The 107,818-nt window shown below is 40.9% G+C and overlaps 1 protein-coding gene across 1 annotated transcript; it reads left to right on the forward strand.

Moving 5' to 3' along the window:
• Positions 1-505: 505 nt before the first annotated feature.
• On the forward strand, positions 506-98,684 carry TEK (TEK receptor tyrosine kinase). The gene is made up of 23 exons (XM_058565923.1): positions 506-631; positions 40,324-40,635; positions 49,144-49,254; positions 50,119-50,271; positions 53,383-53,514; positions 53,992-54,132; positions 57,383-57,511; positions 60,142-60,293; positions 61,889-62,033; positions 67,018-67,179; positions 69,018-69,152; positions 73,199-73,486; positions 78,625-78,927; positions 80,996-81,147; positions 82,668-82,878; positions 85,258-85,368; positions 87,560-87,750; positions 88,305-88,418; positions 92,600-92,670; positions 93,777-93,817; positions 94,730-94,826; positions 96,469-96,568; positions 97,385-98,684. Exons 1-23 carry the CDS (start codon positions 580-582, stop codon positions 97,457-97,459), a joined length of 3,378 nt encoding a protein of 1,125 aa, XP_058421906.1. The 5' UTR covers positions 506-579; the 3' UTR covers positions 97,460-98,684.
• The last annotated feature ends 9,134 nt before the right edge of the window (positions 98,685-107,818 follow it).

A 107,818-nucleotide genomic window follows, 5' to 3' on the forward strand; every position in this document is an offset into this window, starting at 1 on the left:
CAAAAGCAAAAACTGCTCCCACACCCAAAAGCCCCCTCTGTCAGGGCTCCCAAGTGGACCCGGGAGAGCTGTTAGAAGGCTGAGAGGGGCCATCATCATCGCATACCATACATAGGTGGAGGGCTTGTTATTCTCAGTTCCCGCCCATGAGAGGATACCCCTATTGTTTCTGAAAATGCTGACCAGGACCCACACTTCCAACAAAAATTCCTCTACCCCTACAACCACAGCAGCAAAAGCAGCAGCAGAAGCAACAGCAATAGATAAGTGTTTTGATGAATTGCAAGATGGAGAGGGCTCGCACTGCCCCCAGCCCTGCTGATACCAAATGCCTTTAAGATACAGCCTTTCCCATCCTAATCTACAAAGGAAACAGGAAAAAGGAACTTAAAACTCCCTGTGCTCAGACAGAAATGAGACTGTTACAGCCTGCTTCTGTGCTGTTCCTTCTTGCCTCTGACTTGTAAACAAGACCTGGTAAAACATGCGAATGGAAAGTCAGAAACCTCTGGGTGTTTGAAAGGATCCTTGGGACCTCATGCACATCTGCAGAAACTGGATGGAGAGATCTGGGGAAGCATGGACTCTTTAGCTGGCTTAGTTCTCTATGGAGTCAGCTTGCTCCTTTCTGGTAAGGTTTGGCTTTTTTAATTTAGTTTTTTTCAAACAGTTAGTGATTCTGGGCTCTCTCACCAACTCTTAGTGCTGGTTAACAAGGGGCAGCTGTGGCATAGGGGCTGCTTCTCTGTGACTCTCTGTTTAATGTATTTAAGGATTGAAATTCAAAGTCCTTGTGGCATGAACTAATTTTTCTAGACTTTCTCTTCTGGATAATTGCCCCCTGTGTTGCCACAGACTCTATGAGAACTGATTAGGTCACTTTATTTGAAGAGACACGCTTACTGTGGTGCATTATTTTATTGCTCCTTATTTGGGATTATTTCCTTATTTTTTAAAAAAGAAGAAACTTGGCTTTACCTGCTCCAAAGAAAATCTTCAGTAATTTTTTAAAAATGAAATTCATGCTGAGAACTATGGGGACCTACTTAAGGCAGCGTACAGATTGTCATTTTTAAATGAGAACAAAAATCCTTTTCTATAGAGATTTCGTATCAACATACAGTTTTAATCAAAGCAGTCAAATGCTAGGCTTTTTGTTTTTTCTTATAGTTGGGGTCAGGGAGATTAGGGCTATATAATTTTTGTTTTGTTTTAAAAAATACTTGGCATACAGTAATTCATAAAGTCTTTATTGGCCCAGTGAAATGAAAGTTTAGGCAGTCACTAAGATCACTGGGCACGGGAGCATATTGAAACCTGTTGTGGAGCTAAGGAATGGTTGGCCTGAATGTTGTTAGATTTAGTGTGTCTGTTGCTCAGATTCTCTAGCTAGTGGCATGTCTCTGCTGTTCCCTCAGCCTATGGGACACTGGCTGAAAGGAGTATCAAAACCTGAAGTGCACATCACAACCATGATTGCCATCAATCTTTCCCCTTCACTTTGAAAGCATTCTAATTATTGTACTGAAAATAGAATTGATATTGGAAATGAACTTGGGAAAATTTACTGAACTTAACGCTGCAGACTATATTATATTAATAGAATTTTAGCCAAATACACAGAAGTATCTGCTATATTATTTTTATATTTTTTCATGTTTGAAATATTAAATATTCAAAAAATTAATCCAATAAGATAACAGAATTGTATGTAATTTGTTTATAGCTCTTCAGTTTGCTTTCAACCACCAATTATATTGAGGATTTAATAATATTTTTAAAACTAAGAATGTGTAATACAAATTGCTGAAAATGAAAGATTACCTGAGATGGTTTCAATATTTATGTAGAAATTGTCTATATTAATGTAGAAATGTTGATTTCTCCAATAATATGCACCTTTAAATCAAATAATTATCATGATTCTATTTTGGGTTTGCTTCTTTTCTGTGTGACTTATTTATACATGATATGAAATCTGTAACTGGTTCTATCCTAGGGATTATAGTAATGCAAAGCCCACGGGTCTACAATTGCTCTGAGGTACTTTTTAGGTTAAATAATACACATACACACACAACTGTTTTAATTCACTTTTCCTCAAAGTGACTATGTTATAGCACTTTGCAATACAGGCTCAGAGGAGCTGTCATAAAATCAAACAAAAAAGTTATGTGGCCAAAATAGTTGCTCCATGTCTAGACCTCAGTTCACTGTAAATACAGCACTGACTTCAGCAGGGAGAGGCCCAAGGAAAGGGGTTCGTGCTCTTATTGGAAAGGAAGGGTAACACTAACAAGGTTGTTTCTGGGGTAGGTCTGTTGTGTTGAATCCTAACTTACATTCCTGGTCTAAGCCCCCATGAACATGAATAACCAAGGCTTGGTACTTGCAATAATAAGAATCCAGCATGCTCATGTCTACAGGCAGAAGAGTCCATTCCTCAGACGAAACTCCACTGGTGGACTACAGTAACGGAGCAAGGGACTTAAGGCTTGTGGGTTTATCTCTCTAGTACAGTGGGTTGTTTCTCATTCCTTTTTTCTGAACAAATAGAACTGAAAAAATATGTCACATTTGCCTCCATGAAGGTGGCTCTGGGTGGCAAATGCTGGCCCATAAAAGGGTTGGTGTGTAGTTTTCAGAAGCCTTCCCCCAAACCCACCTAAATTCTGGTAGATTCTCCTCCCAACTGAGAATCATGGCCAATTTCAGCTTATCAACAAGTTCTAATAAACGCACTAGCTTTTCCCTACTCTTCCATTCTCACCAAACCAGGCTGCTTTCTCTCAAGAGTCGTATATACAGAAAAACAAAATGAAACAAATCACTCTTTCTGCTTTATCATCCTATGTCCTATGCAATCAACACAATCTAGTGGGAAGTCTTTAGTAGCATGCCTTCTTTTCTGTCTCATTTGACATTCTAAATAACAAACTGGATTCAGAGATAGTGGATAGCTTGTTTGGAGTGGCAGAGAAAATTTAGTTATAAGGTCAGGGAAGTGATCCCAGATGGAACCTCCTCATTAGAGCTGGTCTTGGAAGGCTAGTATCAAGTCTGAGTAATCAAGGGTGGAGATCTAGAAGCTGGAATGAGAGACACACCTAGGAATTATTCTCAGAGGGAGGAGTGTTCTTTCTTCACGGATGCTCCCTTCTAAGCATTGTCTTTGTTGGGAAGTCTCAGCATTGCCCTTTCAGCCCTACCCTGGGAGAGCTTCCTGCAAGGTCTAATTCTTCTAAGACATCCGTCCAGGAGGGAAGGACTCTTCCAAGTCCATCTCAGAAGACTATGCTATGTCCTCTGGGGGATTCAGATGGGTAGGCCCTAAATTTTTCTGACATTATCAATTTGTCTCCTGGGGCTCTACCGCTAAAAAGATATGTATGTGATTGTGTCACTTATTCCCTGTAGATGGCTTGTTGGTTAGAGCACAGAATCAGGATTTAAATATGTGTCTCTAGGCTAGAAGGATGGGACCAAACACTAAAATACCATTTCAAAATAGATTAACATCAAGTTATGCATTTGGGCTCAATAAATGAATTATATTCAATGTGAGAGAGACCATAGTGAATGACACCCAAGCTTTGGTGATACGCAAAATTCATAGGCGCCAACACACACTCTGCTTGCTAAAAAGGTAATATGAGTTGTAATAGTTTGCATTAGTAGAAACATAAGGTCCAAATTAGAAATGGTAATCACTTCACTTCACACTATTGCTCAGGGCATGTCCATGAAACACTGAAGACACTGAGAAATTTGATAGCAAGCATAGTAGGCAAAGAGGAATGTAAGTGCTTTAGAAACCATGTCATATGGGAATATTTAGCCAGTAGAAAAGAGATGAAGAGCAGCATTTGTAAGGGTTTCCATATAAAGGACATCCTTGATTGACATTCTACTTTGCCAAATCTAGGATCCAGGGTTGGAAGGAGTTGCACAAAAGACAGAGTTTGACTTCATTGATGGAAATCTAAAAAGTGAATCGTCGCCTCCACGAGGAGGAGTGTTCAGGCAAAGGTCAGATGATCATCTATTAGGGATGTGAAAAGAGGATCTGGAGTGTAATGTTTACTGCCTTTCACATCCTTTTCATTTCACTGTCTGTGGTTCCTCACTGATCACTGGGCAGGTGGATAAGGGTTCAGAAAAGTCACAAAGATCTTTGCCCAACAAAATCAAACTGGTGTGTTTCCTGAGTGCAGACCCAAATATGATCAATTTACACTGAATTTTGACTCAATCAACATGCCTTATGAGAAAAAAAAAAAGGCACATGCACACGTACTATGGTGACTCTTTTTTTTAAAAATTTTTTTGTGAGGAGGATCGGCCCTGAGCTAACATCTGCCAATCCTCCTCTTTTTGCTGGGGAAGACTGGCCCTGGGCTAACATCCATGTCCATCTTCCTCCACTTTATATGGGATGCTGTGACAGCATGGCTTGCCAAGCAGTGCGTCGGTGCGCGACCGGGATCCGAACCGGTGAACCCCGGGCCGTCGCAGCAGAGCGCGAGCACTTAACCGCTTGCGCCACCAGGCCGGCAGTGATGACTCTTTTGAAGCCACTGCTCTGTGGGACTGAGGTAGAGCTAATCAAGAATGCGGGAGAAGTTAAGGGTATGGATTGTGAAGTCACAGCCCTGGGGTTAAGCTTAAACTGGATGACCATGGGCAAGTTACTTGATTTCTCTAAGTCACAGTTTTCTCATCTTTTATGGATGGGAATACCTATTTCCCAGAGTTGTTACAAGCATCAAGTGTGATAATACATGTAAAGTGCTTCACTAGTAAGAACTCTCTTAATAAATGAAGCCAATGTAATCAAAAGAGAAGTGTTTCTGTTAGGACCACTGGGCTAGTTCAAGACTGATCTAACCTTTTATAAGATGTAGGGGAGTCACTTACTACTCATAGAAGCAGTCTCCTTCTAAAAGACCTCCACATAATCCAGTTCCTCAAATTTTCTGCTGGTCACTCACCACTTGAGAAGCCAGAACACTTGGCCTACTATCCAGTGCCTCCCCTCACCTATCCATTCATCTCTGCTCATGGCCATTCTACTTCAACCAGGCCCATCTCTGCAATCTTTGCATTCTTTCCTCTTGGCTCTTGTTCACGCTGTTCCATCCATTTGGAAATGACATTCTCCATGTCCACTCTGCAAACACAATTCAACTCAACTTGCCTAGGCCAACTCTTCCTCATGATGTCCTTCCCCTAATTCTGAATTCTCTTCCACACAGGCCATGTCTTTGAGCTTTGGACACATAGATTTAGCCCAATTAGCCTCTAACATTTTGACAACAGATATTATTTCTTTTTTATTCTCCATAGTGCGTGCATTTAATGTTCAGTAATCTTTATTGAATGGAGTTTAATATTCCATAGTAAGAAACTATTGGGATGCCACAGCAGCACTGAAAGAAAGAGGGAACATTGTGGAAAGAGTTTTAGCCATGTTGAAATAATAATAACAACAATAGTAATAAATCAACTTCATAAACATTGCAAGTACTATTCACTCATATCTTAAAAGTTGGCTTATGTTAAATATTTGATGTAAATAAGGCCAAAAGAAAATCCCTTTCTTCTCTTTGGTGTGAAACGTAAAAGATATACTCATGAAATTGGGTTTAACCAGGACTTTACCTAATATTAGGTATTGTACAATTGTTGACTATTACCCAAAAGATATGAATACTTTTTATTCAGTAGACATTTAATGAGTTATTGCCTGCCTATCATTCATTCATTCATTCATTCAACTCTCATGTCAATCAGTGAAGACATATGGAGGACTTACTTTGTGCTAAGTACTGGACTGGACACCAGGAATACAACAAAGGCTGAGTCATTTTTTCCTCTTGCTAAACTCACATTTTAGTAGGAAAGATGACTACAGGCAGATGAATTATAAGATGTTGTGATAAATGATATAATAGGGGTATATACAAAATCTAGTTTTTTAAGAGCTACAAAAATTTTTATTGGCTCCAGTAATAAAAGATGAAACTTTAAAATCTAAGTTAAACATAAATGATTAAGTGTCTAAAAATGTCAACTTTATTAGTTTCTAAATTTAGTAGGAATAAAATTAATAATATTTGAAAACAATCTGTAGGTTAGATTTTCTTCACTTTGCAAGAACTCCTAAATAGTCATGAATATTGCCAAAAATTATGGCCTATCATGATTATGAGTTACTCATAGCCAAATGATTTTAACACTAAGAAGATAAAAAGGAAAAGGGAAAAAAGAGCTTTCCATTAGAGGGAGCAGGGGGTATAAAATAGCAAGGCAAGCTCAAGGAAGTTGAGTAAGGCTGGAATGTAGGGTGGAGGTAGAGAATTAAGGTTGGCGTCAGATCGGGAAGGGCCTTGTAGGCCATTTTAAGTAGCTTGTCCCTCATTCTCTACATGTTGAAATTTAGTGTGGTGTTTGTTCTATCATGTCTGATTTGTGTCTTGCAAAATTCACTCTGCTCATAGTGTGGAGGATGCATTGGCGTGGCAGAGACCGTAAGCCTGGAACAATTTGGCTTCCCAATACTCCAGGCAGGAAGGACTGGATGAAGTGGCAGACTGAAGAAGGGGATGAAGAGGGGGATTGAGAGTGTGTAGGAGGTGAAACTGTAGGGGTGGTGATTGGTTGCATATGGGAGGTTGAGTGAACAGCGAGAATAAGTGTTGCTCCGGGGTTCTGTTTTGGGCAATGGTGGTGCCATTCAGCGTGCTGGGAAATATGGCAGAAGGACTTGCTGGAGATGTGCTGGGTTGGAGCAAATAATTATTTTGTACATTTTGATTTTGAGTTTTCATGTAAAGGGGGATATTGAGCAAAATTTGACTCTCTGGGTCTGAAGCTCGGAAGAAGAGGATTAGGCATGGGATTGAGACATAGGAATCATTAGTTTATGGTAAGTGAAGCCGTGGGCATGGATGTATACCAAGATTTAAGTGAAGGGAAGAGAAAGAGGAGATAGCCAAGGGTTCTATGAAGAAGCAGTCAGGGAGCTGGTAGGAGAGGCAAACCCAATCAAATTCCTTTCCTTAGATTTTAGAGAATTGGCGTTGTAGTAGCTAAGGAAAGAAAGAGTTTTAAGAAGGGGACAGTAAGATGGGGGCAGCAGAGTGACAGCATCTGGGCCTAGTGTGGGGACACCAGACTGCAGGTGTGTCGTTTTACAGAGAGCCAGCTGCACTGATAGCATTACTGAACCAGAGCTGGAAGGGATGTCAGAGGATCAGCTGGCATCACTCCCAGCCTTCAGGAAAGGGAATGTCTAAAGTTACCTCCCTTATTTCTGGAATTTTAAACAGATAAACCAATTCCCACCAGTCTGGCCAGATATTCCATAACACACATCACACGTGCAGAATGTTTTTTAGATTGAGCCATGCCTGCCTCCCTCTACATCCCTCCCCCCACTGCCTCCTTTTGTCTCTTCAGGAATCTGACCATCCTTCTCCCTGTATTCCTTCCCATAGGCTGTAGGGGCAGGTGTGGAGACATGGATCTGCCAGATGGGCAGTCTTGACTCTTTTCAACACATCTGTTGATTAGAGAGAGTGCATTCCCACTGCCTGGTGGTTCCAGGTCTAATATGGTGTGGGTGTAACAAAGAGAGAGAGAGAACATTTAAAGATGAGCCAAAGGAGCCCATCGGGCAGCCAGTTGAGGGGCATGATGGGTGGCTGCTGTTTGCTCTCTGCCTGTCTCAGCCCCTTGCCCAAGGCTTGACCAATGAGGTGTGTGGGTGGTCACACCCATCTCAGCAGATCTGTCAGCTTTCCCGCTTTTGTTAGAGGGTGATATCATGCTTCCTGGGGGGAGTGCTGGAAGACAATGCTCGGCCACTTTCCTCCAGATACAATAGGCGGAGCCAGGAAGGCAGTATTGACATTGCTGCGGCTGGGGAGGCGCTCGCTGCTCTGTGGCCGTCAGATGGTGAACCAGCTTAACCTTGGCACACAGTGTCTGAGTTGTGCAAGGCGTCTGGCTGCAGAGCCAAAGGGGACTCCGCCCTGCGGACAGGAGTGCTTTAGACATCTGGGCATCTGGGATGGGATTCAGATTCCGATCGCTGTGTCAAAAACAACCACAAAACAATAATAGTACCAGTAATAACAAAAATGACTACCATAGATTAAATGTCTCTATGTGTCAAGTATTTAATATGATTTTTAATATCTCACAGCAACTTTGCATCGTAGGTATTATTCATTTTTTTAATAGATGGCGAAACTGGGACTCACAAAGGTTAAGTGACTTGCCCAAGGTTAAAATGTAGTGAACATCCATTATTTTGGACTAATATCCCTAATTTTCAAGAGCTGCCATGCTTTCCCTCCACATGATTCTGATGGGACTATCACTGATCACAGAGTGTACCGTCCATCTGACTATAGCAGTTGGTTCAGATGGAGGATGCACGACCCAACAGGGCCAGTTAGACTCTTTCTCTGGGGAATTATGAGCAAGGTGTTCTCTTTCTTCAGTGAGGACACTGTCTATCTGGAGCTACCAGCTTTCCTGGGCACTTGAAGGAAGCTGGTCTTTGGTAGGAGAGAATGAGGACAATAACAGAGGGAACAGAACCAAGACAGGCACTCTGATATTATTTGAGCCCTGGGTCCAGTGGTTTTAGATAGGGACCCATCTGCCTCTTCTAGTTATGGGAACCAGTTACCTTTATCTGCTTATGCTGTTTCGAGTTGGTTTCTGTCTCTTGAAAGTGAATGGTCCTCAGTGAACACATAGTCTCAGTAGAAAGTGAGGGAGACAAGAGTTAAACTGAGAAGGACCTGAACCCCAAACTTTAGCTCTTTCAAACGCTTCTCTGTGCTGTTTTCTAACTAGTGTTTCATGGTCACCTCAGGTTGGTTCCTGGAAAATGAGGCTGACAGCAGTATATATTCATGTGGTTTTGGGGGAAGATTTTAAAAGAGATACTACTTAAATGTACTTAGTACAGTGTTGGAACATGATGAGCACTCAATAAAATCAGATGTTCTTAATTGTTTGCTTATAAACAAAGCTGGAGACTCTTATGTTACCTAAGCTAGTCCTTTCAAAGCGCATCTCCATCCATGAGGGCAGGCAATTCATATACTAGGCCACATGGGGCTCCCTGGCTTCCCTTGGTGAAACTCAACATTGGTACCCTGAGCTTGGCCTTGTCTCAAGGACAAGGAGAGCAAAGCTTATAACTGTGCATTCTTGGGCTTTTGCTAAAAATATGGAGTGTCAGGTGGGGAAATTCCTTCCTGTGGCCCTACCACCCCTCAATTTCCTCTTTTCTTTGGTCTTGACTGAACAGAGGCTCTAGGATGATATGTCATCTGTAGGTCCCTACTTCATTTATCCCAAACCTAATTCCTAGCTCTTGAGAATTTATTGTGGAATTGTCAGTTCCAAGTGGAATATGCCTCACTTCTGACCAAGCTCATGATTGGATTTTGGCTCCATCCTGGAGTGTGGGTGAGTGTGTGAGAGAGAGACAATAGCTCTGTCCCCATTTCACCACCATCTTTCCTCTAATTCCTCCTCCTTTTAGTCTCAGTTCCTCTTTGTGTCCAGCACCTTTTGAATCTGGAAAGCACTTTCTAATCTTCTGGGGTGATTTAATACCCATCTATTTTACTTCCTTGCTACCACTTCAGAATCAAAGAGCAGGGTGGTGATGGTAGTTGGTTGTGGTCAGCAGCTTTTCGGGAGCCAGTCTTTGCCTGCCTCCCCAGGCTCTGGAGATTTTCAGTCCCTCATGCTATGTTGGAGGTGTGTTTCAATCACACCAGGCTCTTGGTGGGTTCCAACATACACTTCAAGCCTCCATACTTTGTGTCTGCTGTTTCCTCTGCCCAGAATGCCCTCTTCACATTCTCTTCTTCATCCGTCTGACTTATTCATGCTTCAAGGTTTATCTCCAGTGTCATTTCTTCCAAGAAGGCTTCTTTAACCTCCTTGCATGGGTTAGGGCCCTGCCTTAGCCTGGATTCCACCAAAAACGTGGACTGCAGCAAAGGCATATGTGCAGGTAGATTATTTAGGAAGTGACCTCAGGGAGCAAGAGTAAGGGACTAGGGAAATGGAACTGTTCCAGGATGCATTACCATGTTGGCTGCTGCTACAGATGCCTGGTGCTACACACCTTCTGAGGAGCCTTGTGGAATGAGGCTCAGAACTGTTCACCTATGCAGAAAAAGGAGAGGCATTCATCCATTGCTATCCTCCCCCTTTGCTCAAGGGTTATGTAGATGTAAGAAGCTAGTAAGTTACTGCAGGTGTCCTGTGCTGGTGGGCCAGAGAAAGTCCCAGGGGAGAAAGTGAGATATCCTCGCATGGGCTCTGGGTGAACCACTTTGAGATGACACCCGCTCAAAGCTGGTGGAGGCCAGCTCTGAAGTGGCCTCTGCAGAGGCAGCTGCAGCAAGAGCTGAGATGGGGAGGATTTGTATAGGCGCACTTGTGCTTGCCTCTCTCATAGTACTTAGAACATTAAATTACAATGGGCAGTTTACTTATTGGTTTTGCCCACTAGGCTATGAGCTGTGTTTGACATTTCAATATTCTCAGTACCGGGCATACTATACTGGCTGGCAGAGAAATGCTTTCACAAGTGGTTTTGCATTAGATTAAATGTTCTGAACTAGTTCTTCCCTAAGTGTGCTATATATACTACTCCTGGCCAAAAAGATGATTTTTAATCTTTTAGAAGAATATTTTTAATTACAATATTTATTTGTGTATATATATAGACAAATGTGTGTGTATCATATCAATAATGTAGTTTCATGAATATTCTGGCTTAATATAAGGCTAAGGAAAAAAAGTTGAGTTAACTTAAAGAGAATGGTTAGTAGAACAATTGTACAGGTAGCATGTGGACTCAGCAGGAATCATGGAAGGGACGCATAGATTAATGCAGTTTGGTAGACACTGCTCTAATAGAATAAGCTAGCCAGTCCTTTTTAGAACTGTGCATGTGTGTGTCTGTGCACGTGCATGTGCAAATAAAAATTAGAAAAGTAACTTGGCCATGTAATTAATACTATCATAGCGACGTGAACAAAGTGAAAGAGAGTCTCATGGTGATCAACCTGTCTCGAAGGACTGTCTTGGTCTCGAATCTTACTTCTCCCAGGAAACCTGGAAAGTGGACATTTGTTAATAAAATACAGGCAAGACCTAGTTTGCCCCTTGGGCATACCGGGCATCCCCCAAAAGGCCCAGTAGTCAGCCAACAAACCAGCGGGCAATGCCCACCAGTGGAGGAATGGGAAGGTCAGTTAGATTCATTCATTCACGCTAACATTTACTGAGGCCTTTCTGTGTACTGGGAATCTGCTAGGCATGGGAGCTACAAAGAAGGTAAAGAGAAGGACCTGACCTCAAGTGGCTTGCAGTCTGGTAGGTGAGAAGCTCTGCTCTAATAGAGGCAGACAATGTATGTTGGGAGCACGGAAGCTGGAGTGAGTAATCCTGGAAGAGAACAGGGGTTTCACCAAGGGGGTGGCATTTGAGAAGGATGAGTAGAATTATGCTTTGTGGAAAATCAGGAGTGGAAGTGAGCAGTTGAGGCATTCTAGGCAGAGGGAAAAGCATGAAAAATGAGGAATAAAAAGTTTAAGAAACATTTGTGCAGTGGTTCTGTGTGGCTACATTCTAGGGTACGCTAAAGGAGACGGCAGGAGATGAAGCTGGGAAGATGGGTTGGGAAGAAGGTAATTAATTTGAGATAGGCTGAGTGGACAGGGACAGAGAAGCTTATGGAAGCTGTTAGGATTTAGGATGAAGCTATGTGAGGGAATGAGATTACCCAAGAAGAGGAACCGCAGGGTAGTTCTGGGAACACTTAGATCAAGGGGAGATATGGGTAGAGGAAGGGGAAACCGAAGACGTTCAATGAGCCAAGCCAAGGGAGGAGGGAGTTTCAACCATGTCAAAAATTACAGAGGCAGGAATGGGGTAAGGAGAGGGACTAGAGAATTTGGTGATAGGTGCTGTTGCAAAGCATTTCTAGTGGATGGGCGGAGCTGGGGCTGAGAAGTAAGTGGGAGGTGAGGAAGTGGAGAAGGCAAGCTGAGATTCCTTTCTGAGAGATGGCCCATGTTCTGGCAGCTTCCTGTTTCCGTGTGCTTTTCTGGAAGCTTGATTGCAGGGTGATCTGGTAGGAGAAGAGGTGAGATCCTCTCTGCCGTTGCTGGCTCAGGGTGCAAGGAGGATATGCAGAAGTTTGAAGGAAGTGTCTTCCATCACAGACGTTCTGCCCTTCCCCTGGACGTGGTCCCCAAATGACCTGAATTAGGGAATTATTTTAGTTTCACAAATACATGGTAATGGAGGTAGATGTTTTCATGAAGGGGCCACACACTGTTATCTAGAATAACAGAATATTAGAACTGTCAAAGACTTAAAAGATTGTCTAGTCCAGTGTTCTGAAGTGTCCCACAGAATACTAATTCCAGGAGAATCAGAGAGTCCTTTTTTTTTTCCTTAACTGAGTATCATGTGGAGCTAATGTCCTGCACCTTATGAAATGCTGATTTGATTCAACCTGCTCATTTGACAGATGCCGACACAGGCCCAGAGAGTTCAGCACTTTGCTCAAGCTCACTCAGCTCAGCAGAGGCTGAGCTTCTTCACTTTATCAGAGAGTGTGGAAGGCGATGTAAATTAGAGCTTAATGCATGTCCTGTATAGTCAGACTGCCTGAGCTTGCATTCCAGCTTTATCATTGTCTCTGTTAGCTATTGCTGGGTAACAAACGACTCCCAAAACTCAGTGGCTAAACCAGCGTTTATTATTTCTACACATCTTTCGGTCATTTGAGGTTTGGCTGATCGATGCTTAGCAAAAGTGGGTGTTTCTGTGGCAGGTTGCAGCAGCTGGGGCAGCTCTGCTTCTCGCTGCAGGTATGTGGGTTGTCTGTTAACTTTGCTCATGTGTATCTCATCCTTCTTGGATCAGCAGATCACCCAGGGTGTATTGTTCTCATGGTGATATTAGAAACACAAGAGAGCTAAGTAAAAACTAATAAACAAGTGAGGCTTCTTAAGGCCTAGGCTCAGAACTAGCATACTGTCATCCCCAAAGTCAAGTGCCATGCCCACAGTCAAGGGCTGGGAAGTACACTGTGCCCATGATGAGGCCAAAGCAAGTGTGTGGATGCAAGGAAGGTTGAAGGGTTGAGGCCAACAGTTCAATCTGCTACAACCACTAGTAGCTTTGTGCTGTGGTGTAAGTTACTTGGCTTCATCTGTAAAATAAGCATCATGATAGCACCTACCTCTTGGGAGAGGATTAAATGAGTTAGTTCACATAAACCACTAAGAACAATGCTTAAACTTAGAAAACACTAGGTAAATGTTAGTATTGTTGCTAGTTTTATCCACCCAACCATCACCGCCCATGCATGATGGGGAGGATATTTGGGGTCTTGCCACAAGAGTGGCTATGGGAGGGTTAGGGTTGACTTCACAATTGGCCCAGCATCAGCCATTCTCCACCAGCAGAAGGGCTCAAAGGAGTCACCTTCTGAAGAACCCCCAAATCACTCATTTATAAATTCCTCTCTTTCTCTTATAAGTGCTTAATGGCTACAGATGCAAGCTTGCTTTGTGCTGCCTGGTCCTCCCAGCCCCCTTCCCCTGTATATCTCACACCCAGAGTCAGCAGTGCTCTTCACACAAACCATCTGCCAAGAGGAGTGGAACTGGAGCCAGAAACACGCAGCAGCTGCAGAAGCTCATCCACATTCAGAGGCCTGTAGTAATCTTCTAAAGGGCCTGGACACAGCCCTGACCACTGAGTGACTCTGGAGTACATGAGCCATCAGCAAAGTGTGATTGTAATGTAATACATGAATTCTGCCAGCTGCTTCTGGAATCAAACAAAAAACAGTGTTGTTGCCAGCCAAGGGAAAAAAAAAATCACACATTAACTGCATCACTGTCTTCCCAGTAAGGCTGAGGGGAGCCAGTGACACAGGCTAACTTCTGTTAGAGGCCCTCCTTTCCTCTCCTAGAGATCACTTTCTGATGGAACTCATGGCTGATAATCCCTACCCAGTCCACCTTTCCACCTTAACCTGGTGGTTATGAGCATAGACTCTAGGGCAGATGAATCTAGGCTGGAGCCCCATTCAACAATGTGAGAGCTGTGTGACCTTGGACAAGTCATTTCACCTTCCTCTAGGATGGGGATCATAATGTAACCCACACTAAAGAGTTGTGAGGGTTACATGATATAAGCAGATCAAATGCTTAGTGAAGTGCAGGTTCATAAAAAATTCTTAATAAATATTAGCTATCATTATTATTTCTTATGTCTCCCTATGCTGCTAGAGTTATTGCTCCTAAGAGCACCCTGTCTCCAAGAAATTGTGTCAATGTTATTCTATTCCATTCCATCCCATTTCAACATCTCTCATTCGTTCTCAACCCATTCTATTCTGTAAATATTTTTTGAGTTTCTACTCTGTGCCCAGCACAGGGTCAGATACTTAGCAGATATAGAGATGAATAAAATGAAGTCCTTGCTAAGGAGGACTAAGGAAGTTGCTGATGGGTTGTGAGTTTCAGATAGATAGTAGATTCTCGTTATTCACAGTGGTTATGGTCCACAAACCACAAAACAGGGTTAGATTCCTGCAGATTGTAACATTTTTGTCAACTGATCAATACATAACCCAGTTTTGTGTATGTCTGTTTAAAGACAAATCATTTAATGTATATGGCTGATTCGTAGCCAACAGCACTATAACCCCTGCCTGATCAAAGCTTATCTAACACACGTATTTTCTCCTAAGACCCGTCCCAGCATTCTTGTACTTAGGAACACTAGTCAGCACTTCAACACTATGCTTGGGAGCCATTTTAAATGGTGAAATTCCCAAGGAAAATATGAAAAAGTGGCAGTAAATATACTGCAGAAAGGACACTGGTTACAGCATGAGAGCAGAGCAGAGCGATGGCCTGTTTCATCTCTGTTGGGAACACGTGCATGTGAAGACTCAGGATTTTCCCGGCTCTGCACACGTGTTCAAATGACTGAGAAGGCACTGTGAGTATCAATTTTGAGGTTATAAAGAAATTGTAGGCAAATTCACAAATATGGAATCAATAAATATTGAGGGTAGATTGTTTATACAAATGACTTAACGTCTCAGGCAGCAATAGAGTTTCCATAGAAGGACAGGGCACACACGTGAGAGAGCGAAATGGATTCAGTCTGGGGCAATCAGGCTCCACTGACTCAAATTAGACTTTAAAACTCAGAAGAGCATCTCTGACAGAGCAGACAGTAGAGACGGAAACATGGAAGGATGACGGCATGTTGACGGATGTAGACGGATTGGGCTAGTGGGAGGAGGCATTCCTGCCTCCAGCACTGAACTATGTAGCCCAGATTTGACTGGATGCCCTTCAGCAGGCCTCTTCCCACCCACATCCATTTAGAAGCAAGACCCAGCACTCTGAGGTGTCAAACACACGTAACAAAGACTTTTTAGTATGTCGAAGGAGAAGATGATTTGTGTTGTGCAGTGTGTAAAATATAAGTTCACAAGGAGACATCTCTCTGTTCCTTCTGCTAAATTCCTCTCCTGCTCCCAGCCACCTCGCTTCTCCTCCCTTCCTTCCACTGCCTCTACTATTCCAGGCAATTCCGCTTTCACCTCCTTGTATACCACTCTGCAAAACAAAAGCCAGCCAGTAATCCCCCCTGCTCTCCTCTAGACTCTTAGAGGAGCCCTATATTGCTACTCAGGCATGGCTTTTGGCGTTTTTAGTCTACCCTCCATTTCCCATTCCAAGGGGCTTATCCAAATATTCACCCAGTAAAGTATTTTCTCCATATTTCGGCATAAGCAGTAAGTCCAAGTTTCCAGATGAGTTACCACTCCCTCTCACTGCCTCTGCCAGCTACTCCTGACGGAATAAGTATTTTCTCATCTGGGACGCAGGATCCATGGTTTCTTGGTTTTTAAAGAGCCTGGTCCAGGCCCTAGCCACACTAGACATTCAATAAATGAATAGATTTCTGCTAAACTGATGATTTGGGGAAAAGAGATGTCTTTGTAATGTTTTCCTCTGCAAAACTGATACATAATTTTCATTATTGTAGTTTTCTTACATGTTTCATAGCAAGGTTTAGTAAGTTTCAGCACATTAAGTTCTAAACATTTCTTCCTAATAATTCTCATCAAAATCCCCAAAGATATTGGCTTCAGAACTTAATGAAATAATTATGAATTTTATCTTGAAGAAGAAGCAGGAGGGATAGCTGAGAAAATTAGGGGGGACAAGCATGATGTCTTGGGAATAGTTCTGCTAGATCTTAAGACAGACTATAATACTGTAATGACAGTAGGGTGCAGTCCACGGGTATGGACACACAGATCAACAGACGAGAAAGGCCAGAGCCAGACCTGAGTTCATACAAAATTTTAATATCCTATAAAGGACACAAATCAGTGGGAAAAGGAATAATAGTTCTGGGAAAATTAGTTTTCTGTTTGGAAAAAAAGAACTGTTTAAAAAACCCATCTGTTACCGCACACCAAAATAAATTCCGAATGGATTAAAGAGTAAATGTAAAAAAGCAAGCCATCAAAAGAAGAAGATGGAAGCAAATATTTATTGACTTTTCATATGGAGAAGGACTTTTTAAGTTTAAAAGCAATGGAAGAAACCACAAAAATAAAAATCAATACACTTAGCCACATAAATATTTAAACTGTTAATCCAACAATAGGCAAAATTAAAAGGCAAAGAACAAAATGAGAAAAATACTTGCAATAAATACGGCATATAAGGGATTTAAGCATTTTCGTAAAAGAAGCTCATTGAAATTGAAAAAAATCGAGACATCAATAGAAAAAGAGAGGAACAAATAATTCACAAAAGGAGGAAATACAAATGGCTAATAAGTGTGTGAAAAAGTAGTTCACCCTCTAAATTAAAATCAAATAGAAATAAGATACCATTTTTCTATATCAAACTGGCAAAGATTAAAAAACAAGTGAGACTACTCAATGATACACAGCTGGGGTTGTTAAAATGTTCACTTTCATACACTGTAGCTTTAGATGGAAATTTGGCAACGTAAAGCAAAGTGTTATAATAAAATTTACAATGTTATGATAAGATTAAGTAAAAGTTCAGGATGTGAAATTGTATTTGGATTTAGCCTAGGAAAAAAACTATATATGTTGGTTTCTACAGTTTCTCTCTATATATATTCTGGGGGAAAAATAAAGGATATACATCAAAATGTTAACAGGAGTAAAAATGTTCCTTTCTAGCCATTTCTCACTTCTCACTGTGTTTGGACAGGCCTGATCTGATGTTTAAAGAAGGACTTCATAATAAGAAAATACATTTTTAAATAATTTATGTTCTGAATGATCTAAAAAGGTCATTAAATATATTATTTTTTTAGTTTTAGAGACACTCTGAGGGTTTTTTAAATTCTTAAGTTGTTATCACCTAAAACAATAAAAATAAATATAAAAGGACCCACATTTATCAGACTGCTGTCTATTGTGAGTACATAAAATTTATGACTGTCAAGACATTAATTACTGCAATGTTATTGCAGAAAAAAGATTCCAGAGACAATCCCTTCCTTGGACATTTTTATTGGGACATTCAGATGGCCTATTGAAATAAGACCAGGAGAAACAGTGAGAAACGTTTCTTTCACAGTATTCAGTTGATTTTTAAAGTTTGGGAATAAAAACTACTGTACAAATTGAAACTGGGTAGTTATTTCAAATTATAGCATTTGTGTGCTTAGCTTCCTTAAAATGTATATTTTTCTGCTTACAAAAATAAGTCATGTTCATGTAGAAAAATTTGGATACACAGAAAAACATTAAAAAAAATCCAGCCACCAGAGTTAACTAGACATGCTCCTTAGTGATATAAGATATATAACATATTTATGTTCATATATATGGAGAGAGAGAGAGAGAAAGACAGAGACAGACAGACAGAAAGAGACAGAAAGACAGAGACAGAAAGACAGGTTTGGTTGTTTGGTTTAAACATCTGTTAATTATAGTCTTTAAACATAAACCCAGTTGTGCAAGCCCTCTTTTATGATGGGAGCTGAGAGAGAAAAATAAAGGTCTCAACCACAGGATCATTGGCCACAAACCAGAAGGGACCCCGTGGAAAGTGAAGTCACAGAGCTAATCCAGGTCTGTTGATGCTGCCACATTATAATCAAGTAATGCCTGGAATACTTACTTGCCTCTTATCCCTGGACCTCACGCATTGCTTAGACTTAACCCCCAGGGTTGGAGTGAGGATTCAGGGAAGTGTGAAGGATGAGGGTAAACATCAGAAACGGGGTTAGAATGTCATATACACATTATTTGTTAGTAAAAAAAAGAGTCATGGCTTATTCTTAGGGTTAGGAGATAGTTGGGAATATCCAAGAATGCCTGGTGTCAAAGGGAATCTCTTAATATGTCATGTACTCTGTCTTCTTTGCTCTTCACTTCACCATCTTCCTTAGGAACCTGAGAAACCACAGTTGACTGAGTATGGGTAAGGTGAGGACTGCAGCCCACCACTGCCCTCCACAGTCTTCCACCATGGAAGACTTGTTATTACAGTGGCCATGTGACATGTCCAAACCTGAGAGCCGGTGTCCTCAGCTTATTGCTTCCCTTTAGTATTTGTATCCAAACTAATTACCAGAGCATGTCAGATCTTTCTACACGTCTCCCATTAGACTCTAGGCCAGTGGCTTTCCTACTTGCTTTATAGAGCTCTGGGGGTTCCCAGGAGGCGCCCATGCGGCTGCCACAGCTGGGGAGAGGGAGGTCGAGGATTATGCCTGTCGATCTCTGGGCCCTCTGCCCCTGCTTCACCCCAACTTCAGCCAGAGTAGCTGTACTTTTATTTCGTTAACATATTCTATATAATATTTCATTTGGTAAAAGGATGTCTTTGCTTAAACAAAAGCACGTTGGGGAACTGCTGACATAAGTTGTAGGATTTGCTCTGGCAAAGACAGCCAGGAGCTGGGAGTGATAGATGGGTATTCTCTATGAGGAATGATGGACTGAGCCAATAGTGGTTAGAAGGACAGGTTTTGAAACTGAAATATAAGGCATGGAAAGCTGATTTATTTCTTCTATTTGCTGTAGACTGGAAACCAGATAATCATGCCTGTATGTCAAGGCTGGTAATGTCTTGATTGAAGGTCTGAGAGACTCTTCTAGAAGTAAAGGGGATGCATTTTAAGTCATGAACTTTATAACACTGATTTTTGTCAGTGTCACGGTGAAGCTTGTTTGCTGGAAAGCAGAGTTTTGGGTGGATGAACTGTTGCTGTATTGATATTAATATTATGTATACTTGAATTAGAGAGTTACCATCATCTCATTGACTCTGTGAGATTTACTGCCTAAAACCTGAATTTCTGTAGGTGCTAAGGGAATCTACGGAACGTGTCCAGTTATTTCCTTCTAAGCTAACATGAGTGTTGCTCCCTTTCAGACATTAAAATTTGAAATTAGCCACACAGACTTCAGCAATCAAGTTTTAATTTCAAGCACACACAATAGAGCAAAATTTTGGCTTTCTTTGAATATATTCTTTCTTTGAATACATTATGTAATCTAAGAACTACAGTCAATTTAACCTAGTTTTTAACTCCATGAGGAGCCCAAATTAGGAGTATCAAAAATTCTATTTGAAACTTAGGACTCTGGCTGATTAGTCATATTTTTAAATTCTGAATCCAGGGATTTTGGACTTTAGTTCCTAGAACACGTGGTAAATCTTGTTTTCCAGTGGTGACCTTAGAGCATAAATGTGTGTCATCCTTAAATGGAGTCAGATTTCATCATTAAAGAAACCACAAATTAAAACTTCATGGCCCCTCCTAGAAGTCAAGTCCATTTGAATATCTAACAAATTAAAAGAAGGGAAGGAAGCTTTAGCAATTTGGCCCAGGATGCCAGGACTTAGAAGGAAGGTGGTTCTGAGTTTTCAGAAACATATATGCTTATTGAACTCATTTCTTACCCATGTTTGTATTGCTTCTCTGGGCTGTCACTACAAGGAAAAAAGGGACAAAAAGGGTGTAAAATACATTTTCAAAAGGACCCTTGTCCTGTTGCACCATTATTGTGCTGGGTAGTATTCATTAGCTCACTCTCTGGACCTCATTTTCTCGGGATATAAGATAAAAATGCTACTATGAATGTTAGCTTTTCCCTGTGATGGGCTCTGCAGGCAGGATCATACCTTAGGAAGGTCTAGTGGTGACTATTTTGCAGGGGAACGAACCGTGTTTTCTCTTCATGGGTCTCACAACTCTAAGGAATCATAAATCATCATCACCATCATCATCACCGTTTATTAAATCTTCCACTATTTGTCACACACTCTTAACACATCGTTCATAGAATTTACAGAAGATTTTTTCACATGTGTCTAGATCTATACGTTTATCCATCCTCAGTGAAATGCTTAGTGGTTAGTGTCGTCACCTCCATTTTATAGATGACCAGTCTGAGGCACAGAAGGCTAAGTCCCTTGTATATGGCCCTGTATTACATAAGTAATATGTGGCTGATGTGGGATTCAAACCCAGGATGGCTTGATTCCCCAGCCTCTGACCACGCACCGCATGGCTCTGCTGCTCAGCAAGGCTAAGCTTCCTGGCCCTCCACTGCGATGTGATCTGTTCTGAGACAGGCACAGCCCTGTGAAGGGCAGCTGGAGGCAAGGAAGACAGTTTAGACACATCACCCCCATGAAAGATGCTCTGGTAAGTCCAAAGCCTGGTGTGCAGAGCACAAGCTGCTTGCTTTCCTTCCAAAGAATTCAATTTTTTAAAATGTTTATCTTTTTATTCTATGTGTATAATAGCACCATCCAGAGATAGCCACTGTGAACATTTTCTAGATAAGATTGAATTTTATATCTCACCCTGTGGAATTCAAATGCCCTTCTCCAGGTTTCCCCTGTGAATTCCCAGGGTGCTTGCCTTCTCAGGGGCACCTCCTACACTGAGCCGGCTCCAGTTTTGATGTAATCCAATTCATGCACTCCCTTGCTCGCTCCTGCCCGTGCAGTCTCTGCTTAACTTGGTGTCAACCACCAGCCTTTGACCTCAATTAAAAGTAAGGATGGCAACAATCTGTCTACACTCAGACAGACACACAGGTACAGACAGACGCACAGACACAATCATAAGCAAAGAGACACACAGAGAGATAATGCATCTGTGAGTATAATGAACTTAACCGATGAGTTGAGACAGAGGTGGGGTTGTTACTGTGGCAATGGAGTATTTGACTTGCCTGTTGGTTAAAGTCCTTCAGCTGCCTATACATTTTGCTTGGCCTTACTCTTTTCTTCTCCCCTTACTTTTGTGCCACCCATTGGGATTATGTTAAATTTATGAATTAATTTAGGAAGAGTTATCTTTCCAACATTCTACCTTTCCGGTTAAGAACACAGAACATCTCTCCATATCTTTAAATCTTTTTTATCTTTTGGTAAAATTTCATAGATATTTTCATATAGGTTCTACACATTTCATGTTGAGTTATTAAGTGATATATATTAATGTGATTGTGATATACTAAGCCATTCTTGCCTTCTGGGGATCTAGAGAAGTATCTATAGAAGATGAATCATTTAATAAACTGCTGAACTGATTTGCTAATATTTTATTTGGGATTTTTGCTTTTTCATAAGTGAGATGAGGAGTAGTTTTTATTTTTCAGCTATTTATTGTAGGTTGGATAACAGGATTATATTACCTAAAAAAATGGTAGATTTCTTTTAAAAACTGTTCTTATATTACATAAACTCATCAGCAAAATCAGCTGGCCCTGTGAATTTTTGATGAGATAATTCAGGCTTTGTACTTTTTGAGTTTAACTTTAGGAATTTATGTTTCCTAATAAAATCATTTTATATATATTTTCAAATTTATTAGCTGAGAATTAGACATCGGATTTTCTTTTTTTTTTTTTAAGATTTTATTTATTTATTTATTTATTTTCCCCCCAAAGCCCCAGTAGATAGTTGTATGTCATAGCTGCACATCCTTCTAGTTGCTGTATGTGGGACGCGGCCTCAGCATGGCCAGAGAAGCGGTGCATCGGTGCGCACCCGGGATCCGAATCCGGGCCGCCAGCAGCGGAGCACGCGCACTTAACCGCTAAGCCATGGGGCTGGCCCAGACATCGGATTTTCTCATGGTTTAAAGCATCTTTTCATAAGAGCTGCTTTACTCTCAATTTTAGTTTCCAAATAGATTTCAGAGGCTTGCTATTGTGAATTCTACTCACACCAAGAACCAGCTCTTGGAATTCTCATTTTTCTATTTTTAAGTTTATTAATATCCTTATTTAGCTTTATTTTTTCTTTCTCCCTGCCTTTCCTAAGTCTTATTAGCTCTTTTACAAATGTTTCCTGAGTAGATTTCTCAGTTTATTTCTATTCATTAATAAGCAAAGTAGTTGCAGCTATAAATTTGTCTCTGAAAGCACTTTCGGACTCATTGTAGCAGTTTTGAAAGTAGGGTTCTTATCTTTTATTTTCTAGAAATCTTTTCCTTATAGTTATGATCTTTTCTGAGAATTAATAATCATTTGGAAGACTGCTTTATGGTTTTCTTTGTTTTGTTTAATGATATATTGTTAAACTTGATTTATTGCGTTGTGGTGTGGGATTGTTTTGTTGTGGTTTGGGAATACTGCCTGGGCAATTTCCCTTTGTTGGACTTTGTTGAGTGTGAGCATGAGTGTGTGTGTGTGTGTGTGTGTTTAGGATATAGCATGAGTTACAGCAGGGCTGATATTCTACTGCTTTGTACTGGTTCATCTGTGCTGATTATTAAAAGAAAGAGTGAAATAATTCTGTGCCATTTGGTATATAACTGCTGCTGGGGTCTCTAAACCTCCCCCTGTCCGACCACCTTGGCTGTCTGGGTCCCTCCCTTAGGACCTCTAGACCACCCAACAATTCAGCAACTAAAGGGTTAATGTCTGGCCTATCAGCATCTTACAGAACCTTCTCTGATGCTCAGATCAGTGTCGATTATAATTTGGGTGGCCCAGTTTGTTCAATATTTTGAATATGCCCCCGGAGCCAAACCAAACTTATTTAAGTAAGGCAAATTCACCTGTATATGCTTAGGCTAAAAGATATACAAATACAAAATAGTGCAGGTGATGTTGCTTGCCCTTCTACTTCATGGGCATATGCCCCAGACTGAGCTTGGTCCCTGTTCTGTGGCTTCTCATGCTCTGGTTGTGACCACTGTGTTTGGAGATACATACTTGTTGTGCCGCCTGGTTCCTGAACACCAGCCAACTACTTTATCTGGTTCTCACCCAAAGCAATGGTGATCTGTTCCAGTGCTGGAGGAAAACCTAGCTGTTACATTTGTGGATAAGTGATATACTTCCACATCATCCTTTCTGGCTGACTTAAAGGATTGTCAAGAGTAGTTTTGTCTATATACAATTTTACCTTATGCACTGATCCTTAGAACCCTGACTCCTATTAAATGTGTTGCTCCACTGGGTCTACTCAATTTTGGTAAATGCTACATGGATGATTGGGGACAAAAAGAAGCTGAATTCCTTGTTTTAAGGTGTAGAGTTACATATACTTGAAAGATATATTTACATACATATATATAGTTATTTATTTGTAATAGTTATTAAATTGATTTTTAGTCTACTTCATCAGTCAAAATTTGAGAGAGATGTGATGCTATCTTGCAAAACTACTGTGCTTTCTTCTCATTCTTTTTGCTCTTACCTATTTTGTCTTTATATATTTGATTCTATATGATTTGGAGCACAATGAGGCATAACCACTATGCTGTCATTTGGGACTTGACTTTCTATCAACATAATATAATAGGCTTTGTTTCATTTCATGCCTTCTATCTGGAATTCCACTTTGTCTGAAACTAATTTTATTGTCTTTGTTTTGTTTTTCTTAATTTTTTAAATTCTTTTTTTCTTTTCATTTCTTGATGAATTTTTTGCCCATCCCTTTGTTTTTAAGATTTTGTGATTTTAAGTGAATCTCCTATAAGCATCATCTTGGAAGATTTAAGTTTTTCTGAGAGTATTTGTTTTTCTATAGGTGATTTTAAACATTTATCTTTAAATCACAAATAATATGTTTAATCTTAACTTCTGATGTACTGTTTTATGCTTTGGTTTTTTTTATATTTCCCTGCTATTTCCTTTTAGGTTTTTTTTTTCTGTCTTTTGCTTATTTGACATATTTTATTTACATTTATCTTCTCTAGTAATTTTTGATTTATACATCTTGTTTTTTATTTTATTAGTGGTTGTTGCTGTTAGTGTCTTGGAGTTGATTTCGACTCCTAATGACCCTGTTTACAGCAGAGTGGAACCCTGAACGGTCTTTTTTGCGCCATCCTCTCACCTTCCGGTGCTGTATCAGACAAGGCTCTGCTGCTATTCATAGGGTTTTCAGGGCCAATTTTTTCGGAAGTGGGTGACCAGGTCCTTCTTCCTAGTCTGTCTTAGTCTGGAGGCTCTTCTGAAACCTGTCCACCATGGGGGACCCTGCTGGTGTTTGAAATCCAGGTGGCAGAGCTTTCAGCATCACAGCAACGTGCAGCTGCCACAGTATGACAACCGACAGAGGGGTGTTAGTGGTTACCCTTAAGTTTTTCAAAAATGCTCTTTAACATATACTTCTCTATTTATAATAATAAGTGGTGAAACCATATTTTGAACATCTATGTGTTAGTGAGGAACGCAGCACATTTTAACTTTCTCCCATCCTTCCTTCTCCCTTCTAAATCTTTGCATACTTAATATGGAATTTGAGATCCAAGTTACTTTTTACAGTACATATTTTCAATTTTAAGAGGAATTTTGATGTGAAAAATATTTTAATAATGAAAAGAAATAGATTTTCAAGTCCATTTCCATTGGCCTTTGTGGTTACTAGATGCTGACAATAGGTTGATTGGCAGTCTTAATGAGCACCGTGGTGGCAATTCTGCATTTTTTTCTTGTCTTTAATGGAAAGTTGTGAGAGGCTACACCAAAGGTGCTAGTCAGATAACATTTTATTAATTTATTTTATTTTATTTTTTGACGGATTCACTAGAGTGTATTTAGGGCTTTCTCTCTGAGAATTTAACAGTTCTAGAAAATTATTAGCTGCCGTTTCTTCAGTAACACTTCTTCACTATTCCCTCTATTCTCTTCTGGAATGCCTATATATCTAGATATAGGTATATATAGATAGGTATAGATATATTTTTAAACAGATTTATTGAGATATAATTCACATAATATACATAGTAATTCACCCACTATTAAATATATTTTGGAACATCTCAAACTATCCTCCATATTTAAAAAGAAAATTTATTGGGTCCAGCCTGGTGGCACAGTGGTTAAGTTCGCACACTCCGCTTTGGCGGCCTGGAGTTCATTGGTTTGGATCCTGGGCATGGACCTGTGCACCACTTTTCAAGCCATGCTGTGGCAGGCATCCCATATAAAATAGAGGAAGATGGGCATGGATCTTAGCTCAGGGCCAGTCTTCCTCAGCAAAAAGAGAAGGATTGGCAACAGATGTTAGCTCAGGGCTAATCTTCCTCACACACACACAAAAATTTATCAAGGTATAATTGACATGTAACATTGTATTAGTTTCAGGTGTACAACCTAATGATTCGATATTTGTATACACTGAGAAATGGTCACCACAATAAGTCTAGTTAACATCTGACATTTTAAGTCTGAGATCCAGACTTCAGTATTAAGAGGATATATTTCCATTTCATGATGTTGTTAGTTAAATATGACCTCATATTTGGTATATCTTAAAATCCTTTGTCTTCTTTAATTCAAAAAACAAGTGTAGTGAGTTTGAATTTTCAGTTATGACAGTCTGCAAATTTGAACTTTATTTTTTGAATTGTGCAAAATAATGGAACCCAAATTCCTATTACCATTGAGATTTGAACTGAATCTTGGAAGAGATTGGACTTGAACAGATAAATATATGTAGGGAAGAGCATCCTTGGCAGAAGGAACAGTGTCAGCAATGGTCAGGAAAGGAAAGCCTGTAGAGGATCTGGGGGTAAAGAGACCGATGGCACTCTAGTGTTGCTGTAGTTCAACTGAGAGAGAATGAGGGTGTGAAAATGAGGTGAATGTGAGACAGTACAGAGTAGAATGGGCAGATATGCTGATTGGATGTAAATGGTGAGGCAGAGAGAGTTGTTGACTATAACTCAGAGTTCTCAAGCATCTGTGATTGGAAAGGTGGAGGCTTAAGAGATAATGAGAGAAGGAAGGTTAAGACAAGAGAAGATGCTGAGTTCATTCTAGACATATTGTGTTTGAGATGCCTATCTAGGTGTCCAGGAAGCATTTTTATAACATATGTTCATAGCAGGGAAGAGGTTAGAACTAGAGACCTGGATTTGGAACAGGTGATAACTGAAGTCTTGGGAGTTGCTGAGATCATCGTGGAAACGGAAATGGGATCTTCCGTAGCATCGGTCAGGCCATAATCTCTGGGCTAAGGCCATGGCCACTTGCTGAGTTTTGGCAAGGAGGGTGAATGGGAAATTAGATCCAATAGAAACTGGCTATTTCAGATTGATGGTCTTACACATAGAGTTCTCATGTATTTCTGCTGGGATGATCAAAATACTGAGGCGAATGGATACTCAGTCCAATAATGCATATGGAGACCTATTGTGCCAAGCTGTCTGTCAGGGAAAAGGAAGAGTTATGAATTCTAGCACCGTTCTGGATGTTTTACGTTTACGACCTCATTTAGTCATCACTGTTGCTTGTTTTGTCTAAGTCAGTTTCCTCATCTGTGATACGGAGATATAAATGACTAATTCATATGGTTGCGGTGAGAATTAAGTAAAACAATGCATTTAAAGTATCTGAACCTTGGTAGGTACTTAATAAGTTATAGCAATTATATTACCACTAATAATTTTAGTAATTATTCATATGTAATTGACACACTGCTACTGAAAAAGAGAACTAGTAAATAGTTGATAGTAATGATTTGTAAACTGTACTCCTTAAAGACATAACAGCTCTAGGGAGGTGCCCCAGGGACCCTTCAAGGTTGGGGGAGTTGGTACAAAGCTAGGCTCCCATCTCCTTGCCAAGCCCCAGGAAGCATGGTTTTATCTGTTTTAGTTATCAGGCATCAGCACAAAATTTTATTTACATAAAGGGATCAACTGAAAAATGAGCGTTTCTTGAAACGAGTGTAGACTTGAACACACAAGGGGCAGGAGCAGTTATTGAACTGAGATAGAGCAGTGGCAAGACAGGACTATCTGCTGGAGCTGTGGCTTCTGTAGATGGCTCAGCAGGGAGGGAGCCAGGAGAATAAATATCCTGACCCCATTCTCTTTCCTCCCTCCTATCTCCTCCTGGTGTTTCCTATTAGCTGAACTTAGCAGGACATGGCAGCCTCCGTGGACCCAGAGCTGGGTGGAGGAGGTTGGAGAGTAACTGGAGAGGGGCACACCTTGTCAAAATGAGGAGAAGAACTGAGGAATGGCCTGGCCATAGAAAATGAGACTCTTACACTATGACGTTTACATTTGTGTACTAAATTTGACTTAAAAATTAGACCCAGCCCATGACCAGGATGTCTGACTTAAAACGTTTCATGAAATCACTTCTCCTGTTTTTGTGTTTTTGAACTGCTTTTCCTCAAGTGACTGTACAGACAAACTCTGTCTCCTTGCTGCCTGAGCAGTCTAAGTAGATCTTACATTGTCTGCTTGGGAAGAGAAAAGAGGCACTGTTTTCCTAAGCCATTAGAGTGATAAACTGCCCGGCAGCTGCTGTATATAGGATCACGGCCTGTCACACGGCTGTACCTACTAGGTACCACGTCTGTTCAGCTGGTAAGACACAGCCCTTGCCCTGGAGCATCTGGGAAGCTTCCTAGCATATGTGAGAGCATGAGCCAAGCCTTGGAGGCTAAGCAAGAGTCAGCCAATTGAACATGGAAAGAGGAGAATCATTGGAGGGCAATACAGGTAAGGAGTATAGTCCATGCAAGGATTCCGAGGACAGTTCCTTAAGGAAAGATCCCAACATGCTTGGAATGATGTCATTGCCACTAGAATAAACAGGGACTGGCAGGGGCCCAAGGGGATTATACTATGACACACACTGTTTTTCAAGAACCCTCTCTTAACAAAGACACAGAGACTAGCACTTCGTGAGACATTCAGGCCAGCATTTGATACGGGAAAAACCATCATAAAGTTTAGTTGGAATTCCATTTAGCAAATGTATCTGTAGTGTGGAAGTATACAGGATTTTTTTTTTTAAATGGAGGGGAGGGAATATGACCAGACAAGCTGCTCCCATATAGGTGACTCACAGCCACAGAAATAATTCACACAAGGACTGGACGACAATGATGTGGAACTGGAGGGCCCCTGAGCCCTCTTCCACCACTGACCTAAGCTTGTGACCCCATTCATGAGCCAGAGGGGTTGATGCTTCAGAATATAGAGCTACTGTCCTGGTTCCAGAGTGAAGAGAAGTAGAGTATAGGGCCCATACTTCCAATAGACCATTCGTAGACTGACTTTTATAGATAGTGAAGAAAATGTAAGGGAGGGTTCGCTGCCCAGAGACACACACAGGGGCCCTTGGCTTAGGTGAGTGGTCTCCCTGAGGGTCAGCTAGCAAAAGCCCATGGAGTGACTTGTCACTTCATCTCTGAGTAGCCCCCTGATCCCCGCAAGGCTGCCATCACACCATGAAGCTGGTTGTAACACTGCTTTTCTAGAATCACTTGCTTGTACAGAGAATTGGTTTCCTGTTAAGGTCAGTCTTGTAAGAAAGGGGGCAAGTATCAAAGGATTTTGAAGGAAACACAGTGAATCTTCCTTAGCGCACGATGGGCCTGTTTCCTGCCCATGTGGGTTTGAAGTGTGAGGGAGGGTAGGCACACAGCAGGATACAAAGCCATTGGCAGTTCTTCCAACGGCGGGTGCCTTAGCTCCAAGATGACTTAAAGAAAACAAAAAAGCCTTCCTCTGGGGCTGACCCAGACCACAGGGTCCTATGGATTCACTTGATCAAACGGGTTTCGTGCCTTGCTGATACCAGTAGCCCTTTACACAAAAGTCAATGATTTAGACATTATCCCCTCATTTTACAGATGAGTAAAATGAGACAAAACTTCGTGACCAAAGCTCTTAACTACTCCACTATCCCGTTGATGGTGCCAGACAGTTAGTAATTCAAAAAACAGTCACCCGGGTTTAAGATGTGTTACTTTCAATTATTGTTGAATTTTTCCAATTCAACTTAAGCATATAAAGAATATGCACAGTCCCTCAAACACAGTGCTTGATGCTCAGGGGTTGAAGATGAACTAAACAGAGTCCTTTTCTTCAGGGAGCTCACTAAGAAGGGAGACAGACATGTCAATAATTAATTAGAATTGATTAGATTAGTTGCATGTGCTTTTCTAGAAATAAAAATATTTTAAAATTATTTAAAAAATACAATACTCAGTATATAAAGCAATAAGTGAAGATTTACCTTCTTCTTCACCACACCCTTAATCCCTAGGCCTGGCAATTGCATTAGCCAGAAATACCGTTGTTACCAGGTTGGTGCACGACTGCTAGGTTTTTCTCTATATTTTGGCAAAAATGAGATCATACATACTGTTCTGTATCTTGTTTATTTCATTTACTATTCCAAGGACATAATTTCATGCAAATATATAGTATTCCATTATATGTATGAACCATCATTTATTTTGCCATGCTCCAGTTCATGAACTTTGTGTTGTGTCCAGTTTGTGGCTTTATGCTGTGGTGAATAGTCTTGCTGTAATATCTTTGCATATTTTTACTGATAATTATGGAAGATACATTTTTATTATAATTTAAAAAATTAACATACAGTATAATTGGTGGTTATTATTTTTTTTGGTGTGCATACAGCTTTATGAGTTTTAGTGCATGCATAGATTCATCCAAGAGCCACAACAATCAGAATACAGAACACTTCCATTACCCCAAAATCTTTTTCGTGCTGCAGCTCTGTAGTCAAATCTCTCCTAATCCCTGGCAACCGCTCATCCGCTGTTCAGCCCTATAAGGTTGCCTTTTCCAGAATGTCATATAAATGCAGTCATACAGTATGTAGCCTTCTGATACTGGCTTCTTTAACTCAGCATAATGCCATGTTGTTGCAAGGACTAATAGTTTATTCCTTTTTGTTGCACTGAATAGTATTCCATTGTGTGGATGTACCACAGCTTGTTTATGCATTCATTTACTGAAGGATATTTGAGTGTTTCCAGTTTTGAGTAATTATGAGTAGAGTTGCTATAAATATTCATTGTATGAACATAAATTTTTATTTCATAAGGTAAATACCAGAAGCAAGATTGCTGGGTGATATGGTAAATGTATGTTTACCTTTGTAAAAAACTGTTGAATCATTTTCCACAGCGACTGGATCATCTATTTTACATTACCACCAGTAATGACTGCAAGTTACAGCTGCTACACATTCTAGCTAGGACTTGGTATTATCAGGGTTTTTTTTTTTTTTTGGTTTTTTGGGTGTTTTTGAACCATTCTAATAAGGTGTGTAGTTGTATCTCATTATGGTTTTAATTAGTATTTCCCTAATGGCCAGTGATATTGAGCATCTTTCTGTGTGCTTATTTGCCATCTGTATATCTCCTTTGGTGAAGGGTCTCAAATCTTTTGCCTGTTTTTAAAAAATTGAGTTGTTTGCTTTCTTACCATTGAGTTTTGAGAATTTTTTATACATTATGGACATAAGTTATTTGTCAGATATGTGATTTGCAAATATTTTCTCCCAGTCTGTAGTTTGTCTTTTTATTTTAATAATGTCTTTCATAGGCCAAAATTTTAAATTTTTATAAAATCCAATTTATCAATTGTTTTCTTTATGGATCACACTTTTGATGTCGTAGCTCACTACTCAGTGCCTAACCCCAGCACCATGAAAACTTTTCTCCATATCCCAAAAGTTTTATATTTTTACATTTTACATGATCCATTTTCAGTTAATTTTTGTATAGGGTGAGAGGTTTTAGTTCAGGGCTCATTTTTTTGCATATGGATGTCCAATTGTTCCAACACTATTTGTTGAAAAGACCAGCCTTTCTTCATTGAATTGTTTGAAGATACATTTTTGATATGAACTGGTATGAATATAGTTTGTTAAAAGAATGGGTTTTGAAGCTAGTCTGCCTAAATTTGAATCTCAGTTCTACCATTAACTACCTGTGTGACAATGACAAACTATTTCCCCTCTCTTCACTTTAGTTTCCTTTCCTATAAAATGAAGATAATCATAGTACCTGCTCCAGAAGATTGCTATGAGGATTAAATGAGTTACAATGTGTAACACACTTAAAGCAGTACCTGACGTATAATAAGTAATGATTTAGGGCTAGCTTTTGTATAACTTTACAATTACTGTAGACATTGCAAGCATGTCCTCTAAAAATGTTTTACCAATCACATTCCCTACCAACAACGTAGATCTTCCCGTTTATCTGCCAGCACTAGATATTATGATCCTCTCTATTCTTTGTCAGTCTGATAGACAAATAATGAGATGTCCTTTTAGTTTGTACTTTGGGATTTGTAGTCAGGTAAAGCATCTTTTCATATTTATTGGTGTATCACTTAGCTTTTGCTGAGTAACAAGTCATCCAAAAACATAGTGGTAAAACAACAGACATTTGTTATATCTTATGATTCCATAGGTCAGCTGGAAAGTTCTTTGGTCTGGGCTGGATTGGCTGCTCTCTGTGATCAGCTGACTTGGCTGGGGCTGGGTGGTCTAGGATGGTTCACTCACATATCTGGCAGTTGGTCTATTGGACTTCAGCTGAAATGGCTCATGTCTACTCCATGCAGTCTCTCATCTCCCAGTAGGTTAGTCTGGGCTTCTCCTCGTGGTGGTCTCAGGGTTCCACAGAACAGCAGGAGAGGGCAAGCCCAAAGGGAAGGCACTTTTAAAGCCTCTGTTTGTGTCACATTTGCTAATGTTTCATTAATCAAGGATAGTCCCATGGCCAAGCCTAGATTTAGGGGGGTGGAGAAGTAGACTCCACTTCTCAGTGGAAGGGAATGCAAAATCTTGTGATCATTTTTTTCCCCAATCTACTGAAGTTGGCTATTTGTGTTTCTTCCTCTGTGAATTGCCATTGATTTATTTACAGAATTTATTTAAATAGTATACATATTAACTCTTTAAGTTTTATGTATAACCATATTTTCCCCACTTAGTTATTTAACTTCATTTATGTAATTTTTTGCTGTGCAGAAGTTTTTGGCTTTTTCTATAGTAAAATCTGTTGGTGTTTTCCTTTGTGGCTTTAAGTATATTCATGTCTTTGGATGAACAGATTGTAAGCTTCTTGAAGGCAGAAACCGTATTTTGTACTTTCATTCACCCACAGAATGAGCATAGAGCCCAGCTCATAGTACTTATTAAGTAAATGCTTATTGAATGAACTGAAGACCAGTCTCACTTATTTATTTATCCATTTATGCATTCATCAGGACTTATTAGGTGCCAGGCCCTGTGCTAATTGTTAGAGATACAATGGTGGGCAAAAGGCAAAACAGACTTCTCTCATGGTGCATGGAATGATGCATCGTGGGTAGTAATGAAACTTAATATCAGTGAGATATGGGTTCAAATTCCATCTTTCTACTTGTGTGACCTTGGACATATTACTGAATATCCTTCAGTTTCAGGTTTTTTTAACCTATAAAATGGAATATAAATACCTTTCTTCAATATTATTGTGAGAATTCAAGTGGACAATGTTTGTAGAACACCTAGCACAGTACCTATGATGTAGCATATAATAAACAGTGTTAGCTTTCTTCCCTACATGGTATATAATATGAGGCCTACTGAGAAAGCTAGCCTTCTTCCTTGCTCACTCTCCTCTTAGCAACTATCAGAATCCTGAACTTCTTCTATTACAGACTCATTTATTTGGTTTGCTTTTCTAATAGTTCTCAGGGTTGTTGCTTTAAGCTATTCTTGGTCGTTCTCTTTTTTGTGCAAGCAAATAGATCAAATTGCCTTCTCTTTTGGGAGCTGGAGAGCAGGGCACTAAGGAGTTAGAGTTTTGTTGAATGCGGTCTTGGAGGGCAGAGCGACTTGGTTGCGGGTGAGGGTGTGCATGTCTTTGGGCAGCATAAGGGCAGAGGGGATCTTGGCAGGTGATCAAATCAGGAGAAGAACCCAGAAAGAGGAGGTAGCTTGGCTCCAAAGACAGAGTCTTCTCACAGCAGATATATTTCCTGGCACTGGATAAACATGGTCCGGTTAAAGAGCATCCTCTCTTGTGGGGAAGTGGACAGGAAAGATTTTAAGGCAGCATTGTAAGGCATGGGGTAATTTGTGAGATGGGCAAACCTCATTTCTGAGTATTTCCAATCTCTCTGTCCTATATCCTTTCCAGTTTTTTGGCCGCCTCTCTCAATGTCTTTCCTCCCTTGCCTCAGTTTCCACCAAGCTCCAGGATTCTCCAGATACCATCCTGCCAGATTTGTAAACATTCTAAATTCCGTCACATTAAAGATTTGTCTATTTACACTGCTACTCTGGGATGACAGAAAGATCCCTGGAGAGAAATCAGCACTCAAGGGGGGATCTGCTACTACCCTTCAGTATGACCACTGAGCAGTCTCTTTTCTATGGGCCGCAGTTTGCCCTTATAAAGCATGAGGCTCGTGCTATGCAATCTCCTAAATCCCTTCCAGCTTAAACAATCCTTGATTTGATGGCACCATGCCTCCTCCACCCCATTTTACAGATGGAGTTTGCATGTTAAGTGTAACTTGTGTGCTGGATGTTTAGTGAAGTCTCAGTGTGTGGATTCTCTGCCTATTCCCTGGAAATAAAAAGTTTCCTGCCAACTAACTGATGCTAATTCTAATGTTTTAACTAGAACATGTGTTATTTATCCTGGATGGGAAATTTTTGGTGTTCGAAGGTGGAAAGAGGATGCCATTTCCTCCAGCAGGGACAAGGACCCTTATTTGGCTGGGAGGCAGTGGTGGGAAACGGGTAGGCCCTTTGGGAAAACTGGCTTGGCACAACTCCTGGGTGAGAACAATTTGTTGTTAGAGAAACACAGCCTAGTCACATCAAGGATGTGCTTGTCTAACTCCAAACTCTCCACTATACAATAAAGTTAGCATCTTCCTCTAGTTATTTCCAGTCTTGTTCAATTTGGTATCTTCTCGTTAATTGCCCAATATCTTCTTGGAAGGAACCCTGAGGATGAAGTTATTGCTCAGAGACTTACTGCTACATACAAAAAAGGATCATGGAGAACAAAAAAAGATTAAGGTGTTGGAAGCATGCCTGGGAACTGGATTTCTTCATGAGAGACAAGAAGGCAGCAAAGATACTAAAAAAATACTTTAACATAGGTTAGACACATTGAAATGGCGCCAGTAGTTCTTAGGATTTCAATAAAAAGAAATTAATGCCAACTTTAGGAAAAGCATTCTAGAAGTGAGTCCTATTAAACACTTATTCATTATTCAAAACCCTGCTCAGTGGTTACCTTTTGAGGGAAGACTTTTCTGTCTTCTCATATCTCTTTCACTTTGCCTGGGTAACTCCAACTCTCCTTCAGGCCAAATGCCACTTTCTCTGGGAGCCTTACCTGATCCATGAACCCTTCCCCATTCTAGCCAAGTCTGCTTAAGTTCACCATTATGCTATCCCATAGCATCTTGCAATTCTCTCTCATAGTATCTGTCATGGTTCCAGTGTTACATTCCTTTATGTGATTAGTTTTCCACGTCTGTCTTCCACATTTGCCTGTAAGCCACATAAGGATTCAGATCATATCTGTTTTATTCATTGTTGTGTCTCCAGGGCCAAGTGAAGTACCTAGCACACGACATGTACTCAATACATTTGTTAGTAAATGGATGAATGGACATCTAAATGACTTAATGAGTGTTTTTTTAAACTGAAGAGGATTTTCCTTTCTAAACAGCATTAGAAAATAACTAAAATCCAAACAATTCCACCAAATATCCTGGATAGTTTTGGGATTGTTTTTGCTTCTTTGGCTCATTGCCAGGCCCTAATAACAGAAATGCTTTTGGCTACAACTTTTTCAGTTCATTGCCAATCTCCTGATTTTAAAATGCTTTTGGCCAAGTTAGAGCTCATTGCCATTTTAAATATTTAGAACTTTAAGATCTCTACTGCTGTTACAAAGGTGAGATGACCCAGAACACCTTGGAAAAATTTTAAACATAGTCAATACCAAACTTCCGAAAAACATATAGACAGTTGTTCTGAGGACATGATACCTTATTCCAAACACACATTGTTGAAACTCCACCCAACATTACAATTCTGAGTGATAAGAAGCACCAGGGAATAGCCTTACTATGTAATAGTTTAACCTGCTTTTTCCTCTTAGCTTGCCAGTGCTCCCAACATCAGGGAGCTGGGGTAATCAGAACTTGACTATCTGCAGCTGTGCTGAACTTGAATGTGGGAAGAGAGGGACAGCAGGTCAATTGGAGTAAATGTGTACTGCGGTGCAATGTATTTTCATTGATATTCATGTTTAACCTTTCTTTTTCTTTCTCCATTAAAAAAAATAGTTAAAAGTGATGATGACCTTTGAGGTTTCACGTTTATTATTTAAGCAAAATCATTTTTTTTTCCAAATGAAAACTTATGTGGAGCCCAAATGTAAAAAACAGATGGAAGCTGAGCTGTTGAATGAGAGTGTATATGCGTGTGTGTGGGTGTCTGGAGTCCACTCTGCTGATTTCATCTCCACCACTCTCAGAAACTTCTGGAACACCTTTTTTAGAAAATGAGAAATAACAACTCCTTGAAATACAGTTTGAAAAACTTGGCTTTGTCTCTAATTTCTAATTCAGTTTAGTTCTTTTACAGTGGTGTGGATTTAGGTCCATAATTGTGTCTATGATTATTTTTAAAGAAAGATATTTCCATGTCTTAGATAATGGGTCATTATTCAAAGCAACATTGAATACAAGAAAATCTAAATGAAAAACAAGATTTAAATAACACTTTGAGTTCACCACAATGGGATTTAGTGAGAAAATGTTACTATGAAAGATTAGATGCTGTTCAGTACAGCACACAGAAAACATAATGAGCAAAACAACATTTTAGGATATTGTTATGTTTCCATTGTGATGAACAATCATTTGTTAACCTGGCGGACGTCATGCTATGATGGCATGTACTTCCTTACAAACAAGACGCACGTTTATGCAAATATTGAAAAGTATTTGTGAGATCTTTGCTAAGGAAAAATAGGATCAATCCCCCAAACATATAAGATGTATGAAATTCAATATGCATCTTACTTACTTATAGCAAACTCTTAGCCTTGATGATAGAACTGTAAATGGAACAAATTAACAAACATGATCAGAGCCCTTCTGGCTCTGGTTGTGATGAAGTAATTCAATACTAGTCCCCAACACGACTTGGAGGGGATAGTGCTGTAACGTAAGGAAAGGTGTTAGCACAGGGGCGGTTATTGGTGTGAGCCAGATGGGATCTGTCTTTTGGCAATTATTCTTAGGAAAATGTCCCTAATAGCAGATTCCTTGCGTGGCACCAGCCATACAGTTGAAGTCATACCTTTCACAGTGTCAGTAGCAGAACTCTTTCAAGAAGCCACAGGCCACAGTTATACCCATTGCTGTAGGGCCTCTGCTCCTCTATTCTCTTTGAAAGGCTACGTTTGGCCACCCTTCTCCTCCCTTTTTAAACATTTTATTTTAATCCATTTTTTTTTATCAGCATTGTGGAATGACATCACATTTCCTATTATTAGTCCAAAGAAGAGAGAAAGAGAAAACTCATTATTTGGATGCACTCCAAGGAGATTTGGAGTGAGTGTAGGAATAAATGATGAGAGATATACATATGTCTATGGCTCTTGATTCCCTTCCAAATGCACCTTTTTAAGGGAAGGGCAATAATATTTACTTTGTTACATTTAATTTTTCTGTGTAGGCAATATTCAGATGGTTCAAAAGTCAGTATACATAAGTCTACAGTGAAAAGTATTCCATCATTGTCCTGCATCTACCCCATTCTCCCCTAATGGGTCACACTTCTTCTTAGTTTCATGTATCACTTTCCAGAAATTTTTTAGGCATATACAAACAAGTACAAATATGGATTCTTGTTTTAGGAAAACTAATCAGATGATTTTTAATATTTGTCCCAGGAACCTGGTAGGTATTTCTTCTCATATCCAAAGCTCTTATACAAAATCCTTCTGATGTTTTATTGTAAATGGTGTTACAAAGGACAGAGAACTCACTGGTGGAAGAGGGCTTCCCATAGCTGGCATGCTGATTAAGGGTACCAAAATGTAGTCAAGTCCAGACTCTTGGAGTACACAATTTCCCTTTCTATCACTGAAAGTAAAGGGAGAGAGCCGGGAGTAGCAAAAAAAAAAAGAAAACAGATCCATACCTAGAAACAATTTACCGATGAAGTGTGGTTGCCTTTTCAAATCAACTGCTTTTTCTATTATTTCCTGAAGTCATTAAATAAACCACGGCCAGTGCCAGTTCAGTTCAGTGAGTTCAGAGCAGATCCCTTGGTTTTGGCAAGTCACTCAACTGGCCTTAGTAACGGGGCTGGATAGAACCAGAGCTGAAAGAATTACAGTGTTTCCTTCCTCTTGATGACTCTCTCTGGGAACATGCCTGGAATGAGTGAGTGTGGGAGACAAGGTGGTGTTCACTCAGAGACAGGGCTGGGTGTGCATGTGGAAGGGGAGCTGTGCTCCTGTGTTATTTTTGGAGGCTGTAATTCCACTGCTAGGTTTCCTAGCTCATTTTCTCTTACAACATTTTTCTAATCCTAACCTCTGTCCCCACTCTTGAGATCTTAAAGTTACCAATGAGGCTAAAAGCAAGATAGATGCTTCAGGGTCAGTCTTGGAAACCCATTCTAGTCAAGATTTTCTCCCTCAAACTCATATAATGAGTTAACATTACAAGAAAAAAAATGCAATTCTAATTCCCACTTATGTTAAGACTTGAGTTTTGAAATTTTTTTAAATTAATCGGATAAAAATGTAGCTCCTATAGGATTGTCCTCAAAACATCGCTGCGTACATCAAACATTGGCAATTGCCATTAAAAACAAATTGTTTGAGGACTTCATGGCAGGCATGAATGCTTGGCATAAGTGCGTGCTCAAAACTAGTTCGGTAAATGAATACCAGTGAGCCCCAAATGCTCAGCAACCATTGATCATGTTTCTATGGCATTTTGTAAAAACTGTAACATTTGCTTCTTCCCCTATAAACACAGTGATTATCAAAACAGTCTTTCAAAAATGGGCAAGGAGGTCAGTTTAGACTCAGGAGAGCACTTTCATTTTTAACCTCAGTATTCTGGAAGTGGAAGCCAAGTGAATAGATGGACTTGAATCAAGAAGATCTGGAATAAAATTTGCTCATCCATCCATCCAACAAATACTTATTAAGTCCTCAATATGCTGAAACTACGCAGGATATTCCTATATAAATAAATGTGAACAAAACAGCTTCAATCCTCGTCCTCATGAAACTTACCATCTAGGAGAAGAGAGAGTAAGTAAAATAATCACAGATTGTGGTAATCTTTATGAAGGAAACAAGGAGAAGGCTGAATTAGAGGATAATGGGATGAGAGCATATACATATTGTAGATAAGGTAGGCAGAGAAGCTGTCTCTGAGAAAGGCATTTAAGCTGAGACCCAAAGGATGAGCGGAATATAGCCATGCAAAAAGTCGAGAAGAGCATTTCTGGCACAGGGATCAGCACATATGAAGGCTTTGAGGCAAGAAAGGGCATGGTGTATCTAAGGAACTGAAAGACTGGTGAGAATTTGAATTCCAGCTCTGACTTCAAAAGCTATGGAAGATACAATAAGCTACTCAATCTTTTGAGCCCTCATTTCTTTGTATTTAAAAATGAGCTAATGGCACATACCTCACAGGGTTGTTGGGAGAATTTAATGGGTAATAAATGAGATAACATGGAGCTTACTTGAATCACTGTACATCTACAAAAGGTCTCTGAGACTCCAGTTGGTCCTCATGACTCAATGTGCTCGACCTATCTAGTCTCCTAATCATTTTATGCAGACTTGGGAATCAACCATCACTGCAGCCAGAGAGCATCCTCCATCCCAGATATTTCCACACTCAATAAGAGAAGAGAATAGGCACAGATTCTATTTGCTCATCTTAGAAACTTTGGAAATCAAAAGAGAAGACAGAGAAATACTGAGAAAGTGAAACGAGAGGATTTTCTTTTTTGAAATATGTTTCATTATTTATGGAGTAAATATTAAAGGTCAGGTAGAATTTTGTTTTTACATTTGAGGAAGGTTGAGGTTTGGGGCTAGTGTTTAGGAAACAGAATAAAGAGAAATGAAATAGTGGTCATTGAGTATCCCCATGGGGTACCCAATATATGGCAGACACAGTGCTTGGCAAGTTGCGTACTTTATCTCATTTAATCTTCATGAGAATCCTACAAGACAGGTCTTATTAGCCTCATTTTTAAAAAGGAAGCCTAGAGGGAAATGCAGACTTCACTCAGTCCCTCTCTTATCTTGTGGAATTTAATATGGGGTAGGGCAATTCTTTGATAATGATAAGAGTCTATAAAGTTAGTACACAGTGCATGTAGTTGATATATTTCTTTAAAATACCTTATTATTGTGGTAGCACCACATTATTATTAATTGATTAATCATTAATGATAAATAATAATTGATGATAATTATTAATTACTCTGAATAATAATGCTATTATCATGAATGTATCTCAACAAATATTTCCTGAATAACTAACTATGTCCCAGGCACTATAGTGGGTAGAGATATATAGTACATGGCTTGTTTTGGGGACAGAGAATAACTAATAGTCCATTGCAGCTAGGGTGTGCAGTGGGGCAGGAGTGGTTAGCAGCTTCTAGGTGATGAAGGGTCTTGATGCCATGATAAAGAGTTTTGGATCTTGTCCTGTGGAAGATAGGCACATGATCAGATCTTATCCTATGGAGGAGAGGCATGTGATCAGAATAGCATTTTAGAAAGACCGCTCACATAGCTATTTTTAGGCAAGGCTTTGTAAGCACCAGTTTATCCTGTGAGGCCATGTTAATAACCCTTGCCATACATTGTTCTCCCTCTTTCTTTTTAGGAACGGTGGATGGTGCCATGGACCTGATCTTGATCAATTCCCTACCTCTTGTATCTGATGCTGAAACATCCCTCACCTGCATTGCCTCTGGATGGAGCCCTCATGAGCCCATCACCATAGGAAGGGACTTTGAAGCCTTAATGAACCAGCACCAAGATCCACTGGAGGTTACTCAAGACGTGACCAGAGAATGGGCTAAAAAAGTCGTTTGGAAGAGAGAAAAGGCTAGTAAAATCAATGGTGCTTATTTCTGTGAAGGGCGAGTTCGAGGAGAGGCAATAAGGATACGGACCATGAAGATGCGCCAACAAGGTAACATGCCCCTTAATTGTGGGCAGGTGAGGTCCACTGAGACACACACACACACACACACGCTTTTTGTTTTGGCAGTTGCTCACTCAGAAGCTGGGCATGAGCTGCCTGAGTGTGAAGGTTGAAGACCTGGTCTGCCTCTTTCCAAGCCTTGCTGTCTCTGGTACACAGAATGTTAGAGAAAAAGAAACAATCCAGTCCAACTCCCTCACATTCAACCCCTTCACTAGACATTGTGCCTAGTTCAGGAAATTATACCTGAAACGAAATATACCATATGTTCTGCTAAGGGCTCCAGGGTCCTTATGGAGATATGAACATGTTACATGTATGTAATGTAAAAATCACAGCAACGAAGACAACTGTCCATTGCCTCTTGGCTCTTTTGAGATTTTTCTTTCTTTTTTTTTTTTTATTTGTTTTTCTTGCCCCTGAGTATTCTAAATATAGTTAGTGTTTTCAGGGAAAATCATAGTAGAAATAAAAAATTAAAAAGGGAAACATCTATCAATAACTCAAATTAATTGGTTACTTGGTGTATCAGTTATCTATTGTTACAATAATGTTGTGTAACACACAACCACAAACCACAGTGGTTTACAACAATAAGCGTTTATAACTTGAGAGTCTGCATGAGCTGGATTGATTAGATGGCTCTGCCGATCTTGTCTGGGTTTTCTCCCGTGTGTGGGTAATGTCTGGCTGTAGCTGGGCTTGGCTGGGGCAACTTGGCTCTGTTCCATGTGTCTGTTATCCTTTAGCAGGCTAACTGAGGTATGTTCTCATGGAGATGGCAGAGGTGCAAGAGAACAGGTGGAAACCTATGAGGCTTCTTGAAACCTAGACTCAGTATTGTACACTCTTGCGTCTACCTCATTTTATTACTCAAAGCAGGTCAAATAGCTGAGCCTCAAGGTACGAGGTACTACAAAGTTAAATAGCAAAGAGTATGGATACAGAGAGGGATAAGTATGGGGGCCCTTTTTGTAGACTACCATTCTTGGAAAGAGACCATGATTTAATTTTAGCAGTCAGGTACCCAGGCCCTGCTCACAGAAATCCAGATCTGTGAAGGGGGATGTTGAGAGCCTTCTGCGAGGGAGGAGTATTACTTCTTGCCACCGCCTCACACAGCAGTGATGCGATGGAGCCTTTCTCCCATAATAGAAGTGAGCCCTAAGCTAAATCTTTAGGCCAGTCCATGGATGGCAGTTGGAGGAGGTGGCGTTGAAAACATTACTTAATGATTCTATTTTGCCCTAAGGCTCCGAGGCTGGACAGGCAGGTGGCCTTCTTGTGCTCTTGATGCTATCTGCTGGGAGGAAGGTACAGATTCCAGCAGAGATGAGCTCTCTTTGTTCTGACTGGAATGATCTGGCCTCTCACCCATCAGTCCCTTTTTCTGGGCTGGTCTACCTAAAATGAAAGAGTCCTTGCCAAATTAATATCATCATAACTGCAGGGGGTTGTGGACTGAGAGTTTGTCATTTCACGAGATAATGACAATGTAGGCTCTTCAGGGTTTGATTTTTAATTGTAAAACTGATCCAGATAAATAACACACCTCTGCACATTTCTCTGATTGGCAGTTTCCTATATAAGAATCTGCAGTTTTTAAGGTCAATGCTTCTCAAGGTTGAAAGTGCCTATGAATCACCATTGGGTCTTGTTAAAATGCAGACTCTGACTCAGTACGTCCTTGGGGAGAGTCATGAGATTCGCTTTTCTAACAAGGTCCCAGTGATAAGTGCTCCTGGGCCATGGACCACACTTTGAGGAGCAAGGGTTTATAGTCAGCCCTAGCTTGGGTGCACCTGAAAACATCTCTTGGAATTTGCAGATGGTGGCAATTAAAAGATTTGAAGGCAGAAAGCTCATTTTAAGGTCAAAAGTGATAAAATCATTATTCATTACAAACGAAGGAAAGGGTTTTCTTAGCAAAACTGTAATGTTCACCTTTAAATGACACCAGGGCGAGTGGGAAAAGTGCACAGCAGAAATTCCCAGGAATGCAGGTCTCCGGTGAGGGAAGAGAGGTTGAACAAAGGGATGTGAGGTGTGCCAAAGCTATCATGGCTGACAAGTCAGCTCGACTATTTTTCATATTTCATTTGGGATTTGACTTGTGTAAAGAGTTATGTCCTTCTGTAGATATTTCCACATTCTGAATGAAGATGATACGAGATTTGTGCCCCAGTGGTTTCATAGGAATGAACTGTGTAGTGCCACAGTGCCCTTTCTGGGCTGTCCTGAGATTGCCCTTGACAATGTATAAATAAGAACCTGTAGAGCATATTAAATCAGAACATTGGGAGTCAAAAAACAACTGTAATGATCCCTCCAAACTGAGAGTGCAGGTCAGCACAGATAAAGGATAGCTCAAACTCAGTTAAATTAGACAAAGGCAAGCGTGCATGGTGAGCAACAGTGGAGAGAAGATGGCTTTTAGATTTATATCCACCTGAGTTTTAATTCTTTCTCCACCACTCACCAGCTGTGTGGTCTTCGGCAAGTTATTTAACTTCTATTGGTCTCATTTTTCATCATCTGTGAAATGGGTACAATAACATCTTCAAAATTGTCTAAAGTTTTAAATAAGATGGTTTATGCAAGAAGCCAGTTCCCATGAGTGCATTTAAAATAAGATTTGAGAGCCAGCCCTGATTAGCAGTTAAAGTTTGGTGCACTCCACTTTGGCGGCCCGGGTTTTGTTCCAGGGCGTGGAACCACACCACTCGCCTGTCAGTAGCCATGCTGTGGCAGTGGCTCACATAGAAGAACCAGAAGAACTTACAACTATATACAACTATGTACTGGAGCTTTGCAGGGGGAAAGGAAGAAATAAAAAAAGGAGGAAGATTGGCAACAGATGTTAGCTCAGGGCGAATCTTCCCCTGCAAGAAAATAAAATAAAATAAAAAAGATTTGATTCACATAATAGATATTTTCCTAAATGCTTGTGTAAAGAGAGACATTGCAGACTAAGTTACATAATAATAACAATAGCAGTTTGTAAGCGGTGGGAATGGGATTTGATGCCAAGCGATATGACTTCAGAACCTGTGTTTATGACCTCTGCACTGCCCTATGTATAATAACTACCCTCCCCCATTCTGAGCACTTGTTTTATAAAGTACAACAACTCCTACTGAAACCCCAAAAAGCAACCCAGGACACAGAGTAGAGGTATGGGCGTGGAAGTCAGCCAGACATGCAGCTGAGCCTAGCTTCACAATGGAAGTCTCTGACCCAGGGCAAGTTATTTAATTGAAATCATAGTTTCCCCATTTGAAAAAAAAAATGAGGATAGAGATTTTACCACATACATTTGAGAATCACATGAGATCACCAGCATTATCTGGTTCACAGTAAATGTTCAATAATTATTGTTATTATGGTGCCTTGGAATAGGCAATAATTTAGTGGGACTATTAATTTTTCTACTCAATTGTGGAAAATTTTCATATCATCTATTAACATAATTGTGGAGGTTTATACAAAACAGAAAAGTAGGTAGTACTTTCTCTCTTGCATTTTAATAATAACAACATCTCAACAACATCAGGCTGTTGAATTGATTTGATGTCCTTTGCTCACCATCTGATGGCTGAAACATGGTGCGAGGACAGAGATATCATTTATGGCGAATTAGAAAACTTCCAAAACTCTTGTCTTGATGACACTATTAATTCCCTAGTAAAACATCATGGGAACTCAGAAGTGCCGGCCCAGGGGCACAGCAGGATAGGATAAACATCACTATATTCCTGCTTGCTGCTGAGTCGCGCATCTGGGGAGGAAGTGGAAAATCCATTTGCAATGTGCCAAAACACAGCTTAAATTGGCTCACGTACCCCAAATGGCGAAACTGTTTTTATCAATGGCATCATCCAAAAAAGTCAAAAGCAATTTATTCAAACCTCACTGGTGATCTCATTTGTGGGTAAGGAGGCATAAATGAAATTTGAAACATTTTCATGGCCAGTGTTCCATCAGAGGAAACATAGGTTATCTTTTTTCTTATTTTCATTTAAGAAATAGCTGTACTTTAAGAACATCAAACTTCCCACACGTGATTTGTGAAGTTGATAGAGAGCAGCCGTTTGTATCTAAATGACACAAATGAAGATGTTAAAAAATTAGGAAAATCTGAAATCAGATTCATTCAATTATTCTTTCATTTCACAAGTATTCTTAAGCCTCTGTTTGTACCTCACATGGGAGATGCAACGATGTTGATATTTCCTGAATACTCCTTACGTGCCTGACATTCCCTTGGCAACTTTATATCCATCACTATATAATTTAGTCTTTACCAAATGCATATCTGATGAGAACTATTATGACCCCGTATTAACAGATGAAGCTTAAGGCTATTGTAACAGGTTCATTCAAACACTCGGTTCCCAGTGTCGGACCTGGGAAGGTTAGCACACACCTGATCCCAGAGGTCAGGCCCTACCCATCACCCTGTGCTGCCTTTCAAGACAGACGTGAACCTGCCCTCCTGGAATGCTCAGTCCAGTAGGGGAGATACACCGTTAGTGGGGCTGTAATGAGGATGTGCAGCTATGAGGTACTTAACCTGGATTCCAGGGGGTGTATAAGGTCCCTGGAGAAAGTGACGTCTACGTGGAGACTGATGCGTGAGTAGGAATTGGTGAGATGGAGGAGAAAAAGAGGAGCAGAAGAGAAGGCAGGAAGTTCATGACTTGGACGTGCATGATCACATAGTCTGTTTGAGGAAATGTGATTCAGAATGGCTGGAATGGAGAGCTAAGGTTGCAGCCTGGAGGATGCTGAGTCTGGAGAGCTGGTGTTGTGGAACAAGTGTGGAGGGCTGGAATTTGTGTCTCAACTTTCACACATATTCACTGTTAGGAAGCCTTGAGTAAGGGACTTAGTCACCTTTAGCTCCATTTCCCACATCGGTAGACTTGGATATCCTGTCTTCACAGGGCTGTTGTGAAATTATACAAAATAATAATGGACATAAAAAACTACATTGTTCCTCTTAGTCCTTATTTATCGTTAAATTAAAGGAAACAACTGAAATTTTGCTCAATTATTTTCATCCATGAGCAACATCTGGTTATAACATTTACTACTATCTATTTTCTTCTCCAGCCCTTAAGGAATAAGTGAGTTGTGTTCTTAGTTAAGTTCTGTCAGTAAATTAGCCTATCCCAATGATCTTGAGCAAGTCATCTTCTAACCTAGGCCTCAGCAATCTCATTTATAAAATGAGGTGGTAGGCCTTTAAAGCCTTTTGAGAGCTAGCATTTTATAACCTATGAAAGGTCTCTGGAGCCAAGTTACCTGGTTCAAATCCTGGCTCTCTCATGAACTTGCTGTGTGATCTTAAACAAGTACTTACCCTCTCTGTACCTTAATTTCCTCATTTGTACAATTAGGATAATTGTAGTTCCTATCATGAAGATGTTATGAAAATTAAATTTGTGTCAAGTGCTTAAAACAATGCCTGGTCCATAGTAGGCACTATTAAAAGGTGCTTATTGTTTTCATGATCCAGTCAAGTCATATGACATCAATCTGTGTCAATAAATTGTATACAGCTGGGCTCCTGGGTCCTGAAGTATAACAGGAAGGTTGTGGACCTCTTCATTAGTACTCAGCAGAGAACAATCAACACAAGGACATTAATGTAGGAGGTGGCAGGCTGGACAGCAGTGGAACTCTGGTGTGACTGTGTTCCTATCTAGGAAAACAGGGAGCTTAAAAGGCACAAAGTCTGAAATAATAAAGAGCCACAGAGCGGGGAAAAAGAAAAGCCACAATGGAGTTGCGCCTAGTGGGGCATCTTGGTTCCTTTTCAGAACACAATGCTGAGTGAAAAGTCCCACGGTCAGCTAAACACTCTTCACACAAAGGGGCAGAAAATATAAACAAACCACGTAGAAAGGAACAACAGCATGACATGGTCAGAAAAAAATTCTCCCAGGAGCCCAGGAGCATGTCACAGAGAGCAAGAGCTGCACACGTTAGGATTGCTGATTGCAACACCTTGTCAATGTGAGAGGGAGCCCCTGAAAATGCCCCCTGCAGTCTCCTGCCTGCCTTCCCTGCATGGCTGGTCCATCTTAATACTGTTGAGAAAGCTGCCACTCATGGCCACATTACAGATGTCAGCACAGCTGTGTTGCTGATTATTTATCTTTGGGAAGGATACTGAGCTCTTCTAAGCACCTAGGGGCTTGGTATACATCACTTAATATTCCTCACAATCTTTTAAGGTAAATATTTTTACTTCCACATGACAGATGAGGAAACTGTGATGTTCAGAGGTGAAGTAACTTGCTCAAAGAGAACAGTAATGGCAGAGGGTGGCCTCAAGCCCAGGACTGTCTTATCCCAGGGCTCGCAGTACCCTTTGATCGACACCATTCCCCCCTGGGTTTGCCCCACGTCACCCTCTGCTCCATGGCATTTATGTGGGGGTCCTGGCAGGGTACCAGGCACAGAGGAAAACAAGCAGGTAAGCCTAAAGGCCGGGTCCTTCTGAGCGTGGACCACAGGCGCATCTTCTGCCCACACAGGGTAGCTCTCTAAGCCAATGGTGCACGTGGCACTTGATCAGCCTCTCTCAAGCTACCTGTCTAAAAATCACAGATGAGATGAGAACGAAGGCTGATTCACCCACGGTCCTCAGCAGGAGTCTCTCTGGTCCTTGAGACTTGGTCCTAGGCTAAAACTCTGTAAGAATTCAGACCTTAGGGTATGGAGTGTTTTGCTATTGATTTCTAATTTAGGTGCATTCTGGTCAGAGAATTTGTTCTACAGGATTGTTCTTCGTTATTCATGGAGATGTGATTTGTGGCTTAATAGAGGGACAGTATGCTTGAAAACAACAGGTATTCAGATAGCTGGGTACAGGAGTCTGTGAATATCCAACAGATGTTTAATTGTGTTATTCAAATCTGTATTTATCCTTAGTAATTTTTAGTCTGTTTGATTACTCAGTTTCGGAAAGTATCCATTATGCTTGTGGATTTGTCAGTTTCTTCCTTAAATTCTGTCAGCTTTTATTTCAGGGATTTTGAAGTTCTGTTGTTAGGGTCATGTACAAGTTCAGGATTATTATATCTTCCCAGTGGATGGTTCCTTTTTATCATGTAAAGACCATCTTTATCCCTAAAATTTTATTTTGGCTTTAAAATAAATTTTTTTTCTGATATAAATGTTGCAATATCAGCTTCTTTTAGTTATTATTAGTCCAGTATATATTTTTCTATCCCTTTATTCTCAATCTTGTGTCATTATGTTTAATGTGTAGCTCATGAAAAGAGCACATAGTTATATATATATTTTTAATTCATTCTGAAAGTCTCTGGCTTTTAACATATATTTGGCATTGACTTCTGCCATTTTGTTCTGTCTTTTCTGTATGCCATGATTTTTGGTGGGAGAGCTTTTTTTCCCTCCTTTTATGTCTTCTGTCTTACTTCCATTCTTTGCTGCCCTCCATGTTTAGGAAAGTTATATATTCTGTTTCTCTTCTTTTATTGGTGATCCTTACATTTTTTATGTTGGCTTAAATTATATGTCAATTATACCTCAATAAAGCTGAGATTAAAAAATTGGCTTAACTTAAGAAAGCCTCAAGTTAATCCTCCCTTATTCTTGTAGTTGTGGCTCTCTGCAGATTACAGTGTAAGTTAAAGGAAGTCAGAAACTGTTGGAGCTGGGAGAATGTTAGAAGATGTTATTCACACATCTTGTCCAATAAACCAGGGAACTCTGGCAATGTTGTGTTCCAAGCCTGACACAGAGACAGAAGTTTCCAAAATGATCTGATGGGCCAAATAACAATAACTTCTCCAGTCTCCTCCCAGTACTGTTCAGTCCCACGACTATGCCAGTTCATATATAGATAATTAAAGGGTAGAAAGCAAGAAATGGATCCCATCTTTGCCTTATTCTTCAATATTCCAATATTTATAGCACTAGTAATAAGTAGAGCAATGTGCTGATTCCTTATGAGAAATGCTTGGGGCATTCTAAAGCAATGAGAATTATTTGGAGCAACAACAACCCCAAAGGACAAAGGGAAAAGCCATTTGGCAAATTTCTGGCCGTTCATATTCTTTTCCACTTTGAGGAAGCTTGGTAGAGATATCAAGAAGAATGGCAGATTTATAGTTACTCTAGAGTATAGTTAATATCAGGTCTTCATTTGGTAATAGATATTAATTGACACAAAGCTGTCACCTCCCCAAACAGTTGCATGGAAAAAATATGTATATGTATATTATGTGTATATATTTACCTTTGTACAGAGGAAATGACCATTCGTTTCATCAGATTCTTCAAAAGGTGTATAACCTTAAGTAAGGTTCAAACCCATGAGCTACGACAATTTTTAATATGAAAATCAGCTGACTCCTGCTTGTTGCCAGGCCTCATCTTTTGAAGTTCCAAGTTCAGTTGCTCCTGAAGAAAATGTGTGAGCTCATTTTCTCACTTGTTTCTGTCTTTCTCTTTTAAAAGCTTCCTTCCTACCAGCTACTCTAACTATGACTGTGGACAGGGGAGACAATGTGAACATATCTTTCAAAAAGGTGTTGGTTAAAGAAGAAGATGCAGTGATTTACAAAAATGGTGAGTATCTGTTTTGTTTCCTTCCAGCATGATGGAGTGAGACATCAGACAGCACAGAACATATTGGGTCATTATCTTATTGCAGTCTTGGGGACAGATGTTTGAAACAAAGCTGCTATGATGCAAGCTAATCAAATTCTATGATAGAAGCTCATAGATAATGTGTTTGGTTACTTAATCAAGTGAATTAAAGTGGAGATTCATATAAACATATGAATATGCATATGTACCTTTATGAATATACAATATGAATTATGAATGTTCAATAAAACCCCATCGTGATGTGATTTCTACCGTGTAAAATGTTTGGTTGTTTGATTGCAAGTTTAAGGAAATGGGCAGAGTGAGCCTGGGAGCCAGTTGGCAGTAGTTCTGGGGGTCCAACTGTGCAATCCAAATCTGTCTAGGTCCAACTATGGTTTGGCATCACTTGGTGGCGGTTGCCTGATCGAGCTGAAATATTGATGGGGACTATTCTGAGTTCTGTGGTTGGATGGGACTTCCAGATTGCAGCAGTGATTCTAGGTATCTCCTGGTTAATCGATTAGTTGGCAGGGTTACCTGACATTTCCCACCTAGCTTTGCCTGGTCACCTCTCCCTGCAGAAGATAAGAACTTTAGCCTACCCCCATCTTCATGTGTTTGATAGTAGATCCCATAGATTAACATATGCTCTATCACCATAGCTTTCTCGACTGTTGGGAGAGCATTGACTAGCTCAGCCTTTTCATTATTCTCCCACATCCAATATGCTAGCACATTTTCCATGTCAGGTCAGGGAAAACTGATCAAGTGGAGGGTCCAGACAAGGAAACAGGAGTGTTTGAGTGTGACCCATTGTTCTCCACTCTTCTCCCTTACCAGGTTCCTTCATCCATTCAGTGCCCCGGCACGAAGTACCCGATATTTTAGAAGTGCATCTGCCTCATGCTCAGCCCCAGGATGCTGGAGTGTACTCGGCCAGGTACATAGGAGGAAACCTCTTCACCTCGGCCTTCACCAGGCTGATAGTCCGGAGTAAGTGACTGAGAGGCCACCAGCTGTGATGGCATAGTTGTTAGGATTTTCAGTTTGCAAGTAACAGAAACTGACTCTGGCTACTTAAGCAAAAACCAGGGATTGGTTGGAAGTATACTAAGAACTCTTAGAAAATTGATGGAAAAGCTGACAAGCAAGTTTCCAGAAAAGATAGGCTCCAGGGAACATCTGGGGCTCAGCACTGTCGGGGGGAGGGTGGACTTTCTCTCAAGGATGCTAACATTACCGTAACTTAGCTTAAATGATGTTTCTTTTACTTCCAAATTTTGGATTCTCAGGAAAAAGAATCAAATTGGCCTAACATATATCAGATGTCTACTTGCCTAGACCAATGATCTATAACTAAGGATGGGGTCACATACTAGGACCTCACCCTTGCATAGCAGCAACCTTCCTATAAAAAGGGGGAGTCTCAGTGAGCTGGTGTCTCCCTGCGAGGTATCTGCTACAGGAGGATGAGTTGGGCTTTCTGGGTTGGTCAAATATCTAGTTAAACATTAAGTCTCCTGTAAATCCTACGCTTTCCAGATCATTTAACTCTCAAATGTGATTTCTATTTTCAGGTTTGAAAAGTGCAAAAGTTAGAACTAGTGAAAACAACTTTTGCCCCCTTATCATAACTATCAAAATGGAGAGTTGCAGTAGTTTTTACAAGAAATTGACCAACAGGAAGTAAAAAATTTGCCCTGAATTTCCCCCAACTATGCCAGGTATTCATAATATTAAATATTCAGGCCTTCAGGTCTAAGTACTCAGGATGCTCTGTCATTCCTCTAATGATTGGTATCTGTAACTCACAAAGAATATTTATTTTGCTTTGCATTATATTTATTCATTCATTCATTCAACAAATATGTGTTGATTATAACTCTGTGCCAGGCATTGTGCTGGCATTGAGAATATAAGGATAATGAGATGAATCACTGTCCCTTGGGTAATTCCCAATCAGAGTGGGTACATACATAAATAGATAAACAGATAAATTGCGATATGACAATATTAGTATGAAAAATGTAATTCATCTAGTTTGGGCAGATGAAATCCCCTTTGATTCCATTGCACTCACAGAGAGTCTGAGGGGCAAGGACACAGTTGGCATTCATTTCATTTGGATGGTTTCTCTCCATTCTGATACAGTACCATATACCAGGGGTACTCAGAGTTGGGGTAAATGGCAGATTTTCCAGCAATATCAAAAATATCATATGTTGATATATGGTAAAAGGTGTAAAGTTTTTTTTAAAATGTCAAAACAAACATGAATTAGCATAGACTAGAAGTTAAAATTCACTTGCACTTTTAAGTTAAAGCAAAGACTTCAAACATTTTGTTCTCCACGTTGTCTCTTTTTCAGATTGCTAGGAGCACATGTTTATTATCTTTTGCTCTTAGGAATATTTCAATGAAACTGTTTGAGAAGCATGGCTAATATCTAAAATCATTCTAAGAAAGTTTGCATTGGGCCACAATCATCCATTAAAAGTATTTTTCCCCAGTATACCCTCTTTGATGTTTTGTAAGAAATGAGGTACAGCTGAAGGCACCTGTCCATTTCTCATAACTCTAGGGTATCTTTCAAGGATGAATTGAAGCCTAGGAATGGTCAGCGCTTAAAGACTGTGTGTTAAAAATCACACTGGTTGTATTTATAGTATGAATATACTTTTCAGTGTACATTCTCTCCCTAACAAAAGATTTCCCACAAGCATTAAGTTTATAGGATTTCTCTCTGTATGTCATGAATATATGGTTTCCTAAAAGCTTTATTCTTTCCTCCTTCCCAGGATTAGGAGTGAAGCTGGGACAGGTCTACAGATAGGTACAGGGTTAGAGACAGCGTTTAATGTCTGGCAGGCAGGTGCCCATTAATGTTTACAGAGTTTAATGTAACAGGCAGCCCATTCTCATCTCCAGTGTCTGCCATCGTTAGTTTTCAACGTGTGCCAATAACCCGTGGTCTGGCTCTCCAGAAATCACTCATTGTGCAGAAGCATTTTTCCCTTTATATGTAAATATTAGCTTTTAGACATTCTGTAGCTTTATCTATTAAGTGGAAGCCTGTAAGAAAGGGTCTGTGTTGACAGTCTTCCTGATTATTTTAGAGAAAATACTGATAACCAGGCGTTCTTGCCAAAGAAATTACAAGGTTACATCAGCTGTAGGCACAGGTCCAAACTTACCACTGTGAGACTAACGTTCAGGGACAAAGACACTAGTTCCTTTCAGGAGAGAAATTAAACTAAATTCCTAACCAAAAAGGGTCACCCAACCCCGCTGGGTTTTCTTTATATCAGAAGGTAACCTTGCACCTAATTAACAATCTAAAATCACCAAGTGCTGGAGAGAAGTAGCCAGGAAATATGAATCTAGAAGCATTTTACCATCCTTCTACTTTAGGTTTGATGTATCTTGTTTCACTTCTCACATGTTTTCTACCTGAAAAACAGGTGGATGTTACTAGTTCCTGCTTCCCTCTGTAGCTGTATCCCTTCTCCTCATACTCTAGACCAGAGGTTCTCAAACCCTGGCGTGTATCAGCATCACCTGGAGGACTGTTAAGCATAGATGGCTAGGCCACCTCCAGAGTTTTCATTCAGTAGGTCGTGGATGGGGAGTCTGAGATTTACATTTCCCACAGATTCCCAGGTAATGAAGATGCTCCTACTCAGGAACCACACTTTGAAAACCACTGCTCTGGTCTCTAACCATACCGGCAGCTCCCTGGACATGTCATGCTCTCCCCATCCGCCTCCCTTTTGCCTGGAACACACTCTGCAGCCTTATCTTTTTTGCTACTTTGGTGGTCCTGCAGATCCAGCTCACACACCCCTTCTTCTGGGAATCCTTCTCTTATGCCCTCTTCTATCCCCAAGACAGGAATAGGTATTCCTTGTCTTCATTTCTATCATTATTTTCTGTCGACGTCTGTTTCCCATATTAGACTATCAGCTTTGAGAGAGCAGAGATTGTATTTGATTTATCTTCATTCACCAGTGTCCACTAAAATGACTGACACTTAGCAGGTGCTCAATAAAGGTTTGTTGAATAAATGTGCTCCACTCACCACAGCCTTGTTTCCCTTAACAAAAGGATGTGAGGCTCAGAAGTGGGGACCTGAATGTAACCGTGTCTGCACTGCCTGTATGAACAATGGTGTCTGCCACGAAGATACTGGAGAATGCATTTGCCCTCCTGGGTTTATGGGGAGAACATGTGAGAAGGGTAAGTCAAGAGTGCTTGATGAGTAAGTTGTGGATTTGAAAAGCCATCATTGTTGGATTTAGAATTTTAGATCTGGACTTAGTTGGGAATGGAAGCTAAATGGCCTCTGCTGGGCCATATGGTACTTTTGTGTGAATTAGAAAATTGTGCTCTTTCATAAAATTTCTTTATTGCCAACCACTGGAAAGTTGTAATAAGTATATAAATCAATGATGTCTATGATGTGAACGTCACCCCCTAGGTTTGTGCAGTACACAACCTGCACAATTGTGGGTGGTGGCTCTGATGTCCTCTCTGTGGGGCAGTTTCATTATCTGTAAAGTGGGCCATAAGGGTGTGTTCACCCTGCCCATGCCACAGCTGAGATTGGAGTATTTTTCCATGTTTACCTGTCTAGGAGAGACCCTTTAAAAGAAGAATCATGCATGTCAAGGAGTTGCATATTTGACTCTGAATCATCTTTTTCTCCCTTCAAAGCTTGTGAACTGCACACATTTGGCAGAACTTGTAAAGAAAGGTGTAGTGGACCAGACGGATGCAAGTCCTACGTGTTCTGTCTCCCAGACCCCTATGGGTGTTCCTGTGCCACAGGCTGGAAGGGTCTGCAGTGCAATGAAGGTATGTGCCAACCACACTCCTCAACAGAAAAAGTCGTAGCAGGTAAACCAAAGAGATCCAGCTTGCTGAAAATCATAGTGTAGGAGCGTAGGCTGTAGTCAACTATCCCTTGCTGAGCTACAGGGCTTTGCATCACAGATATTTTCATCCAAAGTGTCTTATGCTTTCACATTGAGACTCTGGACCTCATGGTAAGTCCTTCTCATATCACCTAGGCATCTTATTAAAACAAATTCTGATTCCATAGGTCTGGACGGGGGCCTGAGGTTCTGCATTTCTAACCAGCTCCCAGGTGGTGCTGATGCTGTTGGTTTTCAGACCACCCTCTTGAGTTGGAAGGCCACAGATTTGTTTTTTCAGTACATCATAAATATTAGCATTTTTAGGTCACATCCAGACAAGATCTGGGATTTGAAGATCACTGCAGAACTAATTCAAGCAGTACTAATTTCACCTACTCAGATATTCCCTCTGCCCTTTCTAAAATATACTTTCACATTTGATGGGGCTCAAAGGTGTGTGTTTCATATCTACTTTCCAGTATGCACTTCACATCTACTGTCACACAATAGCTAAACATAACCTGCAGCCAAATATGCCAGACCTTCCTAATGAATGTTAATGTGGTTAATTAGCCAGAGCTCAAGGGTTTTTCAGTATTTACCTCACAAAGTCACCTTTTTCCACATCTGTCACTCTTGGGAGTTATGATGGGGTCCTCAGTGACTTTATAACAATGCTCTAGGGCAGAGCAGTTCAGTAGAAATATAAGCAAGCCATATATGTAATTTAAGTTTTTTCTAGTAGCCGCATTAAAAAAGTAAAAGAAACAGGTGACATAATTTTAATATACATTTAACCCAATACATCAAAAATATTATCACTTCAACATGAAATCAATAGAAAAAAGTATTAATGAGATGTTTTACATTTCTTTTTTCATACTAAGACTTTGAAATCTCAATTTGGACTAGCCATATTTTAAGTACTCGATAGCCATACATGGCTAGCAGCTACCATACTGGACAGCAGAGCTCTAGGGGCTCAGAGTTAGAGGGAAAAGAGGAGAGTTACACAAAAGTAAGCTTCAGCTACCTGCAAAACCTCACTCAGCTCCCTCTAAATGCTGCATCTGCCCCCATGGAACACTGAGGGAGCCACAGCAGCGGAGGAATCCCACCTGGCCTCAGAAATGTACACCTTAAAGTAAAAGGTGCCTCCAGGTAGGGGCAGATCCAGTCTCTCTTTAAAAAAAGAATATTAAAAAATCGTATGCAAATTAAAACAAACAAACAAACACGTGTGTATGTGAACACTTTGCTAGGGCCCAGGAAGGCATGCATGTGTGTAAGGAGCCTAGACCATAGCTTCATCAGTTTCATAGTGAACGTGTCTCTAGGCCTAGGTTTATAAGAGCACATTTATTAACTCACCCCAGCCCGTGAAGCTCAAGAAATTACAAAGATTTTATGAATTGAAGTATTCTAGTGTTCTCCCAGACTCCTGCCTTGGACCTCCAATTACATGCATGTAACACCCTTTGATATTATCCTTTAGGTCTCTGAGGCTCTAATCACTTTTTTTTAAATTTTTTTAAATTTTACTATTATTATTATTTAAATTTTTGTTTATTGCAGTAACATTGGTTTATAACATTGTATAAATTTCAGGTGTACATCGTTATACTTCTATTTCTGCATAGATTACATCATGTTCACCACTCAAATATCAATTACAACCCATCACCACACATATGTGCCGAATTATCCCTTTCGCCCTCCTCCCTCCCCCCTTCCCCTCTGGTAACCACCAATCCAATCTCTGTCTCTATGTGTTTGTTTATTGTTGTTGTTATCTACTACTTAATGAAGGAAATCATACAGTATTTGACCTTCTCCCTCTCACTTATTTCACTTTGCATAATACCCTCAATGTCCATCCATGTTGTCACAAATGGCTGGATTTCATCGTTTGTTATGGCTGAGTAGTATTCCATTGTGTATATATACCACATCTTCTTTATCTATTCGTCCCTTGATGGGCACTTAGGTTGCTTCCAAGTCTTGGCTATTGTGAATAACGCTGCAATGAACATAGGGGTGCATGTATCTTTACGCTTTTTTCTAACTTTCTTCCTCTCTGTGTTCTTCAGACTGGATCTCTATTGATCTAGTTTTATGTTCATTGACTCTTTCTTCTGTCATTTCCATTCTATTGCTAAGTCCATACAGTGATATTTTTATTTCACATATTGTATTTTTCAGTTCTAGAATGTCTTTTTTGTTATATTTTATAGTTTATATTTCTTTGCTGAGATTTCTCATTGTTTCATTTGTTGTGAGCATATTTTCCTTTACCTCACTGAGTATTGTTATTATAGTTGCTTTAAAATTCTTGTCTACTATTTCCAATATCTGGGTCATCAAGCTTGGTCTTTGTTGATTTTCTTTTCTCCTGAGGATAGGTCATAATTCTCCATTTCTTCTATGTTGAATTATTTGGGATTGTATCTTGGACACGGTGAATGTTACATTGAGGAGACTCTGGAGTATGATATATTCCTTTGAGGAATGTTGGTTTTATTTTGTTATGATTTAGCAGGCAATCAACTTGGTTTGACTCAAACTGCAAACTCTGACTCTTAGGCATCAGCTCAGACTCAGTTCAGTTTTTTATCATTGGGCTGCTTTGAATTTGCACTTAGCATGTGTGGTTCAGAGGCCAGCCAAAGACTTGGGACTTCCTCTCTCTGGCTCTCCTTTCTAGATTTCCCCCCTCATTTTCCAGTGGCTGTGGTTGCCCTGACTCTGTCCTCTGGTTCTTCAGGTCAGTAAGACTACAGGTTTTCTTTGGAGTTTTAGCTCCCCCGACATAGTGTCAACTATACCCAACCTTAGACTAAGAGCTGAAAAATGGGAAGCACGCCATTCCCATCTTCCAAATTTCAATTCCCCTTCAGAACTTGCCTCGTTCCCCCAGCTCTTCAGTGCTTTCAGGTAGTTGTGTTTTTATAGTTGTTATTTACGAGAATACTGGCCTGGTAGGAGTTTACTCAACTCTCCTGGAAACAGAATTCCCCAATCCTTTAAGTTCCTGGTAATCCTGATAAATAATGCAGATAAATCACATACTATCTTATATGAATCAGCAAGGTTGATAACTTGGAGAGAAAAATAAAACTAGCCACCTATAGCCTGAGTTTTCTCCCTTTCCCTGAATTAACACTGGTTTTTGATGTCTTTGTTTACAGCATGCCAGCCTGGTTATTATGGGCCAGACTGTAAGCTTAGGTGCAGGTGCACCAATGGGGAGCTGTGTGATCGGTTCCAAGGATGCCTCTGCTCTCCAGGACACCAAGGGCTCCAGTGTGAGAAAGAAGGTAAAGCAAGGTAACACTGTGGTTAGGGCCATGTTCAGCATGTCTGAACCAGGCTTTGCTGGTACAGTTCTTGCCCCAGTAGCCCAAGATTCTCAAACCACTCTGTATCCATCCAGAATATATCCCAACTCCTAAAGGACAGCTTTCTGATTCTTCTCGATGAACCCTCATACTGGCCTTCATTTCTCTTTCCACTAAGAATAAACCACATGCTCTTTGTAGCACATTAAGTAATGACTAGCCAGCTGAGAGCTCTGCCTACCTCTTCTATTCCTTTCTCTAGGACCAGCCTATTCCCTGGAAGCGTACAACAGGGAAAGAACTACTTTGGAGGGATTGGGACAAAGGATATTTTTTAAAAGATAGCAAGAAGGAAAAAAATAGAAAAGATTACCCTCAGAATGAAATTTTAAATAATTCTCCTTCAGAAATTACCGTAGAGCAGAGATCAGCAAACTCTGACCCACAGACCAAATCCAGCCCACTATCTTTTCTTTTTTTATATTTATTGAAATATAATTTTTATATCATGAAGTTCATCCCTTTAAAAATGTACAATTCAACAGTTTCTATTACATTTGCAGAGTTGTGCAACCATTGCCATAATCTTCCGAGTATTTCCATCGTACCAAAAGAAATCTTGGGGGAACTCCCACTCTTCCCTCTTCCCAGCCCCTGGAAACCATTGATGTATTTTCTGTCTGTACACATTGACTTATTTTTGACATTTCATATATTGTAAATAGGATCATACAACATGTGGTCTTTTGTGGCTGGGTTCTATCACTTACCATACTGTTTGTGAAGTTTATCTCTGTTGTAACACCTATCAGTACTTCATTCCTTTTTATTGCCCCACCATCTGTTGTCATAAAGAAAATTTTATTGGAACACAGCCACGCCCATTCATTTACAATATATGGTACATGGCTGCTTTCACACTACAACAGAGTTGAGTAGTTACCACAGAGAACTTATGGCTCGCAAAGCTGAAAATACTTACTATCTAGTCCTTTACAGAAAAAGTTTGCTAACCCTTGCCCTAGAATATACTTTTTAAAATTAAAAGAAGCATATTTTCAAAATTTAAAAATAAGAAACCTATAGTACTTTTTCAGTCAAATAAATATAAACGTTATAGAAGGAAACATATGTCCAGTGAAATCTATACTCAGAGCCTTTTCTCTGTGAGTTAGAAAATCAGAACAAATATGGGGGAAATGCCAACAATTGTTTTCTCCAAGGCTTTGGCTTGTCAGCTTAATGCTTTTTCTTCTTTCTCCAGAGTTTGGACTTTGCTGCAGGGTGGGAATCTGGGAGGGTCTAGGAAGGGAAGGAAATGCCTTGGGGCTACCAGAGGCTTGGACTGAAAATGGGCAACTAAAAAGCTTAAGGATTTGAATTTTTTATTTTACTCCTTCCTTTCTGTTCTAAGGTTGATGTTGCAATAGGTGTGAGAATCTGAGACCTAGATCCAGGCTCCGGGCTTTCAGAACACAGCCCCCTGTCCCTAAGACCCCATTCCACCCTCCACCTTCACCTCCATCCAGCTGCAGAAAATGTAGGAGGACAAGGAGGGAAAGAGATGGTTTAAAAGTGTCAAAGCACTTATAAAAGTTCCTACATGAATAACTAATCAGGTTGAAAAATTTGGTAAATTTTCTAATTACAATCTCTCCAAGTCTACAGATAAATCTTTGTAGTTATCAGACCTCTTTCCCTCCCGCTCCACACACTTGATTTGTTTCATTCTAGGCCTGAGAAATAGAATATCCATATAAACTGTCAACAGTGATGTGTTTACCTTGACCCCACCTTCTCCCACCGCCCATATGAAAGAGCATGTCAGTGACCGCTACTCTTGCGGCAGCTCCTTCTCCGACATTCCTTGCCAGGTGTTGGACTGTTTTCAACCATGTCTCACATTTAGTTACAAATGCTCTGAGGTTCTCTAAGACCCTACAGTTCAGAATAAAATTGTTATATTTCAGGAGTATTCGTTCTCTACTATTCATTCTTCTTTTGCTATTGGCAGCAACGTTTTTGATTTGGCTGTTGACTGGAAACTGATTTAAGGGAGTTATATTCCACCTTACTTCTTGGATGTAAATGTGAATATTTTTAATCACCTGCCACTTGCAGAGTTCTCAATCAATGAGACATCTGTCATATGAAAACTGAGGATCATGCTGTTGATCAGCAACATCAGGGGGCTTGCTGGGTGGAAGAAGAACTAGTTTTTGTTTTTTGCCTTTTTTTTTTTGAAAAAATTGTCTGAAAAAGCAAGAGAGGGACTAAACAACAAGGTCTGCAGAGATGTGGTGGAGATACTCATTTTGATATTGAGACTGTACCTCTCAGGTCCACTGAGGAAGCACAGCATTATAGTCGAGTGTGGACTCTGGGTTCATAAAGATCTGAGCTTGAATCTGGACTCTGAGCCCAATTCTCCTCATCTATAAAATGACCACAATAGCACCCACCTCACAAGTTTATTATGTGATGATAAAACAATATAACATTTGCAAAGTTCTTTCCTAGTGCATGACTTGCTCAACGGTAGCTACTTTTATTATTACTGTGCTGCTGTGTTACAGATTAGATTTTACAGTGCTGTTTTCTTCATTCAGGCTTGCCAAGGATGACCCCAAAGATAGAGGATTTGCCAGATCACATAGAAGTAAACAGTGGTAAATTCAACCCCATCTGCAAAGCGTCTGGCTGGCCACTACCTGCTAATGAAGAAATGACCCTCGTTAAGCCGGATGGGACAGTGCTCCATGTAAGAGTTATTCCTAATCTGACCTCCTGCATCACTGGATGTCAGTGTAGTAATCACCCCCTACAGGCTAGATTCCACCAGGGCTTGCATCCTCTTAGGCCAATATGTTGTTAGTGTTGACAAAATGCCATATCGCTGGGGACGTAGAGCAGACTCCCTGCAGCCTCAGTGGTCTCCCCTGCATGGCCAGCCCCACAGTGAAGGTTGGAAATATGCCACCACAGGGAAATTGATGGAGCTGGGTGCCGAGGATGGCACTCATCCTGCAGAACTGTCCGGCTGTGTGTGGTAAGAAGTGCATGTCATCCTGTGCAAGGCTCTGCCCCCACAATACCCCCTCGTCTCTAACTCCTCATATTAGGAAGAGTGAGGTGGTCCAGTGGCCATGAATGGGGGTTGCAACCCATGAATCAGCCGGAGCTTCATATGCTACCTACTAGGTGCCATCAGGACATGGAGCTTTGATGACTGGTCTCCTCCTGTCACATTCTTTGGAGCAGCAATTAGCGGAGTATAGAAGAGGAGAGTTCAGCATGATCCATTTGACTCTGGATAGACCTGCTCCCACATCTCCAGTTCAGAAACCATGATCCCTGGACTTCCTTGGGTCACCTGCCTCTTCACTTAGCCCTCATTGCTGGTGCTCACCACTGGTTAGGCCACCATGACAGCAGTAGAAAGGACTAAGCTACTTTTCCAATATGTTTCCCTTCTGTCTCCCAGCAATCCCAAATGCAGCAGAGACAGGAGCCACCCCAAATTTCTCTGTGTCACATGTGAGCCTCAGGAAGTTGATGTATTTTCTTGTCTAAAGATTTTGAAATAATTCTTATTTTTCTCTCAATGATGACTGAAATTCAACTTGACCAGAAGGCAGATGCTAGTGACTTCTTGGGGACAGGATATGCAGAATGTGCCATTACCAGTGTCCACACATCAGATGTTCCTGATTCCTCTCAAAATAGGTAGAAGAAGCCAATTGAGAGCTTCCAAAATCTTGTTGGCCTTTTTCGTGCATTCATGGAAGTAACATTTACCATTGAGTGAGGGCTGACTATACTGTATACAACATCTTACTTAACACTGCCTGTCCCCTTTCTGCAGAAGTGGAATCTAGCTGGATGAAGTTAAGTAAGTAAGGAATTGGTCAAAAGTGGCAGAGCTGGGATGTGAACTCAGGTCCCTTTGTCTTCAAGCCCTGGCTTTTTCCACGATACGACACTTGACAGCCCCTCAAACACTTTAGGAAGCCATTTCGTCCTTTCACCCAGCCATCACTGTCCTAGACCGGAAAGGAGCAAATGTTACCAGAAGCAGTTTAAAAAGAATTAGACTCCTTGCTCGTAAGTGTTTACCCCACACTCCCAAACACACACACACAACAGCAGGATCTGAGAGGGCGTCCATCCAACATAAACGTTCAAGGCTACTACAATAGCTTTGGAAAGAAGCCAATGATTATGCTAGCCTTGCATTGAGCTTCTTAATCTCTCCTAGAAAACTTCTCATTAAACAATGAGATGGGGTCAGTGTTATGGACCTTTGTGTTTATGCCTCCCTAGAAGCTTTTATTTTTTTGTCTTTGACTTTTCCAGCCAAAAGAGTTTAACCACACAGGTCATCTCTCAGTGGCCACATTCACCATCCACCAGATCCTCCCCCCTGACTCTGGAGTCTGGGTCTGCAGTGTGAACACAGTGGCTGGGATGGTGGAAAAGCCTTTCAACATTTCTGTTAAAGGTAAACTCCATTTCCCAGAGGAAGAGCTTGTATCCTTGATGCTCTGTGTTTATGTATCGCTGGTGGCTGCTTCTGGATAGAAATGCTATCTGACCACTAAAATGCCTTCTGGATATTTTCCAGGATACGAAGCCTCTTTAAAAAATATATATATGTGTGAAAATGGAAAGGAGGGATTAAGTATGTGACCTTCAGAGTCATAGGCCCCTGGTGTGATTTTTGTCCCTAACAGCTAGTAACCTTGTGTGTGGCCCTGAGCAAATGCATTTAACCTCTCTGAGCCTTTCTTTATTTGGAAATGAAGCTGAGTTTATCTACCACTCAGGGTTATTGTGAAGATTTGTTAAATATATAAAACATTTGGAATTATGTCTGGCACACCATGTCTGGTAGTGTTTATATTTTGTAGAAAGTTTAGCTTCATCATTGTTGTGACTTCTTATTCATTATCGTAGGGACTAATCTGGAGAGTCTTTATTTTGAGGATTGCTCACTTACTAGGAAGCCAGGCTATGATATATAATTAACATGAATGATTTTTTTACATATTCAGGGTTGTGAGTATTCTTCCTGCTATGAATTAGTATTTCAAAATTCAAATTAATCTAAGCGGATCTGTGTACATTTGTGGCTTGAGAGGAAGAAATAAAGTGGAGGTAAATCCAAGTTAGCCTGGCTGGTGTACATAGAAACAACAGGGAATTTTGAATTTGCAAGTTACTTATAAACCCATTAGACACAAACACCTACCAGCTCTCTGGAGTATATTCTAGAATGGCACTGGGCTGAATGCCTCATATACTTCACCTTATTTAATTTCTATAAGAACCATGTGCAGTAGGTATTGTTGTCCCCGCTTTTACCAGTCAGGAAACAGGTTCAGAGGGTTTAGTTATCTAAAGTAGCACAGCTGGTGAGCAGCAAATCTTAGTTTCGAACTGAGTCACCTGACTCCAAACCCTGCACCATCTTTTCTAGATGATTTTGTTTCCTGAGTCTCTTGTGTTACAGACGAGGAAGCAAGATAACCAAAGCTGATTTGCATTTACCCACTTCATTACTTGATTAGAAACCTTTGGGCAATCCCAACGGTAGTTTCTATAAAGGAAATGAATGTAAATACCCAGAACATAATCTTTTTTTTAAGGCCAATAATAACAAGAGTATCATAAATATAGCCTCATAGATTTGGATTCTCTGCCCTGAGAATTATGTAAACCACCTCAGAATCTTTAATATTTTTTGGTTACTGGAAAAAACTCAGATCTGTTTTATTTGGTAGAACATTCACGTGATCAAAATAATTTATGGAAAATAATTGCATGTTTTTGGAAGAAAGGAAATGATATGCAGACAAGACAAATTATCTTTTTTTTTTTTTTGCTGAGGAAGATTTTCCCTGAGCTAACATCTGTGCCAACCTTCCTCTATTTTGTATGTGGATCACTGCCACAGCATGGCCACTGACAAGTGGTGTAGGTCTGCACCCAGGAACCAAACTGAGGCCGCCGAAGTAGAGCGCATAGAACTTAACCACTAGGCCACAGGTCTGGCCCCAAATTACCTTATTTTTAAGCTTTTTGGAATGTTTGCTGCCCATGGAAAATAAATTATAATAAGTCAAAACAAACCATGTTGCTAAGATTCAGGAGAGTCACTGGTTCTAATTTTTATTTTTTAATGACAGATACAGCACACAATGACATCAATGCATAAAAAGTATCTCTAGGTCTAAATCACTGATGCCTCTTCCCTGCCATATTGACTGATATCTATAAAATGGAAATAGTCATTAGGTAAATTCATCAGTGTCTTTAATCATGGTATTTAAAAAAAATAGATACTAGGCCTTACTATCAGGGTACAAATTGGCCACTTTGGAAAACTGGCAATATATACTAAAGCTAAGCATACATCTAACCTATGAGCTGGCAATTCTACTTCTAGGTATATGCTCACAAGAAATGAGTGCATATGTTCAAAAAAAGACATCTTCAAGGATGTTCCAAGCAGTTTTATTCATAATAGCCCAAAACTGAAATTAACCTAAATATCCATCAACACTAGAAGGGATAAATAAATTCTGGTGTATTTATATGAAAACGTTTGCTAGGCTGTCACAGCAAAGTACCACAGACTGGGTGCTTTCAACAACAGAAATTAATTTTCTCGCAGTTCTGGAGGCTAGAAGTCTGAGATCAAGGTTTTGGCAGAGTTGGTTTCTTCTGAGACCTCGCCCCCCGCTTGTAGATGGTCTCCTTCTATCTTCATACCTTCTTCCCTCTGTATGTGTGTGTGTCCCAATTTTTATAAGGACAAGAGTTATACTGGATTAGGAATCACCCTAATGACTTCGTTTTAACTTAATCACTCTTTGAAGACCGCATCTCCAAGTACAGTTCCATTCTGAGGTACTGGGTGGGGGGGTGGTTAAGACTTCAATATATGAATTTTGAGGGAACACAATTCAGCCCATAACATCATATAATGGAATTCTAAACGGCAATAAAAAATTAATTCCTGCAACAATATGGATGAATCTCACAGACATAATAATAAACAAAAGAAAGTACATACTTGATGATTCCGTTTATGTAAACTTAATAGGCAAAACTAATCTATAGTGACAGAAGTTAGGATGGTAGTTCCCCATTGACTGGGAAGGGGCACAAGAGTGCCTTCTGGGGGGCTGGAGACGTTCTCAATCTCAGTCTGGGGGGTGGTTACGTGGGTATATATGTAGGTAAAGTCCACTGAGCTAAAGACACTGAAGATTTTTGCTCTTTACCATATATATACATATGGTATCTCAATAAAAATGACTGAAAGATAAAAAATAAAATGATAAATTACGAAGAGGAAGCTTTTGGAGCAATTTTTCTCCACTTTTGTAACAGAGATGCTTTTGGCATTAATGGCTATAATAAAATATGCATCTGACGGTTTACACAAGCAGGTGGTCTTATTTGATCACACAAGGGAAGCATGACTTAATGAGTGAATTTACTCACAGCGATGCCCTGTTTTCAGAAACTGTAGTAAGTGAAATGTGTATCCAGTCTTACCTAACTTAACCCTGGCATGGCCCACCTCCAGTCGGGACACTGCTAGATTAGCCTTCTTACTGGCTTTATTATCCTGGCCTTGGACAACTTCCTCCTACATCTTCATTCAGTCAACAGAATTTACTGAGGGCCTATGATATTTCAGGCCCTGTTCTAGCATTGAGAATACAGCAGTGAACAATAAAAAAAAAAAAAGCTCTCCTATCATGGAGCTCACATTCCCATAGGGAGACAAGCAATGAACAAATCAGTAAGCAAAATGTATAGTTCTCTAAAATGCTAAGTGTCATGGAGAAATGAGGGTAGAGAATTCTGGGGCACAGCTGGAGGGGTGACTGTAACTTTAAATAGGGTACTCCAGCTTCCCTGAGAGGATGATATCTGAGCAAAGACTTGAAAATCATGTTTACAGACGGTGAGCCAAAACATTGTGACAGACAGGTAGAATTACTGAACTTTGTAATGTCCCCTGAAATCTGAAAGATTCTACATTATGTAACATACACTCTTGGGGAGAAAAAAACAACAGTTATGCATTTTTAAGAAGGTCAGGCTAATGGAGCTATAGAGTTCACTGGAAATTCAGTTGACAAATATTTATTCAATATGATTCAATGTGAACAAACCTGGTCTTTGCCATAATGGAGTTTAGAGTCTACTGCAGTGTTTTATAATATTTTTATCATTATTGTCCCATTAAGGAGCCCTTTTAGAAATTTTATTCAAAACTCTCCTCCCATCGCCATAAAATGTTAATATCATGGATGTACTGTGGATCTGTTATGTACTGTGTCTCACTGGAAGGCCACAAACCATTGTAATATCTAAGATTTTTTCATCCCCCAAGGACCAATGTTCACCTCCGTGGGGGTGCTATTGCCCCCTTGAGAATACGTGGTCTTTGAGATGGGGATATTATTCTGGGTTATCTGGTGGATCCACTCTAATCACATGAGTCCTTGAAAGCAGAGAACCTTTCCTGGCTGTAGTCAGAAAGAGATAGCACATTGAAGAAGGGTCAGAGAGATGTGGTGTTTTTGACTTTGAAGATGGAAGAAGGGGCCTTGAACCAAGGAATGAAGATAGTCTCTAGAAGCTGGAAAGAACAGGGAAGCTGATTCTTCCCTAGAGCCTCCAGAAAGGAACACAGCCCTGCTAACAGCTTGATCTTAGCCCAGTGAGACCCACGTCTGACTTCTGCCCACCAGAACTGTAAGATAATAATTTGTGTTGTTTTAAGCTGAGAAAGAGAGAGAATACATAGTCTAGCGAGAAGACTAATATTAAATAATCACACAAAATCACAAAGAATAATAAAATCTGAAAATTACAATGAAGGAAAAGTATAAGTTCTGTGCAAGTGTAGACACGTGAACCTAAATGAGGTTCTGGGATAGCCCCCATGAAGAAGTCACATCAGAGCTAAGAGTTGACTGATGAGTAAGAGTTAACCAGAGAATAGCGGGAGGTCTGGAGAATTCCTTGCAGGAGAACATCTACAGAGAACCTAAGACAGAGAGCAGCTTGGTACCTTGTTAGTTGGATGAACTGAGAGGAGGTCAGTGGGACTGGAGGGTATTGGGTGAGGGGAAGAGGAGGCAGGGGCTCGATCATGCAAAGCCTTGGTGGGTCATGGTATGAATTTTAGACTTTATTCTAAATGTAATGAGAATCTTTTGAAGGGTCTTGAGCAGAGGAGGGCTCATCTTTCATGAAAGCACTTTGACTGTGGATAAGGGGTTGGAGGTGTGAGAACAAAGTGAGGAGATCACAGAGCAGATGATTGCATTGAATCAGCGCAGAGAACTCAAAGAGGGCTTTCTTGGAAATGTACGGGTACTCACCCTCTACCCCTACCTAAAAACAATGACAAAGTCCCCAAATCCAAGGACTAATCTGATTGCTGAAATTTTATTTAGTTCTCCCAAAGCCCCTGAACGCCCCAAATGTTATCAACACTGGACACAACTTTGCTGTCATCAACATCAGCTCTGAGCCTTACTTTGGGGATGGACCAATCAAATCCAAGAAGCTTCTGTACAAACCTGTTAATCATTATGAGGCCTGGCGGCATATTCAAGGTAAGAATTGGACAGAAAAGGCTGCAGCTACAGATATGGCACCAGGAAAAAAAATTTTCCCCGAGAATAGAAATCCCTTCTTCCAGTCTCATCCCTCTACCCCAAGGTGGCATCTGTACAGAGAATTCTGTTTCAGAGTAGTCAGGAGAGAGTGCAGGGGCCTCTGGGCTCTGAAGCTAACTTTCTGGAAGTTGTGGGACCCAGAACCAGCCTGTGTCAGGAGTTTCTTCTATATCAATATTTCCTCTCCAGGCTTCTCTGGATCTCCAATCCTGTTTTTAGTTACTCTCTCTCGCTTGGTCATGGTGAAAGATATGTGTTTATGCCATGAATATGGTAACAGAGCCAGGGCCTACTGGCAAGGCAGAGACGAATCTTCTCAAATCTGAAGGGTGATTGTTGCTGCTATATTGAGTTGTTTATTCTTTTTCTCATTTGAATCTTCTCCCATCGTGCAGGCCCCTAATGCACAGAGATTTCGAGAGGAATTTAGACCTACAAAGTTTGGGTTGTGGCAGATAGGACTGGGGTGGAGGGAGGTGGAGGTGTGCACAAAGAGCATTACATGCCCCTCCCCCATCTTCCTGAAAGAAAACAATAATTCAACAGAATGTGATAAAATGTGAAAAGTTTATGAAAACAGGTAAATTTATTTATTTGTTAAATATATTTTGAAATACAAATTACAGTTCTGTTTGTTGCATGATGATGTAAAATCACAATTTTTAAAAAGAAAACTGAGCATTATCAATTGGCCATGCTGCTTAATTGCTCCATCTTGGAGAGAGAACTGCCACTATCATGCTTGTAGGTAACATACATCCCTCCAACAACACTCGAGTCTCACCATGCCTGTGATTTCCTAAAAATGGCCCTCTACCTACTATATGTAGATAATTGAGGAAGTCACATATAAGGAGAACAAAAGGAGAGTTTTTGGTTTAATAATGCTAGCTGACCTGGGTACACTGAATAAAGTCATGCTATCATTACTGAACTTTTCAGATTCCATTGTAGACTCAGCCAAAATTCAGAATCCCAGCGACATAAGGCTGATTTGCTGGATTGCTGTTTCCAGCATCAATGGCTAGGTCTTATTTAAAGTAGCTTTTTTTTTTTTTCTTTTTCATACTGTGGTAATAATCCATCAACTCTTTCTACAAGTGGACACCCACAAAGTGGTCTTCTAAGAACTCTTAAACACAGCCCAATTTTTTTTTTTTTTACCAATTGGGAATTTATCATATGGTTAAGGCAAAAATCTACGTTTGCAATATCCATGGAAAAACAGAGCCCGGCTAAAGCAAATAGCTAAGGGGAAAAGAAGCATATACCATTTGTTTACAGGATCTATTTTCAAGTACACCAAAACCCCTCATTTGTAATGATACAAATCCGTTATCCATTATTGTAAGAAAACTCTCTAAGAGTCTCTTCTCTTGAGAGCTTGATTGCAATCACTGTATGTACTTGAAAACAGTAGAAATTATTTTATATTATTCTATTGAGATTTTTTTCCCTAAATTTGATTGGCATTCCATACTCTGGAAGATTTGTGCAGTTTTACTCTACAAATGAAAAGATAAAAACACTGAGCAGAAGTGTATAAGTGGCACAAAGATACTTATATGAATGTATGCATTTTAACCTGGAAACTTCTTTAAAGGCCTCATTTTCCTTATATTAGGAACGGTAAGGCCCTGAAGATGGAATTGCCTCTCTTGTTGTTTCACTAAGACATTGTATTTTTAAAAACCAAAGATTAGTTCACATCACAATAACAACATTCCAGTTTAAAGAATGTCAACTTAAGTTTCCTGGGCTTTCCCTCTTCTCAGTGACAAATGAGATTGTTACCCTCAACTATTTGGAACCTCGAACTGAATACGAGCTCTGCGTGCAGCTGGTCCGGCGTGGAGAGGGTGGGGAAGGGCATCCTGGCCCCGTGAGACGGTTCACAACAGCTTCCATCGGTCAGTTGAAGCCAACAGCATTTATTCCTGAGCTGGGTGGGAGGGGGAGGAAGGGGAAAGAGGAAGGAAGACCAGGAAGGGTGGTGGTGGGTGAGTGGGTGGGTGGGGATGGAGGTGGAAGGAGTTTGCTTTTGAATGGGTGGGAAAGTGACAGGAAGGCTTACAATTTGGAGCCAAACTGTCCCTTTATTTGGGCTGCACTCCTGGTCTCTCTCCCTGGGGGAGGGGGTCTGCCGCACTCCACGGGGACAGAGAAGGAAGCAGATGAGCCTTCAGGAAGGCAGGGACATCCCTTAGGAGTTGGATTTACTTAGTAGCGACTGTGCTGAACCTTGGCTCCTGAGTGTTACCGCCAGCTTCCTGTATCCATCTTAAGGGCCCAAGCCAGGCTCTTGTCACAAACATACTTCAGAAATCCCAGTTTATTTGTTTTTAAAAATAATTTCTAATTTTTCAAAGTAATTCATCCACATAGTTAAAACATCAAATAGAATGAAAGGCTTTTCTCTAAAGAACAGCAGTCCCCTGCTCCACCCCTCTACCTCCCGGTCCTGCTTCCTAGAGGCAGACACTTTTATCTCCTTAAGCTATTTCTTAGAATGTATACCTCCATGTTTCTAAATCAATAGTTCTCAAACATTCGTGTCCATCAGAATCACCTGAAGAGCTTGTTTAAAACAGATTCCTGGGCTCCATCTCCAGGTTTCAGATTCTTTAGGTTTGGGGTGGGTGTGAGGCTCAAGAATCTGCACTTCTAGAAAGTTCCCAAGTGATGCTTGATGCTGCTGTCCTGGGTCCACATGTTCTAAATAATATATGTAGCAGTATTTCTTGATTGATCAGTGTTAGTCAGTATCGATTGGCTTTCTATTGTGTTGAGGAGCCCTTGAATTCGTGAAGCTTCCTTGATGCTAACCTGAACTCCAGCTTTCTGTGACCCAGGCACCCTCCTCTGAAACATGGGAGTGATCCCTTGTTAAGTTCTCTTTTCTAGTGTTCGCTGTGTATGATCATTCTGTTACTACCTCCTGGTCAGTGCTTTATAGTTTAAAGTTCACAAATATTTAATTCTTATTACCTTGGAGGGTAGGAATTATCATCTTCCTCATTATTTTTGTGAGGAAGATTAGCCCTGAGCTCTCATCTGTTGCCAATCCTTCTCTTTTTGCTGAGAAAGATTGGCCCCGGGCTAACATCCGTGCCCATCTTCCTCTACTTTATATGTGGGACACCTGCCACAGCATGACTTGATGAATGGTGCATAGGTCCGCAACCAGGATCTGAACCTGCAAACCCTGGGCCGCTGAAGTGGAGTGTGCAAACTTGACCACTATGCCACTGGGCCGGCCCCTCATCTTCCCCATTTTAAAGATTGGAAAGTAGAATCTCAGAGTGGTTAACAACTTGTCCATAGTGATGCATCTTATGCATCACTATACTGGATCTTCAGACTTGATACCCTTTTGTTTCTCCAATTATTTTCATTATTTTTACCTAGGAGCCCAAAAGCACCATTTCCTTATCCCATTGATAAATTTTCCTATTTTTATTTCATTTACTAAAGGCAGAAGAATATGGAATGATGTAGTGAGAAACGAGGAATAACATCTAGCTCTCCTGCAGGGCTGTTCTCCTAACAGAGACCCACCTTCATACCCCTACCTGGTTTTCATCTGACCAGAAGTATCCTTAAAGAACCAAATGGACTCAAGAGCTACTCTGACACTTGTAGGAGCATTGCACAAGTTGGAAATGGCTGCCTGGGAATCCACCGGGTAGTGAATACAAAAAAAATAGCAAAGTTAGAGGATAAAGGGATCTCCATGACTCTGATCAAAGGGGCCCTTGATATGTCATCACGTTGCTGCTAAAAGGCAAATGTAGTGACATCAGGCCAGTGTTGATGAATCCAAAAGGGAAGGTCGTAATCTGACTCAGATGGAAAGTATTTATGAAACAGAACATAAAACAGACCTACACTGCACTGTCTTCAGCCCTCAGAATATGTTCCAGCCAGGATGTATTTAGAGGTCTCTTGGAATATTTCAAAGTAGTTCTCAGGGCTGGGTGGGAAGGGGAAGGGAATTCTTGAAGGTTCTTCTTTTCCCATCATTTGAATTTTGCTGATGTTTGTTTTTTAATTCATCTGGCAGTGGCACTATTTATAAGTGTGTTGATTGAATGATGAAGGCCAGGGAGGCCAGGAGGGGAGGGAAGAGAACACATCTGAACACATGGCAGACAGAGGGCAGGTAGGGAGGGGTGAAGGGCAATTCATGTTCCCAAAGGGAAGGAAAAAGGGAAAGGCCCATTTATCGACTTACTCCTCTGTACCAGGCCCAGGCTTTGGTTTACACGCATGCTGCAAAACATCAACCCTCTGCTCTGCTTTGTCATTGTGAGCCTGCCTAACCGCCCTGGGTGGCTTATTTTGGAACTTAAATTTTAGAGATGAGCAAAAGCAGTTGACGTCACCTCTCTCAACTTGTATAGGTTATAGAGAAAGGACCAATAAGACCTTTAGCGAAATGCCAAGCAAATGGCAAGACCTGATTGCTGGTTCTCCCTAGTCTAAGAGCAGTCAGAGCTGGCCAGTGAAAGTGGCTCTCCCAGTGAATGGAAACAGACCCTTCCTCTCACTTCCAACCAAGCGTTGGAGCAGTGTTTCTCAAACGTTTTTTTGTTTGTTGAAATTATCGCCCCCAAAGGAGCATTTTAGATCTTTTTGTCTTTGGGACAGAGTGTGCGTTTTGCCCTGATGTCTCCCCTGTCATGAATTTTAATACCACAGATCTGTTTCTATATTGTGGCCCTTCATAAACCATGGCACTATCTAAAATTTTCTCATACCCCAAGAACCAATTTTTAGTTGATTTTAATTTAATAATGTCCCCACTGAGACTGCATGTGTTAGAGGATCCCTATTTCTATGTTTTGAAAATACTTTATATCTGGAATTTAAAAATCAACTTACTATTATTAACTGAAAACATACAGATTCCTTCCCTGTCCATTGACACAAGATAAGACATCTTAGGAAGGACGGAAGAGAAGGAAGGAGGCAGGTAATGTTAATAGAGTCCCAGTATCTCATTTACTCCTCTGGAGTCTTGAAGATGAGTGTTACATGTGAACTTGGGAGAGGTTGTGAATTTTCCCAAGGTCACAGAACTAAAGTAGCATGCTCCTGTCTCTTTGATTTCAAAACCCATGTTGTTTCCATTCAGTTACCTATCCAGTAGCCCAGGTTCTTGTGGGTCATTATGGCCAGGCAGGATGTGGTTGTAGCCAATACCTTGATGAGATCAGAGCAGGGCCAGGCCTGTTATGATGTCTGAAATTCCCCTTGCTAAGGGAAGTAACCCTGAAATTGATTTAAAACGTATTGCTCAAAATGGTAAGAGAAACACTGAACACTCGGGAATCCCACAACCTCTGGAAATCCACTGTTTTCGTTTCTATCAGTTTCCTTCCTATCTTTCATCAATTGTAGACATGACTTTTACCAAGGCGCAATCGGAGTTTTTTCTCATGTATTATAAATATTTTTATTGGGTTTCTATCCTTTTCCCAATTATCTATTTTAACCCATTGGATGGCTATATCACAGTTTATTAAAGCATTTCCCTATTTTGAGCATTTAGGTTTCTTCCAACTGTTTGCTGTTATAAATAATGTTGTAATGAACATCTTCATGCACATAAGTTTTTCTCTTCCTTTGGGTTATTTCTTCAGGATAAATCCCTGGTAGTCAGATTGTAGGGCCAAAGTATATACAATTTCTAGGGCTCTTGAAAAATATTCCCAAATTATTCTCCAAAGGGGTTGTGTTCCTGTATTACAATTATTCAAATTATGTATTAGAATTATTTTAAAGATTTGCAATTTTGGTAGAACAAAAGTATTATATGGCTGCTAGTTTGTATTTCTTTGATAGCTTGTGTGTTGTATATTATTCTAGAAGCCAAGGTTATTCTGTAAAGTTGTCCTCTGGGGCTGTTACCTTTGCCTGATGTAAAAATAATGATCTTTCTGGTTTCTCCTAGGTCTCCCTCCTCCAAGGGGTCTCGTTCTCCTACCGAAAAGTCAAACCACTCTGAATTTGACCTGGCAACCAATATTTCCAAACTCAGAAGACGAGTTTTATGTTGAAGTGGAGAGGAGGTCTGTGCAAGTGAATTCTGATCAGCAGAATATTAAAGTGCCAGGCAACCTGACTTCAGTGCTGCTTAACAACTTACAGCCCCGGGAGCAGTACGTAGTCCGAGCCAGAGTCAACACCCAGGCCCAGGGGGAGTGGAGTGAAGATCTCACCGCTTGGACTCTTAGCGACAGTAAGTGACTCATGCTGCCCCAGCCTTGCCTGAACATCTGGCTGCTGCCACTTGGACTCAGCTACCATCACTTCAAGACCGTTTCCTTGAAATCATAAAATGCAGTTAGTGGTGAGTGGAGGCTAGTTAGTGCCCCCATCCCAACACACCAAATCATTTTAATAACCTGCAGCATATAAGAAAGCTCCATGTCTTTGGATTTGCAATAATTCAGGCAGGACTGTGCTAAAATTTACCTTTCCTTGGTATAGAGTTATTTATTAAATAAATTAATAACATGAATGAGGTTTTCTCGGGCTTGTTTAATCTGTTATAGGGCCATTTTCAGGATTATCATGTATCTATATGTATACAGACATTGGCTAATTATAGATAGGTCTTTCTTAATCTTAAAAGCCAAATAACTTTGCTTGAAAAATCTTCTTACCAGACAACATTTTGAATTACAATATATATTTGAGAGTAATAAAACTACTTTTCTTTCCAACTACTCTGCAATTCAGGCTTTTCTCAATTTCAGATTGGTCATTTAAAATTAGTTAGAACTTCTTGCAAGTTTTTTCATCATTGAGCAGAGAGTTCTATTTTGATTGCCTGCATTAGAACCGTGTCTGTGCATTTTGGAGCCCTTGGAAAGACCAGATATTTCCTGGCTCTACCAACTACTACTTAAGTCAGGATTGTGTGGTCCCTTGCCAAACCCCACAGTCTGAGGCTCTCTTCTGCAGCTGGGTCTCTACTTCCTCAGTGACAGGTGTGGACACTGGCTCCGTGTTTCTCTTGCCACTCTCTTCTTGTATCAGTGACACCTGGAAGTCTCCACTGTTTTGTCAGCGTTTAGGGATTCTTCATCATTTTTTAAAAATTCTGTGAAATTTAAAAGTTACAGAACAGTGCAGAGAATAATACAACAAACACCCACATTACTACCACTCAGAATTAACAAGTGTTAACGTTTTGTCATATTTGCTTTCACTCTTTTTGTTGATTTGTAGAAGTAACAACATGATACAGATACAGTCATGCCCCGCCTAACGACTTTTCAGTCAATGATGGACCACATATATGACGGTGGTCCCATAAGATTAGCACCATATATCCTAGACGTGTAATAAGCTATATCATCCAGGTTTGTGTAAGTACACTCTATGATGTTTGCACAATGATGAAATTGCCTAATGACACATTTCTCAGAATGTATCCTTGTTGTTAAGTGACGCTTGACTATATATCAAAATCCCTTTTGACCATCATCCCTACTCTAATTCTACTCCCCTCTTCCCAGAGACAATGAAAATTATGAGTTTACGTATCTTTCCATTCATTGTTGTATAATTTTAATACATCATATACATCCATAAATGTACATATGTATACATATTATTCTTCCTCTTGCTTTTTTGAATAAACATTATGATTTTTATCTATCCATGTTAATTTTAGATGTGACATATGCTTTTTTAATATCTGCATAAAATTTTATGTTATGAACTTATCATCTTATTTATCCATTCCCTATTAGCTGGACATTTATGTTGTTCTCTTTTTTTTTCCACTATCACAAACAAAAATGCAATGGCCATTCTTATACATGTCTCCACGCACAGAGGTGTGAGAGCTTTTCTAGGGAGCATGTCCAGCAGAGGAACTGATGGGCTATTTCCCTCTAAAGTGGCTATTCAGTGTGTACTGTGTTCAAGAGTGTACGAGTACCATTTTCCCTACATCCATCTCTGTATCTCTATCCCTTCCCTATATCTGCATCACTTGATATTATCAGACCTTTTTACTTTTGTCATTCTCAAAGGTAAAAAATGGTGCCTCACTGTTAATTTCAATTTTCATATCCCTGATAACTAGCAAGGTTGAGCGTCTTTTCTTGGGCATTTTGTTGGGCAGCTGGATTTCCTCCTCTTTGATATATTTGTTGATAAACTTTGCCTGTTTGCTATTTGTTGTCTTTTCTTATTGATTTGTACAATCATTTACACAATTTAGATCCTAATATATATTGCAAATATATTCTCCTAATCTCTTCATTTACACCTTGTTTGTGGTGTCTTTTACCCTACAGACAGTTTACATTTTGATGTAATCAGACCTGTCAATGTTTACCTTTGTGGTTTGTACTTTTTATGTTTTGGAATTATTCCCTACCCTAAGGTCATAAATATACTCTCTATATTTTTTTCTAGTAGTTCTTGTGTTTTGTTTTTGCATATTTAGGTCTTGAAGATATAGGGATGTTATTTTCGGGTATGGTGTAAATATTTTAATCTTTTTTGTTTTAATTTTATTTATTCACATATGGCAAGCCAATGGTCCCAATGCCACATACTGAATAGTCCCCCTAGTGACTTGTGATGCTTTCTGTATCATATACCAGGTTCTCATATTGGTTTTGCATCTATTTCTGGGGACGCTGTCCTCTTCCATTGATCTGTGTGTTTGTTCCTGTACCATTTCCAACCTGTTTAAATTGCTATAGATTTATTAAATGTCTTGACAACTATAGGATGAGTCACTATTTTCTCTTTCAAAGTTATCTTAGATGTTCATTTACTATTTTATATAAATTTTACCCTCATTAGAATTATATACCACCAAAATCACATCATCAGTATCATATATATAGAATTAAATGAAAACTAGCTAATCACTGAAAGAGGACTTGCCTTGGGAGGTTGTATGGAATTTGATTAGGAGGAGGTGGTTATGCTGGTAGTGGCGGCAGAGATGCTGAGATTGGCAGGGTAGATGCCAGTCCCTGCAGGATCAGGAAACTAGGGCAAGGGGATGTGGATGAGAACATTTCAGTCTTAGCTGATATATTTGTTAACATGCTTATGTTGTCATTGGCAGATCTTGCATATAGGTTTTTGAGAAGTAAATGTGCTAGTTATATTAACTAGGTTAATATATTATAGATTAACTATATTAACAAAAGTTGATGTTCTAGTTATAAAGTTTATGTTGATGTCCAGCCTAACAATTCCATCTGGACCAAGTGTAAGGAGTGGAATGGATTCAATTTGGCATATGGCCCCAAACATATGTAAAAAATAACACACGTGCATAACGTGCTCCTGTATATGTGTATGTCAAGTATCTCATCTGACACAGTGACTGTATGAGGAAAGCAGAGTAGGGGTTATCATCACATTGAACAGATCAGGAAGAAAGGAGGGTCGGGGACTTGGCCAAAGTTATACAGTTATACAGTTAAGTCATGGGGTTAGGACTCTCAACCACATTTCAGTTCTATGTTTTGTTTGTTTCTGCCAAATCATGCTACCCATTTGTCTCTTTGAATGGGCAACCGACTGCTTCAAAGCAAGGTCAGTTGTTGGAGAAGCTCCTCTCATAGTCATGTCCCACTTCCAAATTGTTTCAAATTATTTACGATCTGATTAGCATTTCCTAAAGTGTTTTAGAATCTACTTTAGAGTTACCAGGGAACCTGCTAAAATGTAGATTATTGGGCTCAGTCTCACTGAAATCAGAGGACCGCTGGGCTAGCCCAAAGGGTGACTTCTTTCAGGCATAAAATAGACAAATCGGTACATGCAAATTTACCACTTTTAGTTGGCACCAAAATTATATTCATTATTCCTTCAGCAGGTGTCTGCAAGGCACTGCTTCTTTTTGTGACAGACTTAGAATACCACTGGTTTATGAAGTTAAATTTTTTTTTGAGGCACAACTATACAAATATTAAATATTTGTTCATAGTAATCTGAAAATGCTAATATTCCTAATACTCTGTAATCTCCTTGTGGGAAGGACGGTTATTTTATCTTTTTGTGAAGATATACAAAAGCCTGGTACGGGATGCAAAGGAAGTTAAGACATACTGTTGATTAATTGTGATTCTGGATAATCTACCACCTGTTAGACATAGAAAATGACAATCAGATTTGCAAGGCTCAAAATCCAATACCTAATTCTCATAAATTGCCACAGTTTCCTAATGAGAATGATATGGGGAATCAACATCATGAAAAGAGGAAATTTAGAATGAAGAAGAATCTCTGAGGATTTAGAATAGAAAGAATGTACATTAAGACATTTCTTGAAGCTTCTAATTTGCTTATAAGCAATAACTTTTGTATGGAGTGAAGTCGTCTGGCTCTACTACTTGCTTACCGGGACAGTACAAGTCCCTTACATTTTTGAAGTCTCAGTTTCCTCATTTCTAAAATTTGGATAATTAAAAATCTCAGCATTGCTTGACTCCCTGCCTGTGCGGTTATGACGAGAGAGCCTGCATATGGAAGCACCTTGTAAACAGCCTCACAAATGGAAGGTACAGTTAATATCAAGGGCAGGGCCGTGGATTCCTTCTTTCCTTGAATCAAATAGCTTTAGGCTTTATAGAGTCACAACGTTCCCTTCTAGCGTGTGCCCTTTGTTGGGAAGGAGTCTGAGTGTAGGATGACTCTGTGCATGTCATCTTCATATCTGGAACACCTCCAAGCATCCCTCTCTCTTCCTACCCATGGCCCTGAATGGAATGTTTTCTCTCTTTTTCCCAAATCCTTACAGCACTTGGTCCACTAAGTGCTTATCTTATGTATACCCTGACTTGCTACTGATCCATAAATGCATTTAGGGCAAGGATAGGCCACCTGTGACAGTGGCTAAGACAATGGACCATGGCATCAGACTGCCAGGAGTCGAATCCTATTTCTTCTACTTAATAGCCGTGTGATGTTGGCCAAGTCACTTAACCTCTCTGGACCTCAATACCTATGGTAAGATTGTTATGAACAGGAAATGAGTTACTATATGGAAGGGCCTATATAAATGTCAGATCTCATAATCTTTCTATTCTTTCCAGCACCAAGAACAGTGTAATATAGATTTTTTTGGAGTAACAGAATTTCTTCAGCCTTAATTTAGTGTAATTTGATGGCAAATATGTGATATACATGTTGCCATTTTCCCGTCTTGTGCCATCTGTCAAATCTGCATGGAGTCCACTACCAACTCACTGGAATTACCATCTGAGAAAACACCTATTAGCCATTTGTGGTTTACGAGCTCACATTAATTATCTCTCAAAAGCATAATAATCTAAGAGAGGTAGCACATCTTCAGTGAAATATTGTTTTTTTTTTTTTTCTTTAAATTTCTAGTTCTCCCTCCTCAACCAGAAAACATCAAGATTTCCAACATCACAGACTCCTCGGCCGTGGTCTCTTGGACAATCGTGGATGGCTATTCTATTTCTTCTGTTATCATCCGTTACAAAGTTCAGGGCGAGAATGAAGACCAGCAGCACATTGATGTGAAGATCAAGAATGTCACCATCACCCAGTATCAGCTCAAGGGCCTAGAGCCTGAAACCGCTTACCAGGTGGACATTTTTGCAGAGAACAACATAGGGTCAAGCCAACCAGCCCTTTCTCACGAACTGACGACTCTCTCCAAATCTCAAGGTTGGTAGAGTGGACAGGTATTTCTATATTTCTGGAGAGTATCAGAAAAACCCCATTGTCAAGATATTTAACCCCTATTCGTGCCATGTGACATAATTCATTTGTCCTAATAGGCGTCACCATCTCTAGATAGGTCCTTAAAATGAAAATGCCCCTGGGAAGGATACCCTCTGGATCCATTTTCCATTATTAAACCTGAGACCAAATTAGCCTAACAGCAGCCCCCATCTGGCCATTGCAGCTCTGAGGAATATGAATTTGATTCTTTGGAGAAAGAAGGATGCAGAACCTGCTTTGTAGAGGCTGGCCTGTGCGGGTGCTTCAGTGGGAGGCTCCAAGAACGCTCTCCATACCTTCTCAAAATCAACTCCTCTTCTAGCTTGAATGACACTGTGCCATCCTTAGTTTTCTTTTACTTTTCAGATCCAGGTTATTATATCTCCACATCCACCGCTACCCCCCCACCCCAGAGAGCGTGAGCTCTGTGAGGTAAATAGAGATCCCTCAGAATGCCGAGCCCACGATGCCCAGTGTCTGTGATGGATAAAACCTGTTGAACGTAATTAAGTGAACAAGGACCCTGGGGTGGTCAGGGCTGCAGCACACGGAGCGACTGCCTTTCGAAGTCCATCTGAAATGGCACCTCCCACCCTCTGCCCTGTGCAACGTGTGCAAGGGAACGTAGAGAGAGAGACATCAGAGAAAAACAGCGAGTTTTACAAATTTATAATTTGGACTAGAGTCTATTTTTACAGAAAATGTTATAGCACTAAAAACCTCTGGGTTCTCTTCTGGGTTACCTAGGGCTTAAGAAATAAAATCAAACAAGCTATGTTTTCAGTGCTGATTCTTGGGAATAGTTTTGAAATGTCCAAGGAATAATGAGTCTGCCAACTATAGAAAATCGTAGTTTTCAGATCACACCCTTATTAAATGCATCATTTTTATAGTTACTTGTGTTTTGGTAAAATGTATACAGGCCCTAAACCCAAGCTATACACAAAATACAAACAGAAAAATTTCAAAACAAGACATAACAAAACAGAAAACCCTCACCATTCCATTCCAGACATCTCTTTATAACACATGCGTAGAGAGGGAAGGAAAGACAGAAAGTCACAAAAAATATTTGTAAGTAGACAAGATCATGCTCTACATGCTGTTTTTCATAAAAGTATATTTAATTTAATTTTTTTTTTTGGTGAGGAAGATTAGCCCTGAGCTAACATCTGCTGCCAATCCTCTTCTTTTTACTGAGGAAGATTGGCCCCGGGCTAATATCCGTGCCCATCTTCCTCTACTTTATATGGGAGGCCACCACAGCATGGCTTGATAAGTGGTACGTTGGTCTGCGCCTGGGATCCGAACCTGCGAACCCCAGGCCGCTGAAGCGGAGCGCACAAACTTAACCACTACGGCACTGGGCTGGCCCCCAAATTTAATTTTGTTTGAATTTAAATAAGGGAAAGAAGTGGAAGGATTAAACCATAGTCTTTAATAGTTCATTTTAATCTGAGCCCTAAATTTAATGCTTTTTCTCTTCTGTATTTCCTTCCTTCCTTCCTTTTCCCATTGGTATCCTCAGATTTTCTCCATCAGCTCTTTTAAACAAGAAAAAATGTAAAACAAAATATCTTACAGACTCTAAGCTCTTAGCATCAAAGAACTTGAACACTTTTCTAGGTGGGGAATTGTAGGGAGGTTTAGTCACTTTCCCAAAGTCCTATATCTAGTCAGTCATTCTCACTGTTATTCGATAATGTGCACCTGCTTGGGCCTTTTCTTGGAAGTACAAGTTGAACAAATGAAACAACTAATGATTACCATATTGCCATTTAAAAAGTACTTTTGCACATTTTTTTTTTTAGATCGTATAACCACCCCATTAGTCAGACACTCACCTCCATTGAGTTTCAGAAAATAAATGGTAGCCCCAAGCCACTTAGCAATTAGGTGGCAGGGCTAGGGCTGCCATTACATTCCCATTACACTGTGAGTTCTCCCACAGATGGTCTTGATCTCTTTCTCTGCCTAAACTAACCCGCTTCTCTTGTCTTCTCCTGCACAGTACCAGCAGACCTCGGAGGTGGAAAGATGCTGCTTATAGCCATCCTGGGCTCAGCGGGAATGACCTGCCTGACGGTGCTGTTGGCCTTTCTCATCATGTTGCAACTGAAGAGGGCGAACATCCAGAGGAGAATGGCCCAAGCCTTCCAAAACGTGGTAGTGTCTCCTCATCCCAGTAGCTCATAAGGGGAAGTCCACATACATGCAGAACCTCCACTGTAAAATGTGGACCAGGGCACTTACTTGTAAAGCAATTAGTTCCGTTAGGCAAGTCTCATCTCCTCTTTGGCTTCCATTGTGAAATGGGAGATAAGTAGCATGATTATATAATTTCTTGTCCAAACCGGAACAATCTTGAGAGTGAAAAGGTTGCTCTTAATAATGATGCAGGAAACCAGGCCTAAAACAGGACTGTTGTCTCACCAAAATGAGATGTATGATCATCCTAGTGATAAATCACCAGAGAGAATAATCTTGCCGTAGAAAGAAGTGAACATTTTTGGTGGGAAGGACATGAGGGTAACCAGACCTCAGAGTGATGGGTAATGATGTGCTGCACTGGACAAGTTTTCCCCACGTTTTCTGTTTCCAGTTCCCATTTCCTACTTCTAATATCTCCCTCAAGCCTACCCTCCTGCATATATAAGAATTATACATACTTGTGTATATCTCCCATTCCTGTGAACCCTCAGTCTGCAGTCATAGCTCATGGCACTTGGCACTGCCTCATTCTTTCCTCTAGGAATTCTGACTGCGAAGGTCCACAAAATCATACTTTAGCAAAAGGCACCCCACTGGAGTCCTTTTGGTATACTACAGCCTGAACATTTCTCTAGTTTGTGGTTTCAGGCTCTGTACAATTAATTTGTACCCGACTTTATCAATTCTGTACATAAAACATTGAGTAGGATTACATGGTCCAATGATGTATACCTTCATGTACACAAGTCCCCGAGATTCCCCTCAGTGGAGGACAAGGGGAGCTTTGTTATCTGAATCCACCCCAGAGCTAGATGAGCTCAGGTTGTCACTGGAGAGGAAGGACCAGGAAGGGGGTTGGGAGTGCTGGAGCCCATCCTCATACAGGGGCTGTGTCATAATACTGTCAGTACCACTTCAACTCAGGAGAAAAGGAGACACTGTGTTGGGCTTTGCTCTAAGCACCAGTCATCTGGCCCAGAGTCTGCTCCAGAGTGGGCTCGAGAGATTCAAGCCAGAGAGAGTGAGTGACAGCCAAGAAGAGACCAAGGTGATGACAGGAAAGCTCTCACTGAGGCATGTCCTGTGACTCCCCAGATAGGATCCTCAAGTTCTTTTCCAAACCAGAACTGAAGCCCTGCTCATTCCACAGCCGAGCAGAAACTCAAGTGTGACTAACTCGGGGACGTGGCATGCCATGGCATACGTGCTGGTATTCCCCCTTCCCTTGCCCTCTGCAGACATTACTAATTGATTGTGACGTGCTTTCCCCCTGAGGCCTGAAATTGTGCCCACGTAGCTCTATGGGCAGCCAGTTCATCAGAGTGGGCCTGTTAGATGACATCTGTTTCCATCTTCATTCTAGAATTAGGTATTTCTTTTTTCACCTAGTGTGGATACAAACCAGGAGGTATCATGCACCTTCGAAGTATGAAAAACCCTGACACAAAACAATGAAAAAATTATTTTTCCAGAGGGAAGAACCAGCTGTGCAGTTCAACTCAGGAACTCTGGCCCTGAACAGGAAAGCCAAAAACAACCCGGATCCTACAATTTATCCTGTGCTTGACTGGAATGACATCAAATTTCAAGATGTGATCGGGGAGGGTAATTTTGGCCAGGTTCTGAAGGCGCGCATCAAGAAGGATGGGTTACGGATGGACGCGGCCATCAAGAGGATGAAAGGTCAGAGCTTGGCCATGTCGAGTCAGCATTTCACGAGGGTGGGGAGAAAATCTGACTTCCTGTTGAATCTTTCCTCTAAGGTCTTACACTCTTTAAACAAAACATTGGCGTGATGTGGGATATAGCTCTTATGTGCAACTGAAGGTGATGTTTCCTTTGAGGTCAGCCTGTGATCGGGTCAGGATGTAAACATGAAGGCACGAGCTATTTAAACACCACTGCCTTGATTCCTTGCAATGTGAGGGTGCAGATTCTCGGCATACACTGCTAACTTTTGGGGAGCATTATTGTCTCTCTTAATGCAGTGGTTCTCAAAATGGAACATGCATGAATCACCTGGAAGGCTTGTTAAAAAACAGATTGTTGCCCACCACACACACAAAGTTTCTGATTCAGTAAGTCTGGGGCAGGGCCAGAGAATTTGCATTTCTAATTAGTTCCCATGTGCTGCTACTGCTGAGGGTTTGGAGACCACACTTTGCAAACCACTGTCTTCATGGATTAGCTGCATCAAAATTCCTGGAGACCTTGTCAGAAATGCATCTACTTGGGCTTCTCCCCGTTCCACTATATTCGAATCTCTGGGGTGGCATGTGAAAATCTGTGTTCTTAACAAGCTTTCTCAGTGATTCTTCTGCACACTGTACACTGTTTCAAGTTTGAAAACCACTGATCTAAGGTCACAGGAACTAAGTCTTTTCCAGTGTGTTCATTTCAAGACTGCTTGGTGCCCCCCATTTAACAAGACTGGATAATAAACATCTTCTGAAAAAGCAGAATGACTAGTGCCTGGCAGTACTAGCCGTCTTCTCTTCTGCGTAAGACAACAGTTTAAGCACAGCTTGATTATGAAGCTGCTCTGTTGCCTTTACAGCATCCAGGCTTGGAAAGTGGTGTGTCAGAGCTGGAAATGTAATTAACTGCTCTTGTTGGGCAGCTCATAACGAGGGCTCCCTGAGGTCGCTGATGGGGTTTCCTTCTATTTGACTGCAATATTGAACTGAAGATGAGAATGAATCCTAAATCTTATGAAACCATCACTGCTTTCTGCATTGTTAGAAAACACCACGTCAGAAAACAAAAAAAAAACGAAACATTATCTATGCTTAGAGATAGTAATATGTTTCAAAACACACCCGTGCACACACACACACCCCCCCATTGTTTACCGCAAGAAATCCTTTCTCTGTTTTGCTACTTTAGTCACAGGGAGTTTTGGGGAGCAGGAAGGAGAGTGAGAGGAGAGAGGGTATAGAACCTTCCAGAATCTGTTTTTATTGGGATCTGACCTGAGCTGATTGTCTACCTCATGCCCATGTGAAGAGGTAAAATAGCTTAACAGGGCACCAGGGTAGGAAATTTCTGGAAGAAGGGCAACACATCCAAAGGGGGGCAGTTACCGAAGTGAAGGGACAACCTCATTATAAAGAACTTCATTTTTAAAATGCTCCCAAGACATTCACCCCTAGGCTCCTGTAGTACGAACAAGGTTCTCAACTTGGAACTGCCTACCAGTCAGTCTCGCGGGTACCCTCAGCCCACGTGAAACATGCCCACAACCTCCAAGCACCTTCAGGCATGCACACAGCCACCAGCCATGTGATTTTACAAAATAATAGCAGCGCACTGTCATCGACTCAAGGCTGATCAGTCAGTCTGTGCATCAACCCAAGAGCCTTCTCTCCAGCCTGGCTGGTGCCTGGTGGTTCTCCCTCTGATTAAAGCACTAGTGGAGAGACAAGATGAAAAGAATAGAAAGAAATGCAACGCAGTTTCTGACCTCTGAGCAACTTCTATAAAAACGTCATTGGGATTTGAGTCTTTTAGCAGGACTGACTTGTGAAAGATGCAAGTGAAAATTATAAATAGCGAGGTGTATCCGCTATTGGTGATGTTTTCCTGAAACTGTGGTTCTGCTCCTCGGCATATGTGTCTCTGCATGGTAGACTTAGCTGCAAGAGCTCGAGTCTAAAAGTGGAGGCAGCTCAGTCTCTACCAAGGCATCTCCCTGGGCATCTGAGAGCTTAAACAAGAAAACCTTAGAGCAATGGTTCTCAACCAGGGGTGATTTTGCCCTGTGGGCAACATTTGGCAATGTCTGGATACATTTTTGGTTAGGCTACCGGTATCTAGTGGGTAGAGGCCAGAGATGCTGCTAAACATCCTACTCTGCACAGGCTAGTCCCAACAACACAGGGTCAGTCCAAAGAGTCAACAGTGCCAAGTACTCTGTGTTAGAGTCATGTCCTTGACTTCTATACAGTTTCCCAGACCTGACGGTGACAAGAGTGCACCCGAAGGTCCTGGGGAGCAGGAGGGGACACTCGTTTCTGAAGAGGTGTAACAAAGAGGGATCACAACTCTCGACTTTCTTCCCAGAGTATGCCTCCAAAGACGACCACAGGGACTTTGCGGGGGAACTGGAGGTTCTCTGTAAACTCGGACACCACCCCAACATCATCAATCTCCTAGGAGCATGTGAACATCGTGGTAAGATGCTCTTTTCCTGCCAGAATTTTTTTTTTGGAACAGGCACATTCCATATTGAAATCAGGAAAGATAATAATCTTAAGAATGTTACCTATTTTTTTTAAGTCACAGTTTCCATCTGAATGTCTGGTCCCATTTATAGATTGAGCCGAGGTTTGGCATCATTTTGGAGGTAGGTCCCAAGGCTGGATCATTTGCCCTCTGCTGCGGTTCAGCCATTACTGCCCAAAGGTATCACAGCTCCTGCACGCGCCCATCCTTGCTGATCCAGAGGTCTTCTCAGCTACTAATACTAGGTGGACTGGGGGACTCAGCACCAGGAACAGCGAAGTGCATTGGTTCTTCTTAATTGCCCGTCTTCTTACTTTTCCTCCAAACCCAAGAGACTCATATTCTGAATGTTAAATCCATGAATGCCAACGATCTACTGTAATATGAAAGCATTGAATTCAAATATTGATTGAGTACTTCCATGGGTTTACATCTGCATGCTGCCTGCGTTTGTAGTTCTGCATCCATGCTTAAACTTAATTTCTCATGGAAAAGTTTGCTCCCACAAAAAAGCTCCACAGAGTAATTATTTACAAACTTGACAACCTCTTGTTGACTTTGCAGCACAAACACCAACAATAGAAAAGAGACTACTTCCTTTTCCTCAATTGATTAAACTAAAAATACTGGTGCTTCAAACAATATATCATTTTGAGATCCAATGACGGTGTAATTCTGAAAGCCAGATCATGTCCCGTAGGTTAAATAACAAAGTAATGACATTTATTTTTGAGCTATTTCCTGAAAACAGTAATCAGCATGGGACAGCAGTAAATGAAAGTTAAAAAAATAATAACCACCAACAACAGAAAAATATGTATCTTTTAAAATTTTGCTCTATCATCACATTAGCACATAATTGGTTGGCTCTTAAAATTTATAATTCTGTAAAGAAGTGAGAAAGCACATTCATACCAGAATTGAGGTACATCTTTCCTTATAGTACAATGGGATTCGGTGCCAGAAAACTTTTTTTTTTTGCCCAAATTTCAGTTTCTTAGAATATCTTTGAAGTTCAAATTCATTTGACATTTCAAATCAAAAAATAGTGTACCAAAAAAATTTACCTTTAAAAGACATTAAAACCACTCTACTTTTCACTGGCTCTAAAGATCAAGGTTTTTATCAAAAAAGATTACTTTTCATTAAAAAAAGAACAAAACAATTTGGAATAAAAATAAGACAATGGACCATAATTTCTTCCAGGAACTATTGTTTTATTTTTTTCCTAAAAGTTTGAGTTTTCTGGTTTGTGTAAGCAAAAGGCAATCTCTGACACTAAACCCTGCTGTCCAGTGACCTCATCAGCAATATGGTGACACAGTATGGGTTTCTGGGAGGAGTAGAGGCAAGGAGAGAGAGAGTCATCTGTTGTGGGTCCTTCTGCTATGGACATTTAATCACTGGGGTTTTGTTTTGTTTTGTTTTTTTGGTGAGGAAGATTAGCCTGAGCTAACATCCGATGCCAATCCTACTCTTTTTGCTGAGGAAGATTGGCCCTGGGCCAACATCCGTGCCCATCTTCCTCCACTTTATATGTGGGACGCCGCCACAGCATGGCTTGGTAAGCGGTGCATATGTCTGCGCCTGGGATCTGGGCCTGCGAACCCTGGGCTGCCAAAGCAGAAGGTGCGAACCTAACCATTCCGCCACCAGGCCAGTGCCTAATCATTATTTAAAAAAAAAAAAACAAAGATAACCTCAAAAAAAGCTGGAGACAGACTGGAATAACATGCCTGGTTCATATTAGGTTCTCAATCAAATTGAATAAAAAACAAAAGGTATGTGGACTAGCTGTCCTAGATCTTGTGGAAGCAAATGCTGAGATTTCATTCTACTATTATTACCGAATAGGTAGAAGCATTCAGGAAGCCCTCCATGTTCACCACATTTGGTAGGAATGAGGAGGAGCAGGGGAAAGAAGAGAACCCCAAGTTCAAGCATGGCCCCCTTTAAGTACTGCGAGAGGATGTCCCTTATCTTCCTCCTGTCCCCAGCATTACTGAAGTTGGTACCACCACGTGTTACTTGTCGATAAAACGGAGTTTTATAGGCAATTCCCGAGGACCACAGCACATCTCAGAAATGTCAAAGCTGTTCAGGGCCACTGACGAGGTGGTGTCTCTCCATCTCCCCACAGGTTACCTGTACCTGGCCATCGAGTATGCCCCCCATGGAAACCTCCTGGACTTTCTGCGCAAGAGCCGTGTGCTGGAGACCGACCCGGCATTCGCCATTGCCAACAGCACTGCCTCCACACTGTCCTCCCAGCAGCTCCTTCATTTTGCAGCCGACGTGGCCCGGGGGATGGACTACCTGAGCCAAAAACAGGTTTGTCCTGAGGGCCTTGCTTTGGACATCTTTCCGCTGGAGTTCTCTCTCGAGTCAGGGTTTAGATATGTTTGTACATTTTTTTCAGTCCACCTCTCTTCTGTAATTCCTTCTTACCAGCTCCCTAATTTTAATCTGTTTGTGAATATCCCATCTATTTTTATAGAAGTTCATCCCAATACCAACAATATATTTATCTAGCGAATCGCATTGTATGTATTTGGTGAGGCCTTAACCCATCTGAGCTTCATTTGGCTCCAGATAAGGCCCAATAGCAGAGGACTTACGTTATAAACTGGAAGATTTAATGATCTGGGTTTTTTCCTGAAATGCTCCTCCCAAGATGTGGTGGGTCATTTGGCAGAATCCACTAGCTGAGGAGTTTGGAGAGGAACTCAAGGGAACTGGATTCTGGTGGCTTTTTCAAACCTCTTTCCATACTATCCTCTCTTCCCTAGTTCCCAAAGGTCTTGCCCCTATGGCTTTGTGCTAACAAAATGAAGTGGAACAGCAAATGTGAGACTGAAAATACATGATGTTTTTTAAAATTTCAGTTTATCCACAGGGATCTGGCTGCCAGGAACATTTTAGTTGGTGAAAACTATGTAGCCAAAATAGCAGATTTTGGATTGTCCCGAGGTCAAGAAGTGTATGTGAAGAAGACAATGGTGAGTTCAGAACACGATGCTGATGATATCCTTTCGAGGCCCCCCCTCCTCCCCTGTGTGGCTTCTCTTAGAATCCCACTATTCTATGAGGCATCCGACCGTGTATCTCACTAGATATTGCCCTGACCCAGCAAACATCCTTTCTAAGGTTTGATTCCTCAAACGACTGGAGGGTCCATATTTACCCAGAAAGAAGGCTCTGTCACATGTGGCCAAGTAATTGGACATGTGCTTTGTGGTGCAGGAGCTCGGGGAAGTATCCTGTCCAGACCCCTAGATGTCTCACTCACAGACCTCTGAGGATCCCCCACAGTCCCCTTTCATGCACAGCAAACACAGGAGGGGAAAAAAGGCATTTAACATCTTTCCAAAAAAATCAAGGAAATAAACTAATGAGGTTTCTATATCACAAGGAGGCCCTATGGAGAAACTCCTCACTTCTCAAGGCTCATGTAAGGTTTCCCTCTTTGCCACAAGTTCTCCAGGCCTTCCTCAAGCCCAAATCTAATCCACCTTGGCCTAATGACACCTCCTCTCCAAACGGTCATATTTCATCTTCAAGCACAAGATCCCAGGAGTGTTAGGAGAAGAGAGAAGCTGGATTCATTCTGCTTTTGTTGTCTACCCTGGGGTCGTAAAGCCCTGGAAACGCCCTGTCCTTGGACATTAGTGCTGTGCCGATAACATGCCACTGCCGCCTGCCTTCCTTGAGCGCTGGGCAAGTGCAGGGCCTGGGGATGACAAACCCTTAGTCTTCGCCTGTGTCTGGGGCGTCCACTCCGGAGGCACGGCTCTCCCTTTCCAGGTCTGATGAACATTCCTTGGGCTCAGCTTTCCTGGGACGCTCCAGTTTTCCTATGATATTGAGGGTCCTTTTACTCTTGTGGATACAAAATTGCGTTAGCAAGACTCAAGTTTCTGTATTTATCCTCAAATTCAGGTTTCCTTTCTTTTCAACGTGCTTATTTCAACATACTTAGTTGCTGACAAGATAACACAAACAATACTCAAGAATGTTTTGGAAAGGAAATGACCCATAGTTCACTACCTTGACACATTTTTTTCTCAGTTTTTACTTATTGCCTTCCACAAGCACACACATTTTTACCTAGTTAACAATCACAGTGAACATAACCGTTTTGGATCTTTCCACTCCTTTTTTGATAAGGGTTTGAAATGGGGCCCCTCTGGCTCTGAGGGACCACTACACAGCCTGGCCCTGGATGCTAATCAACATCTGCACTCTCAGAAGCCATAGGAACCTCCCTGAGCACCGGTTTCCAGGCAATACTTTTTTCCCTAAGCTTTTCAGAATTTGCCCCACTCAGAGCAGACCTTTCTCTGGGGCGGGGCTGGGCTTGTCTTGAAGAAGCAGGACCTACCACTCACCATCCACTCTGGTTCCCCACTCGTCCTGGACCTCCTGGAAGCCTCCTGTCTCCTCCACAGAATCCCTTCCCTGGCTGCACTCTGACATCTGGGGGACATGGTGCCTGGATGAGGGAGTGGAGGGGCGAATATAGTTTAGCCCCACGACCTGCGCATTTTATTTGATATGCGTTCCTCAGATCCCCAAGGCGAACACTGGTTTGCTTGGCATTTCATAAAGGGTGGGGATTTCTGTAGACTTGGGGCGCTTAGGAGGAATTCTTAGAGGGGCAGAGCACCGGTCAGGGCTTAACTCCATCTCCTAATGGCAGGGTCAAGTGTTCTGTGGCAGTGTGGGGTCTGGGGAGGAAAGGGATGGAGTGAGAGAGAGGAGGGAAAGAAGAAGGGACCGCAGAGGAGCAAGCTCCTGCAAGGAGGGTGCAGTGTAGCAAGACACCACCAGAGGGCAGAGCGGCTACCTTCTCTGCCCTATTGTTTAAGTCAGAGATTTTCAACTCTCATCGCGCCTAAGAATCCTCTGGGGAACTTCTGAAAAATACAGACGCTGAGTCTTACTGCTTAGATTTTCCGATTCAGTTGCTCTAGGGTGGGGCTCCTGCATCAGTTTGTGTGTGTGTTTTTAAAGTCCCCCAGGTGATTCTAATACTGGAAGTGTTGCAAATGAATGTACTCAGTGATTTGGGGTTTTATTATCATTGATAAATATATTCATCTCTCATGATCGATTTATTTATTACTATCGTGTTTCATGCTTGTGCTAGGTTTTGGGGTTGGGTAACTGAAGTCAGACACAGTCTCCACCTTCAAAGAGCTCAGAGATAGACACATGATGAACAGTTGTAACAGTTGATAAAGTGCTGAGGGCAAAAGCATAAGTGCCATGAGAACACAGAGGAAGCACCCTGAACTGAGCCTGTGGGCAGTCATGGAGGGCTTCCTGGAGGAGGCTAACTCCTGTGTTTTACAGTAGAAGTTAAATAGATATTGGAGATGTGAGAATGAATTGGATAACCTGGAGGATGCATTATATATAAAAGCCTAGAGGCAAACAAGAGTATGAAACATTTGAGGATTAAGTAATTCAGTATGGCTGGAGTGTAACATGGAAAAGAGGAGGAGTTAAAATTCAAGGCTGGAGAAGGAAGCGAGGATAAGTTCTTCCTGAAGAACCTTGAATTCCAGCTAAGGATTTTGGACTCAGCTAAGGATTTGGGACCTTGGGACAATAGGACCATTAAAGACTTTTAAGGAAAGGAACCATGGGGTCAGACTTGCCATTGAGAGAGATCATTCTGATTGTGGTGTGGAGAGCAGATCGTTAGGGTGAAACTAGAGGCAGGGAGATGACATAAGAGGTTGTGGTCATCAGGTGAGAGATGATGGTGGCCTGAACCCAGGCGAGAGCAGTAGGAACAGACAGAAGTGGCCAAATCCAAAAGAAGTCAAACAAGAAAAAAATGACCAAGTGCACATGGAAATTAGTAACGAGGAGGTACGAGGTCAGAAGCCAGCAGGTAAATGAAAGCAGAGACAAAGCAGGCAATGTAGACAATGTTTCCATTCCTCAGCTGTGAAGGGGCAGAGAGCTAGACTAACAGGTGGGAGGTCGAGTGTGTGGACACAGAGTCAAGGGAGATGGGAATGTGGAGGCGAACACTGTAGGTGTAGATGCGAGAAATGATACTTTTATAATTGAACCTGAAAGTGCAGAATTACCATTTGGGATTTGTGGTCAGAAAGAGCTTCAGAATATCACCATTTCACAAAGAACTGGGAGAGAATTGCACATTCAGGTAAAATCCTTGGGGTCCAGGGCAGGGCTGGTCTCATGGATGGGTGGTCTGGGAGAATGCCTGTTCCAGTTTCAAGGGGGCTGAGAAGGAACCCCTAAATCCTCCCTCCGATTTTGCCCCACTGCTGGCTAACATGTGCTGAAGTGCCCCTGGTGGAGCTTGGAGAAATCCCTGGGAGGGAGGCGTCCATCTCTCCACAGGGTTCATGTGATTCCTGGGGTGGCTCAATAGGAAGAGAGCCCCAAATCATAGCAAATCTGAAGACACTAGGAATAAGACTCCGAAGTCAAACTTCCCAATGTCCAGTACACATCTCATTTTTCCCAGGCTGGACTCAATAAGCCAAGAAACAGAGACAACTTAGAGGGAGTCAGGGCCAGGCAGCCAAAGGGTCAGTGAGTGTCTCTCCTTCCCCAGTGGAAACTGCACTGGCTAGAAGTTGCTTCCTCCTCTCTCAATATACATGCACACTGTTCCCTTTGGCCTGAAATGCTCTCCCCTCCCCCATGCACCTGATGACACCCACACATCTTGTAGAACCGAGGTCAGCTGTCCCTTCCTCTGGAAAACCTTCCCCGGCCCCTCCAGGCACAGTCGGTCTCCTCGCACCACCTCAGCCTTTCCCATGTTACCATTCAGTTTCTACGCCTGTCTCCCCTTTCAAACCTCTGTGAGCCACAAAGTGAATAAATGAATAAATGAATGACTACCAAATGCACACACATATTCACACACACACACACACACATATTATTTTTCTTAATATAAAGCTGTTGTAGGGACCCCCTAAGGTAAGTAGGGCCTATACTATTTGCATGTCTTTGAATTTGAACACACTTGTGGTTGGGACCCACACAAACCAATTCCTGAGCCGGCCATACCTTCTGCGGAATTCCTCGTAGGGTTCCCTGTGGACTTGAGCCGCAGCTTGAGGCGAGCTGCGAGCCTTGTGCCGGGCCCCTGTCCTGCCTAAGCGGCCTCTCACTTTGTTCTCCCCAGGGAAGGCTCCCAGTGCGCTGGATGGCGATCGAGTCACTAAACTACAGTGTATACACAACCAACAGTGACGTGTGAGTAAGCCTCATTGTTGAGGGATTTTTTTTCCCCAGAAAAATAAATATTTGACAAAGAGAAGCAAAAATATTATGTCCATCTGTGGAATAAAGCTAATCCGTAAGCCCACGGAATAAATTCACAGGATAAACGAGCCACAGAGCAGACAGTTTTCAGGGTGTAAAATCACTGGTGGCAGGCTTTGGCTTCCTTCCGCACGTCGAGGAGAAGGGGTGAATTCCTGATCTCCAGAGGAGCGAGGGGCCTTCCCGTGGCTCCACTTCCCAGACTGACCTCAGGAGACAGGACCTAGACCAGAGGCGGCAGCCCAGGGTAGCTACTGGGCGTCGGAGGCTGCAGGGATGGAAGGAAGGCCAGACAGGGGGACCCTCTGCTTGCAGCCTGCAGTGACGAGCCTCAGGCTGGTGGTGGAAGGAAGGTTGGGACTGAGACTTAGGCCGTCTTGTCCACGTCCACTATTTTCAGGAGGAAAAACTGAGGCCCAGAGGGTTGAGGTGACTTGTCCAGGGGGTTCTGCTTATGCCAGGGGATGGGAGGGGCAGGCTGGCAATCACTGTGTCCTCACTGTGTGCGAGGTGCCTTTTATAGGTTATCTCACGTCATCTCTGCAAAACTCTGAGGCAGAAATTGGTGTCCCCACTTTCAGAAGAAGACACTAAGAGGCCTCAGGGGGTTCAGTAACTTGTCCCAGGCGGCATGAGTATTAGGTGGCAGAGGTGGGACTGAACTCAGATCTGTCCTGCTTAGAATCTCCCCCGCTCGCATAGACTAGCTCGCATTCTCTACCTGACGTGAGTCGGGGGCCCCGGCAGGGCCACCACGGTTCCCTGTTACAACCCTTCCATTGGCCCCATAGACCAGCTCGCATTCTCTACCTGACATGAGTTGGGGGCTCTGGCAGGGCCACCACTGGTTCTCTGTTACAACCCTTCCACTGGCCCACGAGGAGATAAACACATGCAGTGTGCAAGGCCCTGTCCTGGCCAGCAGACATTTAACATTTCCTCCTCTGACAAAGCGTCAGCCGTCTGGCTTTAGGGGCAGAAAATTGACTGGTCAGCCTGTTTGCTGATGATTGGTTTCCCTATTGTCCTGTCTGCAGGTGGTCCTACGGAGTGTTACTGTGGGAGATCGTCAGCTTAGGTGAGTATCCATGTTCATCTGCCAGGTGAGACTCAGCGTCTCCTGTGCTCCCTTGCTGTGTAATTCCATGGGTACCATCTGTATGTGGTGCCACCAGATGTGACTTGGAAATAGAACCTTAGGGGTTTCCATGTATGAGTGTGTTTATTCCCATCATTCTTCTTTTGAAAGCCCTGTATCTAATGTCATATTTAACACTAACAACCTGGTGGCCATGAACTTGGTTATAGGTTAATTGTCTCTGCCATGCAGAGATGTCATGGAGCTATCACAAGTTCACTTTTACAACTTTAAGATGGTATATTACACAGCCATGAAAAGTCACATTTTTTGAAGGCCATTTAATAGCATGTGAAAATGCACGTGCCATAAAACAGAAATATTTCATATACACTATGATCCCGGTTTTATAAATATTACACAATAGAAAAAACTGGAAGGACTACACAGAAGGGTAATAAAAGCTATTGTTTTTTTTTCATGTTTCTTTTTGTATTTTCCAAGTTTTCTACAATAAACATGTGTTGCTTTTATAATTAAAATTGGACAGGAACTCTTACAGATAAAATAGGAATTGCATCACATAACTGGAGACTTCTAATTAGGAAAAAGATACATCTCATTGGTCCAATAGATGTGCTGTGTGGACAGACTTAGGGAGGGGGATCAGCACTGTAAGGAAGGACCTGTGCTGGATCTTTCTGTGGAAGCAAGGGCCACACTGCGATGCAGTCTGTAGCCTAAGTCCAGCTTTGATGGGCAGTGGGTTTGCTCAGAGAGGAAAGAGCGCTAGGGGCTCACCCTCCCTCAGCACACCGTCGTTCTCCCAGTCCTTGGCTTTAGAGCCACTGGGCAGGAGACACTGCCTTCCACACCCAGGGGCTTTGGGCGACACCATTTCCTGTCTTCCAGGTGGCACCCCCTACTGCGGGATGACGTGTGCAGAACTCTATGAGAAGCTGCCTCAGGGCTACAGACTGGAGAAGCCCCTCAACTGTGATGATGAGGTGTAAGTCAGGCCTCCCTGGGGCCATTTTATCTTAACCTTCCTCCTGCACGTTGCTTGGACAGACGGACTCTAATGAAGGAGTTACCTGATACGGACACACATACCTATACCTACACACACGCACCCCCCCCCCCAAACTGCCAGATGTAAAGGGGGTTCTTTACACTAAGACGGTCAGGCGATGGGCAAGGAATAAGAGCTTTCCAGGCAGAGAATCCAGGAGGACTTGAAGGGGATGATTCTCAGGAAGGTTGAAATGAGGAAGTGCAACAAATGTAGAAAAGATCTGAACTAAACTGATGAAATTCTTCACGAATAAGTAAATGTATGAAACCTCGAGACTAACCTTGGGGATAGAGATGTCAGAGCTGCTACATTAAGGAAGATGGGGGCCGGCCCGGCGGCTTAACGGTTAAGTGCGCGCGCTCCACTACTGGCGGCCCTGGTTCGGATCCCGGGTGTGCACCGACGCACCGCTTCTCTAGCCATGCTGAGGCCGCGTCCCACATACAGCAACTAGAAGGATGTGCGGCTATGACATACAACTATCTACTGGGGCTTTGGGGGCGGGGGAAAGGAGGAGGATTGGCAATAGATGTCAGCTTGGAGCCGGTCTTCCTCAGCAAAAAGAGGAGGATTAGCACGGATGTTAGCTCAGGGCTGATCTCCCTCACAAAAAAAAAAAAAAAAAAAAAAGGAAGATGGACTTTTCTTCATTAATCCTGCTTCTACGAGGATTATTTTCCAGAAGTAAGAATCATTCAGAGGGGAAGAATGATTCACTTCAGTGATACTGCCATTCCCAGAACTAGCTGAGGTAGAAGCTGCCTAACGGGTATGATTTAAGAGTGGAAGGCTCTAGGTTGAGCAAATACTTGATTGTCTGAACTGACCCACTTCCAAGAGTGAAAGAGAGTGCTATTAATTATGTTACTGGTACGAGAGACTTAAACCTAGACCATCCTGGGTCCCACTCCCAGACATTCTGATTCTGCAGGTCTAGTGTGGGTCCCAGGAATCTGCATTTTAATAATGCAAGTAGTTCAGGCCACATTTGAGAAAGTCCTGCTTTAGACCGGTGCTTCCCAAACTATGTGCATAGAACAGGCAAGATACAAACACATGATACAAGGGAAAAAGAGTTCTGTGGTCAGCGAAGTTTGGGAAACTTCGTGTCAAACCTGGTTAAAAAGAGTTTTTGTTTGTTTTTAATGGCAGGACGTCTCAAGATTTCACTATGCTAATCCCTAAGAGGGAGATGGAAGAGGTGGCATTTTGCGAATTTACTTGAGCCTTTTTTTTTTTTAATGAAACACTAACATTTTGAGAGATGTAGCATCCCAAAGGAAATTCTGCCCTAGAAACATCACTTTTCTTTCCGGATGATCAGAATAGCTGAGACCAAGATCCTGCAGGAATGGTACCCAGGGTAGGAAGCAGATCTACCAGGAGAAAGGGGACTTGGAGAGGGAGGTGGGAGGCCTCATAGACACTTCTAGCTGCTGCACTTTTGTCCTCTGACGGCCAAGAGCAGTGACCACGTGCCGAGTGGTTACATCTCTTCTCTTGCTCCCACACCCTACACCTGGCTATGCCCAGTACTTATGTGTAGCGTTCACACTTTAACTCTTTGTTTTCAAAGGTATGATCTGATGAGACAATGCTGGCGGGAGAAGCCTTATGAGAGGCCCTCATTTGCCCAGATATTGGTGTCCTTAAATAGGATGTTAGAAGAACGAAAGGTGAGTCTGGAGGTCAAAGCAGGGCCTCTTTCATTGCAATTCCTCATGTGCCCAGGGTGGTTAATAAAAAGTTGATACAATTCAACAAGTTCTCCTGGGCATAGCCCTAGGTATTACAGGGACATAAAAGACACGGGCCTCAACTTTGAAGAAGTTACAATTTTGGAGGAATTAAGATTTCTACACAGGGTATAGTCATACACAGTAGAACAACATATGGAATTAATCTATTTGAGCTAGAAGGAATCTTATCAGTCATATAGCCTGACCCTTTAGTTTTATAAATGAAGAAACAGAGAAGTGAAAGTGACTTGCCCAAGGACACACAGCAAGTAGACAACAGGTTACTACGGGGAGGGTCAGGAGTTCTACAAAAATTCCTAGAAGCTAGTTGGCTGTATGTATCTGGGGTTCAAAAGACAACTCTAGGTTAGGGAAATAGATTTTGAAAGTCGTCAGAATCCAAGTGGTAATTAAACCAGCGATGTGGATGAACTCACACAGGGAGATACAAAGATGAGAAGTAGACAGAGAAAGGAGAATTGGAACATTTCAGGAGGGACCATGAGAGACAATGAGAAAGAGAAGCTCAGAGACTGACAAAAGTGAGAGGGTGAAATCCAACTTGCAGAAGGCAGGGGATACATTTTAGGAAGAAAGTCGTCAAATACAACAGAGGGCTTGAGGACAGAAAAACGTCCCCCATGTATCTAGTATTTGAATTGAAACAAGCTGAGGAAACAAGGTTTTACCGTAACTGCCCTGTCGGGGGCAGTACTGAGGCAGCCTGTGTCTGAATCACTCTCGCTCTCCTAGACCTACGTGAACACCACGCTTTATGAGAAGTTTACCTACGCAGGAATTGACTGCTCTGCTGAAGAAGCAGCTTAGAACAGACCGTCTTCATCTGTATATTGTTTCCCCTTCACCGGCCTAACAGACCCTCGATACCTTGATGCCAGGAAAGCAAGCAAGCCTTTGCCGAGAGAGGTGACAGAATATAGACGTGTATATATATTGCTGTATGTCTGGACTTTTACCACAGAAGCCCCCGTGTGTGACTCTGTAGTACACTCTGACTCCAATAGGACTGTATATACTGTTTTGAGTAAGAATGTGCTGAAATCAGAATGCCTGTTTGTGGTTTCATATGCAATAATATATTTTTCTAAAAATGTGGACTTTACAGGAAGGTGTGAGAGTACAATTACTGTAATGCATGCCTCATTATTGTCCTAGATATTTTTGATATTTACCTTTATATTGAATGCTATAAAATGTGTTGCTGTGTAGAAGTAAAATATTGTAAATAAACCTAACACTGACCCTGACAACACAGGTGGGAGAAGTGGGGGAAATGTCTGAGTTCTAACAGGACGTAGGTTAACGTTTAAGAAACTGAAAAACCCAAGTGATGTAAAAGTGATTCTTCTGTCTCTAAATTTTCTCCCTCACCTGTAGAAGCCATCCCCATTCCATTTCATCATCTTACCACTTGGTCATGTGTTTCCAGAGCCCACAAGTCAGTCCGGAATGCCAACATCTACAAATAGACTTAAATCTCATTCCTTAGAGGCCTAAGAAACTTTGGAGAAGTATAAATAAGTTTAATAGATAGATTAATGGGATTTAGTTTTAAATTCTCTGGTAACATTGATTTGTGTATTTTAAGAAATTAAAATAGTAGGCCTGGAGTTATATTTGGGAGACATGTGACATTTATCTTATCAAATTAACATTCTTACATGTATTGCACACTGTAAAAAATTTGTTTTGATTGGTTGTGAGTTTACCATTTATACCGTGGGCACCTATTGGACTGAGATCATACAGTAAGTGAATAAATGTCTTGCCTACCCACTTCTCGTCCAGGAATGTCTCATAGGTATTGTCAAATGTCTTTATTATACCTTAAAGAAAAACACCTTAAATTATCCTCTAACTTGTCAGTAATATGCACGTAGAGCAGTCGGTGGGTCTACTCCACCAGACATGGCATCTCAAGACTGGAAACATCTTCTAGAAATGTTCTACTGTCTTGTCCATTTTCTTGCACCAGGACAGTACACCTTGGTAGTGTTCCAACGTGAACTGAGGGCTTAGAATTGGAATCCCTTTTAATTGTGTTACAATGTTAAATAGTTCAACATACCACATAAAGGTCCATATTTCTGCCATATAATCAACCTTATGTGCTCAGAAACGATGACCAGGAAACTGAATTTACCCCATATGCTCTTTATTCACAACCACATACTTCAAGCAGAGACAGAACGAAAGCAGGGCTGCTGGCATATCATTCACATAATCAACTGGAAACTTGATGAAGAGCCATTGAAAATAGGTCCAAATATATATAATAGTTCCTTTTGCTTGTCATGCAAACGTTGTGACGATACTCCTGACAACTCTTGGTTTGCATGTACACGGAACTGAACAAGAGTGAGGATGATCTAAAAATGCAGATACTGTCTTCAGATTTTGCATATGGCTCTGGAATGCACGATAAGTTTTTTCTATCGTAGTTTGACTTTCTTGAGTACATCTTATGTAAAATAAAATTACATCATTATGAATTGATCTCACGTCAAATACATGACAAGAGAGATGGCTAAGAAGTACCTGCGGTAGCAAGAAAAAGGTATTCAGTGATAATTAAAGATTTCCTTGTAAATTCAAAATTCCAAGGCAACAAACTTGAGGTATGTTTATTGAGGGCATATTGTCACAATTAACTGTCAGATGGCAACTAATTTACTGCTGGCACAGAGGCCACACTATTGATTACTAAGTGACTCACCTATACCATTGGCAAAGAAACCTTTGTAGTTCTGTAGTGCATTAGCAGCATTAACGTTGATGATTCAAGGACTTTCACTCAAAGGTAAAGAGTCAAATTGAATCAAGTCATGTAGATTCCACAGGTCAGTTTCCACATTATCAAAGAACAAAGAAGAAAGAAAGAACCAACCCCACAAAGGAATTAGATACTTCAGGTATTGGGAATAAAGATTAGAATTCAGTGTGTTTAGAAGATACACAGGACACTGCCTTAAAAAAAATGTATCAGTGAGTTGTTGATATGAATTAAAATCAAGTAACAGTACACCAGTAAGAATAAAAACACATTACACAATAGCCAAATGACCAAAGCTTTATGTTAACAGAGTGCACTGCAAACTTTACATTTACTTCCATCTATTTTGTGAGGAAAATCTCTACTTCTATTTATATACAGGACATCTACAGAAAACTGTTACAATTTTGTTAGGTAAAGATGTTTTTAACTCCAAGCAGTATGATGGTTTTAGGTATTTAGAGAGAGACAGAAATGTAAGTAACCTGAAAAATGACCTTTGTGCAAGTCATAGACCCATTACTTCAACTTTAAACCATCTTCCACTGTTATTCACATACTACCTACGAAGATGAGTGGAAAATTCAAACCAACTTCTTCCTCTCCCACCTGCCAGTCACAACTTTAGAAATCGCCATGGAAATGTAACCTTTAAAATGTAATAAATAAACCTCAACAGTGTTTTTCCTCCTCCTCTTCTCTTTGAAAGTGTCAAGAAACCTCAGACCATTATAGACCATATTCTACTGCCAGCAGCGGAGGCCAGAGGAGTCACTGAGACCACAATGCAGAGATTTAAGATATTCTTGGGCAAAGTGACTACTTCTTCCCTTTCAGGTCTTCATTTAACTTCCAGAGGACCAGTTCCATGCAGGCAGTTGCATTCTCACTTGAATTGTGACCTCCAAATAGTACAGAATATAAAGGAACGCGTGAGACACATGAAGACTGTATCTGCGATGTTACCCACAGATGTTCTCAGAACGAAGCCTTGCGTTTATGTTGATAACAAAATCAACACTGGCCACTTATCAAAATATGATTATTGAACACTTAAAACACCCCATAATGGTTGCTTTATAAATGTTTTACATAAATCTAGATTAACAAACATCTCCCTTTTTCCATGGAGCCTGTCCTCAGTCACACTGCCACTACCTTGCTGTGACTGGATAGCACACTAGTACCTTCTCCATGGACCTCTTTTCCAGGGAGATATAAACAAAGTGGCAGGTATCACTGAAGGACAGAGACAGGCACAAGGCAGAAATATGAAGTGCTAGAAAAAGGACACTTCTCTAAACAAAAGAATGACCTGAGATACAAGATTATGTGGTTTTAAAAAGTAGATGAGGGCCAGCCCTGATGGCCTGGCGGTTAAGTTCACTGCGCTCCGCTTCCGCAGCCCAGGTTCAGTTCCTGGGCACCGACCTGCACCGCTCTGTTAGCGGCCATGCTGTGATGGCAGCCCACATCCTAAAAAACTAGAGGAAGACTGCCACGGATATTAGCTCAGGGCAAAAATAATGTCTGAGATTAAATGAATAAAGTCATATGGTCAACGCTTCTAAAATGGTATACTATTTTTCATTTCTTTGTGTTATTCTGAGAAAATTCTGATATTATATAACCTTTAGAAGATTTTGTTTTATATAGGCTATTTTTTGTTGTAAAGTGAAATATTACATTACAAATTTTACAATAGAATTTTGTGGGAATTCTTTCTAAGATATGGATATTTTTTTAACAAAGCAGAAAACGTAAATTAAAGACCTTCTGCAAGATGGTATTAGACGTAGAATGAAAGAATAAAGACTATAGGGTAAAATCTGGATTTTGTATAATTAATGACATGATAGAGGACCTTCCCATATCTTAAGTATCTTTAGAAACATATAACATTATAACATAATTTTAACATACTCAAAATTAACTTTCTTTTCTATGTTGTGCAAAAGAGGGGCCTCCATGGGCATGCACGAATGTATAGAGTAATTAACCTCCATTCCAAGCCAGACACTGGTAAATTGTGCACATGGCAATGCTACTCGAAAGGCAGTTGGTGGTTGTACTTGATTAACTTCGTTAATGTTGGGTATATTTCACCAGAACAAAACAAGAAGGAAAAAGGGTTCTGAGAGCAAGATATGTCAATCCAGTATAAAGCAAGTGCACGCATCATGAATCTTTTGAGTTTGAGCCATATGTCTTCTAACACAACGCATGCACACACACACACTCTTCACCCCGCATGAGATAACCCTTTAGAATCTCACTTGGTTTAATGAAAAGCACATATGAAAAGAGGTACTCAACAGAATTTGGAATGGAGTTAGATCTCCCACCAACAAAAGTTTTACACGTGAATCCAAAGGCTAGACAACCTGCTGAACGATTATCTGGCCACCATTCTCAGTGTCACAGCTGTTTTGATGCCTGCGGAACATCCAGGACTATACCAGGTGGTAGGCATGTAATGCTTTTTACACAAGCAGGTGCTTTAGGGTTCTCCACCCTAGGAGAAAACTCACAGAGAAGGACCTACCCTAAGCATTTCAGACAGCGGACCTTTACTAGGGACCTCATGGTTTGTCCAGTCAAGTCAGACTCAAGAACCTGATAATAATCACGAGCAAACAGGCTCTTACCGTCATCCTGAAGGATCCTCTGCAGGTGGTCAGCCACTAGACTCTTAAGGGATCTCTTGTGAGGCAAGCCAAGCGGATGAGGAAACATAACTGTCGTGTCCACAACTGAGGTATGAATTAACTGCCAAATGAAAGAGAGAAACCTATCAGAAATTTTTTGCAAAGAATAAGGATACTGAGAGCAGCAACAATAACTGTAGCAGCAGTAACTATGCTACTGTAGCAAGTAACGTGGAACGGTTAGGATGAAATCAGTTACTAAGCACTTTACATGGGTTATTTCACTACCACTTGCAGAGTGACCTAACGAGGAAGATATCTTATTGTTCCTTTTTACAGCCAAGGAAACCGAGGCTTCGAGAGCTTAAGAAAGTTGCCTAAGCTGAGTGAAGAGTAGAAGGATATCAAATCTACGCAGTCTGACTTCCGGATCCACTTTCCTACCATGAGAGCACCACCAGGGGGCAGCAGGAGTGCAGGGAGGTTTCAACAATGACTTGGGGTAGATCAGACCCAGGCTCCTCCCACCTCATGACTCAGCTAATGGGGGCACAGCTCTCACATTTCAGTCCTGTCACATTTCATTTTACTTGTCTGTCTCTGGGGAGGGGGCAGGGACAAGGGCTCAGTTCCATTTAGGTCCACATCTCCTGTGCTTATACAGGGAAGAAGGGGACTACCTTTTGACTGCAGTTTGGTAAATCAGGAAACACCGTATGACAGACATAGGGGAGACAGGTCAGGTAACTGAGAGCCTAGAAAGTCAGGTGCCAGTTTGGATTCTTCATTAGGAGAGCTGTATTTTGAAAAAGATTAGCCTCGGGACAACACTGACTTAAAGACTGATAGAGAAATGAGGAGTTGGAAATTTAATGTTTAGCACCTACTCTGCATGTCCACAAGCACTTTAAATTCTTATTTCATGTGTCAGCCTCCACCTAGCCACCGGTTCCTGGCTGCAGGGTATTGAGTAAATAAAAGAAGGTGGTGATGGAAATAGAGAAAAACAGGAAAATCCATGAGTTAACTGGACGGAAGAAACAGACTGATTACAAGGAATGAAGAAATGTGATGGTGTGAAATTTTCTGGTCTGAGAGACAGGTGGAATAGAATGGTTCCTGAAAAATGAGAGACAGGAAAGTCATGGTAAGTTCAGTTTGAGAGGTGATGTCCCTGAGGTGACAGAAGGACATCCCTGTGAAGAGCTTCCTTACAGAAAACTTACGTCCTCAATTCTCTTTTCCCATAGTCTGGCAGGATCTGATGGCAGCACATTCCAGTCTAATCTGTCACATGCAGAGACAACACGGCTGTTTGAAACAGATATCTATACTTTGGATACCAGCTTACAGAGAAAAAGGCTGGCATTCACCTATGAAAATAAATAGCCTGACCTGGATTCTTGCACTGAAGAAGAATCAGCCCTTCTCTGCATGAAGGTAAGTCCTAGGGGTGGCTGAAACAAATACTCAGTAAAGGTCCCCAAAGTTCTAGAGCTGTGCTGTGCAATGCAGTAGACACTCGCCACCTGTGGCTATATTTAAATTAAACAAAATTAAAAATCATCTTCTCAGTACTTAACACATATTTCAAGTGCTGAATACCACATGTGGCTAGTGTCTACCAGATTGGATAGTGAAAATATAGAATAGAAAGTTCTACTGGATAGCACTGTTCTAGAACAGGAGTGGCCGCCAAATTCTTTCCTAAAGAGCCAGACTGTGAATATTTTAGGCTTGCAGGCCACACAGTCTCTGTCACAACTACTCAACAAGGCCATTGTAGCGTGAAAGCAGCTATAGAAAATACAAAAATGGATGGATGTGGTAGCTTTGTTCCAATAAAAATATTTGCAAAAAGAGGTGGCTGGCATGGGCCATAGTGTGCTGACTCATAATATAAAACAGAGAACAAGGAATAGACAATTTTAATCTGGAGTATATTAATGGGGAGAGTTTCAAGTCTATCATGCCAAGAAAATGAACATGACATTTGATTTTGAGCCTATCTATAAAGTCCTATCTGATTTAATGGGAAAAAGTATCTCAAAGTATGAGAATAAAATAACCAGTAAATAAACTTAGTCTTACTCATTTGAATATTAAAAGTTTGTCAAAACAGTGATTTTGGTTTTATCGTAATTGATGATGGACTTTCCTTCTGATCTTGATTAGCCAAATGATTTTAGAGGTCTTACACTGCTTCTGGTTTGTGATAATTGGACTATGTCATCAGCACAGACAACAATTCTTGTCTTCTTGGTTCATAGGGCAAATTAAGCATCAGTGATAACACAATAATGACTACCAACTGAACATGTATCGTTTTGCAAAAATAGGAGCCTCTAATTCTTTACCTTAAGAGCATACAGACTATGTTCAAAGCTATGTCCAATTAGTACAGTGTCAGCACTGAACAGGTTCAACAAGACAGCTTGCACATCACGGATTGATGTTTTAGTGTTCTTCAAGTCATCTTCCACCACACCAGAAAACCTACCCCAATGAGACACATAATGCGTATAAGAATGTAACTCAGTGGATTTCATCAGTTATAGTTAGAACACATGATTGACTCAACGTGACAAACATTTGCTGAACATAACAAAGATCTTACTTCTATGACTGTCAACTACCCCTTTACTAGCTTATCATGGTAACCTGATAAAATTTGTAATTTGGATCAACAATGTGAGGCTGAGGGGACGACATTATTACAAGTTCATCGAGTTCCTTTTGAACTCTGATCTTTGTATAATCTGAGTTTTATCAAGTACAGTTTAGTGTAGTTGCCTATCTCCCATTAAAGTAGCCTAAGGATGGTCTGTGGGTAGCATGAAGAGCAGATGGAGCCCCAGGCGGATGACCTGGGTTTGGACTACGCTATGACTCTGCCATTTACTATATTTGATTTTCAGCAAGTTAACCTTCTGGTCTCAGTCTTCTCATCTGTCAAGTAGGGTTAATTACCAATCTTAATGGTTTATGAGGACTCAATGAAAATATATGCAGGAAACCGTCTACTCTAATGGCTTTCACGAAGCACTACTAAATAAACGTTCAGAAACATGATGACTGCCGTGCTTCCCTGCAATTTAGCAGAAAAGCAAGAGATAAAAATAATGCAAAGGTATTTTCAACTTAAACTATATGTTGATATTACTGTCTCCTTTAAGGGAGCAAAAGATACCTGATTCCATCATTTGGCTTAATTACGGAATATAATACGTAGTTAATCAAATATTTGGATTAAGAGATAATTATCATGGATGGAGTACTTGGGTTTATTTTTAAACATTTAAAAAAAATGCAATTGAATGCATTTGAAGTTTTTTTTTAAGATTCAAAGGTTCTTTTATTTATAATGCAAGGCCTTCAGTTATCACTTTGCCAGTATGAATTATCAATAATTACCAAAGTATTTCCTGACTTGCCCCAAAAAGGAGTTAGGGAAGATCCCACTAAACCAGTAAGAGTAAAATAAATATATTACAATTAATTTTGTCAGTTTTACCTCACTAAGCTGAAAAAAAAGTACAATAGATGAGGCTGTTAGGATATGGCCAAGATGAGTAGGAAAAAAAAAAATCAATGAGGTCATGAGAAAGATTAATACACAAAATCCATTTCTGATAACAGCAACCTTTACTGTTTTTATGAATAGAACAATTTTTCTGAACTATGATGGAATTTAGGTTAAAAAAATGCTTTTTAACACAATTCTCTATAATTATGCTCAATATTTATCATCAAAGCAACTTTTAATTTACATGACCACCTTACTGTGTTCCAAAATTATAGACATACATACATATTATATAATACGTATTATATATACTACATATAGGGTGTTGATGGTATATATGTGTGGTATATACCATATATATGGTATGTGTGTGTGTACAAGTCATATTTGTTTATATATCTAAATAAGTCATATTTTTAGTGCCACTGGGAAGTTTATTTAAAGAAAATTGAACAATAAATACAATCACGCCAGTAATAAACACTTCTAAATTTTCACTCTAGAATAAGATCAGTGCCTTCTATTTTATATCTAAATAAATATATAAACATATGTCATATGGCACATATGCCTTAGGAAACAAATTTAAATTGATCAATGATATTACTGGTGTTTCATATGAGGTTTTAAAAATTAAAGGCCATCTATATTGTACCATCTCAAGTCAGCACTGAGTTTCAATGAGAAATATGTCACACTTTAATGATTAATAAAATAGAATTTGCAATGAACCAGTATTCTGCATGCCATATCAAAGCTATGTATACTCAAGGACATGGCTACAAGATTACAGAAATTCTTACTTAACGGAATAATAATATGGTATTTTTCAGAAGGAACTAATTAATGTTTGAACAAATGAATGAATAAAATAACGTATTCCATATTTTTGCCTATCTCGCTAACCTCCTGCCCACCCCTCCAACACCATGAGGGCTGAGGTCTTGTCTCTTACTTAGGGTTGTAATCCAGGGCCTAGCACAGTGTCTGCATAACTTCAGCAGATACTCAGTAAAATATGTTTTTGAATGAATGAATGAATGAAAGGAAAATAGTGTAACTGATTCTCTAAAGCTGATTCCAATAAAAGGACCTAAGCCAACACTCCACATAAACTGTATGTTGAATGTTGTACTGTCTCAAGAACAAACGCCATTATATAATGCATACCGAGTGTTATAGTCGATGACTTCTTCATCCGCTTTCACAAATGTATCATAGACCACCTGGAGGCTGGGATCAACCACTGTCACTCGAGTAAGTTCCAAACCTTTGGCTGTATAGCACTATAAAGGGAAAATGCTAAATTTATATATCATATTGAGTAAACATACACACACACACACACATATATATATATTTTTTTTTTCTGGTGAGGAAGATTAGCCCTGAGCCAACATCTGGGCCCATCTTCCTCTATTCTGTATATGGGACACCGCCACAGTATGGCTTGATGAGTGGTATGTAGGTCCACACTTGGGATGGAACCTGCGAACCCTGGGCCGCCAAAGCGGAGCACGTGAACTGAACCACTATGCCACCGGGCTGGCCCCACATTTGGAATATCTTAAAGGAATATTCCTAACTAGAATGTACAATTTGATCATATCATTCAGTTTGCTAACAAAAGCCAGTCAGTGGATCTGACAGCCTCATAAAAGACGTTCCAAGCTTTCATTTTCTCCTTAATGTTAGTAATATTTCTGCTAATAGAATAATTTCATTTTCTTGGCTTAGCCTTACAATTATTATTTTTTTATTTTTATTTTTTGTGAGGAAGATCAGCCCTGAGATAACATCTGTTGCCAATCCTTCTCTTTTTCTGAGGAAGACTGGTGCTGGGCTAACATCCGTGCCCATCTTCCTCTACTTTATACGGAACGCCGCCACAGCATGGATTGACAAGCGGTGCGTCGGTGTGCGCCCGGGATCCGAACCCTAGGACGCTGCAGCAAAGTGTGTGCACTTAACTGCTGCCCACTGGGCCGGCCCACGCCTTATAGTTATTTTTATTAGAGATCAGTGCTATCCAACAGAACCTGCTGCAATGATGACATGTTCTCCTTCTGTGCTGTCCAAAATGGTAGCCACTAGCCATATGTGGCTACTGTGTATGTGAAATATGGCTGGTGTGACTGAGGAACTGAATTTTAACTTTACTTAATTTTAACTTACTTAAAATTAAATAGCCCCTTGTGGCTAGTGGCTACCATATTAGA

This window comes from Diceros bicornis, chromosome 22, assembly GCF_020826845.1.
Source record: "Diceros bicornis minor isolate mBicDic1 chromosome 22, mDicBic1.mat.cur, whole genome shotgun sequence".
In the NCBI taxonomy this organism is placed as follows: Eukaryota; Metazoa; Chordata; class Mammalia; order Perissodactyla; family Rhinocerotidae; genus Diceros; species Diceros bicornis.

What these genes read in the sequence shown, in the direction of transcription:
- TEK (XM_058565923.1), top strand. Translation starts at nt 580, where the DNA reads ATGGACTCTTTAGCTGGCTTAGTTCTCTATGGAGTCAGCTTGCTCCTT. An exon ending in GGCCATCAAGAGGATGAAAG is followed by an intron (nt 82,879 to 85,257) that starts GTCAGAGCTTGG and finishes CTTTCTTCCCAG; the next exon opens with AGTATGCCTCCAAAGACGAC. An exon ending in ACTACCTGAGCCAAAAACAG is followed by an intron (nt 87,751 to 88,304) that starts GTTTGTCCTGAG and finishes TTAAAATTTCAG; the next exon opens with TTTATCCACAGGGATCTGGC.